Below are 144,179 nucleotides of genomic sequence, written 5' to 3' on the forward strand. Positions count from 1 at the left end.
CACTAGCCGGAACATTGGATTGATCAAGCTTGATCTTTGTGTGACAATGGTAAATCCCGCCTTATTTGCTTGTCGGCGCACCCACTCAAGCAATTCATCTCTATTTTTCGACTTAACGTCGTCTGAAAAAAACTTAGCCGTGTCGACCTCGTGGGGTTGAAGTGGGAGTACACCGGAGCCGCCAACATACTTTGAAGCTTCAACATGGACGGAAGCTTCATCTATGTTTGTTTTCGCTTCAAAATTAGGCGGTTTGACATCTCCGGAATTTTCGACAAAATTTTCTTTTGTCTCTCCCGGAACATCTTTCGCATTCTTTACCATTACTATAATTAAACAACACATAAATATGAATTAACAACTAAGTAATGCATAAACATCAATGCCATAATGAATCAAAACAAAAAAAACAAAAGAAATTTTTTTTTGAAAATTTGGCAGTGGCTGCCATTTTTTCGTGGTGAAAATTTTCACCAAGAGTTCCTCGGTACCTAGCTACCGAGGTTTTCCTCGGCACTAAACAACCGAAGTTTTCCTCGGCAGTTAACTGCCGAGGATTCCCATGACAGGGTTCTACGTAACTGACGTAGATACCCCTAAAACACCCAAAAAATGACTCAAATAAAACGCACAATACCTGTTTTTTTACGTCAATAGTGTGTTGATACCTCCTATGCTTGATGCTTGAATGATTTTGGATCAAAAATTGATTATAGAAAAAATGGATTTTGGGATTGAAATGAGGTTGGAAATGAAGGTGATGAAAAATAGTGTGTAGGGGGAGCAGGTAGCTGTTTCATCGTATGAAACATTTCCCTCGGCAGTTAACTACCGAGAGGGTATTTGCGTAAATTACTGGTGTGGCACAACCATACTATATGTGTGGGAACAGCAAAACTCTTCTTCCTTTTTTCAACATTTATTGTATAACTACTATAATCTATGGCTGCTAAATTTTCTACGGTACACAAAATTTGAAACTCAAACTCAAAAAAAGCGAAAAGTCGAAAACTGAACTCGTCACACTGTGTGACGTGTTGCTCAACTCAACCACGGTATAAATAATCTTCAGCATCGCCATTTTCAATTTTCAACTTTCAACTTTCAACTCAACGCACTTTCTCACAGCGCGGGAACTAAAACACTTCAACTCCTTAGATTAGGGTTTCAAATTCAATTTCATCATTGCGCAATTTTCATCAACGATGAATGTACGCAAAGGTTCAACGGTTTGGGTTCCGGATAAGGAATTAGCGTGGGTAGCTGCTGAAGTAATCGATTCTGATGACAACTCCGTTCATCTTGTAACTGATTCCGGGAAGAAGGTGAGTTTTCTTGCTGTTTGTTGCTGAATTGTTGTTATTTTGGTTGTAATTGTTGATAATTTGAGTTGTGACGGTGCCGGAGGAATTGTGCAGGTTGTTGTTTCGCCGGAGAAATTGTGCTTGAGAGATGCGGATGAAGATGAGCTTGGTGGATTTGAAGATATGACGAGGTTGACTTACTTGAATGAACCGGGAGTTTTGTATAATATTCGGAGGAGATACGCACTTAATGATATCTATGTGAGTATGTGTTAATTTGTTTTTTAGCCAACACTTGCACCACCGAAACTTCTGATAGAAGGCGTGTCCGGTGTTTGATATGGACGGACATGTGTGAATACATTTAATTTTATCATTTTTCGTAATTTTCTCCCGGTGCTGATGTGTCCGTGTTTGATTGGTTATGAGTTTATTTATGAGTGTAGATTTATATGATTTTCAATGTAGCCATTTATGATCTGAAAATGCTGTTTTCGTGTTGAAACTATGATTTTCATAGTTTGTGTGTTAATTGATTTGTAGATTGTTCAATTATGACTTTATTTATGACTGTAGATTTTGGTTCTATTTGAAAAAAAATATAGTGGATAGCTGATAATAAATTAACTTATGGCAGATGAGCTATAAGCTGGCTTATAACTATCACAGATAAGTTGGCCAAGTGGGCTGATTGAATTTGTAGTGTTTGGTAAAATTAGCGTTTGAACTAATTTATAAATATGAAATGACATAAAAAAGATATGTTTAGTTAATATTTAATTTTTTGCAAGTAAGATGACAAGGGTAAAATCGAGAGAGAAAAAATTATAATATAAGCCCGTGAGTTTTTTTTTACTAAACAAGTTTTTTTTTTGGTTATATAAGCTATAAGCTCAAAATCTAGCATTGCCAAACAGAGCCTTGTATGATTTTAAATGTAGCTCTTTATTGTTGTAGGGGGGCAGGGCGGGGGGGTTGGGTAGCTCAATTGGTTTGAGGCTAAAGGAGTTGAGGAGTTAAAGTTCCAGGGTTCAAGTCTTGGCAAGGAGAAAAAAACACTAACATAACAATTGACATACTCACTAACATTTGCCATTAAAAAAAAACTCATTATTGTTGTAAACTGGTTTTTTGTGTGGAATTACTGTTTTTTTTTGGGAGTATGCAAGTTTCCATGCGAATTTCTGACAGTTGATATATGCTTTCTTGGCAGTTTCTGAATGATACTTTTATTTTTTTTGGTAATTGAAAATTTAGGCGAGTCGAGTCTGGGGGCTTACTGGGCTGACCCCAAGACTCAGAGGGGTTTCACTTGGGTGACATTACTTTTGGTGACATTGGTGCATTTTAGATGAGAGAGAATGATCGATGAATGATTAAAATAAATTATTTTGATGAAAGAGAATAATTGATTAAGAGAGAGAGATAGGAACAATGTCACCGATAACAGTCACCCAAGTGCAATCTGACTCAGAGAGCGCTTATGGAGGTACTTACAAATTGTCCACGAACAAGGTTCTAACGTTAACATCGGGAGTTGAGCCCACACCCTTGTGGTGTATGAATCAACTTCTTACCATCGAGACCAACCTATGTTGGCCGTATGATACTATTTTATTATTTTCATTTATGAGGTCTTTTACTGAAGATTTGGATGGGTGCATGAGTTCAATGTTGTTAAATAGAGGCTATAGCGACGCTATATCGTTATCGCATCGTAGAATTTGAACAAATCACTATTGTTCCGCGATACGCTATTTAGTACCAAATAATGTGAAATAGCTGCTATAGTACCGTTGCATAACGGAATTTGAGCAAACCGCTATTTTTTGTGATCCGCAATCGACAACACTGCATGGATTAATGATTGGGAAATTCAGACAGGAAGAATCATTTTCAAATGCATCAATTAATTGAGTCAAAAAGAAAAAATGCATCAATTAATTGAGTCAAAAAAATGCGTCAATTAATTGAGTCAAAAAAATGCGTCAATTTATTAAATTAATTAATATATAAACAGTAGCTTTTAATACTTTATTCTCCCTTTTGGCTATTTTACTTGATGAATTTCACGTGGTTTTAATGTGTGGTTGTTGCTTATATGAATGGTTTTGTTTTCAACATGGACTGTCATTTCCTGCCTTTTGCCTGACTTATTTGTCTTTGTTATAGACATATACAGGGAGCATTTTAATAGCCGTTAATCCCTTCACCAAGCTTCCTCATTTGTATGATAACCATATGATGGAACAATATAAAGGAGCTCCATTGGGTGAGCTTAGCCCACATGTTTTTGCTGTTGCTGATGCATCTTATAGGTTAGTACGCATTAAATGCATTTGTGTGCTATTTAAATTTTTTTGTTGATATTTTCTGTTTGTTATTTTATATATTGCATATTTAGTGAGATTTTATTGGTTATGATTTAGAGCAATGATGAATGAAGGTAAAAGTCAATCTATCTTGGTAAGCGGTGAAAGTGGTGCTGGAAAAACTGAGACTACAAAATTGATTATGCAATATCTTACTTTTGTTGGTGGTCGTACCGGTGGTGATGATAGAACAGTCGAACAACAAGTTCTTGAAGTAAGATACTCTCGAACCTAAGCATTCATTGGTTTAGGCATCGATTTAGTGCCAAGTTTCAGTTTTTTATTATCAGTATGGGATGCTAATTTCACTTTTGCTTGTTTCAGTCAAATCCACTTTTGGAGGCATTTGGCAATGCAAGGACTGTTAGGAATGACAATTCAAGGTGAATTTGGTTCTCGTTTTTGTGCGTTTATCTTGTTTCATACTCTACCACTTGCCTTTGATCTTAGATTCTATCTTTTGCAATTTTCTTGGCATTTGCTCTCCCCCCTAAAAATTTACAAAAAAAGTTGATACCTAGTGTTTGGGCTGTCATTTTATCTATCCCACCATTTGTATCATGGAAAGCATACTAAGTGGTAATGAGACTGCCAAGAGTCCCACATTGAATGAGATATGACCTGAAAATGTGTTTATAAGTTAGAGGCATCATTCACTTTACAAGTCAGGCTTGTAGGATTGAGTTCGACCCAACTCAAATTTTAAGACAATAATAGAGCTTATCCAAGATTCTACTTGGTCACTGCTATCAAACCACTTGGATCACGCTCCAAATCTTTAGTTCTTTACGTGAGGTAGGTGTGTGGAGAGTCCCACGTTAGATGAGATATGACTTGAAAATGTGTATAATCGGGAGACATCTTTTACTTAACAAGCCGATTTTGCAGGGTTGAGTTAGGTTCAACCTATATTTTAATAGGAACTTTATGGAAACAAGGTGATGAAGGCATGTTTAAATCGTGGACATGAATTTTTAGCCAGTATCCTGATTAAAGGAGATTGATCAGAGAGGAATTCTCAATTTGTTATGTAATACTTCGTTTTTCTTTAGATATGTGTGTGATGTGCAGTCCTTTATCAGTACCTTTTCTGTGCAATCGGTTTTTAGGGTATAAGAGTGTCAAATACTCTGCCATCGAAATTATAATTGTTCATAACCCATTACTGTGTTTTTTTGGTTGCAGTCGTTTTGGGAAGTTTGTTGAAATTCAGTTTGATGGAAATGGTAGAATGTCCGGTGCTGCCATCAGAACTTACTTATTAGAAAGATCACGAGTTGTGCAGATAACGGACCCGGAAAGAAATTATCACTGCTTCTATCAGTTGTGCGCCTCTGAAAGGGTATTCAATTTCGTTGAAGGCTTTTATTTGATTTTGTATTTTGGGGTTACATTGAAGCATAATGCAATAATTCGCATTGTGCATGTGCAGGTTATGGTTTTTATAATTTCACTGTCAAAGTATTAATTGTTGCATTTTGTAATTGGAATGCCTCATTTTAGGATGCAAAGGAGTATAAATTAGGACACCCAAGTCAATTCCACTATTTAAATCAAAGTAAAATCTATGAACTAAACGGTGTAAGCAATGCTGAAGAATACATAAAGACGAGGAGGGCAATGGATATTGTAGGCATCAGTCACGAGGATCAGGTGTAATATTGTTTTTATCCACTCTTGCTTTCGTACATGTTTTAATCATTTAATGAGTAGTTTTTGTGCTGGCCCTCTCTTATAGTTTTCCTTTCTTCCTTCCATCAGGAAGCCATATTTCGTGTCTTAGCTGCGATTTTGCACTTGGGAAATGTTGAATTTTCTCCTGGAAAAGAGCACGACTCATCAGTAACGAAGGATGAAAAATCAAGATTTCATATGCAAATGGCTGCTGATCTTTTTATGTATGTGATTCAGATTATGTTTTGAATCTTATTTTCTTAAAATGACATAAAATATAAAACCATTTCCCTCATCAGCATTTGCATTCAAAATGCAATTACATATCTTTTCACCAATTTTTTATGAAAATATTTATGCTGCTGTTATACTTTCTGATAGTACGACCTTGTAGAGTATATAGACAATATATAACTAACATTTGCTGGCAGAAAGGGGATGGAAAAAGTTCTATACACAGCAACAACTAAGAAGTGACGTGGATGCATACCCAACTAAGTATGGTTTTGTCACAAAGATGCGTAGTTTGATTGTGAAGTTCAAATAATTTGATCATATCTGTGCATGAGTCCAATACCTAACTAAATATTGTTTTGCATAACCAACTATCGACCTAAAAAAGATAGTAGTCTTATTGCTAAGTCTAAAGAGTTGGATGACATCCGTGTAAGAATCCAAGCAGCTGACCCCAGAATAATCAGCATTGGTCTCTTTGGTACATTCTGTTGTTTCATAGAAACGATAAAAGTACTAAATGAATGGGCTTATTGGTCGTTTCTCCTTTTAGATGTAATGACTAGACATAATATTAGACTTTTGTCCTTTGCTAAAGTTAATGACTTAATTTTTTTTCATCACTAGGTGTGATGTAGACCTACTGCTGGCAACATTGTGCACTCGAACAATACAAACTCGAGAAGGAAATATTGTCAAGGCTCTTGATTGTAATGCTGCGGTTGCTGGTCGGGATGCTTTGGCAAAAACTGTTTATGCTCGTTTATTTGATTGGTATACATGTGGTCATTGCAAAATCTACAAATGTGTTTTTTTTTTTTATTATGCATTGTTGGGTAACAATTCTATTTATTGTTGCTACTCTAACAGGCTCGTTGATAAGATCAATAGATCTGTCGGACAAGATGTCAATTCCCAGATGCAAATTGGAGTTTTGGATATTTATGGTTTTGAGTGCTTTAAGGATAATAGGTAAGCCGGTTTCAGTTATTTTAGGACGAAAGCTGGTTTCAGTTACTTGTCACTGGAAGTATTTTTTATTCTCTTTTATTTTATTTGCAATACTTTAGTTCATTATGGAGAGTACAAGTTCACTCCGTATTTTACATTATGGAACATTCCAAGGCATCGATTGGGCGTTTATTCTTGTGTGTACTTGTCACTTCTCTGGTGTTCTTTATGTATTGTAAACTTGTACTTTCACTGGTAGGAAAGAGCTTAATGCTCAGCCTTTTCATTAGTATCATCTATGATCAATATATTACTTCAATTCGTATTCCATTGCTATTCCTGTTATTAGATTTTGGTTTGTCCACTGCTGCTGTTTGTTCACATTGGTTATTTTTTTTTTTTCATTATGATTTATTTTCTCAATCTAATAATATTCACTTCCTACAGTTTTGAGCAATTCTGTATCAATTTTGCAAATGAAAAGCTTCAGCAACATTTTAATGAGGTATCTGCATGTTATTTTAAGTTAATTTGCATTTACCAAGTTGATGTCGTCTTAATTTGGATATGCTAATGTTTATTCACCTATCTTTTTTATAACTTCTGTCTCGTCATTTCTTCCAGCATGTATTTAAGATGGAGCAAGAGGAGTATGGCAAAGAAGAAATTAACTGGAGTTACATTGAATTTGTGGACAACCAAGATGTTCTAGATTTGATTGAAAAGGTTTTTATATATTTATAAAAGATCAAAATTGAGAATCAGAATACATACATGTGCATCTAACTTGAGCAATTTATTTCATTAAAAAAAGTTCTAAAATAAGATACGATCGTATTTGACCTTTATTTATCCATCTACTATCGAAAAAGCTAAAAACGTTGTAATCAACTTTAATCTCTGTAACCCCTTGTTGATCAACATTTCTCAAGAGATCTTTAATCTTGATCTACCGTGTGTGGAAGCAGATAAAAAAATTCATACATTTGACTGAGTTGTTTGACACGCCTCGTATGAGTGTTATATAAGTGTTGAAGTAAAGAAAAAAAACAATTTTTTAGGACACTTGTGTGAATTGTCTGACACGTGTCATTGGAGTTTGGGCACCGACGCGTGTCGGATACTGCAACATGCCTAGTCCTAATGTTGTCCGTGCTTCATCAATTTATTTGTTGTAAGTGGGAGATATAGGTCTGAGATAATGATGGCTGAGGAACTGTGAACAAGTACGTCAGGTTAGAGGTTCTGAAAGTGCAAAGGGTTCTTTATAAAGATATATTATTATACAAATACATTGGCACAACCTGCTTATCTAGGATTCATATAATCATAGTTGTTGAAGTTATGGTTTTAGATAAAACAAGGAGAGAAATAATAAGAACTTTCAATATTGTTGATAATAACTTGATACAAAAGATAACACTAATTCATGTCTATGGAGACAAGACTTCTAATCCCAAATAAATAGAGAAATCAGGAAATAAATCATGATAATAACTAAATATATGAAAATTAATCCTAGAAGATACTCTTAAGATTAGAAATTTATCCTAGAAGATATACCAACAATAGTCATGGCAATAAAAAGTTATATAGTTTCATTTGGTAGTGCATTGAAACATTATGAATCTTACAAATGTGTAAGTCGTTGTTTTCTTTTGATTTCAATTTATACGTATTATGTATGCCTGTAATTTTCGATTACTCATTATTTTCTTATTCTTGCTTCCTTTTGCAGAAACCCATTGGTGTAATTGCTCTGTTGGATGAAGCTTGGTACTGTTTAAGTTTTTTTTAACATTAATTGGTGTGTATTTGTTGATATCTATTGAAAATTTAACTTTATTCCTGAATCTCTTCTTTTTGCAGCATGTTTCCAAAATCAACACATGAAACATTCTCTACTAAGTTGTTTCAGAATTTCCGGTCTCACCCTAGGTTGGCATCGGAAAGGTTTTCACAAACAGATTTTATAATTTCTCATTATGCTGGAAAGGTGAGTATATGTTTCTTTACTTTTTCTTGATTTTGACATGCAATCTTAGTGATATAATTTTACAAATTTTAAAGAGCGCTTCACTGTGTCATGCAGGTTACATATCATACAGATGCCTTTTTGGACAAAAATCGTGACTATGTTGTTGTAGAACATTGTAATCTATTATCTTCTTCAAATTGCCCTTTTGTGTCCGGTCTTTTCCCTTTGCTACCAGAGGAATCTTCAAGATCATCATACAAGTTTTCTTCAGTAGCTACCAGATTTAAGGTGTGAAAATCTACAACCTTTTCATATTGTACTGAAGACTAAGGGATGCATTACAACGAGTCAATGACCAAATTGTATAGAATCTATAGACTAAATTATTTCGACATCAGTTTTATGTTGTTAATTATTTTGGTATTGGGTGGTTATTGTCTCTTTGTATTCCCAGCAACAACTTCAAGCACTCATGGAGACCCTCAAGTCAACAGAGCCGCATTACATACGATGTGTGAAGCCAAATTCATTGAATCGACCACAAATGTTTGAGAATGCAAGCATCATACACCAATTACGCTGTGGGGTTAGTAACTTATATAGATCTCTTTAATTGAACCCACCAACAGAGTAACGTAATTGCTAACATGTTAATTAGTAAACTTGGTATTAACTTGATTGCTATCTTAATTGTTACATTACTCAAATGGAAATTTGTTTGCCCAATTTTAACACCGATGCTTGATGCGGCGGTACAACTTATAATATATTTTTGGTCGTCAGTGGCTGTACATTTTATTTTTACTTCTTTCTCCGTATTAGTCGTTTTTTCACTTGTGACATCCAAAATAATTGTGTGCCGTGTGAACTTGATTCAAAATTTCATGCAAATAAGGCATCCACGATTCATATGTCTGTCTTCTAGTTTACTTTCTAGTAAATTTTCATTTATCAAGTAGTCTTACTCATAATCTCTATTTTATTCAGGGCGTCCTTGAAGCTGTTCGGATAAGTCTGGCAGGTTATCCCACTCGAAGAATGTATTCAGAGTTTGTAGATCGCTATGGATTAATAGGCCCAGAAATTTTGGATGGAAGGTGAGTTATTTTAAGGTGGTTTTAGCAGTACTAGCACTTTACTTGTTAGTTTAAATAATAGTATTAGGTTAGAGTTGTACGAACCTTTTTTTTATATCATATCAGTATCAATCACATCTTATGCTGAGTATTTCTTTTCTGCCTATTTAGTTTTCTATATATAAACCTTATAATTTCAACATGGTGTTAGTCAAGGACTACAGGAGCTATACGAGGTCAGATTGTACGTTCCATAACTGGCCGAATCAGATCAGACTGGGGCATACCAGTTTAGACCAAACCGAATCAGACCAAACTTGATCAACCGAACTAGGCCGACTAAACCATACCATATGTCTGCTAGGATCAGTTTTATCAATATCTCACGATTCATGTCTACTTGTATCTCAGTTTCAAATTAAATCAAACACAACTGATACAAATTGGATCACAGATCTCTTTTGGACCTGTATCATTACAAGAATCTTGAATCACACAAATCGTGAGCCTCACTGAATTGTGCAGTATGAATTCCATTGTCGGTGGAGTCCTGAAGTTTTCTAGGTTGCATGACTCGGTTTCTAAAGGCCTAGTCGGATTTTTTCCCAATTTTTTTTCTTTCATGGGATAGAATCGGTTAGTGTCATACCTTCCAAATAACTCAAGTTAGATTCACAAACAAAACAACCTTACCACACTGTGTTTTTGGTTCCAATCCATCCTACATTGCAATTTTTTTTATTCTTCTTGCTTACACATTTTTTGTGCTCTCCTTTCTTTATTCTTCTCTGATTTTTAGCCTCCTTTGTCTTGTTTTGAAGACAGTGAGCTCTTGCTCTCTCTTTGGTACCCATTTCTTCTCTCTTTCCACTTGCTGCTCTGCTGTGTTATTGCTTCTCTCCAATTTATGACTTGAATTCGTTTGAAGTTGATATATGATAAATCAACTTATGTTTTTTTTTTTTTTTTTGCTTATGTTACTTTTGTTTTAACTGATTGCGTATGTTATTTGTTTTTACTGAAACATGGCATATTTTTATTGATTTTGTATCTTTGATTCATAATGATTCGATTCATGATTCACAAAACAGGCTTTCTGGTTCACAGTGTGAATCTCGACATGATAACCTATTAGCCTTGCTATGTAGTATTACTTTTTCTTGTCATTGACGACAATTTTTATTTTTTATTTTTTTTTATTTGAATATATGCAACAGTATGAACTTCTTATTCGATATTTGATAAAAAATGCATTGTTTGCGTTAACAGTTATGATGATAAAGCTGCAACTGAGAAAATTTTGCATAAGCTCAAGCTTGAGAATTTTCAGGTATGCTCTTTAGGAACCATACATGAAGCTTTTTTCCATACACAAACTAGGAATATCAAAGTGTGACTTTAATGGTTATATTCCTTGTTTTTTGTTTTTCTTTCTTGTTCAGTTGGGCAGGACCAAAGTATTTCTCAGGGCTGGTCAAATTGGCGTTTTGGACTCCAAACGGTCTGAGGTTTTGGACAACGCTGCTAAGTGTATTCAGTGCCAACTGAGGACATTTATTACACGCAGGCATTTCATTTCAGTAAGAGCAGCTGCAGTTTCCCTTCAGGCATGCTGCAGAGGTTTGTTTTCTTAATTTTTTGTTGTATTATATAATGACTGTTATTGGATTTGGGAGGGGCTTCGTGATAGATAGTTTCTGCCATGATGGGATACAAGGAAGGGTTAGATGTATCGTGCTCAATGGTGTGCAGCCTTGTGCTGCATTAGCTAGAAACCGATTGCATGACTTGAACTTGTTATCTCCTTTCTCAGAGGAATAATTTCAGCAATTGTATGTTTAGTTTACAACTTTCAACTGCTCCTGGAAAAATAGTTGGCTTACTTGTTATACTCCTATCACATGGTCAACTGTCTTGAGACCATATGATTAATTTGATTTCAAATTGTGGGGAACTAGTTCTGAATTTGGCTTGGATTAATATATGTATGGTTAAATTGAATGTACTTATATTTCCATAATGACAAGATCAGAAACATGTCAATTTATTTTATCACTTGTTTCTTAGTGCAAGCCAACTCTTTGATGGATTTGGCTTAGTTGGTCGGCTGCATGTTTAGAAATAGTCAACTTGTTCAAACTTGTTTCTGTGAGCACTCAAAATATAGGGAACTTGGGGTCATTAGTTCTATAATTACATCAGCCTGGTCCTCATAGGTTTTGGTAATTGTAGGATACATTGCCCAAAAGATGTATGCAGCTAAAAGGGAAACAGCAGCAGCTATCTCCATTCAAAAGTATATACGTATGAGGCTAACAAGGCATGCATACATGCAACTATATTCTACTGCTATTATCATACAATCACATGTTCGAGGTTTCATTACTCACCGAAGATTCTTGCATGAAAAAGAACACAGAGCTGCTATATCTGTTCAGGTAATTTTATCAAGAGATTGTTGTATGTGTTAGAACTTTGATATTGTCAAGATCATGGCCTATTCTTATTAAACATTTCAGTGAAGTTGATATTATTTTGTATCTATCCTTTTAATCGTGGTTGCCAATGCTTCACTGATTTGCATTCAATTGCTGCTGCATTCACTTTCAATATCTTTCCATTTATGGTTGGTTACTTGTGGACGATGGGATTTTTTATATTATTTTATTGATCATATGTAACACTGATATTATAGGCCTATTGGAGGATGTACAAGGTCAGGTCTGCTTTCCAGCAATATCTTGCTTCAGTTGTGGCAATACAATGTCTATGGCGGTGTAGACAAGCAAAAAGGGAGTTTCGTAAACTTAAACAAGTGAGTTTTTTTTTCCTTTTGATAGGAGATCCAATGTAACATATATTGTTCTACTTGTCTCAATTTTTGTTCACTTTCTTCAGGAGGCCAATGAATCTGGTGCCCTCCGTCTGGCTAAAACTAAACTTGAGAAGCAATTGGAAGAGCTCACATGGCGTTTGCATCTAGAAAAGAAAATAAGGGTATTGCATCTAAAAGAAATGATGTTATGGATGGGTTGCATACTTGTGCATTTTAATACTTCTGTATATCTAGTCTTCCTACATCAAATGTGTTTTGGGATGTGATTTGTTGTTGCTGCTTCAACATTCTCTTATAAGTTTAGCACTCGCTGTGCCTGCATTTTTCTTAATTTTTACCACGGGGCTCAAATGATTTAAATGGCACGATGGTCACATGAGGTTGTTTAGTATAACTATTTCATTTTATGAGGATATGCATCAGTACCACATTCTTGAAAATTTAATCTTTCAAGTTCTTTGCTACCTACTTTTGTAAAATTTAACCTAGTGTTAGATCTGTCCGTGAGTTAATTAGCTGGTGCAGAGGCCTTTGCGATGTTGAGTCTGATCTTGAAAAAAGCACCATAATTTTAATACAGGTAGATATATATAGAACTTTTTATCATGATTTTGCATTGTTGTGCAGGTTTCTAATGATGAGGCCAAGCAAAGAGAGAATTCCATGCTTCGAAAAATGTTAGAAGCTCTGAATCTTGAATTAGATGCGGCCAAATTGGCTACGATTAATGAGTGCAACAAGAATGCTGTTCTGCAAAATCAATTGGAATTGTCAGCCAAAGAAAAATCTGCTTTAAAGAGAGAGCTAGTTTCTGTGGCTGAGTTACGAAAGGAAAATGCTATGCTAAAGGTGCTTCATTTGTTGCTTGATTGTTTTCACCTCTGACAAATATTTTACTCTCATCATATTAGTCTATTGAAAGGATTTTGGATCTTGTTTTATGGCATGGCATCAAAAGTGAAGTTCTGCACACCATAACAAACTATTTCACATTTGTGACTGTGTTATGATATGAACTTATCTTTCTATATTTTATGATATAGTAAGTCATGTTATAGTTTTCTATCTGCTAACATATATGATATAGGAGTGGAGTACATTAAAGAGGTTTGTAGCATACTACTAATTATAACGAGTAAGGTTTATGCTAAGTTACAGATTTGGCTCAAAGAAAAGTTACTGGTTAGGTTGTTGCATGATGTCTATGCATCAACAGTATCAAAGTAAAAGGTACATTGTTTTTATAAAGATTAACCGATGGCAGAAGGGGCATGAAACTGTTTAGGTTTTTCTTTGTGAAGAATAAGAAAAGAGGTGGCATGGAGTAGTCTAGGTGACGTGGAATTATCTTGCACCAATTTTATGTAGATATACTTGGCAAGATGTAAATTGCTTGGTGCATTCTTCAAGTTCTAAGATTTTGCATATGGATAGAATTTATGGCATTTATTGGCTGTATTAGTTTTTCTTCGAATAGAACTTATATGAACATAGTAAGATCCTACATGCTGTCTGTCATTCATTTTTTTTAAAGCCTGTAATCAATGACCTTTAGATGAAAACACATGAATGGCTGTTGAGATATTCCCCTGGTTTACTTTCCGTTATTCCTATTGTTTTAGATATCCTGTTTACATCTTTCTTACTGTAGCTTTTATTCTTTTCCCTATAATTTAGGATCTTGATTGTAATCTTTTTAGGATAAATACACTATGCTGGGGGTTTAGCTTATCAAGTAAATCAAATCAATTTATGTTCCAATTTCAAGTGGCTTTGTCTCCTAGCTCCTTAGACAATCCTTTGGTTTAAAATGTGGAATAATGTACAAGCCCAAATAGTCTTTAGAGGCTCTGATAAGTTACCTGAACAACCTATTCTAATAGTGATCAGAGAATTTTTCCGTTTCCAAGAGCATATATCTGATGTGTTTTAAAACTACTATTTGTCGCATGAGGAGAAAGTTTAGGTTTGGAGACATATCATCTTTCAATATCTGTATGTTTGGCTAAACAACATAATTAAACGTATAAATAAGCTCTGCAGGTTTCAATATCTTTATAAGGTATTTCTATAATTAAAAGTGAAAGTATGGTTAACCTGTTTTCATAGAAGTTGTAAGTTGTTTTCATAAGTAACCTGAGAGAGCTTTATTGGAATAGGCTAAAAACAACTTGTAGGCATGCTATAAGCTGTTTTCATAAACTCTTCCAAACGTTGACAAGTGCTTATGCCTATAGATAAATCCAAATAAGTTGTTCATAAGCCGATCCAAACACAGTCTATTTTACTGACCTGTTTGTTTGTTTGTTTTCTCTTCTGAATTTATACATTGTATTGCTTTTCTTGTCTTATATTTTCAGGTTGCACTGGATGCCTTTGAGAAGAAGTACTCATCTTTAGAGCTTGAGCATATAAATGTTCAAAAAGGCCAAGACGTAACGATTGAGAAACTGAGGGAATTTGAACAGAAGTGCTCTCAGCTCAAGCAAAATGTGAAAAGGTGCCTTTTCGGTTCCCTTTTTCTTCCTTCCTTAAAAAATGACTGAGTTACTGAATGGTGTTACATGTAACCCCATTCTATGCTCTTTATTGTTTGTGCTTGTTAGGGTTGTATTTTAGCTTTGCTATAAATTTTAATGAGTTGTGTCTGCCTAATTTAAAAAGTTATGTTCTTTTTTTATAATTACTCTTTTACTTGTACTTATTGAATGCAGCCTTGAGGAAAAGCTATTGAGTTTTGAGGATGAAAATCGCGTGCTTCGTCAGAAAGCCTTAAGTGCTCCTCGTAAGAGTATTCGCCCGAGTTTTGCGAAGTCTTTTTCAGAAGTAAGTTGTATTTGTACAGTTTTTTTTTGTTGCTTTTTCTGTTATTAATTTGTAATTTCTGTGTTTCATGTTTCCATACAAATAAGATCTTTAATAGATATGTCTTCCTTATGTTGACAATTGCGCTGTAGTGACATTAATAGTTAATTTACATTTCTTTCTGCTACAGAAATACTCAACTCCAATTGCCTCCCGCACTGAGAGAAAGCCCATATTTGTAAGCTACTACTTTATCATTTTATTGTCATAAAAATAATTGCGAAATGCAATTATAACTGTTTTCCTGTGCTCTAATTTGATGCAGGAGACACCCACACCCACAAAACTTACTACCTCTTTTACGCTAGGCATGTCAGACTCTCATCGATCTAAGTCATCAGCAGATAGGCACCAGGTTGATCTTATTTCACTTCTGTTTTAAATTGTATAGTTTCGGCACGCTCCCCTGCCCAGGTTTCAGCAAAACTTTTAAGGATAACAGATTTTTTTAAAGTCACCAGTTTTGCTTTTGAAGCTATATATATATATATATTATTGAAGTTTTAAGATGATAGAAAAGGGGAACAAAAGAAGTGAATATTTTTTATCTTCATGATGGAAGACCATTGGGATGTTGCATGTAGATTGTTTGAATCAGAAGACCATTTAGAAACACATTATTCACGTCTGAATGTAATCATGCACTCTAAGCTGATAGATATCATATGTTTTGCAGGACAATTATGAATTCCTCTCTAGATGTATCAAAGAGAATTTGGGATTCAAAAATGGTAAACCTATTGCAGCTCGTATCATATACAAATGTCTTCTTCACTGGCATGCTTTTGAATCTGAGCGCACAGCCATTTTTGATTACATTATTGAAGGCATAAATGACGCTCTAAAGGTAAATGACATGCTCTCAATTTTTAACCTCTACTTTTTATTATTGTTGTTGCTTGTATTACATTTGTAATTTAAAATTATAATTGAGTTTTGACAATTTTCTTTGGCAAAGTTTATCTTATATAGTTCTGTATCTGAATCTTATCATGTTTGTGTAATTTTTTGAGGTTTATTCATTGGAGTTGATCTGCTTCAGGTTAGGGAAGATGATATTGTCTTGCCATATTGGCTGTCCAACACTTCTGCTCTTCTATGCCTCTTACAGAGGAACTTACGTTCTAATGGCTTTTTAGCTACCAATGGTCAGCGTTATACTGGACAGTCTGGCTTGACCAGCAGAACTGGGAATGTGAGTTATCTAGTTAAACATTTGCATCATCACATATGTGCGTGAATCTGCGTGTGTGTTAGTTTCTTCCATTATGCAAGTCATATTATGTGATTATGTGGTCGATAATCAACTTGATCTAATTTGCATTTAGTTCTGTCTAAAACGAGGGCTGTTGTCAATTTATAAAATTGGCCTGGTAAGATTGGTGAACTGTAAGACACTTGAGGTTTAACTTGGAACAATGGAAGTTAGTCTTGTTTCACTCTTTTATGTATTTTGTTTTTTGTACACATGATAAGGTAGCTTTTGAACAAAACTCAGCAAAAGCACATAGAAGAATAACAAGGTAAAGAAAAAGAAACAAAAAAACAGAACTCGCAGTAAAGAGAAATTTTTTGAACTGCTAGTCAGAAACAACAGAACACAAAGGAAAAGAGAAAATAGAGGTCAAGGAGAGAGCAAAATCATCCTGGCGGACAGTGAGAAGAAAAAGGAAAACAGAGCACTTTCCTGGAGTTTATGGATGGAGAGTGGATTAGCAAACAAATGGCGAGTGCTAACTGAAAAATACCATTTCATGGTTGGAAAGTGTCAAATGGGGCCGTGCAGTAACAGAGAGATGAGTTTGCCGTTCAGAGATGAGGAAGAGGCACACATATTCTTCTTTAAACCCTGTTTTCCACCCAAAATACCCCAAACTCACATGTGGATTTTTAGATGATTCGGCCATCAGAGGATGAGCCTTGTGCAACTGTAAGGTTGTTTCCTTGTGACCTCGAGGTCAACCTGTTAAAATCCGAACAGCCTCTCTGTTTGCAGTGGTATGACTGGACATCTAGCCTAACAATTTGTGTTTGTTTATTATCTATAGAAAACTGTACGAATGCATTTGATGCTCTTTTGGGAGCAAGAAAAGCATAACATTGCAATACAAATAGTTATACTTTGCCTTAGGGGATACGGAAAGTACAATTATAACAGTGCAATACAAATAGTTGAATTGCAACACAAATAATCTTGTCAAGTGTTTGGTGATAGATGCACAACAATGGCATGGAACGTAGCACTAGAGAAGTGTTTGGTGAGGATTGTCCGAGTCTTATTAAACATACTTTGGTCATGTCTCTAGTCGACGTGGGATTTCAACATACCTCCTCATTGGCTCATGGCCAGGATTACACATGAAGTGTGGACAAATGCGGGTAGCCCACACTCAGGATTACACATGGAGTGTGGACAAATTCGGGTTGCCCACACTCAGGATTGGACAATTTTTATTTATTTTTTGAACGGCAAAAAAACAATATTATATATAAGAAGCGAGCTACAAAGTACAATTAGTACTCAAACCACCAAAAAAGGGTACAAAGTATAAGGGGTACTCAGGCCACCACTACCCAAATAAAGAAGGCAAAAAACACACCCAGTAGAGAGAAGAAAATTAACTCCTCAAAATACACTCTCTTGGATGCATTAGCCATTCATAAAAAAGGCAAGGTATCCCCGCCTTCCTAGCCAATAACCATGGCCAAGAAATATGTTAAATATGATCCACAATCTCTAACACGCTTAATTTTGAATCCAAAAAAATCCAATCATTTCTTGTCTTCCAAATAGCCCAAAGCGTTACATGCCACACCAACATCAAACCTTTTCTTTCCTTCCTTTTTCCGGAAAAAAGACACTAAATTTGGAACAAGGAAAAGTTATTTCAGGGACAAATGCGGGCAACCCTATAACAACATCCCATATGGCCAGGGCTGGTCATCCAGACTCTAGAGCATGGATAAATACGGGTGATCCAATAATAGATCTAGATTTTGCATTGATACCATGTTTAGAGAGAGAAAATGGGAAAGCAAGTGATAGAATCCATGTATGTTACTCAACAAAGCTGTACTATATATAAACTGATTCATGAAATAAATATAAGTATTGATGCTTCCCTATTTACATGATAATATCAACCACAATTATCATTTCTAACACACATATTGGACCCAAGATATCCAGACAGGAAGGTTTAAGGTATTGGTATGTTCTCCAATTTTCAATATTGAAAAAAGTGGAGAACAAATATATATAATTTCTTTGCTTTTTCTACTGGAAGAAATTGGAGATCATTTTTAGCATTACAGATCATTGTTGAGGCCTCCTTAAATGTATTACCATATAGTTTGGTTTATTGATTTATTTGTGTTTTTCACAGTTGATTTTTTTAATAAAATTTCGTATATTTTACACTGGTTGACATTGGTTTCTCCTCCCTTGTATTATATCTTCCTCCTGATTGTAGTTTTGGTGTTACTTTTAGGGACCAAAATCTCCATTTAAGTTTATTGGATATGATGATGGTATGTCTCACGTGGAGGCAAGATATCCAGCTATACTTTTCAAGCAACAACTAACTGCATGTGTTGAGAAAATTTTTGGGCTTCTACGTGATAATTTGAAAAAAGAACTTTCTCCACTTCTGCAACTATGTATTCAGGTGAATTTTGTACTCTTAGTTGATACTTTGGAGATGTTATTTGTAGATAAATTACCTTGTCAATTGTTCAAACATTGTGATTCAGTTCTTGGTTCCATTGTAATCAAGAGAAGATCTAGAAGTGAATCGGTCTTAGACGTAGCTTGTAAAACACTATTCTGTTTTTATGCTGGGAGGGAAAGGGATTAATTAAGTCAGACTTAATCCACTATTTCCAAAACCAGTCTGAATTACTTTGATTTTTCCAAATGTATTATTGTAATATCACTGTAAAATATGCTTTCAATAAAGCAATTTCTTCCATTGAACATTGTTCGATATATGGTGGATTTGGCATGAGCTGAAATATAGTTTCAGTCATAGTTGTCAATGCGGCGCGGTGCGGCCACCCCAAAATTTGACGCGGCGCGGGGTGCGGGCGCGTAACGGCCGCTTTTCACTGGCGCGGACACCTATATATTTTATACTAAAAATACCATACTGTTGTGTTGAGATAGAAATACTAAAATACCTTAAAATTAATCAAAAATCTGAAGCATTCATAATTTGAAATAAAAACCATAAGTCTTGAGCAACATAAGAGAAGACGAAGAGATTTGATGTCTCTCTGTACTCTGTAGGCTCAAGGAAGAAGAAGAGATTTGATGTCTCTTTGTTACTCTGTACTCTATTTTGATCTCAGAAGAGAAGAGAAATAGAAAGAGGCGCAGCAGTTATAGTGCAGAAAATGCTAGGGTTTCGAAAATGACAAAAAAGCCCTTAAAACAGTTTAAAATGTTGGGGCAAAAACGTCTTTGTGGATCAGCGCATCTGACCGCACCAGAACCGCACTGCTCCGGAGAAAAGTGGCCGCTATGCACAACCGACACGCGCCGTCGCAGACGGACGCGGAGGAGCCAAAAAAACCGCTATCGCGGCACGGCCGCATTTGACAACTATGGTTTCAGTGTGTTGAGATCTGTTGTCAATAGCGGCCGCGCCACCCGCTATAGCGGAAAAAATCAGCCCACCGCTCCTAGCCGCGACGGAGTCAAAGCGGCCCGCTATTCAGCAGTGTGGGGTGGAGTCAATGCTGCTAAAGCGGCCTCTACACACACACCACGTAGAAAGACGGGCTTGGCCATTACTTTAAGCCGTTTTAAGGGTAGTTTTGTAATTTTTAAAACGTTAACTTCATGAATTATGAATACTTCATGAATTTTAAGTAATGCTTAAGGTATTTTAGTATTTCTTTTTGAACAATATGGTCTTTTAGTATTAAATATATTAGTGTCCGCGCCACAAAATAGCGCCCGCTACGCGACCCACTCCCTCGCCGCACCAATTTTTGGGGTGGCCGCGCCGTGCCGCATTTCCGCTTTGACAACAGAGGTTGAGAAAGAGGAAAGCGGGAAAAACATATAAGAAAATTTGCATGTTTGAATTACACGCTAGAGAGTGTATATATATAAATAGATCCATAAACACAAGGATTTGCAATTACACTAATTACGTAAATTCAATCCATAAGTACCCTAAAATGTAAAATGATAACTTAGATTCTATACCCTGGTTTGGTAATTTACATTTAAAAAATTAAACATTTTATTTGATGTTTACATTTGTGATTTGGTGCATGCATTATTTGTAATTTATAATATACTTTTTTTATTAGACACCCAAAACAGGAAGGGTGCATGGTGGGAAATCATCTAGATCTCCTGTTGGGCTCTCTCCACAATCATCTGGCAGTCAGTGGGGCAACATTGTCAAATTTTTGGATTCACTCATGAGTAAACTTCGTGGAAATCATGTATGTTTCTTAATATTTCAATGGCCTCTTTATTACTGTGTTCATCAGTTTGTATATTTTTGTCCATTTTCATCATGATCTAGTGATCTATATATCCATACACCTAGGAGTTTAATTCACTGTATATTTACTGTGCACACTTCATATTATCTTGGAAATGAACTTTTCCTTCTTTTTTTCATGTTATGACTCCATAAATTGCAGCCTGAAACCGAATCAAAATAAAATCTATATGGATACTTGCTTCTTCTACCTTAGATTTCATTTTTAATTTTCTTTTGAATGGTGATAATTGTGTCCGATTAGGACTGGGGCTAAAACTGAAAAATGACAACACACATCTGCCGTATATATACTGAAATATTTTCAATGTAGTTTTAGATGGAAGCCTTCAAGCCTATCTATTGTTTTTGATGATTAGTATTGGGAAAAACCCATTTTCCACATAGAATAGAGATAAGGTTTGAATGAGTTTATAAAGAGTGACACCCTCACTTTATAAGCCAGTTTCGTAAGGATGAGTTAAGTCTAATAAAATAACCAATATGGTATCAGAGCCTATCCATTGGAAAGCGTACCATTTATATCCACACACTAGGCCCTAGAGTGTTGGGTGTGAGGGGTTGTATTGGGAAAAACCCAAGTCCCACATAGAATAGATGTAACAATTTAGATTTTCATGTTCCAAGAATATATTATTTTTAGGTGGTAAGCTGTGAGATTGCACACCTCTTTGTGGGCTATAGGATCAGATGCATTGTCCTTTATGCTTTGTAGTTAGGGGGACATTTGGTAAAAATAAATCATTTATTTTGGAGAACAATTAAACAGTGATAATTTCTAGGTTGTGGATTTATCTGCTTGTACTAACTTGTATAGAATTCAACCATTCACCATGATCAATTTCCCCACCCCCACATTTTTTCTTACATAACTTTTACATGTTCAGGTGCCATCCTTCTTCATTCGTAAACTTGTTACCCAAGTTTTTTCCTTCATCAATATTACACTCTTCAACAGGTAAAAAACCATGATTTCATGAATTGGTTTTTTGGCTTCAAATCATCAATTTACTTTGTTGTATAGATAATTTCCCTTTGTTTAGTTTTCTATTTCATTTTTTATCTTATCATTTTTGTAGTCTTCTATTGCGTCGTGAATGTTGCACATTCTCCAACGGTGAATATATGAAGTCTGGTCTCGCAGAACTGGAGAAATGGATAACCAATGCGAAGGAGATGGTAAACTGAGCTTGCTAACATTTCTTCAATATTTTTTTCATCACATGGGTTTGACTAAGTACTTGTGAAATGTAGTATGCAGGAATGTCTTGGCATGAGCTGAATTATATAAGGCAAGCTGTTGGATTCTTGGTATAAACACTGCCTTGTTTTGGTTGAACATCTAGTACTGTCAAATAAAGTTGCTGTCTCCTATTTATGTGTTCCTTTGTTTGAACTATACAGGTAATACATCAGAAGAGGAAAAAATCATTGGAAGAGATTCGACAGGACCTTTGTCCGGTATGATTATTACATTAATAGAGCGCGCAATGTCATATTAGCATGCATTAAAACGATTACTTTCCTGATTTGTAATTTTTATCGTTTTATGAAGATTGTAGTGATAAATTAAACTTATTTCTCATAGTTGCGATCACCTGAATCATGGGCCATGAATGTTTGATTCTACCTGTTTATTATAAAACCTATATATGTACGTTAATATGATAGAACATCGTAAATCAGATAGCTGCTTTTTCCAAAACTCTTATTCCTGCTACTTGTATTGAGTTTATACCAATGCCTGACATGGTTGCTCAGATTCACTATGGAGATCTTCCTTTTACTCTGTGTTATTCTCCTGTAGTTTTATCTTTTTAGTGTATGTTTGATATATTACTTGCATTTTGTTAATCATGGGGTTTTGGTTTTGTCCTCCAAAGAAAAATATGTTGCTTGCATTGTATTTGCATTATTCTTGATATACCATTTGCCTGAGCATATAAGATTGGAAAAGGCTTAAAGATTTTCTTTCAACAGGCATTGACAGTCAGACAAATCTATCGAATCAGTACTATGTACTGGGATGACAAGTATGGAACCCAGAGTGTGTCCAATGAGGTAAGTTGAGTCTATTAATTGATTCAGGTTTCAGAATACAATTACTATGGTAGTTTCTTTAGAGTTCTGAACCATATATGGTGAACAGGTAGTTAGTGTAATGAGGGAAATGGTTAACAAAGACAATCAGAATATGCCCTCTAATTCTTTCCTATTAGATGATGATCTGAGGTACACTGCTTTTTCCCATCCAAGTTCTTTTAACTTGCTTGCAGTTGTACCAATCAATGTTCATAGTTCCCCTTGCTTGCGGATAACAATATGTATCAATTCTCGTTGCAGCATTCCTTTCTCTGCCGAAGATGTAGATATGGCAATCCCTCCTATAGATCTGGACGAGATTGATCTCCCATTATTCGTGTCTGAATATTCTTGTGCACAGTTTCTTAATTCACATCAGCAGTAGTTGACTTACAATTTCTTGGTCGTCACTGAAGCTTGACATTTAGATTAATACTTCAACTCTGGATTTCAGCTATCACTTTGTGCAGTTGCTAGTCATGATGTCAAAGGTAGAAGAGTAACAATCTTGGTTGGTTTGTAATTTACCCCACAAATTACCTAGCTAAACCAGCATATTCCAGTAATCTATGTATAGAAAAGTAGAAGATGGTGTAAGCTTGACGTCCTCTTTGGTGTATTTATAGTAGTTTTTATGTTTGTATTGTACATAGGCAATGCAATTGTAACTAGAGTAGAAATGAATTTCATTCATTGATGTAAATACTATTCTTATTGAATTTCGCTTTTGCGAACTCAAATTTTTGGTTTTACCTGGAGCATTGTGGTGTCCATTGTATGTGAAAACTTAGATTAGGCATTCTATAAATGTCTTTAATCAAAACATTCCCTTTGTAAATCCCCCTCTGGGTAATTTAAAATTGGAAATATGTGGTCACTATTTTTATTTTTATTTTTCATCTTGCATAACCAGGCCTCAAGTGATGTCTGAAGATTGTAATTTTTATTTTGGGGTGAGAGTTTGCATATTACACTTTTTGTTAATAGAATGTGGCATTATTTATTTTTTTCGAAAGGAATATAATGTGCATTATTGTGGAGCCTATTTGACTCCCTTTTATTTTTGGTAAAAAAAAAAAATCGATTCCCTTCTTAAAATATGTTTTTCAATTATTATTATTATTTTAAAAGAAATTGGAAAAGTTTTTAGTAACGTGTTTTGTTAAACTATTTTAAAAACAAACTGCAAGCAACACAATTGAGAATATCTGGTTTTCTTGTCTTCTGTTATGATTGGAGAATGCTTGTTTTTAGTGATGATATTAGGTTCTTGTTTTGGTATTCATGTTCACAAAATTGATTTGTAAAATGAGGTGTCACTAGTATTAAAGTTGTTGTAGATCTTATCTCTATTACATGTGAAATTTTAGTTTTTTCTAATACGATTGAATTTGGTGCATGAAAATACAGTGGGTGACTTTTAATGGATATAGTTTTATAACTTATCTTTATACAATTGACTTGTAGATTGAGTGTAACTCTTGTATAAACTATTTGTAGGTGTTATTTTTGTTCTATGTGAGGTTTGAGTTTTTTTTTAATGAATCATAATTAAGCATAATAGGCACAAACTGTAGATCCATGAAATGGATTGAATTAGTGTATTGGGGGGAATTTTTTGAATAAATTCTAATAGTTAATTTTTTTCTCCTCAAGATAAACCGAACCGACCTACGAGCTCTATCAATCCATAGTATATTACTATATTGGTGGAATTGAGCATGGCACTTGGGAAGTATACATCCATATTGAAGGGAGTGACTATTTTAAATTAGTTTTTAAATGTGAGATGATGATAGACATAATACAACTCTTCAAGAAATCAGTCATTTGATCCTTTACCATTCTTTGAAAGAACTCACGTCAACTCCTGCGTACAAAGAGGGCATTACGAAGAGTTTAAGCACCTGTAACCAAAAAAAAAAGTGATTAAATTTGTGTGTATTCGTATGCCAAAAACACTCTTTCGTTTATTCTCATATCAGAAGAAATCAATATGGATCTTACGGGAGCATATTGTCTCCGGTGACCGGAGAGTTCAGTGGAATCACAGCCACACATTTTCCTCTACTTGACTTGATCAAGATCATTAAATAGCTATTGGATGGTGAAGATTTACACTGGACCACATCTAGTGAACAAATCACTGGAGAGGATCCTTGTCCGGATCTTACACTTTGAAAATGAGTCTCGTATAAAATGATCAAACACGCATTGATTGTATTTAATAAAAAAGAAAGTATTTAAGAGAATGTCGAAGGAAGAAAAAAAGTATTCATATCATTCTTCCTTCACCTATAATATATTGAGTGCATCTCTTTAAATAAATGTTTATTTGTAGATTTTACTTAGATGTCATTGGTTTTTTGTGCCTTTGTTTCATATCTCTAACATAATAATCAGTCAGTCTCTCTAATCTAAATAATTTATTTTAATCATTTGTTTATTTTTTTTTTTTATTTAAAATACATTGAAGTGCGAATGACACGAAAAGACAATAATACCCAAGTAAAATTTGTATAACTTTGGCTAGTACTCGGTTGGTGAGGATGTACTTGAGGCGAGTTTTTAATTTTTAGGAAAGATATGACAAAAATTTGTGAACCATATAATATAATATTACTTCGTATTTTATTATTTTCGTTTTTTTGACGGAGTATTCTATCATTTTCGTTGCAGTCAAAGTATATATAGGGTGACTTGTATATGCGAAGTGTGGAATTAAAATTGAACAAGAGACGCGTTATTCATGTTCACACAAACTTAAATTTTAACACCAAAAAGTCTTTAAATTCCTTTTATTTTATTTTATTAATGATGGAATAGTCTTTAAATTCTAACTCATCTTTAATATTATAAATGTTTTCAACCCAAATATTATATTATTATTTTAAGAAATTTAAGGTGAGCAACCCAAATATTAGACAAAATTACATTTTTTTTCTCTTAACTTAATTTCATATAACGATTTAATCATTTATCTTTTTTCAGTTTAGTTTTTTTTTAAGAGGTTAAAATGGAATATATTACAAAATCAAAGTGTTCTTCCTAACACAAGATGTACCAAGGAATAACAAGAGAGTCATTACAATATGTAGAAACTAAAAAACGTAAGCACCAAATACCAAGAAAGAAAGAAATGGAACTAGCTAGTGTCCAACAAAGTTAATGGACTAAACTACCACCTATCAATATATGAAGAAAAATAAGATAACTTGGCACGCAAGTTAACTAATTAGATGCATTTGTATTTACAATTTCATTTCAATTGTAATTTCATTTTGCATTTAGTTAGTTAGAGCTACGATGAGCTGGCATCATTTTTGTATATAACTGTTTGTAACAACCATTCTCAGGTTAATGAAAACAGTTTCTCTTTTCTCTCAATTTCAAGCTTTTCTTCCTCCTTCAATGGCGGTTTATTCTTCTTACACCACCCATGAAAATTTAATGAAAGAGAGACAAATTTCGCCTTCAACCACACATAGGAAAGAGCCTTAATCTTATCTACCACTTGTAAAAGTTTCATTTGAATGAAACTACTCCTTCTATTTGACAATAGTTGTCGCATTTGACCGTTTTTAACATATTAAGAGGAAATGGTTAATAAAAGAAAAATAATTGTAATTTTATAAATTACTCTTATTAACTACCGATGTATTTTTATCCTCATAAATGAATAATTTAAACTAAAAATTAGAAGGAATGAACAAAATATAAATTAGATTTGTGGCTAATTTTAAGTGTTAGTACAGTGTTGTTCGAGTGCTAATAGATGTCCAAACCTATCAATATATGATGTTCGTTGGACAACCTCTTGGTGGTTATTATAAGCTTAATATTGATTAAACGAGTCTAGATATGTTAACAAGTCCTTTTATTAAAAGGTGTAACAAAAGTTTTAACTTTGTGAAAGATATGTCGTTCCTAAATATAATAACAAAAGAGTATTACTATATCTAGCGGCGGAACTATCAAGAAAGGTTCGCGAATAAAATTTTAACCAATACAAAAGCAGGGCTTTGTGAAATTCACGGATGTTGGTGGAAAAAATATGCTAGTTAATAATATTGAGTTAGTGAAACACACATTCGAGATATTTTCGCTAAACATTCTATCGCGGCATCTATCATTTCTCATAATATAATCAGATGCTTAAGATTATTGACAGTTCTATTATTGATGTTGAACGCTTTTATTGACAGATAATGAAATTGTCTTTAATGCTAATGTTATTTACATATTGGTTCATATACACATAAATATGGGACTGGGATTCCCTGCTGTAGTGAAACACTAGATCTTAATTGGATGGTACTATTGTAATTTTGAATTTTGTGTAATTCAAAATTAATAACCAAAAACTCGAACTTCTTTTATATACTTGTTTAAAGTTATACACTAGTTTTAAAAGTTATTTATGGGACAATTTAAAATGAATTTTTTAAAATGCCAATCCGATCTTACTAAACCACTCTTTTCATCGGTTTTCCAAAGAAAAGATTGTAAGATCAAACCAACTATTATTTGTTCGTTAGGATTTTTTCTCTTAAAAAAATTGAATCAAACCGACCCGTATATTTCATCTACTATACATTGTTAATATGAAGAGATTATACTAAAAAGATTTATCTATGATTTTATTCTATAACCTCTTTCTCGCTCAAACAAAATAGAACTAGAGCAAGAAACTCATCCAAATGAGAATTATAAAAAAGTTAATAAACGTTGTATTTTAGTTATCATAAGGTTTTATACACTATGATGGATGATGAGTTGTTTCATTTTCAATTGAGGAACTTGGCATTTTCATTGTTGCAGCAATGGCACAATGATGCAAATCAGCCAAGGAAAAGAAATTCCTCTGCAAAGGAGATGCTAAAGAAGACACTCTATTTCCCGGATGACGCGGCGGAAGTGGTGATGAAGGTGCTGAAGAATATGAGGTTGAAGTAGCTGAATCATCACTTGTAAAACTAGAGCTGCTATCAGAATTGCTTAATGCAACTGCAAGAGCTAAAGCACTTCTACTTAAGCTCATTGTTCTCTTTGAAATGCCACCACTATTGCTTCTCAAAGGGAAATTTTTGTTCTTGTCCCAACCATGATTGAAAGCCAGCAAATTTCTACGTCTTCTTGTGTATGCATTCTCTGGTTTTACAATGTCTTTTACAGATGGTGTTGTCACAACATCAGCTAGGCTTGTGAAGGACTTAGACTTCCCACTGTAGAAATTTGAGATACTTCTCCTGCATAACCATAAAAGATTGAAATAGCCTTCATTATTTAGAAGATTAATTTGTCAAAACTGATTTTGAAATGAAGTGTACAATGTTTGAAAGTTTTTATTCGATAGTAAATTTTGATATAAATCTGCACAATTTGGAATGAAGTTTGAATCAACTTTCATTCGTGCATATTTTGGATTAACGGTGAGTTTAGCAGCCCCAAAACTACACAATCACTATGCCGCCATGATTTTGTCAAACTCACGGCGATTACAAACAAGGCAAAAATGAATTTGCTAAATGTCCTCAACCAAAACCAAAAAAAAGGCCATATTCAGTTTTAGTATTCAATTCAATTCTAAAGTTTATTCAGTACCAATTGCAAACATGTACTTTAATACAAAACCAAATTTTCTTCTATCAAAATCCAAGAGTATGATTGAAGCTTACAAAAGGTTTATCCAAAACATAATGAATTCATTGGTTGAACCTATATCAAATCAACACAAAAACTTACTATATTTAGCAAAAACCCACTCGGTACAATATAAACCTAATTTTGTGAAACCAAGGGAATACAAATACAGACAAAACCTATAGATCACATCATCCTACACTACTGGATAGACATGCCTTACAATACAATCACCAAATTTCATTTCTCAAACTTTTAATTTCATCAAATTGATCCAACAATAGTACCCTAATTAGTTTAACTAATACCCCACAAAAATTCATTTCTCAAACTTTTCATTTCATCAAATTGATTCAACAATCAGTACCCTAACTAATTTAACTAATATAACTAATACCCAAAAAAAAGCAACCTTTACAATTTAACAACCCTGCTTAAAACATTAAAAAAAAAAACTAAATATCAAAACACAATCAACAAGCAAACAAATTATATTAATTGAAACTAAGATAAAAACTTAAAATCATTTCAGTAAAATAAAACATTCAAAAGTGAAGGATCTAACATCAAATTCACAAGGTATATGATATAATCTAACAAAACAATAAAAAAATAAAAATATAATGGAAAAAATGTTAATAATGAATGGTTACCTAATAGGAAGAACCTCTTCTAAAGCTTCCATACAATCTAAAGCACCACCATTATATTTACTCTCAGCTTCATTCTCATCCATTGATCTTTCCGATGAAACCTCATCATCATCATCATCATCACTATTTCTTCCGATCGATGAAGACGACGTCGTACTACACACCTTCCCTTGATCATCATCATGATCCCTTGGCGCGTCAAATAACACGGAAGTACGTGATCCCACGCGCTTAAACGCCACCGTTTCAAGCTCCATAATCAACAACAACACAAAGAATGAAGGAAAAAGAAGATAGACACGAAAATGTAAAAATGGATATGTTTGTATATTTATTAATAATGGAAAGGACAAGATAGTAATAAGAACATGTGTTTTTTAATGCTAAAAATTTAGGTAACATGTGTTATTTTATTGTAAGGATAAGGTATCCAACATCATAGTACTCTTTTTTTTAATATTGTTGTTTGGTCTTATCCTTTCTTATTCCACTGGATGGATGCTAAAAAAAGTTGGTTTCTTTCTTTGCTTTTTTTTTTTAAATTAATTAAAAAATGAGCTGTTATCCAGTGCTTGTTTCAACTACTTGATAAGGCTTTTAATTTTTATTTATATTTTGTAACAGTCTTTTTTGTTTAATCTTCTGCCCTCAAAAGTTCAGTTATCATTTTTAATATAGTAATTATCCAGTGGAGTAACCTATACAAAAAAGGCAATGATATTTGTACATCTATTTTGTGACAACTTTAAAGATAATTTTATTTTTTTATCTTCTTATTAGTTAAAAATAATATACAAATATACTTTTGAAACAGAATTTGTCAATCCCTCAAAAAAAAAAAAAAAACTGAATTTGTCAAGGCACGTTCTTGTCCTCGTAGGATAAAAGAGAATCATTATCTTTTCGTAATTAATTAATTATTCGGCCCGTTTAAAAAATATATTAATTATTTGATCATTCAATCAAAGTAAAAGCACTCTTTCCTTAGATTATGTGAACCTTTTAGTCAAATCTTTAGTCTAAAATTAATAATCCTAAACTTATTTATATATATATATATATATATATATATAGATTTGCTAGGATACACCCACTAGTTTTTGATTAAGGTATGTTTTAGCAAAGATATAACTAAAAAGTTGTTAAATACACCTTAAGATGAATGTTGTTAAACCGCACCTTCTTAAAAAATAGGCTTAATACATCATTTGGTCCCTTAACTTATTTTTGAATTTCATTTTGGTCCTTTAACTATAAAGTGTCTCAATTTGATCCCATAATTCTTCTGTCGTTTACTATTTTGGTCCTCTCCGTTAAAAATTTGCAAAATCTGTTAACTCATTTCTACATGTCAGTTAAGATTCTTGATCAATGGTTGGATTTAAAAAGAACACATGCCATACCGTGGACTCACAACATATGATAACAACAAATTCTTCATCACCATCAACAATTTCTTTCTCCATGAATCTATTTCCATCGACAGAAACAACAATTTCTTCATCACCATCAACAACAATTTCTTCATTACCATCAACAACAACAACAACCTTTTCAACAACCACAAACATCTCAAACTCAATTTCAACAACAATAAATTATAAAAACAGCAGCAACAATAACAACAACAAACTTAACATCAAAATTTTCATCAATCAATATCTTCACACTTCCATATTCATCCATCTAAAAAATAAAAAATCAAAAATAAAATATGAAAACCTAGAAATAAAAATCCAGAAATAATAAAAATACAAAACTTCATCTTCTTCTCATATATGCCATGTGTGAAGAACCCAAAAATAACAACTTTCTTTTTCTATGATCAAGTTCTGTTGTTCATGGTATGTCATGTGTGAAGAATAGAAGAAGGGAAGAATGGAGTAATTGTACGCTTCTGGTTCATAAATTGTTGAGTTTTTGCAGAAATTAAGTGGTGGTCACCGGCGTGGTTGCAGCGGTTTCCGGCACGGTGGTCGCGGTGAAAGTTCTCCATCCCAAAATAGATGTAGGGGTTTTGTTGCAGACATCATGGGTAAGAAGAAAATCATATTAGTTTTTCAAATGGAGATTTGTGGTGGCCGGAAAGTAGGAGAGAAGGTGGTGGTTAGGGTTTTTAAAATCTTACCAATCTAATAATAAGTTGGTGGCTTTTTGAAGAGGAAGATGAGAGTAGTTCAATGGTGGTGGTGGTGTGGTAAAACGACGTCGGACGGTGGAATAATGGTGGCTGAAGTATTTTGATGGTGGTTAAGAGGAGAAGGTGATGCGCGTATCAGAGAAGAAGAAAGGAAATAGTTGTTTTTTTTTTTTGGGTAGTGAAATAATAATAATAATAATAATAATAATAAGAATTATCATATGTTTGTGAGTCCACGGTATGGCATGTGTTCTTTTTAAATCCAACCGTTGATCAAGAATCTTAAGTGACATGTGGAAATGAATTAATAGATTTTGCAAATTCCTAACGGAGAGGACCAAAATAGTAAACGGCAGAAGAATTATGGGACCAAATTGAGACACTTTATAGTTAAGGGACCAAAATGAAATCCAAAAATAAGTTAAGGGACCAAATAATGTATCAAGCCTAAAAAATAAGTGGGTGTATGTTAGCAACTCCTATAGACATTTGCTATAATACACCCACTTATTTTTTAGAAGGTGTGCTTTAACAAGTTATAACTAAAAAGTAGTTAAAAACATCTTAAGATGTAGATTGCTAAAACACTCCCACATAAAAACTAGTGGGTGTGTTCTAGCAAATCTCATATATATATATATATATGATTGTTAATTTACACCCACCTAAAAACATTTTGGTGTAAATTAGCAAGCTACACCCACTTGGTTATATACACTCATTTTTATAAATTTTATCAAATTGTTTACACCCACTTTCATCATTCCAACTATTGTTTCCTTAAAAGTTTATCTCTATTACATGTTTTGTACCTTAAGCATATCACTGTGCCTTTAGGGCATGCTCGTATAGCATTTGTGTAGTGTGTCATTACCTTTATGGAGACCCATTTTCTTGTGGAGTTGGGCTCGACCTAGTTTGGAACTAGGGTTGGAATAAGTCAGATCTCTTGACAAAACCTGTGACTTAACCTACATAAATCTCGATTCTGCTTAACATGTTTAGTAAAAAGGTTAGACTCAAACTCTATAAAAAAAATCGATTTATCAAAATAGACTCGACTTTGCCTCTTTATAAATAGATATGCCTCCATATCTGTAGCATTGACGTCTAAGTTATTGATTAAAGTTGATTAGTCGATTTGAATCAAACGAACACCGTAATAAAATGAACAATCAATCAACATCGCATCAAGAGGAAGAGCAGAATGATATCACACTTAGACAAAGAATCACAAAAAAAAAAAAATTAAATAGATAAACCACATATATTTATATTAAAAAATGGGGAAACAAAAAAGAATAATGCGTGCAAATGGATAAGAAAATTCTCAAAATCACCTATCTCTAATAAATGAAAAAGAATGAATAGGAAAGTTAGATAGAATCTAAAAAAATGTTAGGGCCAGCTAGCTCAAATAAGAGTTGAACCCTTGTCAAATGTACACTTTGACTATAAAGCCAAATCAAAGCTCATTTTTTTTTTTTATCTAAATTCATTTAAATAAATAAATCAAACTTGAACCACTTATTGATTTAATGTGTTTGAGTTTTTTTTTTTAAGAAGTCAAAATGATATATAACTCAACAAGAGTGGCTCTCGTATAAGATTTGGCAAAGAAAACCACCCAAAAAAATACAAAATTATGAGTATGTTGCCTTGGAGCACAAGAAAAGAAACAGAAAAAAAAAAAACTACTCCCTGACATCCATGCTTGAGTTGACTCGTTAACCCCCTAACAATAATTCTCACAAAAAATAAACGCCCTAACAATAATAAATAACATATGCCAAGTCCAAATGTGGCTGCGTACGTATGCCTGCAATGACATGATATAGACACTTGTAGATGTGAAGAAGCTAACAATGTAATTACGTAATATATGAGAACATTTTGAAGAATCTGATGACTGCTAAAATGCTGAGCATAATTTATATACGACAATTATCTTTCAACATTTGCATAATATTAATATTGAAGTTTTGCCTTGTCGATGTCTTTTTCTTTATCGTCTGAACATCATTTATATCAAAATTTTATATATGAATAATAGGGATAGTAGTAGGTATCATTCCGTATTTCCATTATATATCAAAACCAAAATAATATAAAAGTCTCTGATTAAATTAAACGTAAACTAAACGTTTTCAATTTTGACGATCACATAATGTTCAAATAAGAAGAAAATTGTTACTTGGGAAGCATGTCAGAAAATTGTGCATCATCTTCTTATTTGGTGTGTGTCACAATCTTCATCTCAGTATGATGTGGCGATGAGGATAGGGTGTGTGGTGTCCGTCTTGTGAAGCTTATCCACACGAGAGAAAAAGTAGAACATGGGCCCACTCTATAAAATTAACATTAAATGCCAGCCTTCCTAATTCGTATCCTATGACATTATTCTTTATGGATTAGAGTATGATCCTAGATACCCTTCTCAAACACGGACTACAATTTCTTGATATTTAAAATATTAAGTGAAGATGTGATATTATTGTCATTTATTCAGTTGTTTTTTGTTCAATAGATTGATTGTTCATTCGTAAAGTTTAACAATAGTATCATAATTATGTTTGACTTTGTGGAAAAACATGATTAGTTTATGGTGGTAGATCTCACATGCGGAGAGTTTCACACTTAAAGGAAAAATGTTAATGTGTAAAGTGTAAATTAAAGTTTTACATTGAATGCAAGAGTAGATGTTGAACAATATATAAATAATATGATCATAGATCTAATTCTTTAAAGTTTAGAGTCAAGATATGGTGTCAAACTCACTTGTATACTTCTCTTTGCTTAATGTGATGACTAAACTCAACGTAGAATCTTCCAAAAGTCACATATGGATTGTTTATTTAATTTTTTTCACGTCATTTATTTACTTTTTTTATTTTAAAATTCAGTTTTTAAATGTCATTCTCTTTTGAGTTGTGTTATTTGAACATCCATAAATGTGACAACATTTGTGACAATCAAAATTTTACAAAGAAAATGAGATATTGACACAATAACCAAAACAATAGAGAGAGAAAGTAAAAAGATCATGAGAAAGTAAAATGAGAGAGAAAGTTGTCACAAAAGTTGTAAAAAAAGGTTGTTCAAATATCATTTCTCTTCTCCTTTATGTAATTTTTTCCATTCAAACTCTGTTATTTCAAATTCATTCACTTTAGACTTTGGTGACAAATGACAATAGAAAATTACAAATGTGATATGCCGAGTTAACAAAATACATGCATATTAGGTATTTAGTTAACGAGTGCCTCCGAGACACTCTTTAAAAATATCAAATTTAGTAATTATTTTTAGAAAAAGTCAACTATTATAATTTATAATGCATTGAATAGACAACTTTTAATAAAAATTTACTATTTAAAGTGTTTAAAGAGTGCACCGGAGACACTCGTTAACATTTCCCTTTAAAATTATGTAACATTTTTTTAATTGAATCAAATTTTTTGAAAAAATAATTACCCAAAAATCTCAAACTCCTTTAACAAACCCATAATATTACCACAAACTCACATTATTCTCAATCTCCCACAAACATAACGCACAATAATTTATTTCCTTATCTTCTCATGTACAAATTCTTTTTTCAAATCCATTATTTTTCCTTCTAATTTCATTTCTTTCTTCTCATAATAGAAAGGAAGATAAAACTCTCATCATGAAACAAAATTGTGTGCCTTAATTGACTATGTCACATGATTATATACCTGAATAGTTGTTTACTGATTAAGAGATGTTAATGTGTCAAGTGTGAGTTAAAGTTATATGTTAGATAGAAGGATAGATTTTAAACACCATATGAATGAGATGACACATATACCTTATGCCTTAAGTTCCGGATGAAGATGTAATATCACTCTCATATGTGTGATTTCTCTTTTTGTTGAGTTCTAAAAGGTCCACTAGAAAAAATGATTAAAATTATCATAAATTTCGATCAATATTGATTATATATTAAAAAAAGTTAAATATGTTTTTTTAAGGAAAAGTTAAATATGTTTTTAGTACCTGTAAATATAGAGTTTTGCTGTTCCCACATATAGTATGGCTGTGCCACACCAGTAATTTACGCAAATACCCTCTCGGCAGTTAACTGCCGAGGTTTTTAGGAAACCGGCGGCAGTTAACTACCGAGGAATTCCTCGGTAGTTAACTGCCGAGGGAAATGTTTCATACGATGAAACAGCTACCTGCTCCCCCTACACACTATTTTTCCTCACCTTCATTTCCAACCTCATTTCAATCCCAAAATCCATTATTTCTATAATCAATTTTTGATCCAAAATCATTCAAGCATCAAGCATAGGAGGTATCAACACACTATTGACGTAAAAAAACAGGTATTGTGCGTTTTATTTGAGTCATTTTTTGGGTGTTTTAGGGGTATTTACGTCAGTTACGTAGAACCCTGTCATGGAAATCCTCGGCAGTTAACTGCCGAGGAAAACTTCGGTTGTTTAGTGCCGAGGAAAACCTCGGTAGCTAGGTACCGAGGAACTCTTGGTGAAAATTTTCACCACGAAAAAATGGCAGCCACTGCCAAATTTTCAAAAAAAAATTTCTTTTGTTTTTTTTTTGTTTTTTTTGTTTTGATTCATTATGGCATTGATGTTTATGCATTACTTAGTTGTTAATTCATATTTATGTGTTGTTTGATTATTGTAATGGTAAAGAATGCGAAAGATGTTCCGGGAGAGACAAAAGAAAATTTTGTCGAAAATTCCGGAGATGTCAAACCACCTAATTTTGAAGCGAAAACAAACATAGATGAAGCTTCCGTCCATGTTGAAGCTTCAAAGTATGTTGGCGGCTCCGGTGTACTCCCACTTCAACCCCACGAGGTCGACACGGCTAAGTTTTTTTCAGACGACGTTAAGTCGAAAAATAGAGATGAATTGCTTGAGTGGGTGCGCCGACAAGCAAATAAGGCGGGATTTATCATTGTCACACAAAGATCAAGCTTGATCAATCCAATGTTCCGGCTAGTGTGTGAAAGGAGTGGAAGTCACATAGTTCCGGAAAAAAAAACCGAAGCATGCGAACACGGGCTCAAGAAAATGCGGTTGCTTATTCATGATTAGTGGATATCAAAGTAAGCAAACAAAGGAATGGGGATTGAACATTCTTAATGGAGTTCACAACCATCCCATGGAGCCGGCTTTAGAAGGACACATTCTTGCCGGTAGATTAAAGGAGGACGACAAGAAGATCGTACGTGACTTGACCAAGAGCAAGATGCTTCCAAGAAATATTTTGATACACTTGAAGAACCAGAGACCACATTGCATGACAAATGTGAAGCAAGTGTACAATGAACGTCAACAAATATGGAAGGCAAATAGGGGTGACAAGAAGCCGTTGCAATTTCTAATCTCGAAGTTGGAGGAGCACAACTATACTTATTACTCAAGAACACAACTTGAAAGTAATACTATTGAAGATATTTTTTGGGCTCATCCAACATCCATTAAATTGTTTAACAATTTTCCAACGGTTTTGGTTATGGACTCCACGTACAAGACCAACATGTATAGGATGCCAATGTTTGAGGTAGTTGGGGTGACTTCAACCGATTTGACATATTCGGTTGGGTTTGGATTTATGACACATGAGAAAGAAGAAAACTTTGTTTGGGTTTTAACAATGTTGCGTAAACTTCTTTCGTCAAAGATGAATATGCCTAAGGTGATTGTTACCGATAGGGATATGTCTTTGATGAAAGCGGTTGCACATGTTTTTCCGGAAAGTTATGCATTGAATTGTTTTTTTCATGTGCAAGCTAATGTTAAACAAAGGTGTGTCTTGAATTGTAAATATCCTTTGGGCTTTAAAAAGGATGGGAAAGAGGTGAGCAATCGGGATGTGGTTGATGAGTCATTTATTACCTATTTCTAGATATTAATTAGTTTAGTTTTAATTAGATTTTAGTTTATTCTATATTAATATTATTTCCTTTTTAAGATAGTTTACTACAAATTGCATTTTATTATATTTCAGGAATGAATATTGGATGGATTGAGTCTTGGAGCAAAAGAAAGGGACTTGGAGCTGATTCGGTACGAAAATACAAAGATTGGAAGACAAAATATGTCTCCCCCAAAGTCAGAAGCTTGGCACGGCCCGTGCTAGCATTGGCACGGCCGTGCCACCCTCCAGAGTTGCTTTTGCTTAGATTTTAAGCTACTCTATTTTTAGCCCGAATGTAATAGCTTAGATTTTAAGTCGAATGAATGCTATAAATAGAGTAGCCATCCATCACAAATAATAATCTTTTCTTGGAATGCAATATGTGACAATTGTCTTTCTAATAAAAGTTCATTTTACTTTCTTGCTATTTACTTTTATGTTTTCTCTCTTCTTCTCCTTGTCTACAATGAACGTCAGTGAGTAGACTTCTCTTGTCTTGGGATTGTTGGATAAGTCTAATGACATAATCCTAATCAAACCAAGCTTTAAACCTTAATCTTATGTAACCCTAATTCCTTATCTAAATTCACCGCTTTAACATGGATCAACCATTATCAAACTGTGGAAACGAAAGTGGAGGGTTTGATAATTGTTTATCCATCATCTCAAATATCAATTCATAAAACGAAAGTGGAGCTTTGATATTCGAACAAGTGAATTTAGACAAAGATTGCAAAGTCAGCGAAATAGGCTTTGCAATCTTTGAGACATATAGTTTCGATCTTCAAGGGAACTAATAACAATCAAGTCAGCGAAATAGGCTTGGTTGTTAGAGGAACCAAAATCTAATAGTAATCAAGTCAGTGAAATAGGCTTGGTTGCTAGAGGAACAAAAGAGAAACTGTCTTGAGAAATTAGGTCTAACATAAAGTTATAAGTTTAATAGTTTGGTTTGAGAAGGACTTGTCGTTAGGATGAACCAATAACCCCAAGGCTTTTATCTTTTATTTTATTATTTGCTTTTAATTAAAAACCCAAACTTTTCTATCTTATAAACCTTTAGTTTAATCATTATCTAAAGTTGATTGAATTCATAACTCCCTGTCGGAACGATACTCTTTTCATACTACTTCAGTAAGACCGTGCACTTGCGGTTTTATCTCATCAAGTTTTTGGCGCCGCTGCCGGGGAGTTATTGTAATTTGATTAACTTTTTAATAGTGGTTAGTCTAAAAAATATATATATATATATATTTATAAAATATTTTATTTCCTTTTCTAATTATCTTTTTATTTTTATTTTTTTTATTTATATATATATATATATATATATCTCCCTTTCTTTATTATTTTTATTTTATTTTATTTTATTAATTTTTATCCTTAACCATTCTGATTTCAGGCATGGCTCAAAATTATTATCCTTGGACTCATTCCCCTGTTTTTCCTCCTTGTTATGGAATATTTGGTCATACTGGTCAGCTAGGTAGTGTTGTTAGAAGTCCTGAGCAAGTAACCTATGCTCATTATAATCAAGGGTTTAGGAACGATCAATTTTTTCAAACCCCTCAAAATTCTTTTGGACAACAAACAACACCACCTGATTTTGAAAATAACCAAGGAGTCTCTCAAAGATCCAACTTGGAACTTTTGCTAGAAAATCTTGTATTAGACAACTCTAGGCACAACAAAGAATTTGAAATCCAAGCTAGAAATTTGAAGGACTCTCTCAATAGGTTTTCCTCAAAAGTAGATTCTCTTTGTACTCACAACAAAATGATAGAGATTCAAATCCCTCACGTAGGCCATCAAGTAGCCTCTCCCTCCCAAACCTCCATAATCTTTTCGAGCCAACCTAAGGCTAACCCAAAGGGTCAACCGAATGATGTTACACTTAGGGATGGTAAACAATTAGAGGTAGAGAGTGAAAAGCCACAAAGTGAGAAAGTTGTGATAGAAAGTGAAAAGCCTAACATATCACCACCTTATGAGCCAAAAATTCCTTTCCCACAAGGGTTTGATGAGTCCAAACTAGATGAGCAGTTTAGGAAACTTATTGAAATCATTCAAGACAAATTGTCATCTAGACTTAAGGATCCTGTGAGTTTTTCCGAACCATCTGTCATAGGATCCGAGATTATAGAAAGAGCCATGTGTGATTTGGGGGAGAATGTCAGTTTGATGCCATTATCCCTTTGTGAAAGATTGGGTATAGGATAGAGAAACCCTTTGACCGTCAAGCTAATGACTTTAAACGAGCGCTTCGTGGGAGGCAACCCACGCATTTAATTGCTTTTGTTTTATTTGTTTCTTTTTATTTTAAGTTATTTTGTAGGTAATTGTCCAAGAATGATTCAAGAAAAAGAAAATTTTTGAAGTCCCGGTCTCCAGAACCTTGGCACGGCCCGTGCTCACACTGGCACGGCCCGTGCTCACACTGGCACGGCCCGTGCTCACACTGGCACGGCCGTGCCAGACCTTGCCCTTCCAAAACCAAGCCAAACTCCAGGAACTTGGCACGGCCCGTGCCAACCTCAGCACAGCCGTGCCCGACCTCAGGTAAGGTTAAACCTCATTTTCCTTCATCTTCTTCCCTCATTCTTCAAACCAAACCCCTCTCATCCCTCCAACTTCTCTCTAAAACCTCCATAACCACAAAACCTCAAACCTCCACATCTCCATCAAACCTTCACCAATTCACAAAATTTCTTACCCAATTCAACCACAAAAACCATTCCCACCACAACCATCCATACATAATCAACTTTCATCCACCCAATCCATAAAAAATTCACAACCTCCATTATCCTAACCCAAAAATCCACAAATTCAATCCCAACCTCCATCAACCAACTCCTAAAACTTTAAACCTTCACTCCATCACTAAACCAACCCTTTCCACCAAAAACATTCACTAACCCCAACCTTCACCAAAACCACACCAAGTCCAACCAAGGTCAAGGCTATGGCTTCCAAAAGAAGTGGAAAAGAAGTTGCAACATCTTCAAGAGGACCTCCCCCAAAGAAGCAAGTACCGGCAAATAATCATGGCATAATATTCAAGGACAACAAGCAAAAGGATAGGTATAAAAATCTCATCTCTAAACCTTTACATCCTTGCAGGTACCCTGATAATTATGACTTGGTTACATTAGGCCTTAGTGACAATGTGTTTAAATTTCTAGGACGATTAGGGTGGGTTGCTATGTTAAGACCTATGCGGGGTTATGAAAATTTCACCTATGAGTTTTAAGTTCTATCGTTTTTACAAAGGATAGGATGAATTTTGATAACCCTAATCATAGAATCTCTTTCCGGCTTATGAACATTGATTACGAGATGTCTCTCCAACACTTTTGTGATGAGATGAGCTTCGCTAACGCGGGGTTCATCCACGACTCTTGGGATCAAAGTCTTAAGCCGGTTGACTATCAACCCGCCACCTTTTGGGAACATATCACCGACCTTAGGCAATTTAATACACGTTCAAACAAAGCTAGCCATATTCACAACCCGGTGCTTAGGTACCTTCAAAGGGTAATGACTTGCACTATTTGGGGTAGGACCGAATTGGGGAACACTAGGACGGATGAACTCTTCATGTCGTGGGCCATGCTTAACAACCACCCCATTAAACACATGCTTTTACTTGCTTGATTACCTTTCCCATGTCGGTAATAGGTTTGATAGTAGGGGAGAGATAGTTGTGGGTGGTATCATCACATACCTAGCTAGGCAATTGGGAGTGGGTGAGGACCAAGGGATTACCAAAATTGAGGGAAGCAATAGGCTTAACATAGAGACCCTTATCTTTATGAACTTCATTAAGCCCCGTCCACCCATGTCCTACACACTCAAACTCAATGTGTCTATTTTGATTATACTTTCTAACCCATCTCGGACTAACACCAAGGTGGAAGAAAATATGTTGTATGTTGTTGATGATCCATAGGTACATGAAGAACACGATAATGAAGGCGAGGAAGATGCACATTTGCACCAAGAAGAGGAAGGTGCACAATTGCACCATGATGCCGGATAAACAAATGAAAATGCAAGATGGGCATGGATGCATACCGAGGCCGAGAGGATAAGCACCAAGCAACTAAGGCAAGGTGTTGAATTGTCGGGACTAAGGAATGATGTCCTAAGGGGCAACCGCATATCTGAAGAAAATAACCAAATGCTTCAGAACATGATGCACCATTTTCACCTCCAAGGTCCTCCCTATAGAACTCAATGAAAAATGTGAGCTTTCCTCTTCCTCTCTTCTCTTACTACTCGTCCTCCTCCTTCTTCTTCTTCTTCTTCTTCTTCTTCTTCTTCTTCTTTATTTCTCTTAATTTTGAATCATTGAGGACAATGCTTCTCCTAAGTGTGGGGGGAGCCTAATAAAGTGTCTTTAGTCGTAGTGTTCAAAACTCCCTTGAACTTTATTCTTTTGTTTTGTTTTATTGTGAAAGGCATGGTTAAGTAGCTTATTTTTATTGAAAAATATCATGACATAAATTTTTTATTGTCTCCTCTTAATTGGTTAATTCTTGTACATAAAAGTAAACTCTTGTGTTTTAAGTTTTCTTGATATACCCACATCTTGTTTTAACGTGAATAAATTCTCCAATGAGAAAAATACAAAGTTGCTTCCCTTGAGTAAGTGTATGAATAGGTATTTTAAGGAAATGCGTTCTAATTTTAGTGGTACATTGACCTTTAAAAATTCTCAAAGTAAAAGTAGTATAAGTTAGTATAAGAGAGTTTATATAAAGCCAAAAAGCCAAATTGATTTCAAGGTTGCATCATTGAATCTAGATTGGGGAAGGGGGTAGGCCCTCCGACTTCCTACGTGAAGGTGTTGTTCCCTTAAATAAAGTATGTTGAAATGTGTAAATGGCAAAGATCAAAGGATCACAAATACTCTCATCTCTCTTATATGAAATCAAGAAAGAGTTTTTATTGGTTGGTTTAGTACTAGGATTAGAACATGTTTCCTCATAATATCTATCTTATACAGGAGCAAGAAAAGGGTTGGACTACACACACACACTCACTTAAGACTTGATTGTTGGGTTGAAAAAGGATTACAAGAAATGCTTGAGTTTGTGATTAGTGCACTCTTTGAAATAAAAGCCTTTGACGAGACATGTGCTTTGATTTAATTGTCATATGATAATGTTGTTTTATGCTACCATGTTTATGCCTTTTGCTTGAGGACAAACAAAGATTCAAGTATGGGGGAGTTTGATGAGTCATTTATTACCTATTTCTAGATATTAATTAGTTTAGTTTTAATTAGATTTTAGTTTATTCTATATTAATATTATTTCCTTTTTAAGATGGTTTACTACAAATTGCATTTTATTATATTTCAGGAATGAATATTGGATGGATTGAGTCTTGGAGCAAAAGAAAGGGACTTGGAGCTGATTCGGTACGAAAATACAAAGATTGGAAGACAAAATATGTCTCCCCCAAAGTCAGAAGCTTGGCACGGCCCGTGCTAGCATTGGCACGGCCGTGCCACCCTCCAGAGTTGCTTTTGCTTAGATTTTAAGCTACTCTATTTTTAGCCCGAATGTAATAGCTTAGATTTTAAGTCGAATGAATGCTATAAATAGAGTAGCCATCCATCACAAATAATAATCTTTTCTTGGAATGCAATATGTGACAATTGTCTTTCTAATAAAAGTTCATTTTACTTTCTTGCTATTTACTTTTATGTTTTCTCTCTTCTTCTCCTTGTCTACAATGAACGTCAGTGAGTAGACTTCTCTTGTCTTGGGATTGTTGGATAAGTCTAATGACATAATCCTAATCAAACCAAGCTTTAAACCTTAATCTTATGTAACCCTAATTCCTTATCTAAATTCACCGCTTTAACATGGATCAACCATTATCAAACTGTGGAAACGAAAGTGGAGGGTTTGATAATTGTTTATCCATCATCTCAAATATCAATTCATAAAACGAAAGTGGAGCTTTGATATTCGAACAAGTGAATTTAGACAAAGATTGCAAAGTCAGCGAAATAGGCTTTGCAATCTTTGAGACATATAGTTTCGATCTTCAAGGGAACTAATAACAATCAAGTCAGCGAAATAGGCTTGGTTGTTAGAGGAACCAAAATCTAATAGTAATCAAGTCAGTGAAATAGGCTTGGTTGCTAGAGGAACAAAAGAGAAACTGTCTTGAGAAATTAGGTCTAACATAAAGTTATAAGTTTAATAGTTTGGTTTGAGAAGGACTTGTCGTTAGGATGAACCAATAACCCCAAGGCTTTTATCTTTTATTTTATTATTTGCTTTTAATTAAAAACCCAAACTTTTCTATCTTATAAACCTTTAGTTTAATCATTATCTAAAGTTGATTGAATTCATAACTCCCTGTCGGAACGATACTCTTTTCATACTACTTCAGTAAGACCGTGCACTTGCGGTTTTATCTCATCAGTGGTGAAGAAGATAATGAACGCATGGAAAGCTATGGTTGAATCTCCCAATCAACAATTATATGCAAATGCATTAGTGGAGTTCAAAGATTCATGTAGTGATTTCCCAATTTTTGTAGATTATGCCATGACCACCTTGGATGAAGTGAAGGACAAAATTGTGAGGGCATGGACAGACCATGTGTTGCATCTTGGTTGCAGGACCACAAACAGGGTCGAATCGGCCCATGCTTTGTTGAAGAAATACTTGGACAATAGTGTGGGTGATTTGGGTACTTGTTGGGAGAAAATACATCACATGTTGTTGCTCCAGTTGACCGCTATACAAACATCCTTTGGTCAAAATGTTTGCGTGTTGGAACATAGATTCAAAGATGTCACTTTGTACTCGGGGTTAGGTGGTCATGTGTCTAGAAATGCTTTGGACAACATTGCTTTGGAAGAAAAACGTTGTAGGGAAACATTGTGCATGGACAATGACATTTGTGGTTGTGTTCAAAGGACATCTTATGGACTACCATGTGCATGTGAAATTGCTACAAAACTCCTTCAAGAGAAGCCAATTTTATTGGATGAGATATACCACCATTGGCTTCGGTTATCTATGGGTGAACAAAGTAATGAAGATGCTTTTTGTGTCGAGGTTGAGTTGAAGGCTATTGTAGAGCGTCTAAAGAAACTCCCTTTCCAAATGAAGCTTGAGGTCAAAGAGGGTTTGCGGCAATTGGCATTTCCTGAAACCACCTTGATGTCTCCACCACCACGAAAAGTACCAACCAAGGGAGCAAAGAAAAAAGTCGACATTGCGAGGTCTAAAGGAAAAATTACATCGGCTAGTCGGATCCCTTCTTCTTGGGAGGTTGTTGATTCCCAAAATCCGGATAGCCAACCGTCACCATCACCAACTACATCATCATATAAAAGGAAAAAAGGTGCTCGTCTTGGTAAAACATCACTTTCCCCACTTCCACCACCTACTCGGTATCCAAAGCCTAAAGCTATCCCGGTTATGCGTCCTATTGATTATATGCCACGCTTCATGGTTCCATTTATTGAAAAAGTGGTGGATGTTATCGGCGATGGACATTGCGGATTCCGGGCTATAGCGGAGTTCATGGGCTTGACCGAAAAAAATCATCTCATGATCCGTACACATCTTATCCAAGAGTTGATGGATCATAGAGATGATTATGTTGAAGTATTTGCGGGTGAGGATCGTTATAACTACATTTTAAACAGATTACATCCTCCCGCAAATACAAAAACTTGTGCACATCTTGTTGATAAGTGGTTGACATTTCCGGACATGGGACACATTGTTGCTAATTATTACAAAATGAATGCGGTGACTTGGGAAGATGAGTATTTGGATCGACATGACTTGTTCCGAAAGCTCATGGCTATTGAAAGTGGAAACAAACCATGCAAACCACAAAAGGAGTCAAACAAAGCGGCGCCTATTTTGTTGGACACTCCCGAAAAACCAAAGCAACAATTTGAAGTTATTGCGGAAGATGAGGAAGATTCTATGTCACTTGATCTTCTCCAATCACTTGGTCTTTAATGAGTGATTTTTTTGTCGGTGTTAGTTCTTTTTTTTTGGTAGAAATTACACCGATATATTTTTTTGGGTCGAAATTGTAACGCCAATTTTTTGGTGGCCAATATATAACTAACATTATGTAATTTATATTGATATATATATATGATAATATGATTTTTATGTGGAGAAAATAATGCAATACTAATTTATAGCTTTTTAATGTTTTCCGCATTTCATTTATTCGTTATTACATTCCATTTAATTTTGTTCTAATATATGATTCTTTTGTTACAAAATTTTTTAAGTGAGACATGTCTGAGGTTGCACAAATTGAAGGGCGGGTTAGGTACTCCGCGTTTAAAAAGACGGTTAAGGTTATGATAACGCCGACGGACTCTCTTGACAATTTGAAAGCACAACTTAACACTTATTTTGAGCATCTTGGTGAAAATCAATATACACGTCACTTGTTTGGTCAAATGCCATGCATAGACCTAGGAGAAGATAGAGATGAATACGCATGGAAAACGGCAAGCTATATGCCTTTGCTTATTCGCGACGACGGCGACGTCAGATTTATGTTTCGGAATATGGTGGAAGACAATATATTATATATGTATGTTCGTTCCATATGTAATTGCATTGAATGTAAGTAGGGATTTAATTTAATGATGTGTAATGAGTAGTTTAATTATGGACACTTTGTAATGTTTTGATGAATTTCAAACGTCTGTTTAATTTTAACCAAATGTCGGTTTAATTTAATTATTAACAATTGTAAAAGATATTGTATTTATCTTCATTATGTCCGAGTTTCAATCATACATATGAATTATATTACCTTTGGAATGCTCTGGTTTAATTACAGGTAAAAACTGGCCGAAAAAATGGCTTGGAAATACTTAGAATTATGCAGAACCTGCTGTCTGCATAATCAAATTTCCTCGGCAGTTAACTACCGAGGTTTTCCTCGGCAGTTAACTGCCGCCGGTTTCCTAAAAACCTCGATAGCAAACTGCCGAAGGGTATTTTGATATTTTACTCGTGTGGCACAGCCAAACAACATGTGGGAACAGCAATACTCATAAATATATCAGATTTTTTTTTAATTATGCTAAAAAAATCTTCAACTTTTAATCTCTAAAATTTTTTAATCATAACTTTCGATCGTTATTTTCAAGTGAACTCATGTGTTGCCATTGTATTTTTATATATCTTTGATTTGTGACTTTTCTCCTCTCACCATAAGTTGTTGTTGAACCGAAATTTGAAATTCAACATCACAAATCTGAACCGTGAAATTTTAAGCCGTGAGATTACAGTAATTGAAGAATGAATGAAGACCATAACGATCTAATTCAATTCTTTCTGCTCCCTTATCCCCCACTCTTCAATCATGTCCCAATTGAATCCAATACGCAATAGAGATAATGATATTAATTGACCAGAAAAACGAAAAGAGATAATGGTATTAATTAATTATTTTAATATAAATAAGATTGGTGCTAGTCACACCCCAAAAAAAACAAGTTGCACCCCAGAATGACTAATATACCCTTTAATTAAAATAAAAATTTTAAATCAATTAAATTTACATTAACGTAAATTGAACATAAGTAAACTTAATTTACATTAACCTAAATTGAACATAAGTAAACTTAATTTGCATTAACCTAAATTGAATGTAAGTAAACTGAATTTACACTAACCTAAATTGAAGATACATTAAAATGAATTTACATTAACCTACATACGTAAACTACACTAACCCCTTTTATATACATACATGTAAACTTAATTTACACTAACCTCTCACTTAAAATCAAATTGACAGGCATATCTCATACCAAAACAAACAATAAACAAATAGAAACTCATCGAAAATGAAATTCATGAAATTCATTAACCTTTATGAATATAGTACAGATCAATAACAACAAAGATGTTGATTCAGATATTGGTTGTACATCTATGGTGATTTGTGGATGAAAGGGGGTAAGTGTTCAGAATGATCATAAAAGATGGGTTTTTAAAAATTTTCATGAAGATGACAATTTGGTATTATTGTAAAATTTTAAATAAATTTGGGTGTAACTTGTTTTTTTTCTTGGTGTGACTAGCACCGTTCTATAAATAACTTTAAAGACAATATACTTTAATATTTTTTCCACAAAAAACACTATACTTATAGATAGTATTTGTTTTAGTGAAAATAATATATTTTGTTGCTAACATGTTTAAAGACTACGGATCAGGAGTGCAGAAAACATTACATATATTTCTTCCATAATAGAACATAAAAGAATTAAATTAAAAAGTCAAATGTATTCCAAAAAAAGTCAAATGTATTTAGTTTTAAATTTGGACCACATACAATAATTTTTTTGAATCATTTATATTGCATTCTAGAATTTTGAATCCTTTTTATTCATATTACGTTCTAGAATCTAACAAAAAAATATATTGCATTCTAGAGGGAGTAAGCTAATTATTTTTCTAATCACTCTTCCCTTATTTTTGTTAAAGTGTAATTTTTTTTTTATTTTCAATTTTTAATTGTTTAATATTGATTTGTAAAAATGATCTCTGATTATTTATGATAGAGTGAGATATGTGAAATAAAATAATAAATAGTTCTTGTAAAAAATAAAGGCGTTATACAAAAGATAAATAATTTTAAAAAAGTATTATTAATTTTCTTAGTATGAGTAAATAATCTTAAAATGGTTGCGTAGTTACAACAAAGATAGTGAAAGACTATAGAGAAATCATATATATTTATTAAAAAAATTAATATTATGACATGTTATTATAGTAGAAAATAATTACATTTCAACGTATGATTAATGTTCTATAATATTATTATAATAAAAAAAATTAATGTAGATTTAGACAAAAGAATTTTTTTTTAATCTCGATAGCCAGTTCAATGACCGAATAATTCAAAGGGTTTAAAAGATTTCAATTTTTCATCCTCTAAGATTCTTGCGTGTCCTCATTTTTTTTTTACCTAATTCAGATTATATAATCGAAACCAAAAAATACGATCTAAATTACATAATTCAAACCATACTTATACATACACAAAGTTGATGAATTTTGTATAACTTGAAGACTATTTGAATACAGTTTAGAGATCCAATTAAAAAGTGAGTAACAGTTTAAAAATCAAATTGATGGATATGGAATTGAATTTGAGACCTTATGTTTTTATTCTGTAATTTACAAGCAAATTAAAGAGTGGATTAGGAAATGACAGGAATTAACGTGGTATGGAACACTTCAACAATCAACATATATCACATTACACGTCTTTTAAAAAAAGAAGTTCATTATCACCTATACCACCTTTTAATTTGTAGGTGGTTAACCCACGTACATTATTTAAGATGATTTTAGTGGATGAGCTTAATCGACCCCTTAAAACCAAACGATTTCTTATATGTTTAATGATGTAGTAAGTTTGTTCCTTAAATTTAAGGAATGACTCTCGTAGTTTACCCTAAAAATTGGTTCCTTACGACTCAAATATGATATTTTTTTATTACAAAACTATCATCTCAATAGAAATTAATTATTATTTATAAATTATGATATGAATTAATTGAAATAAAATATATTAGATTTTTGCAAACAAGTGCCCATTTGTTAAGAATTCAAATATGAAAATAATTGATAACTTTCATGTAAGAAAAATTGTTTTTTGATATTTCAATATGTTGAATACATAATCTGAAGATAAAACTTCCATTTTAAATTTCTTATCAAGTGCCCTAAAGGCACTTATTGACATTTCCCTAATTAAAATTTGAATGAGTAGAAATGTTAAAACTTAAGAATAATTAAGATGAATTTTATTTTTAATAGAAAATATATTTTTAAAGTAGATTAATTTGAATTCGAAACAATTGTGTGCAAATATTTTAATGTTAAAGTTTGAGTTGTTTAAAAGTTGCTTAAGATTTTTATAATTGGAGTAAAATATTTAAGAGCTGCTTAAAAATGATGTAGCACTGTGAAACTACTTTTTAAAGGTTATGCAACTCAAAATGAGTTCCTCGTTTTCTCCCAATTGTAGATGCTTTAACCATTCTAACTTAGTTTATGGGAATGAGGGAGTTGCATAACCATTAATCAAATCATATTACTAATCGTAATTCATCTTCAGTGGTGTATACTGAGCAAAAATTGAAAGTAAGTCATTTTGCAGAAAAAGGCACCTACCACTTGACTTATAATGAATGGAGAGGAAAAGCAAGTCTTTATGCTTTAGGTGTGGAGAAATATTCCATCCATCACATAAATGTGCATATAATAAAAACAGATGAAATTGGTGGAAATTTAATGTTAGAATCAAGTATTTCTGATATAGAAATGCTGTCAAATAATAAAATTTAAATACTGCTATTTGTAGCAATTCTCATCTGTATCAAAGAAGAATGACAGGTCAACTATGGTTACGAATTGTAATTGAGTATAAATGTGGCAAAGCACTAGCTTGAGCAAACTGACATTAATATTCTAATCTGCAATTTTTTCCTTTAGTTCTCTAAAATAAGAGTACACATCTAACAAGGGATAGAGGCATCAAAGAGATGTGTATTATCAATAGCAACCGAGAAAATTTCAAACATAAGTCTAACTTGAGCTATCCTAATGACTTCTATGATTCAACGGACAAACCTCAAAATAGTAATTTCGGGGAATTTAAAGCAGATTGAAATCGATTTTTTTGAAACAACTGCTTCTGCTATAGGGTGGGGATAAATGCCATGCCACCCTCCATATCCAATTGTCCATTCTAAAAATAAGGGCAATTGGAAAGAAAATGAACCCTTTCAACAATTTCTAATAATATTTACGATGTTTGTTCCAATCTCTTTCTTGGTTTGTTCGCACACAGGGACATCTCCAATGTACATGCCAAAGAATGCCTCTGTAAGTTTAAAAATATTGAACCAGCTCAGTTTGATACTCTAGAATCTAGAAGGTGCAATACAAGCACAATAGCACATAAGTTATAGTATGACTTACGACACAAATCTTTGCTGTGGACACTTCCAACATGATTGCCACCAACTGTACGGGTAAAAGAATAATTTCAGTTGTGAACGCTATTTATCAATACAAAAGAAACTACAATGAAATATGCATATGCCTCCAAATATCACAGAGAGAAGGCAGACCAAAAACACAAGTCTTTATTCCTTAAAATTACCCTAAGGCAAACATCACAGAGAGAAGGCAGACCAAAAACACAAGTCTTTATTCCTTAATTACCCTGAGGCAAACAGTAGAGACACGGTTTAAAAGGTCAATTATGCCAGCAAAAAATACTTACTTTCAGTAATCAGACGTCCATCAACTGTTCGTTTAAACTCAATAATTGTTCCCTGCAACGTTGCAGTAAAGTCGGTGTGACTATATGACATGATTAGTTATTTAGTATTTTTAAAAGAAACATATTTGTTGCTTACTTACCAAAGGTATCGGGATATTCTCCGTAAAGTATGAACCAAATGTCCAAAGGCAATCAAAGTCTGCGGATGGATTTGTCTAACCAAAAAGTGGGGTTAAGGAAAAGTTAGAACTAATCAGTGTAGAAGTGTTAAAAACTGATTTTTAAAGAGGTAAAGTACCTTAACTAATCGAGCTCTAAGCGATTTCTCAAAAGCACTGCAGTGAAGAGAAAAAAAAAATCAGTTCCATGTAGTGATTTTAATTTTATGAAATCAAATATATGCCAAAAATCTCTATGCCAAGGCTGCATCAGAGCATTGGAAGAGCAGGCCTGCTCTACTCATCCTCAATTTCGTTGAGGTTGTAATAATCTGAACAATTCTAAAAATTACAAAAATCTAAATTGAACATTATGGTTCAGTAAATTCTTAGTGAGAAAAATCTAACTACTCAATATTGGTACATAAAATTGTGTAAAATAGAGAGATGGAAAGCGAACCAAAATTATGTGGACTGTATAAACATTCCAAAGTATTGTTTGAAAACTAAATCCTAGCACACTCAAGACTTTTTCCAGTTAAAAGCAAATTTATCAGATATAAGGAATAGAGCACAATCAGGAGAGTATAAGATATAATTTTAAAAATTAAGCAAACATTTATGCAACTTGAAAAAAAAAAAAATATTACTTACTCTCTCACACTGTTAATTTTCATTCCTTTGCAATTTACGACAAGCCTAACAGTCATATTGATATCTTCCCTGCATAAGTAAAAACCCAAAAAGTTGCACAAAAATCCATATTTTATATCATAATCATGAAATCAACCAACAGCTTCTTTTAAGTTCACAAACCCCACAAGTACACATTATTTAGCCAAATCCTACTTAAGGAAATGTAATGCTTGATTCAACCCATCCTTTTATACCACCTATGAATTTTCATAGTAATCCACAAAGTTTGGCAATGTATCTTTTAAAATATTACGTATAATTGAATATCAAAACCGAGAAAGATCACTTGCATTCAATAACATTTTATGCACATAAAAAAAAGTTAGCACAAGATGTTTGAAACCTGAGAAGATCCTGGTAGAAATCATTACGGTCATTCAGTTCATCTGCAGAAATTGAAGCATATTTTGGGCCCAACTTCTCACAGAGAGAGTACGGGTGAACATCTGTTAAATAACATCCAAGAGTGACTCAATTAAAAAGGGAACTTCAATAAAAATCAATAATATTTCTTTTTCCCTTCAGATGGAATGGGAAAATCAAGTATAGAGAATATAAAAAACTTACAAAATCCAAAGGCATAGACTTTCAGCGTCTTGATTTTAACAATTGTCATGTTTTTGGATCCTGTTCCAACCAGGACCTGAAGCAGATTTAATTGATTAATCATGTGAAAACGAAAGTAAGTATGGAATTTCAAACACAAAATATGTTGATAGGCAGAAGAGTGAAACCCAATAAGATTTGAAAAACTAGTATTAGTTACCAAATGACCACATATGCCAGAAATTGAGAAGTAATGCTACCACTCTCTTCCAACCTATTAAGTATTAGCCATACTGTAACTGTAAGTCATTTTTCAGTAGCTATTTATCACCTCATTTGGTTTATGGTTGAGTTTGGCTAGCTAACACTCTCTTCCAACCTATTAAGTATTAGCTATACTGTAACTGTAAGTCATTTTTCAGTAGCTACTTATCACCTCATTTGGTTCATGGTTGAGTTTGGTTAACTGGTAATAGGTTAGCTGGTGACTCGTTACATGATTGTGATTTGTTAGCTCTCTGCTAACATATAAGCCCCTCTAGGACTCGGTACATTTCAGTTTCTTCTCTAACCACCGTTCTTTCTAGATTTTCAATGTTTCTTTTTGTTAAGAGTCTCACATTGGATGGATAAGGTCTGACAATGTGTTTATAAGTGGGAACAATTCTCACCTTACAAGCCATTCTTGTAAGGGCTGAGTTAGGCCCAACCTCAATTTTCAGACTTTTCTTAGAAAATCAATCCGAAATTGGCCGTCATTTTCCTATTTCTCTTCAGTGTTTCCGGTTCAAACCTTTCTTCTGTTTCACACGATTACTAGTGAAATCAATAGATGCTTAAACTATTTATAGATCTGCATTTATCTTTTCCGTCCTGATTTTCTTATATTTGTGAGCATTGAGCAAACTTCCAAGATTTAATCATACCTTCGCATTCACGAGTAAGCCACTCCAAGACACTAGTTAACTATATTTTTAATCAACTATGTATTTGATAACCACTAGACAGCAATCAAGCAATAATCTAGCAAGAGTATACAACTAAAACTCAAAACTGGTCGATAAAAAAATTCAGCATACAACTGCCGTAAGAGTTAGAAGAGCCAGCAAAGAAGAGTAGTAAAACAGATATTAACCTCTGAGCCAAGGCTGGAATTCCGATCTCCAGCTGATAAATTATCCAGAACCACAGGAAATTCAATGCCAGTTTTAGGCTCCACGGTAGAGTTGGCTAGGCTCAACTCGGAAATTGATAGGCGAGGACATCCCCGGCGTTCAACATCCTTAGGCACTTGGTCCATGCCGCCATGCATTTGTACGTCAGGATCCTGCATTGGCCCAGACAGTAGATTTGATGACCTAGAAGCAAAATTAAGATAAAATAAGAAAATCAAAAGGACTGAACTGTTGGTAAAACAACAAAATGGAATGGAATAAACATAGACTGTTTGAATTTTGCAGAAATGGATAGAAGGAAATGTCATCAGTTACCATTGTTTGGATATATAAGGGTCAATTTACTTTGTCTTCAAATTTTCATTTTTTGTTTTTGTTTTCAATAATAACATACACATACTCGTAGTGCACACATAATCAAGGAGATAATATACAAAGTGAGATGATATACACAGTCAAGAAGTATCATATTTTGAAACGTTGAAAATGCTACGAAGTTGTTTTCACCAGTACCAAAGATGTTATTGATTCTTGCACCACTAATCTCCGTTCTGAAAATCATTTCTTTGACTTTGCATATACTAATGTGTCTATTTTATTGAAAATTGAAATGAAAATTTAAAACTAAATGAGCCCTACAACAACAACAACCAAGCCTTTTCCCACTAAGTGGGGTTGGCTACATGGATCAAATGATGTCATAGGGTTCTATCAAAAACCATATTTGGATCCAACTCATTGACCTCTAAATCTTTTTTAATGGTTTCTCGAATGGTTTTCTTAGGTCTTCCTCTACCTCTTTTAACCTGACTCTCCTCCATTTGATCTACTCTTCTTACAACGGCATCTACGGGTCTCCTCTCTACATGTCCAAACCATCTAAGCCTATTTTCTACCAACTTTTCTACTATAGGTGCTACCCCCACTCTCTCTCTAATGGTGTCATTCCTAATCCTATTTTGTCTAGTCTTACCACTCATCTAGCGCAACATCCTCATCTTCGCTACTTACTTTACTCTCGTGTTGACTCTTAATCTGCCAAGGCCGGCCCCAAGCCCGGGTAAAAGGAGAGGGTTGTGTTAGGCCTCGACAGCCAACGTAAAACTTTGTCGAATCTCTATGACATGGACCAAAACTAAATGAGCCCTAAATTTCTTAAAATTCAAATGAGCGAAAAGGAACAAAATGGAGTCTATTGTATTCTATTCCATCCAATACTTTTGTTTTCCCCATTCCACAAAGTCCCCAACACCCATTTCAACACCTCATTTTCTCTATATATCTCTTTTCCTCACATCACTCTCTCCATTTCTCTCTCTCTCTCTCGAGGTGCATATGGAATGTATGGGTGCCCATGAAACATTTTCCAATATAATTCATACCATTCTATCAGACTGAAAACCTGATTATAATCATTATATTCCATTCCATTGTCAAAAATCAATCAATAATACAGTAATTCCATTCCATTTTATCTACTTCCATTCTACTCTACCCATAATCAAATATCCAAACAAAACCAAAAGATTAATCAGATAAAGAGGTCGTGGGTTCGACCCCAACTCCCAGTATAATAAATAATATTAACAATACGAATATCGGTCATTTCACAAAAAAATAAGTAGCAAGTTTTTTCAAGCTTAATAGCCATATACACTATTAGACATTCAATCACTTCCATTCTACTCCACTAATGATCACATATCCAAACACAGCAGGAGAAATATGAAATCATAATATACATACAAATTTTGAATTGGCGGCACCAATGCAGCAGCAAGAGAAAGAACAGGAAACGATTGAATCCTTTTGGCTTCTCTCCAAAACAATCTAACAACAAAACTTGAAATCTTCCCCAAACTCACACGTTCACAAGTTTTCCTCTTCGATCCAAAACCAAAACCAAACCTAGGTGCCACATTATTCGTTATCACAGGCTTAACCTTCAAATTCACATTACCAAAACCACCACCACCACCGAATCGAAGAGAACCACCACCACTACCACCGCCGGAAAACCAAAACAACAACGCGCCGGCGAATTTTGAAACACGGCCGAATGCTTCTTCGATTGCAGAACTTTCGTAGAAGGTTTTAGAATTATCTAGAAAGAAGAGGAATGGTTCGAATGGAAATAGGTTTGGATCTGTATCCATCCATGATAACCAATCGTTCTTCATTCGTGAATAAGTGATTATGTTGTTTTTGTAAAAGAAATGAAGAAATGTGAAACGATTAAGCTTTTAGCGTTGGAAAAGTTTGGAATGAAACGAAAGAGTAAGCGAAATGAAAAAGGAAGAAAAGAGAATATTCGTTGGGTATGAAAGGGAAAATCGCGGTGGAGCCAAAAGCAATAGAACAAACAAAAATGCGACAATGAAATGAAATGAAAAGCACGTTTGGTAAAATTAATCACTTTTATTACACTACCAAAAAAAATGACTTTTATTGATGTGGAGCAGTCTAATGGTCGAAGTAACCGGCCATTTGAGTTTGTTTGACCATGTACTTTCACATTTTTTGGGTGTCAAATTGTGACCATGTGGAATATTTTTCTCATCAATAAAATTGGTGTCCTATTATGAAGAAAGAAAAAGTGTTTTTTTAAGGAAAAAATAAAGTGTTGGCTAAGAATAAAATTATTGTCTAGTTTTTTAAAAAAATAAATTATTATCTAGTTTATATTGCGCTATATCTTATTTGGTCTGATTGAATTTTAGATTTAGGTTCGAATCACATATAATCCGACTGAATATGATCTTTATACAATCATAATTGATAGATATGTTGGTGATTTCTTATTGTGCCTCCCTCCCCCACACTTCTTCCCCCCATCATATAGATATTTCGATTTCTATCTTTCGAACAGGTAAAAGCAAGCAAGAATGCTCTATTTTTTAGATTATAGAATTCGAAAAAAAAAGGCACTACAACAATTGAAGGATGCGATAAGAAATTCACAAACAATAGAGTCTTTTGGCTCCAATTAGTTTAGCCCATGTAAATATTGGGGTCAGGCTAGGTCAGTGGGCTTCGAGGTGATCCAGCATCAACATCTCTATTTGATTTTTTATTATTATTATTATCATTCATCCCTAAAAAAAATTATCATTCAATTTAAAAATTATTAATAAAAAACATTAAAATATGTTAACTTAATAAAAAAAAATATACATATAACTTAAATGATGAAAATATGAGTTTTTTTTAATAGGAATTATTTGATTTACTTATCTTGTAAATTAAAATGATGTACAAAAAATATTGTAAAATTGGAGATGTATATATTTATTTATTTATTGAATGTCTCGAGTTTGACAAAGTAAAGTTACAACCTACTTTTTTTTAGGGTAAGTTATAAGCTTCTTAATAAATCACAATTAAGTGATAGAACATGAAAAATTCAAGTTTAAATCTTGAGTGGAGACGGACGGTTCACAACTTCAAATATGTCGTTACAAATTCAAAAAAGTATGAATTATATTTTGACAATACTTACAATATTGAAAACCAATTTATTTTGCTGAAAACATGTTTGCCATGTTTAATTTTGTTCTTGAATTATGGAGGTCATTTTGCTGGTCAAAAACTTAGAAAAAACGTGTTTCTTTCATATGATCACGACCGTTGCATTTGTCATTTTTCAAACCAGACTCTATTTCCTCAAAACACGAGTAACACGAAAAATCAACGTTTGCTTATAATCCCACGTTTCATTCCCATTAGGTTTGTACGTGACTTTTGTTTGGTATTTACCAACAAGTAGCTTTTGTAATTTAAGATTGTCTTGAACATGTAATTTTAATTGACATTGTATATAAACTGTGATGTTTGATATTTGACCATTAGTGCATTTCATATTTATTTCAATATTTGAAGTCTCTCCTTAAAAAACCAAAAATCAATTCAATTCAGTGGATCATATGATTTGTTTCTAATGGATGGTCACAAAATAAAACTGAAGGAAATCATATCATATTATTTTAACTGAAGGAAACTACGTTTCATTTGAAGTCTTTACCACTACCATTGTCACCAAACACTCTCCACCACCACAGCACTATTGCTCCTCTTCACTATCTACTTCTATTGCATTCTCATTTCTATGTATGTTTGCCATGATTTGGTTGAAACTTCAAAGTGTAATTTTTGCAAAATTATGATAGCTCCTTGTGCTTCCATAGATCCAAACATGCACTTGGACACTCTACCATTGTCACCAAACACCCTCCACCAATGTTCCACAAATCGCGTGTCAACTCGGCGAGTTTACCGAGTTTACGTGTTTAGGTGCTAAAAACGTGTTAACTCGGAGGTAAACTCGATTTCTGGTAAAATCGGAAAGTTTGACGAGTTTGACCGAGTTAACACTCAGTAAACTCGTGTAAAATCGGGCGAGTTTACCGTTTTTTGCGAGTTTACTCCTGTATTTTTTTTCTTCAAAAATGACCCTTTTTTTTTTTTTGCCCATTTTTTTCAAGCCCAAACTTTCTACGTTTCAACTGAAGTGAAAATTACTACAGGGTCCCATCTAGATTTTAACGTTTCGTTTCATTTTCTTTTCGTTTTCAAGAACAGGGGGCGGTGGAGAAACCTGGAAATTCTGACGATGGAGAAACATTGAAATTTCGATTCCAATTCCGATTCTTTGCGTTTTCGAGTTGGGTTGCGGTGTTATTGTGGTGGTGTTTGTTGTCAGCTGTAACGTTAGATTATAAGGCATATATACAATCTTGTTTGAACGAAAAACAGAGCTTCAAAGTTCAGATTCAGACTCTCTTTTTCCTTTCCTTTATTGTTTCTTTTATCATCAAAGCTTCAAAAGGCATCTTTTCTAGATAGTTGTTACATGTTATTGTTAGGGTTTTTAACTTTGATCATCAGGTTTCTATTTCTGTTTCTATTTCTATTATTTAACATAGATTACATGTTTTTTTTTCTAAATAGCGGTGTTACACTGTTACTGGTTTAGTTTAGGCATCTCGTGAATTTGTGAACGTGCATTTTTTCTAAATAACTTATTACTGTTTGTTAATATTCAGAAGCTTGTTATTTAAACTTGGTTATGTTTTGTTTTCTAGGTCAGAACCATGTTTTGTTTTCTAACTTATTACTTTGCATTTATAATTAAGTCTATATTTTTCACTATTGATCTTTTTACAGTATTATATTAGCTTACATATGTCATGCATATAATAAATTGTATAAAATTTCAATTTTAGGTAAACTCGTACGAGTTTACGATTCGAGTTTACGAGTCGAGTTTACCTAGGTAAAACGAGTTGAGGTAAACTCTCGAGTTGCAAAACCTTGCCCTCCACTACTGATAGTGTTGCTATCACATTAAAAAATTATCAACATATTTGTTTTCCGTCAGTTATAAACATATTGAAATTAGTACAATCATATACACACAAAACAGTAAAAAAAAAAACTGCATTCAAACATGACCTGCTCGAATTCCTACACATGTTTTATCTTTCGATGTTCGACTAGTAAACGTTAACCAATTAATCCAATGTCCACAATGCGGTGAACATGCTTCTCAAATAAGATTATCTCCAATTGAACGAGTGATGTAAATTTGCAGAATAAAGAGTAGAGGAAAAGTAGTATTACTACTAATACAAATAAATATGCAATACTTCATATCATTGCTGATTTTCAATCTATAAAAAAATAATCACAAAGAGATTCCTCTTATATAACATATTATTATATGGTACATTCACTCGTCATAACAAGCCAGAACTCAGAAATACAAAAGCTTTAAGACTCAGAAACTGAATTGCAGGCTTTCAAACTCCGCCAATTTACGGAACAACAAACATCTCACCAGCAATTTGTCGCGCCAGAACTCTGTTACAATGAAAACTTATATATAATAACCAGCATTATGTCTTCCAATACCATTAATGAAGTACACTAACAAAGCACCCAATACCCAAGACATCAACAAAATAATACCAACGCCCCAAAGGGCTTGAACGCCAAGCAGCCAAGACAACTACAAATGATAAAAAAATACGAAATTGATGCAACACTAGCAGTCCAGCAAGCAAGATACAACGTCAAACGGATCCCAAAATGCCACAACACTGCAGCAGAACTAGAACATCAGAGCAGGACTGGAACAGCTGAAGGTCAGAAGAAAGCAACAGCTGAACCTAACCCTTTTGACTTCAACTACTTCCATTTATTCAGAATATTTCTTTAAAAAAAGCAAAATTTATTAAAAGGAGTCTAATCCCAGCACAAGGCCGGAATAAAGCGAACAAGTGCATAAGTTTAAAGCACTGCAAATAAAATAGCAAGACAATCTATTATCTATACCACGACAATTGATCCTGCCACTAGCAGCCCACCAGATACAAAGTTGTTAATGCTAAAAAAACAAAAGAGAATGATGCATGAAAGCTACTTCCAATCCGGCAGAACCGACAACAGAAATGCTAAGTTAACTGGATTGCAAAATTGAACCGACTGACACACCCAACATTCCACACCAACAAAACTGAAATACGAAGCTTCAAGACTGATAGAATCCAAATTCCAAATCCCGCCAATTTACGGAATAGCAAACAACTCACCAACAATTTGTCATGCCAGAAGACCCACAAGATTGGTTCTGTTCCTTTTAATTTAATTTTGGTAGTAATGTTAAATCAAGATTTTGTATCTTTATCATCAATAACAAAGTGTAAACCAAACATATGATATGATAAAATAAGAGTAAATTACACTTCCCTCTCCTTAAAGATGCTTAAATTACACTCTCCTCCCCTCTTATGTTAAAATATACACCCCTCTCCTTTGAAAAGTAAAATTTATACTCCTCTTCCCTATAAGATGCTTGAATTACATCCCCCTCCCTTAATAATTAAATATGGGCTACACTTTAATTTATTTTAACATAAATAAATATTTTTATAATATATACTATTTAAAAAATATAAATTCGTTTCTTTCTAATCTAAATGTCAACGGCAATTAAATTTAAATCTTTTTTTATTAATTTTATAATTTAGAGTATAAAATTCACTTTTAAATAACCATACTTAATCGACTTTAATAATTTTTTAAATATTTTAATTTTATTTTCAGTTGTTTCATATTTTATAATAGGGTTTAAAACTATATGTTAATGAAATTGTGAATAAAAAATAGAGAAAGATATGTATTCAAAATTTAATTATATTAAAATGAACCTGCAAAGCTATTTTTCTCTCTTTCATAACGGGACGTTGTATCTAAAAACCTTAAAATCTCCAATCATGATGGTATGTAACTACCACAACAAAAAATATGCTTTCCTATCTTTAAAAATGAAAATATCATATTCTTGGGGAAAAAAGAGATAATCCTAATTCTGTCCACAATGATTTTATACAGTGCAAACGTTACAAGGAAACAGCTATCCCAACAAGCTGATATAGTTATATGGGTTAATTAAGTTTTTGGTCCCTATAAATATCTCCAGTTTTGTTTTTAGTTCCTATAAAAATAAATCACACTTTTTAGTCCCTACAAAATTTTCTGTTAGTGTTTTTAGTCCCTGTTAAATTAAAATTTGTTTAATTATGCTTAAAATTCTAAATTTTTAAAAGATTTTTTACATACATGTTCATAACATCGTAAGACACTCTTTTGTAAAAAAATGTAGTTTTTTAACATATAATGAATTAAATATGAATTTTTCTAAAAGCTAAATTTTCAAGATTATATTAATGAAAATTTGGACATAATAATAAAATTTTAAGTTAATTTTTTGCGGAGGAACTTTGTATAATATTCTAAGTAAGTATGTGAAAAATATGTTAAAAATTTAAAAGTTTAAGCACAATTAAGCAAATTTTAATTTTACAAGGACTAAAACTATGTGTTGGTCCCTGTTAAATTGAAATTTGTTTAATTATACTTAAACTTTTATATTTTTAAATAATTTTTAACAGACATGTTAAAAACATTATAATAATCTCTTTTATAAAAAATTAGAATTTTTTAACATGTAATGAATTAAATATAATTTTTTTTAAATGCCAAAAATTCAAGATAAAACTAACGAAAATTTGGACCTAAAAATAAAATTTTGAGCTAATTTATTGTGGCGGAACCTTTTATAATGTTTTAAACAAGTATGTAAAAAATCATTAAAAAAAATTAAAATTTTAAGCATAATTAAACAAATTTTAATTTAACAGGGACTAAAAACACTAACGGAAAATTTTGTAGGGACTAAAAAGTGTGATTTATTTTTACAGGGACTAAAAACAAAACTGCAGATATTTATAGGGACCAAAAACTTAATTAACCCTAGTTATATATAGACTAATAATAATCATATAGATATCTAAATATAAGCCACATACAAATAACAATATAAGCCACATGCTCGGTATACAATTAGATTAACCTAAGCAATCATAAAAATAACATTCACATTATTATAAAACAAGTACAAATAAACAGCATATCTTCTTATATATTAAAGTTAACAAGTAAGCTTATTGTTGCCCTAATTTTAACCTAACCCTAATACCTTAATTTTACCGTTTTAACCCTAGCTCACACCTAATCTTCTCACACATCTCTCCCTTTTCTCTCACACCCGATCAACTCCACTCAGATTTTTCCAATCAGTCTAAACCTAACCCCCAAAATTTTCATCTCCCACTCAATCCTATCGCTTCTTGCTTCCGTCTCCGCCGTCATCTCTATCGCTTCCATCTCCGACGTCATCTCTATCGCTTCTTGCTTCCGTCTCCGCCGTCATCTCTATCGCTTCCATCTCCGACGTCATCTCTATCGCTTCCATCTCCGTCGAGTTCAGTTTCCGCTGTCATTCTACTCCATCGATCTCCACCGTTTTACTCCTCCGACGTCTCCTCCATCACGGATCTGAACTTTTAACGAACACTTCCTGTATCAGCCGCCACTTTGTCTCCTCCGGCAACGAGGTTCTTCTCATAGGTTCATCTCTCTATCTCTCTAATTTCTTATGCAATCACTAATTTGCCTTTTGATTTTGTGTTTTATCATCATAAATTTGTGTTTTCATGAAAGGAAAGCTACGAAAATGTTTATTATATATATATTGTGCTGTTTTGTATAAATGTTGCTATATGAAAATTGACAGATAGTTGTTTGCATAAACTACTTAAAGGTATGGAAAAATAAGCCTTAGAAATTTGTATGTATTTAATTTATTTTCTCTGTGTGTATTTGCTAAATTTCTAGGTAATCAACATCAAACCCTTCAGCAATTAATGGTGACTATAAAGTATACTCAAATTGCTGAGATTTTAGGAGCTGTAAAACCATTTGAGAGTTGGTTCTTGATAACAACCATGAACCATTTTATGTGTTCTAATGTGGAGAGCAGAATATTGAATAGCTTCATCATGGTGAGTTTTGTTTAGTTGTAGTTTATGCAATAAGCTTCATTCAATTGATTTTATGCCCATTTGGTAACCTAAACCTGTAAGCCCTGATTATATCTTGCTCATTTGAATATATGCTCATTTGATGATTGAATGACAGATGCAGAAACAGGGGAAGTGTGATTTCTTACCGAGGGATAATCATATTTACTCTTTAAATCTATAAAGTAAGTCAAATGCGAAATTAAAACATTAAATTATGTTTAAAGTATTTGTTGTTATTCTCTTTCTTTTGTTACGGCGATTTCTACTTGAAGGCTACAATATCAAATACCTATTTTTAAGTGATGACAGTAAGGCATTTTCTTCATTTCATTAATGATCTGAGGTCTGGTCTGCACTTTTCTTTATTGCAGTGTTTTAAATTACAGTGATACATATCCTAACATTAATATGCTTTCAATTCTCGGAAACTTTGATGCAGCAGCAGCATCGTAATGAAGGAGATGTTAGTGAGGGGTGTTGGTTGACTTGATTTCTTGGACTCAAAATCTGACGGATTGAAGACGGTGGTGAAAGGGTGACTGTTCGATGTAGAAAATCAGTATGCGGGTTGCGAATGTTGTGTTCATTATTTTCTCAAAGGATTTACATGTAAGGAGTTACTTTTAACCTACTTTTAACCTTTTTTTTTTTTTAAGTATATGATTCATGAACTTTGTTTTAATTACATCAGATTTCTTGAACCATTTATGTTTTTGAAATTTCTAATTAGCCCGTCACCCTACAAAGAGAAAGCTTTCTTTCTGTGTTTGTATTTTATTAACCAAAAATTGAGCTCTATAGTTGTTTGGAATCTGATTGTACTGGATTTTCCGATGTTTGTGTGCAAGAGAACTATTTTTTTTTTTTTGGTACAAGAGAACTATCTTTTTAGTTGAATGTGAAATGAAATTTATAATGAAAAGTTGGTCGAGAAAATAATGAATCAATACATTAAACTGTTCATTTGTTTAAATGTTAACAAGCTTCTCACTTCAGCTCCCATTCATTTATGTCAAAACCCATATCAGTTGTTTCACTCTGATTGCCATTCGATTACAAGTGCTGAATCGCTCTTGCACTGCATTGTTTGAAGGTTATCTTAATTAGTAATGCTTATTTTAGTTTAATGATATCTCCGTATTACTACCATGCTAACTGATGCGATATTTTTTTTAATGCACAACTCCATTGGATCAAAATCCGTTCACTGATCTCGATAAATATGTAAACGAACTCAGGGTGAAATATCAAACATACGCCATTGGTTTTCATGTTAATGATGTGTGTGTGTACTTTCTTTCTCTTTGATCTTTCATTATATTTTTGTTCTTTTTTAATGATGCTAACATTTCACTGTCATATAGGATGTTGTGTTATTGCCTCCTTTGTTGGTTGCTGATTTTGGTAATGATATCAATCACTATGCAACATTGATTGATCCATGTAACAATCAATTTGATGTTGCGGTTGAAAAAGGAAAAGGTAGTATATATGCTAAACCTAAGGATTGTTCGCTTTGCGTGATTTCTATGATATCCGTTTCGGTGCTTGGATCACTATGGTATATGTTGGGTTGGGTCAGTTTGGAATAACCATCTGTCAACTCCCATTTTTTATTATAACTTTTATAGACAAACTTACTTATTATTTCTATTTTTTCTTGATTGATAGAAGTTGGTCTACAATGGTTTTTGTGAATCTGCACTGGATAAAAGGACCACGGCTTTGGTTTTGATAGACGATTGTGGCAACAAGTGGAACTGCACTCTTTTTTTAGGATCTATATCGTACTGTCACAGGAAAATTGCTGGTGAGTGGAAAAAGATGATAGCTGCGCACAGAATTTGTGAAGTTGCACAAATCAAGCCGGGTGCTCTGATGGTTGGCAAAAATGAAATTGTTTACCTTGAATTCATCCCAATTTTATGTCTCTGCATGCTACTGTTTTGTGTGCAGGTGACTTTTCAAGGTGAATCTATTGCATTGTTCTTCCCTTTTTTGTTTTTATTTTATTTTCTTATACCTTTTGTTCTTCTTAAATTTTGTCACTACCTATTAATTTTATATTTATGGAATCAGTGGAAAATTTATTTACTTTACTTTCATTCATCTTATATTTTAGGATGACTTGAAATATACGTATGTGGTTATGTACTTCAACTCAATTGCCTTTCTTAGGGTCTTATGCAATTTACACTCATCACCAAATTTATCAGTTATGTATATTGACTATGAATTCAAAAAAATGAAATAAATGGAGCACTTGATTTATTTATCATTGTTATTGAAAGCAATACAATAACTATAAAATAGTGTCATAACAGAGAGTGAAGTAGTATATAGTAGTGATTTTAAAATTAGTATTGAAAAGTATAGCATTGCATTTAGAAAGTTGTATTCTTATGTGTAATATTAAAAAGTAAAGTTGTTTTTATAGGTAAAATATATGATCTGAATATTTAGCTTATGAATATTGTTTTGGCAGAAATGATTTCATTTTTTCAAAGTTGGTTGTGCCGGCACTATCTAGGTATGTAGTTTCAATCAAAATTGTGATGGCTGAAGGATTTTTTTTTTCTCTAAACGGATGGATATATGGTTTGACCATGGTCTTTCATTCACTTATAAACTTATGTCTGATTTATAAAAGCCATTCTCACTCTTTCTTTCTAAGTGTGTTAAAGTTTAATTATTTAGTATGTATTGATTTTCTGTTTCTCCTCAGATGAAACTTAAATTTTCATTGAACTTGCAGTAATGAATTGATGAATATATCTCAAATTGCACAGGTTAAATATTTTTCAGCTTGACTAAAACAAACCCTTTTCATGTGCTCATTTTAAGACATATTTCCTATGAACTTATGAAAGAGGAGGGTTGACTAAGTATTTCTCTAGAAAAAAGTGATTGTGGGTAGTAGTCATGATTTTTGAAGAACTTATGACATTTAGTGTTCTCTCCATTTGATGATGGCCACCAACAATGGTCTAAATTTTTACTCATTATAACCTATTAGTCATAAATAGCAATTGCTCATGGGCACAATTCAGGGAACTAAGCTTTGAAGTTTTCATGAATATTGGTGTTGTTTTTGTGTGTTTAGTCTCTTTTTCTTTTTTGTCCTATTAACTATTTAGAAATAATGTTAGTTTTATGCAACAGGACTATGTGAAGTAAACATGAAGAATAGAGCAAATACAAGAAGAATTTCTTTCGGAAAATTTGTCCTACTGTATAGAACTTCCTAATTATTAATTTCAGCATTAAGAGCTCTCCTTATAATGATTTATTGTTGTCAGTCTCCTTACTTAATGTTTTTATTGTTGTAGGCTTATTAATTTACATATCCAGCAGGTGCTAACAACTTCAAATAGGCACCATGGTTGTTAGTATAATTAAAGGATGGATTTAAGGTGTTTCAAGCTTGGAGAAATACTTTTCTTAGGAGTAGTGGTTTATGATGATTGACTGTGGAGTAACTTTGAGAGTAGAATTAGGAACTGAGCAGACAAAAAAAACCATCATTAAAGTTAGAAGTCCATAATTTGTCTCTCAAAGTTACGATTTTTCTAACACAGTCAAACTATATATCAAAAGTAAAACTTTCCAGGCTCACAGGCAGAACGGAAAGTAGAAGATAAAAAACCAAAGCATCATGACAACAATAGTGCCTATTTGATCTTTTGTTAGCAACCATGCTTTATGCAAAGGTGCAGGGCACATGTAAAAGTGACGTTGCATAAAAATGACAATGAGAAACAGTTCAACAAGCCTTTGATATCATGAGTGAAAAATGCGGTTGAAGTTTGATCAAAGTTCCAAGAGTGTGGCAGCAGATTTTGTCCTAAGAGATAGATTGTATTAGTGATAATGTTTGGCAATTGACAAGTGGTATTAGAAACTCAAGAAATGAGCTGATAGAAGTAGTCAAGGATTGTGTGTAGTGCTGCTAAATTTGAGAGTTTGTATGGCTAAAATATGTAATTTATACATTGAGAATAAGAAACAGAAAAATTGTACTTGATATAAATAAATTTAGTGAGGCTCGATCGTTTTTCTTTATCTTCTGATCAATAATAGTCTTTTCTCTTAAATATCTTAGTAAGTATTTTGTTTGGTTGTAACTAAAGTATTTGTTTTGATTCAAATTATTATTATCATGTCATTGAACATGAGTTTTTATTATGTTGTTTATTGTTTATTCTTTACGTAATTTTGGCCTATAAATAATAATCTTTGGTTTTTCGACTTCTTTTGTCATTTCATCATCTTACTCTATTCACAGAGATTTATAATAATGAGAGACAATATTATATAATGCAATGTTCATTTTTTTTTAAATTGTTAACGAATGTTTTTCATCTCTTAAAACCCGTGCGGCGCACGGGTTAGTAATCTAGTACAAATGAAAATAAATTCAAACACGTAAACAATGAAAGAGAAACTTACTTTCAAAAAATTGGAACTAAGCTTTCAACATAATCTTTGGCAAAGTCCTGGTATACATAATTGCTATTTCTAAAATCGGCAATAGTTGTACTTGCAATAATTTCTGTTCGCTTTGCTCTATTATGTCTCCTGTCATAGAGGAGAATTGTTTGGGATTCTAGATTGCTCTGAAGTATCAGTGAATCACCATCCTCGGAAAGAAATAATGGCACCAACTGAAAATAACATATGTCATTGTCACTAAAGTTGCCATAATCTATTAGAAGATCATGGTAACTAACTTTAAGGAATTGAGTCCAAGAATCTTCAACCCCAAATTTCTTCATCTGCCATATAACAATATCAAAATGAGTTTCCCTGTGCAAATAAGAAAAACAAAGGCAGCCTCCCAGCACACCAATAGTTGGCGAGTCAGGCAGCACTTCATCAACGCCACGAGGAACTGTGTATTGCTTGTACGCCTCTGTCTCCAAATCAAGTGAAACAATAACAGAGTGTTCCACAGTATCACTGGTGTGAATAGTAGGCGTAGCCAACCAGTTTATAGTACCACTCAAACACACATGTTCGTGGTCAAGAACAACAGGAAAACTTTCAATGTTTCTCCAAACATCAACACCCAAGTTGAGAACTTTCACATCTGATGTTGTCTCTCGTTTACAGAACGCCACCACTTTATAAGCTCCAGTTGAATTATCACATCCAAAGGCAAAGTCGAAATCTCTACTAGGGTCACAAATATTCCAAACACAGAGCCAGTACTCAAAACCATAAACAGTTTCAGAAACAACTTCCAAAAGAAGCAATCCATTACAGGAATCAACTATCGTAGAGTAGTTTCGAGTTATTGCTGGGTTGTTCCAAAGATGAGAATGGGAATCGTAAACAACGGCGAAGGAATGGTTTTGGAATACACGATGTATAGGGTGTCTAACGATGCTGAATTCTTCCTTATGTTCAACGTGATATCCCGGAATACAGATTGTGTTCTTCGTGATTATTTTTAAGAGCGAAGAGTTTCGTGTCTGTGATCGTGAATTATGAAGGTGCAATTTCACAAAGGTGGAATCGGAAATTAGGGTTTTCCAAGACTTACTCACACACCTGAATCGAACAAGAGATCTCACTGGAAGAAATGAAAGTACCTCAAAGATGAGTTCGTCGGGGAGGAACGCTGGTGACAGAGTCTTCATCGTAGGCTTATTGATCGAATTGATTTGGGGGCGTCATGGCGATGGTGGTGGTGTGAGTTAGTACTGTGTGGTGAAAGGAAAGAGTGTTTTCTGGTGTTATGTGTGTTACTATATTATTATTCTCACGGTTATCCAACAAGAAAGATTTAAAAGTATAAATAATTGATTGGTTAATTATGCAGCAAAATCCTAAAACATCTTTGATATGAAATCCTATGTGTATCATAGTCTGCTTGTGTCTTCTCATGTGATGTTGTTAGTAATGATACCAATCAGTCAAATTATGATTCACTACCATACACCATCTTTTGGTTCATTTTTCTCTTTCTTAATGGGAGGTTGATATATAAAAACATTCAAATCTCTAAAAGACATTTTCCTCTATAGGAAGAAAAAACCCTGAAGCCCTCCTGATGGTGTGTAACTACTAACTACCATAACAAAAAATGTGTTATCTTATCTTTGATACAGAAACTATGATGTTCTTGGGAAAAAAGAGATAATCCGAATCTTGTACACAATGAGATATTATACAGTGCAAACTTCAACTTTATCAGGAAACAACTATTCCAACATGTTGATATAGTTATATACACTAATTATATAGATTTAAACACGTAAACAATGGAAGAGAAACTTACTTTCAAAAAATTGGAACTAAACTTTCAACATAATCTTTGGCAAAGTCCCAATATACATAACCGCTAGTTCTATTATTGGCAGCAGTTCTACTTGCAATAATTTCTGTTCGCTTTGCTCTATTATCTCTCCTATTATAGAGAATTGTTTGGGATTCTAGACTGCTCTGAAGTATCAGTGAATCACCATCCTCAGAAAGAAATAATGGCACCAATCGAAAGTCATCATGGTCTATTAGAAGATCATGGTAACTAAATTTAAACAACTGAGTCCAGGAATCTTCAACTCCAAATTTCTTCATCTGCCAGATACAGAAATTGGTTTGCCTATAGGAATAAGAAAAACAAAGGCAGCCCCCCAACACACTAATAGTTGGCATGTAAAGCGGCCCTTTATCAAAACCACGAGGCACCATGTATTGATTGTATGTCTCCGTCCCAAATCAAGAGAAACAATAGTAAATTGTTGAACAATGTTGTTGTGAATAGCCAACCAGTTCAGAGTGCCACTCAAATTCACGTAGTGGACACTAAGTTCGCCACGATAAGAAAGACCATCAAAACTGTCAATATTTCTCCAAACATCATCACCCAAATTGAGAACTTTCACCTCTGAATCTGATGTTGTCTTCCGATCACCGTATGCCACCACTTTATAAGTTGCAGTTGAATTATCACATCCAAATGCAAAGCCGAAATCTCCATGATCACGAAAAAGAACCAAATTTTTGAGATACTATCCCGGTGGCTGGGCTCCAAACACGGAGCCAGTACTGTTTAAGTCCTTTGTTTAAATCCTTTTTTTATGGGAACCAAAAATATCACCATACAAAAGAATCAATCCATTACAGGAACCAACTATATCAGAGCCATTTCGAGATCCTTTTCTTTTAAAATGATGATAATTTGAAGGGTTTTCGAATATACGATCGATAGGGTATCTATCGACGCGGTAATCCCCCTCATTATTATTATTAATGCGCTCCGTGATAATTGTGAAGAGCTTAAGGTTTCGTGATTGTGATTTTTCAAGGTGCAATTTCACAAAAGTGGGATCAGAAATTAGGGTTTTCCAAGATTTACTCACACACCTAAATTGGAGAAGAGATTTCACGGGAAGAAACGAAAGTACCTCGACGATGAGATCCTCGGAGAGGACCGCCGGTGACAGAGTCATCGTAGGCTTTATGGATAAATTTGAATTGGGGGCATGATGGTTGGTTAGTGGTGACGGCGGCGACGATGGAGTGAGAGTGAGGCAAAGGGTTTCTTTTTTGCTCGGAATTAAATACGAAATAGTCTTATATGTATGTACATTCATTATTAGTTTAGAAGTTAAAAACTTTTTTCCTTATGAGGTGACAAATATTTTGGCTAACAAGGTAAATGATACGACACAATGATTAAATTGAAAATAACTCAAAGGTCACTTTATTAGTACCATTGAATATTTCTCATTCTACCTCCAAAACAAACTTTGTCTCCTCTCTTCACATTCCACCTGAAAACCAAAACCACCACCATTGTCAAAGACCTAAGTGTGTTTTTCACTTGTAACCGCTCAAAAGTTTCGGAAGAACGTGTTTCTTTCATATGATTGTAGGATTGTTCCCTTATCATTTTTCAAACCAAACTCTATTTATGCAAAAGTATTCCTCCTCTTAGCTATCTATCTACTTCATGTTTACCATGATTTTGTTAAAGTTGAAGCTCTAAAGTGTAGTTTTTGTAAACACCATAGCTCACCATGATTATTTCAACTCACTATGGATCCAAAACATGCACTCTGACACTCAACCATTGTCACCAAACATCCCCCATTACCATATACTTCTATTACCTTAAAAAAGTATCAACATAGTTGTTGTTTTCCCATTTCTAAATATATTGAAATTAATACAATCAAATAGAGAATAGTAAAATAAAACAAAACTATATTAAAAATGTTTGACTTTTAAATGTTTACGAATTAATCCAATGTCCACAATGTGGTTGAACATGCTTCTCTCCAATTGGCGAGAGATGTAAATTTACCGAATAAGAGTAGACTCGTGCACAAAGTAGCGTTACTACTAATAATCACAAATAAATATGAAATACTCATATCATTGCTGATTTTCAATCTATAAAAACATAATCACAAATCATGATATCAAATCTTGAAAGTTCATAGCAATAAACTTCCCCTTTAAAAATGAATGTGGAGATCACTATATAGAAAGACCTTTCTCCATCCACTCACTCCAACAAGATTTTACAAGAAATAAAATCAACAAATCGATTTAATGTTTAGTATACCTTACTTCTAGTATACCCAAAATCTGATCTCACCTCTTCATTGTAAAAATATTTTATCCCTCTTATATAACATATATGGTCCACTCATTGGTCATAACAAGCCAGCCTCAAAGAGATTCCTCCGTCTCAAAGTCTCATCAACAAGCTTGAATGTCTTCTTCACAACCTTCTGATCAAGTGCAGTGGTCCTATATATCTTAAACACGCGGTCTACGCTATCCGGAGCAGTGTTCTGGAAATATGATTCCTCAAATTTTTTCTTCACAAACCTGAAATAAAAAATAAAAAAAAGTTTGTCCATGTTAATTCGTTGCGCTGGACTGCTGGTTATGAAAATCTAATTCCTATGAACTTATAGTAGCACCACTTTCAAGGTAGGTAAGAAATCATAACCTAATTTATCATGGTCTAGTATGAATTAACTTCTAACTATTTGAGCTTCTCAGTTAAAATAAGTTATTGGTTTTTCACTAATAAAAAAGTAAGCATTAGTTTACAAATGCTTAGGAAGAAGTTAGATGAGAGAGTTATTGAAAAATTTCAAATGCAGAAGTTTATTTCTATTTATATTATATGCTATTCTAAAGAAATCGTAATTATTACAAGAATCTTTTATTTTATTTTTGTGAAAAGTTCATCCAAAACTGACAATGTTATATTATTGTGTTACATACAAGCTTCAACGTGAGTATGGGGCATTTTGGATGGACTTATTTAAGTTTATCTGCTAGTATAAGCACTTCTGAGACTGTTACGGATGAAAATAGCTTGTAACATGGCAATGAGCTGTTTTCAATTAATTTCCATAAACTATTCAGAATAGCTTATGAAACAGCTTATAGCTTACATGAAAACTATTTGACTTGATTTTATCATTTGTATAGAAATTACTTATTCATAAACATTTATATTATAAGCGCTTTTGCCATAAGTGCTAAATTAAGTTGTTTATCCAAACAGGGCGCAAGTCTTCAATGGCCCGTGCTATAAATAAGTTACTTACTCGTATGCATGTTCAATCTCTTGTTTCCCGGTTGACACTGGCTGGTAGTCTTTGAACCACTCACATACATTAAGTGGGACCTGCACAATACAAAACATTAGACTAAAACAAAAATAGCCTCCACCATTGACAAAGTGTATGAGGTTAGGCTGGTTCTTACATCCAGGATCTTCTTCTCAAATATGTCAAACTTGTTCAAAAATAGCATGAAGGATGTTTTCTGCGTAGAAAAGAGAAAGACATGAGATAGGCCAAAATCTTAACTGTTGGTGAAGAATGGAGCTCTAAAGGGAACAGAAAAAATTCCATAGGAAACTTTCCATATAATTGTTTTAGATGCTAAAGTGAAGAAAAAGAAACCTCAAAACATTGTTGCTTCAGGACCCACTCAAAAAGTTCTTTTGTCTCCATCATTCTGTTCTTGTTTTCATCCTCAAAAAGTGTTTGATCATACCTGGAAGGAAAGTGAGATGTCAACAAATTCTTCAGCTTTGCAGATTTTGTAATTAAATGATGTCCTTGCCAATGATATCGAAGGGATACACGAAATAATTTGTCCCCTACTGGCATGAAATATTTTGAGCACTAACATGTTTTTTAACTAGTGACCAAAAGAAAAACTTCAACTGGATTCTTTAACCTTTTGATTTGTTGCACAATAAAATCAAAACAGATGCACATGTAAGAACGCAAATACATGTTTTTGAGATTTGTGAAATTCATATTAAAATAGAGTCAAAAGGTAGACCATACTCGCTAATTGCAACACAGAATATTACAGCTGAAACTCCTTCAAACAGATGGATCCATTTCCTCCTCTCATTTCTCTGGCCACCGACATCAAACAGTCTATAGACTTCACCACTTTTCTTGTTTTCTCCAACAGGGCTGTCAAAATAACAGACATAACAATTATGTTGTTGTGCAAAGGGACAGTATAATCATAGAGTAACAAGATCACACCAAGTTTCAAATAATGAAGGTGGCTAGACTCACTTGAGTAATGTAGAAAATGATTCTAATATTTTCAAAGTTGTAAATAGGATACAAACACTAATTCATTTAAATAGGCTATTGTAAATCTAACGGGCCTGACTAATGGGCGATATACAGTTCTTACAAATAATCACAAAAATACATTATTTATAACAAGAGTGACACGGGATGTAAGGTTGGTTGGTGGCTGGGGTGGAGGAGTTGAGAAGTGAAGCGATAAAAAGGTCAAAGGTTCGATCACCACAACAGCCATCATAATACTAACAATTACAACACCTGTCGTTCCAAAAAAAAAAATACAAGAATGGCATACACATTAAGACCGGCATGCCTTGTCCTTCAAATTTATGGAAGCGGTCATTTGACAAATATATAAAACAATGAAGAAAAAACTTAAAATGTTACTAATATTCGTAATAATCTTTTAACACTAAGATAAAACTTAATACATATGTATCATCTCGTTAAGACTAAGAACACCGGCCCAAATCTTGCCAAAGAATTCAGGCAACTAGCACTCACCTGAATCCTAAACTTCAAATTCAGTACATACCCAGCAACCTTAATCATTAGCACACGACAAAAGGCCAGACAAAAGACAAAAGAAGAAACAATGACACATAGAGGAAGCTTTCAACAAGAAGAGACAAACAAGATAGCGAATCCTGATCCTTTGAAACACAGCATAGAGAAGAAGGAACATTGGACCATTCCTTTATTGTCAAACTTGAAATTCGCAAGTCGGCAGGTTAACTTCTAGAATCATGTATTTAGAATACTATGTGGGATACATATCAAGTTAACTTGTTGTAAAACTCCTTTTTGGTCAGACAACACCAGTGTTTAAAGGGTTTACTACACACAACATACTGTTTAAAGAAAGTGAATAAATGGACAGGAATAAGCATATCAAGAAGAGATCAAAATGGCGACAGGAATAACCTAATAAGCGTTTCTCTGAGTAATTTCAGTATGACAGCTAAAGACGATTGACATGTTTACCTGAACTGAATCTCTACAACACCAGTGGTACGAACTCTTGCCAGCAACACATCCTCCTGAAATTGTACAACAGATTGACAAGTTTAGTAGATTCATGACAATCATTTCAAATTGTATGAATATATGACTATGGAATGAAATTAAAAATTTAGTGAACTTTCAAGCAGTAAACTTTCCCTCAAGATTGTGTGATCCTTTTCTATCACAATTTACACCAGAAGTATTCCTCAATTTCTTCCATTATGCTTGAACCTAATAGTTGAAATCTAGATCTATTTCCTCGTTATTTAGTGTTGAAATTTGGGGCCTAACTCATCCTTACAAAACTGGCTTGTAAGGTGAGGAGTGCCTCCTCTTTATAAACTCTTCTCAAGAGTCCTATCTATCCGATGTGGGACTAAATCCACCCCCTCAAAGCCAACACAATGAAGGTGTTGGAGGTTGCGACGAAGGCAAACCAAAGGCCGCAATTTAGGCGACAAGGGGCGGACCGCAATAAAGGCGAAATTTCCAACATTTAGTATGATGGACCTAACATACTTAAACCATGGAACTTTCGATATGAAATGATCTTTAGATTTCCCAAGACCCACAATGTGACAAAAGCAGACAAATGAAAACAGGAATATGCTTTAAATTAAAATGAATGTAAAAAACAATAGTATGCTAAATCTTGGATACCTTTGTTGGAACATAATTAGCATCAGACAGCCTCTGCAAATTTTCCATGAAATAATGGGTACAATCTGGAACTTGGAGCTCATTACCACGGGAATATGTTTCCTACAGAAAGTATAACATGCGGTTTATACTAGACATTAACTGATACCGAAAAATAACGAAGGACTAAGCAGGCACAGTGAAAGTAGTAAAAGCAATCAAAGCATGACATTTAGCTACCTGAATTGCAGGATCTTTCCACAGACACTCTATTTCTTGAGCAAGTTCCTTAGTGAGACGGGGGTAATCAAGCCTGCCTCCAATTTCTGATAACTTTTCGCCAATGTCCTGTCAGGAAAATTAAGAGAGCGCATTTTGAATTAAGAAGAAAGTTCTTAAAAGTTTGACAAAAAGCAACAGATTCCACACAAACAAACAAACAAACAAAAAAACCTATATACAATTGGTTGCTCTACAGTTCTTTATAATAAATAGTTTTAACAGAGACAGTAGCATTGACCAACCTTATTTTCACCGGATATAACATACTTCGAAAAATCAACATCATTCTGGGCAAACTCTTTCGATCCGTCATGAAGTAACTGTAGAAACAAGTCAAGTACATAATAAGGATGACAGTTTACAAAACCAGCTCAACCAAAACACAATTCGCAGAAAACTGTAACTACAAACAGTGGACACTGCAAACACTTCATTTTTAAGAGAAAAAATAATCAACACACCCTTTCCAAGTATTGCGTACTTTTATTGTCTGATAGACATTAGCATGAATGACTGGTAGGTAGCTTTTTAGCTCTGCCTCATCAAAGCCAGTTTGAAATAAAAGTTTTATCTGCATATTGCAAGCAAACAAATATCAACAATCAAGTACACACACACAGTGCTAAGATACGGAGAAAATGCATTTTCTTACCTGCTTAAATATAGTGGACTTCCCCGACTCTCCAGCTCCTAAAAAAAGGGATCGTTGATAAGTTTAAATAAGTGCACCATAAAAATAATAAAAGCAAGCATGAAAATGAAATATTATTGCATAAATGGTTCAATCAAATGAGTATGCAATTATTCGCAGGAACATGATAGATAACTTAAAAGAAGAAGTCATTACGATAAATAAAGAAAATCTAATCTCCTGTTTGATCAGTTATTCCAAATCCTAAAAACATGAGTATACAAAATAGTTTCCTCAATCATCAATACTAAAAAAAATTCATCTGTAAATTTTATTTGAAAAAATGGAGGCAGCAATGATCAACTCATGACCACTTGGTCAGAAACTTGATGCCATATCAATAACCAACTATCCCAAAAGCTCAGGCTACTAGATGAAAGCTCGTAAATGGTTTTATATCAAAAATACATATGGAAATCAAGTAACCCTCAATCGGAAGTTGAATACACTTTTTCCATAGTACAATAAAACACCTTATGCTGCAAAGATGACAGTTTCCTCCATAATGGAGACAAAAAAATAACGAGAACATTGAATGTTTGGAAACAATTCAGTTCCTGCACAAACAAACTACTTATGAACTCTCGGTATTCGGTTGGGACTAGCTTGCAAGGTGAGGGATGTCTTCCACTTATATAATACATTGCACGTCATTTCTCATCTAATGTGGAACTCTCATCACACACCCGTCATGTCCAAAACTGGACATCCAGAGTGTGACCCAAATAACCCGAAAGCAGGTGGTCCAACGGATCTTGGATAGGCTCTGATACTACTTGGAATTCAGGTTACGCCTAATTCAGTCCTACTAAACCAGTTTGTAAACGAGGGATGTCTCTCACTTATAAACACATTTTCAGCTCATATATCATCTAACGTGAGACTCAACATAAAAATATAGACATTCCTTCAAAACCTGGCAAGTGTCATCATTTATACATTGTAGATTCCAAAATGGCAAAGTTCAACTTTATAATGTAAACATGGACCATTAAGCATATAAGACGAAGATAAAAAGACAATTGTCCAATAAAATGTACCTAGTAGTAGAAGTTTCTGAATATGCTTTTCAGCCTTTGTTTCTAACTCTATTCTTCTTTCAATTTCTGCAGTCTGTAAATGCATGTAAGCTTAATCAAATATAGCACTTTCAGATTATTAAGAACTTAAAAAGTATGTACTCAATCTAGTATAATTGACCTGTGCATTTTCTTCAGTGTTGGCATCATTATAACGGCGACTTTTGCTACAGAGTAAGCCCATATTTTCTGCTACAAAACACAGCATAGAAGATGATTAGTCAAGCTCCAGCAGTAGTGTGTGCATGCATTAGTGGGCTTGATTTCACCTAACAAGGGAACTAGCATAGTGTCAGCAGCACCAGAAAACAAAAAGAGACGTTTGGCACATTGAATTTGAAGTTGGCGATTATTCTCAATAAGTGTGTTTGTTTTAGCAAAACATTGAGTGTGTTTGACATGAAAACAAACATACACAAGGTAAGATATTTGGCCCAAATCGCTATAGGCCTGTTAAACAGTTTAATTAAACATTTATAACAAGCGTTTACCATATAAATGCTTATTTATAAACTATTTCTGTAACAAAAGATGAAATAAAATATTGTTTTCGTATAAGTGTCATAAGTTATCCTGGAGAGTTAATGGAAATAAGCTGAAAACAACTTATGAACGTGCGACTTGAATTCCTCACAAGTCCATCATCAGAATCAGATGCAAACAACCCCATCAGTGTTATGAGGATAATTGAAATGCCAAGAAAAGTTGAAGAAATTCAAATGGGGCATTATATTATTGTCTTAAAGTATCCTTTTTAGTCATTCCCAAAAAATTCCTCAATATATTAATCTCTTCAGCATCAAATATTAATCTCTTCAGCACTTTAACCCTCTATGGTCATGTACATAGCTAAACAGAAACAGAATTTTTATTTTTTTTAACTCGGTATCCGGCCTAAGGACGAACTAATCTGAGGGACCAATCCCTCCGTCCACTAGCGGGTGCCTAACTGAAGCCAGAGCAAAACATGCTCTGAATGGATAGGTTCAACACAAAAACTAAACTAAATCATTTGAAGCTATGAATGCTAAATATCTCCAAACAAAAGGAAGAAAAACAAAGCCCTTTCAAATTATTCTGAAACCATAAGCATGCAAACTAACAAAATAGTTAAAGAGAATATAATAATACACTCCAAAATGGTACCGTAAGTCCCCAACCAAATGCAAAATCACAAAAACAAAATTAAATATTAAAAAAAAAAGCCAAATATTATGCTAAATTGCAAACATCTCGATCTACATATTCAATTGCAAAATCAATCCCCAGCAAAAAAAAAAAAATTAAGACAACCCAGATAAAATTTCTCAATAAAGGATGGATCTTGAAAGAGAAATTAAGAATGCAAGATAAAAAAAGTAGGTTACCTGAAAAGGGTCGTTGTTGTTAAACTAGATTTGAGTGATGAATTGGAGATGAAGCTAAAAAGCAAGTTCAGTTTTCTTCAGTAGTAACACAACAAACATTAACAATAATAATAGCATAAAAAAAAAAAAAAAAAAACAGTAAAAATTTGTTAATTTTAAGGTGATAATAATAAATTAAGATATAGTACTAGTTTGGGGTTTTTTGAATGTAGTGTAGGTAATAATGAGTACAAAAATAAAAAAATAAAAAATAAAACATGTATGGTGGTGGTTGTTGAAGCTGGTAAAAAAATGAAAAAGAATGAGAAAAATGGGGTTAAAGAAAAAGAGCGCCGAAAGGTGATTCTGGTAAGGCTTGTTCTTGTTCTTGTTTGGTTTTGGTCAAAGATTGGAAAAAGACAGGAACATACATACATACATACACACAGGTAAGCACTGCTTTGCTGTGTGAATGACAACACTTTTCTATCTATGTGTCTTGTTGGAAAAACACACACACACCACCACTTGTACTTTCTTATTTTATTGTTTTCTCGAACTCAGGCACATAAATTGTGAGATTCTCTAAGTTAGATTTTGATACAGATGATTAGCTTAATAATATTGATATTGTTTGTTAATTAAACCATGTTTTATGGAACTTTTCGTATTTTGCCTTCAACAAATTTTACATTTTTGTATTGTTTGTATTTTCTATCTAATTTTTTTACATTTTTTATTTATGTAGATTTTAACATGTGAGGAGGATCTCATCTTGAGCAATAGTGCAATGATTGTGAGGCTAGCAAAATTGTTGAATTTGATTTTATTTCTTTCACATTAAAATGTGAGTTCTTTGATTATAAAAGAATAGAATGTGACTAAAAATTACGATAAATACGAAAAAAATAGGTTAAATACTAACAAGTGTTTTATAGATAGAGAAATCAACTAATAGAGATGTTGTCTTTCAAGTTGTGTTTATGTTTAACCCAATATTTATATGTTCAATAATCAAGTTGTATTTCTTTGAATAAATTAAAGGCAACAAATATCGTATTTGATCTCTCAAGAATAAAATATTGTGTTTGTTGTTTTGTTTTGTACTCAACTGATCCAATATGCACTTTACGACCAAAGCTTTCTAGATATTCAAAGTAAAAGATGCGTGGTCTTATTCTTCTATGTACTACAAGTCTTTGTCTTCTTCTTTTCTTTAACTCTATTTCATAGCACATTTTTCTTTCTTAATTATTTAATGTTGAATTACTCTGCCCATATTTGACTCAATTATGGTGTTAAAAGCTTCAACTTTTGCAAATATGATTATGCATCAATAGCTAAACAGAGGTGGGAATTATCACGAAATAGTCATAATCCATAAAAACGACAACTTATACGGGGTCAAATTATTAAGAAATATTTTGGTGTATATATTCATTTTTTAAAAGTAAGGTATTACTTGGGACCTGTGAAGCCCAGATACGAGATACGATACTGCACCGATACGTCGATACGGAAAATTTTCAAAAATCAAGATACGATACGGCTGTGATATGTTAATAAAAAAATTATATAATTAAATATACAATATAACTATAACCATTTTTAATATGCAAATATGTTAACAAACAAAAGAAACCGATCATATGAGTTAAGGATAGACCCTTGGTGCAATCCTATGAGTGGTATAATATTTATTTTGTTTTATTTTAAATGAAGAAAGGACTTTTCTCGGTTACTTTAGTGTTAAGGTTATAACATGTTCCTCATAATATATGTCTTATATAAGAGCAAGAAAATGGTTGGACTACACACACTCACTTGAGACTTGTTGTTGGGTTGAATAGGTTCACAAGGAATACTTGGAGTTGTGATTAGTGTACATTGAAATGAAGTCTTAGAGGAGACATAAGTTTTTATTTGAATTGTCATATGTTAATCTTTTTATTGCTGCTATGTCTATGCCTTTTGCTTGAGGAAAAGCAAAGATTCAAGGGTGGGGGAGTTTGATGAGTCAATAATTATCTATTTTAGTATAATATTTAGTTTAGTTTTAATTAGATTTAAGTTTATTTTATTTTAATATTATTTCCTTTTTGAACTATTTTACTTCAATTGCATATTATTATATTTCAGGAACGAATATTTAATGGATTGAGTCTTGGAGCAAAAGAAAGGGGTTTAGAGCTGATTCGGAGCAAAAATACGAAGATTCGGAGACAAAAATATGTCTCCTCCAAGTCAGAAGCTTGGCACGGCCGTGCCACCTCCCATAACACCTTTTGCTGATTTTGTTTAGATTTTAAGCTACTCTATTTTAGTTTTACCAAAAAGCCCGTTGTTTGTGGAACATTCTAGTGATGTAATTGCTTAGATTCTAAGTCGAATGTAAACTATAAATATAGGAGCTAGCCATCACTAATATTCATCTTTTCTTGGAATTCAATAAGTGACAATTGTCTTTCTAATAAAAGTTCTTTTATTTTCCTTTACTTTCTTGTTATTTACTTTTATGCTTTTCTCCTTCTTCTTCATGTCTACGATGAACATGAGCGAGTAGACTTCTCTTGTCTTGGGATTGCTGGATAAGTCTTAATGACATAATCCTAATCAAACTAAGCTATTGACCCTAATCTTATGTAACCCTAATCTCTAATCTAAATTCACCGTTTTAACATGAATTAACCATTATCAACTGTGTAAACGAAAGTGGAGGGTTTGATAATTGTTAATCCATCATCTCAAATATCAATTCATAAAACGAAAGTGGAACTTTGATATTCGAACAAGTGAATTTAGACAAGGGTTGCAAAGGCAGCGAAATAGTCTCTGCAATCTTTGATACATACAGTTTCGATCTTCAAGGGAACTAATAGTAATCAAGTCAGCGAAATAGGCTTGGTTATTAAAGGAACCAAAATCTAATAGTAATCAAGTCAGCTTGGTTGCTAGAGGAACAAAAGAGAAACTGTCTTTAGAAGTTAGGTATAACATAAGGTTCTAGGTTTAATGGTTTGGTTTGAGAAGGACTTGTCATTAAGGTGAACCAATAATCCCAAGCCTCTTTTTATATTATTATCTTTCAACCCTTTTGAAAACCCCAACTTTGCAACTTGATTCTCTTCTAATCATCAACAAAAGTTAATTGAATTTAACAACTCCATGTCGGAACGATACTCTTATTTTAATACTTCGATAGAACCGTACACTTGCGGTTTTATCCCATCAAGAGAGAGTGGGGGTAGCACCTAGAGTAGACAAGTTGGTAGAAAATAGGCTTAGAAGGTTTGGACATGTAGAGAGAAGACCCGTAGATGCCGTGGTAAGAAGAATAGATCAAATGGAGGAGAGTCAAGTTAAAAGAGGTAGAGGAAGACCTAGGAAAACTATTAGAGAAACCATTAGAAAGGATTTAAAGGTCAATGAGTTGGATCCAAATTTGGTGTATGATATAACACTATGGCGACATTTGATCCATGTAGCCGACCCCACTTAGTGGGATAAGACTTGGTTGTTGTTGTTGTTGTTGCAACAAAGAAACAAATTAGATTAAGGAAGACACACTTTATGGTAGATCGGAGAAAATCACTAACATATAGTCAACTAAAGACCTAATCATCCATGCCGAATAGAATTGATTAATTCTCTCTATTATTTTATGAAAGGTTTAAATATGCAATCCGTCCCTGTAATTTGGGTGCGTTTTGATTTTCGTCCTTGCAAAAAAAAAAAAAATCCCTGTAAAAAAATATTTGTTTTAAAAAGGTCCCTCGCCCCACTTCAGTTATGATTTGGCATGGGTTTGGCCACGTGGCAGTTGCTGACTGTGCAACTTTTGCCGCGTGGCATGCCACATTATTAAAAAAAAAATCATAAAAAACTTATGAAAAAAATTTCGGGAAAAAACTGTTAAAATTAAAAATTTTGTAAAAAAAAGTGAAAATTAAATTTTTGAAAATTATTCCGAAAAAATAATTTCCAATTTTTTCTTTATTTTAAAAAAAAATTGGAATTTTTTCATAATTTTTTAATTTAATAAAAAATAAATTTTAAATGACGTGGACTGCCACGTGGAAAAAGTTTGCAGAGTCAGCAAGTGCCACGTGGCCAAAACCATCCCATATCAGCAAAAAAAGTGGGGTCAAGGACCTTTTTAAAACAAAAAAAGTTTTACAATGATGTTTTTAAATTTGTTTTTTTTACGGGGACGAAAATCAAAACATGCCCAAATTACAGAGACGAAATGCATATTTAAGCTTTTATGAAATCTATTTTTTGCACTTATAAATTATAGGAAAAATTACAATCACCTTCCATATATAAATTATTCTCTAATAGCACCAACATCCCCTCTAGTTTTTAAGTAAACACAAACCCCCTTATTTTTTCTCTCAAAGTGATAATCACCACCCTTCCATCTAAACAACTTTTAGTTTGACAAAATTCTTAAGTTAATCCTTTAAGTTTCGAAAGTTTCAATTAGGTCCTTTTTAGTTTGACAGAATTCACTGTTACCCCTGTTGTTAGTTAATAATCAACTGATGCTGATCTAGCCATTAAGTTGTTGACTTTGATCAAAACACTGCCTTTTAAAAGTTCCATGATGTAGAAACGTTACGTTTAATCGTCACCAATGATCATTCTACCACTATAAATGCTGTTTAATAGTGCTAGAAATGCATTTTTTGTTGTAAATAGTTGTCTTTCAACCATTGTCATTTGTGACCATTAAACGCAGCGTTTTGACACCCTCAAGCTTTTAAAATACAGTATTTTGATTAAAGTCAAAAACTTAACGCCTATATTAGCATCAGTTAAATGGAGACTTACAACATGAGTAAAGGTGAAATAGTTTACCAACTAAAATGACCTATTTGAAACTTAAGGGATTAGCTTGAAAATTCTGTGAAACTAAAAAAACTTAATTAAAACTTAAAAGACTAACTTAAAAATTCTGTGAAAGGACAAATTTTTCATTAACTTCTCTTTCACTTTCTTCTTAAAGAAAACTTATCTTTGACATTTACAAGTTTGTAACTTCATTCCTTCACTTTCCTCGATGATTATGAACACAAGATTAAGTTGTATGCCATGTAAAAACAAGAAAGGAAATCAAATGTATGTATAAAATTGTAAGACTGTAATAGCTAGCTATGTTATAAGACTGTAATAACAATTAAAAAAAAACTAAGTTCAATTCTCAATGTAGGATTTCAATTGAAGTACTTAGGAACCAAAATTCATTCATTTACAATTTATCCCAATTGGAAAGAGAACAAAGAAACAATTTTCGAAACAAAATCATCTCGGCTAGCATATGTAGTAGAATGCTTTTAGCATATGTTTGATTTTCCTTTAGGACAGAAAGTTTGAAGAGCTTTGCTGTACTCATTAGCATTAGTGACACACACATATTGCAAGATGGAAGCATAAATAACAAGTGATTTTTTTTAGTCAAAACAAACTTAATTCATTTTTTTGTAATCAAATGATCAATAAACAATGGTACAACCATGAAAAGTATAGTGCCCAATTGCCCTCAAACATAAAAGACCTATGTACATCTCAAACATAAAAAAAAAATTGATGAGTTCCTCGGCAGTAAAGTACCGAGTTTTTTTTTTTTTTCTTCTTTTTTTTTTCGTCGGCAGTTGATTTCAAACTTCGATAGTTAACTGCTGCAGGGACAAAAATATCATTTACTTGTGTGGCATAACCTTATGTAATATGGGAACAACAATTCTCCATTTTAATTGATGATGGATGATTAACCGCCTTTAATTTTACAATTTGCTCTGAATCATATTAAATAAATTATTAATATTAATTTTTAATATGCTTTTATTATTTATTTATTTTCAACCTAAAAAATAAAATCCCTTCCAAAAATAAAAAAAAACCTAAAAAAACAAGTAATAGATCTTAGATGTTCCAAGAAAAAATCAGAGGGATACTTGAAAAACACGAGTACTGAAGTCATCGCACACACGTTGTCTTTCATTGGAACAAATGCTTGATCTCACGGCAATGGCCTCAGGGGAATCAAAATTACCACTTGAAACTCAAAGGTTGCAAATTTATTCCAAACCAAATTCTGGGGTCTCACCTTTTTGGAGAGGTACCTACTACCCTCTTTCTTCCTTTGTTACGCTCTTGCTTCTTAATTAATTTCTGAAAGGAAAGTTTAATTTTTTTATGATTTTTGGTTGCAGAAAAGTATGAAAGAGAAGCTAAGAAATATTGGGATGTCTTCTACAAACACCACAAAGACAAGGTTAGTTTTCCTTATTAAGTTCGTTTTGTACTCATGGTTTTGTTAGATTATCACTTAGACGAGACATCATTAGACCAAACTTAAATTTTAAGATGATCAGAGGCTATCCATTCTTTGTTTGACCACCCACTATCTGGCAACTAAGGTCACACTTTAGATTTATCGAGTACTCATATATAGACACAATAGTGAGGAAAGGGGCGGAGGAGGAGTTGAGCTAGCGGTTCAGGGGCATTGTAATGTAGTACTATATATCTGTTGTAACATTGTAAACCCTAATTCATCACAAGAAATATACGAAACTGTAGTTGCTCTACGGTCACGAGTAGGCACCGTTGGCCGAACTCTGCATGAACGAAGATGTATCTCATTGTTTTGCAACTTTTGTTTCATCCTTTATTTTTCTATTACTGGTTGTTGTTCTGACAAGATGTTTAGTCCAGAGCCAGCCTAATGTATTTTTAGGCCTAAAGAGAAATTTAAATAGAGATAAGAGACATTTTAAGTGTATTCAGAGAGAATAAGACAAAAAAAAAAGAAAAAAATTCCATAAATTCCCTCAATCGAAAATAATTCTATATGACGTGTGTCAGACACCACCAATTAAATACGAGTATTTTGTCAGCTAGAAATCAAACCCTGGGTTGTCACATTGTGAGTTTATATCCTCTTTCGCTATAATCAACTTCGTTAATGCGTAACCTTTCTAATATATATATATATATATATATATATATATATATATATGGCTGTGCGAGAGCGTGCTTGCGCGTGCGTGCGTGTTGAAGATAATATTTAATATACATTATTTACCAATTGTTAGAGGTCTTAAAATAAAAAAATAATATTGAAATGATACAAATGTAAATTAATTTTTTACGTTTACAAAACTTTGATTAGTGATTACACACTACTTGTCTTAATATATTTAGAATAACCGACATCGAATTAAATTGATATGAATCTGAAGGCAAAAAGAATTTAAGGTTCAAATAGCTGGCATTGAAATAGAACTTGCAACATGACCTACGACTCCTCGTTTACATACCACTTAAGCTTTGAATGAACATGTTTACAAAATTTGACGTGCGAAAATATTTTCCAAAGACAAAAATATGAGGCCTAATACGGAACCTAAAAAAATTAGGGGCCTAAAACCTTTGCTTTAGTGGCAGCCCCTTAGAACGGCCCTGGTTTAGTCCTAGATGCTAGGGTGTGTTATGAGTCCCACATTGTATCAGATATGACATGAACACCAGTTTATAAGTAGAGTCGTCCCTCAACTTACAAACCGGTTTTGTAAGGTCATGTTAGGTCACACCCGAACTCTGAGACATTTGATGGAATTTTTTTTGTTGGTTGGGTTCATTATTCGCTTCAACTCAATGTTATGTTGGGTTCTTCTTGTTTGTGGTATATTTTACTGTAACTGTAACCATATTTTTTTAAGTATTTATGTTTCATATTGATGTGAATTATTTGCTACTTGTAATTTGACTATAGTGATGATACCTTTCATCAGTTTTTCAAAGACCGGCATTACTTGGATAAGGAATGGGGAGATTACTTTTCAGTGAGTGGAAGGAAAAATATATTAATTTTTAATTTGACTTATTTTTTCTATGTTTGCTTTCTTCCTTCGCTGATGAGTTAAGTAATCTTTTATTTCAGGGAGGAGGAAAGAAAGTAATTTTGGAGGTAGTATATTTTCCCACATTATGCTCTTTAACCTCTACTGTTTATAACTTATAAGTTTATCATATAAAGGATTAACCTGTTTGCATTGACTCATTTGAACTTGTCTACTGGCATAAACACTTGTGAGATTGTTTGAGAGAGCTTATGAAAATAACTTATGACTTGTCCATATCTGTCTTCAACTTATTTCCATAAGCTTTATGGATAGCTTATGAAAGTAACTTATAGCTTATGTGATAACATTTTGACTTTATTTTACTTTGTGTTATAGAACATAATTATATGGTGTTACAGTTAGATTAATGTGAAAAGATAATTTTCTTATTTTAAGATATCTGTGGAGTATACTATGATAATAGAGATTGAATCTTTTCGCATCATTTCTATTCTCCTCTATTTTTGTTATGTTTATTTAGCAGTGAAGTATTTTTTATACCAATTATGCTTTCTTAAGAAGTGTTGTTTACTGAACAGGTTGGGTGTGGAGCTGGAAATACCATATTTCCTGTTATAGCATCATATCCAGATGCTTTTGTTTATGCATGTGATTTCTCACGACGAGCTATTGAATTGGTTAAGGTTGGAAATCTGCTTTACATAAACTTAAACTCTCTGTCAAATAGTCATCTTGTTGCATATGTGTTTGCATAGTGGCTTGACTTTGGTGTATGCTTTTCGATTCAATCAGCAAGATTCATTTTGCAGAGAATGTAAATCGATCCAAGTGTCGGTAGCATTGATCATAATAATGTTGCATTGTTGTTTCAAATTGATAGACCTAGGGGAAGCCTTTCATAGCTAGATACTCTTTTTATTAGTTGAGATTTATGTGAGTCCCATTAAATCGTGAAAGTCTCACTTCTAGAGTTCATTGAAAAGAGTGATGCTGAATCTAGTGCGTTGCCACTATTTCTCTATATCTTTTATATTGGATGTAAATCGTGGAAGAAACCTTTTGTTTATAGTTTCATTATGGTGTTGGTGGAATTTCACTTCTTTAGTCCCTTCAAAATGTGCTTCTTGGTGTGGTCTTCTGTCACAGTTCAACCAACTTTAGGATTTATGAAATTGCGATATCTCATTTATTTTTCGATAAAAGGATGCACTTTATGTTTACATTTGTATAGCTCATCTTTTCTGTCATAAAATAAAGAAAAGCATTGTTTTTGTTGTTGTTTATATACATCTAATTGGAACAAATTTGTGTTCCTTAATTGCAGATGCATGAAGACTTTAAGGAGTCCCATGTTCACGCTTTCGTTGCTGACTTGACAGCCGATGATTTATGCAAAGAGATTATTCCATCTTCTGTTGACATTGTTACAATGGTATCTGAAATTCTGCGTGACAGATATATAGCTTATGTTTACAGTTTGCGTAGAGTGATTACGTGATCACATTCACTTTAGTATCATTTTCTTGCGTTATTTCAGATAACGTCTGTGCTATTATTATTGAAATTATTTACGACTCTTATATTGAAGTACCTGACATGGTAAACAGATATTTATGTTATCTGCAGTGTCCCCAGAAAAGATGCCTATTGTTTTGCAGAATATTAAAAAAGTTCTAAAAGTAAGAAATTGTTACTGTGAATTCGTTATAGTTTTTCTCAAACCTTGTTAGATAACTTCTTCATGCGTGATGACATTTCTACCCTTTCTCCATTTGCAGCCAAATGGATATGTGCTGCTGCGAGACTATGCTACTGGAGACCTTGCTCAGGTTGATTTTGTTGTCCCTTTAATTTTTTAACTTATGTACCAGAAAACTGACAAGTGCTTAGTTATTATCAAGATAATTTTTTTTCTGCTAATCATGTCTATGATGACTGGAAGAATCCAAATATAATTCTTATTGTTTTAACATCAAAGCGATTTAAAAGGCTTTGAGAAAAGGTATTGTATGCTCGGGAATAGTTGCCCCTCAGGTACTGGGGGTCTCCTGACCAAGCCTAGTCTTATCCTTCTCCCCATTTCTTCCTGGCAACCTTTGCCTGTTCTCCTTGTTCTGTTCTTTCCTTATTCTGGTTTTCTTGTCTCCATCTTCATCCTATACAATATTCTGGTTTTTTCTTGTCTCATATGTGTCTAGCGCGTGTAATACAATATTTTTTTTTTCCTGATGCTCTGACTTATAAGTGCATAATTCAGAATAACTTAGTCAGTAGGTAGACTTAAGTATGCAGCTGTGCTGGCTTTTGCATACACAGCACAGTACTGATTCAGAATGTTCTGTTGTACTAGTTAGTTGGACAGTTACTGTGCTTAGTTCATCGAACTTATTTGCATATAAAAACATAATGTACTCACTCTATAGTTCAGGGAATCGTTTTCTAAAATCTTAGAACCCAAATTCTTAATTTCTCTCTAAACCTCTAGTTTATCATGGTATCTAGAGTTTTTCTCTGGGCATGTTTCATCATTTGAAGGGCCGATTCACCTCTTCTTCAAGATCCGCTCAACTATGTTGGTTAAAATCCTCATAATCCTTTTTTCTCAAAACCATGCAACGTCAACTGGAGCTCTGTTTACTTCACCCATGCGCTCTTGGTGAAACTTAATGAGAAGAATTTCTTTCTGCAGGTTACTATGCAGAAACTGAATCAATTCATTGCGAATTCTTTTATTCCAGTGAACATGCCTCCCAAAACTGACCGTGACCTAGATATTTTAACCAACCATGGCTGGTTCAGGACCAGATGCTGTTTTTCGTGGCTCCTAGCGTGAATATCAAACGCTATGCTCCATAGCTTTCTCTTCTTTACCTATATATATGAAGAGAATATAAAGTTTTTTTGTAGTTTTTTCCTTCCAATTTTACCCTTCATTTAAACTCTTTTAATTACAATTTTATCATTATTTTTTTTTTAGAGAAATTTTATCATTACTTATGTAATTAAATAATTGAATTTTATCCTAATTTCAAATTTGATCTAACCCTAATTTAAAATTTTAAATCAAATCTTATCTAATCCTTAAGTCAGTCCTAAAAAATAAAATCTCAACCGTGTAAACAGTCTTGGCAGGTCTTGGACAAGGTCCATAATCATTTTGATTTTCAGCTTTAAAGCCAGCATGGAGTGTCAAACACATGTTATACAATTGTTGGTGTTGGACACTCACACTGAAGTAACATTCATTGCCGTGCTTCATGGAATTTTAGCATTTCTTTTGTTGGAAAGGAAAATTGTTTGACTGTCAAATATTGGTTGATGAATTTCATTGGTTGAGCAATCAATAATTTTTATATTTATTTTTATTTTCTATAGGAGAGATTATCTGGCAAGGATCAAAAGATAACTGATAACTTCTATGTTAGAGGTGACGGCACTGTAAGTTTTCAGTTCTTCCATGTTATCTTTAGTTCACATGTGAGTTTTTTTATTTTCTAATGTTGTACTCCTTTTTGTTTCCTATCCAGCGCGCTTACTATTTTTCAAACGAGTTCTTGACAAATTTATTCAAAGAAAATGGTTTCGATGTTCACAAACTTGATGTGTGCTGCAAAGAAGTTGAGAACCGCTCAAGGGAGTTGATAATGAAACGGTAAATACATTATACCACTTGTTCATCTTTGCTCATTTTATCACGATACTATAGCTTTATGAGTTGTCTTTTTTATTTTCCTTCTTTGTTTGCTGGTTTCAGGCGTTGGGTCCAAGCTGTATTTTGTGTTTCAGATGGTTCCAACTCTTCCAGTAAAGAAACTGAGGTCAATCATCTTGATAGTGATAACAATATTGGCACGGAAATCGAGAAAAATAATTGTGGTAGTATAACTGACACTGTAATTGACATGTCTGAGGGAGTTGGGGCTGACATGTTTGGAGTCTTGCCTTCCGACGAGTATGAGGTAAGGCTTTCATCTTTTTGCTCCATTTTGGCTGGTTTCCAGCTCTTTATTCGAGCATATCCCATCTGAGGTTGCCTATTCTTTTAGAAGTTCTACAAAGTGCCTGTTTGGATTAGCTTATTTAATGGCATAAGCACTTATAAGCAAGGTTGTAAGAATCGAGATCTTGCATAAGATCGAAAGGGGATAGCAAGATCGTAAGACATAAGATCGCAACCAAGATTGAAGGATCCTACCAAAACAAAAATTACACAGAATATATATTTTACAGTGCATAAACTACTGCAAGTTTCAAATCTTAAACATAAAACAACCAAGGCTCAAATCTTAAACATAAACGACTCAATGTCTCAAACCTTAAGAGTGTGTTTGGGTGGGGGAATGTTTTGAGGGAATGTAATGTTTTGAGGGAATTCAACTACTTTGAGGTGAGTTCAAACAATAGAATTCACCTTAAAGTAGTTGAATTCCCTCAAAACATTACTTTCCCTCAAAATATTCCCCCATCCAAACACACTCTAAGATTTGAGACTTTATGTTTAAGATTTGAGACTGAGTCGTTTATGTTTATGATTTGAGACTTGGTTGTTTTATGTTTATGATTTGAAACTTTAGTAGTTTATGCACTATATATTTGGTATTATTTTTGTTTTCGTAGGATTCTTTGATCTTGGTTGTGATCGTATGTTTTATGATCTTGCTATCCCCTTTCAATCTTATGCACTATATATTTGGCTTCTAATATTTTTGTACTGATTTTCTTGTTATGGTTTTCACTTTTGATTCCCAATAGATTATGGAGATCAACCTTAGAGGCTGGAATTTCAAGATTAACTTACTATCAAAAGAGTACCAACATACCTGCAAATCAACTGGTTTGATGCTGTGGGAATCGGCCCGATTAATGGCTTCCGTCCTTGTAGAAAATCCCAATATTGTTTCTGGAAAAAGGGTATTGGAGTTAGGGTGTGGCAGTGGTGGAATCTGCTCTATGATTGCTTCTAGACACGCTGATCGAGTAGTTGCTACAGATGGAGATGATTTTTCTCTTGACCTATTAGCCAAAAATGTTGCATCTAATATTGAACAACCATTGCTGACTAAACTAACTACAAAAAAACTTGAGTGGGGAAACAAAGATCACATAGAAAGCATAAAGGAGTTGAGTGATAGAGGCTTCAATGTCATCATCGGCACTGACGTTACATACGTTGCTGAAGCTATATTGCCTTTGTTTGCAACTGCAAAAGAACTTATTGCTCCAAGTGAAAGTAATAAAGATGAGAATGTTCCTGTACTTATTCTTTGCCATATCTTTCGCCGTGTCGACGAACCAACGTTACTTTCAGCTGCAGTGCAATTTGGGTTTAGATTAGTAGACAAGTGGCCTACCGGAAATTCGCCTGAAACGTCTCGAAGTGTTATTGACAATTGGTTTATGGACAATGATTTAAAGGATGATCTTCCTAATAGTGCATTAAACATATTGGTCTTCAGCATGGAGTGAAATCAAGTATAACATTCTAGCTTGAATTAATTAATACAAGCTGTTTTGTTGATTCTTTTTACAATACAAAATGAGAAGTATAATGCTTTTTACATGTTGATTTATTGTAGTACCCTTTGATTGTGTTACAAGTTCTGTGTATTTTTATTAATGTTGTATTTTAAAATCCTATTGATTTGCTCCTCACTTTGGGAGTGCCATTCATATGTAGAACATTCTCATCATTAGCTTGAAATTAAAAGGCCAACTTTTTGTTTTGTGGTTATGATTTGTTGTATTCAATTTGAGGCTATATTTTTGTTAGAGTTTATTAGAATAAATTTCTCCCCAAATACTTAATAAACAAATCAAGATTTTTTTTATTAGTTATTAGCTTTTTGTTTAATATAATAAGGGAAATTATCATAAAAATATATGTAATCAATGCATTGGAAATCGAAATATTTGACTTTTTTATAAAATAATTTATTCTTTTGGAATCCTTAAAGAGTGCCCCCAAGTTCCCAGGGGCACTCGTTAACAAGACCCATATAATAATATGGCAAAAATATTGACAACATGCTTAAGACAATTTGCATTTGAACCACTTTGGTTCTGAATGTACGTACCATCTAGAATAAATACATGAATATAAATGAACATATATTTTACTTCAATCTCTTGCTTGAACAACCATTACATCGATAAAAGGATGGTAAATTAGATTAGAAATTCAATAAGATTGAAATGTAGTTGTTGAACAAATCAAAATGGTCTCTAGTGAGGATTAGCTTAATAGGGTTTTATCCCATTCTAGATGCATACTGCCATACTTGAAATATAGATTATGATTTTTTTTTTTTTATCAGTTGGAATTGAACTTAATATTTTAGATTTTATAATACTTATATATTGCGCACCAATCACTTGTGATAGATTATGATTTTATAATACTTACATATTGCGCACCAATCACTTGTGTAGAGAAATATCATTTAATCTATATAAAATATTTATTTTATATCCAAAATTATAATTCATTTTGTAGAATATTTGAACTAAAAGTCATGATTTTTGTTTTGAGGGAAACTAAAAGTCATGATTGTTTAATATTTGTGGTTTTGATTTATGTGGCCTAAATAGTGTTTGGTTGGGGAAATAGAGGGGATTGAGAATGATCATTTTGAATAAATCTATCTTGTTTTGCTTCAATATTTTGGAGGGAAGGCAACATATTTCTTCAAGTGATTGATGTAAACTTGTTAATAAGTTTCAATAAAAGTCAAATCAACCGATAAAATCGAATTAGAATCTTGACCGAAATAATTATTAGTCACATTTTACTTAATTTCTTTTTCTACAAGAGTTAAAGGAGTTAATTAAACGAGTGGTATTCAAACTTTTTATGAAGGAAGAAAATTCTAAGAAAACAACTAATATACCAACATTTTTTTTACCAAAAGAAAAATTACAAAGATAGAAAAATTAAATTAATTCAAGATTTATCCTCCCCTAATTTCTTATGAACCAAACAAAGAGATAGATATTTCTCACCATCTCCCCTCTCAATCAAACATTTGATATCTAATTGAATATCTCATTTCCCTTCTCCTCCCCCATTCCTTAAAATTCCTCATCTCTCCTTCCATATTTTAAATTAGAATTTTGTTAACAAGTGTCCATAGGATACTCTTTAAGCATTTTAAATTAAGTAATTATTACATAAAAGTGTCAAAGTTTTCAATTTTCAATATACTTATTACACAAACTTTCACAAAAAGTTATCATTTAAAGTCCTTAACTAGTGTCCCGAGGCACTCGTTAACATTTCCCTTTAAACTAAATATGCATGAAGAAGCATTTCTTGGGATGTTACTTTAATTCAATAAGTCATGATCAGTGAAACCAATTAAGTTAATTTATCCCTTCCTCCATACGGCTGAAAACACTCTCAAATAAAGAATCAATGAAAACAAGGACCACTCTAGCAACAATCACTTTCTTTGCACTCTAATTGAAACATCGTATTCTATTTGTTTTGGTTTTGTTATTAAAAGACTATAAGGAAAGCCTTTATAGTATATAGTCATGTTCATTTTCAATGAGCAATAGTTATTCTAAGCTGCATGTACCTTGTGAATAGAAAATTTAAACCTTAGAAGAGCCTTAATATCCATCATCTAATTAACGCGCGCGCATATATATATATATATATATATATATATATATATATATATATATATATATATATATATATATATATGTGTGTGTGTGTGTGTGTTTTTATTGGCAGAATCACATATTCACAATCGCTTAAAAACAACACTTTGAAGTTTCACATATTCACACATGCGTAGTAAGTTAAAATAGACAGAGATTTGATTCAAAATTGAGTTACATCAATCAACATCATTCTTCCCTAAAATGTTTACCCTTTCACACCCTCAATGAATAAAACAATTAATATATGTATATTGTAAAAGCTTAATGCACTATTGTGAATTTGTTTTGTGAATATATAGATCTTTATTATCATATGCCATCACTTATTTTTTCAAAAACAAATACATATGCATACATCTTCTTCATCATAATAATATAATTAACAAGATGAATTGACCAGAACAACACCCTTAATTTCCTCATTAATTTCCATCTTCATTTGTTAACCTCAAATTAAAGGAAAAAAAGTACATATTATTGTTTTATTTTCCCACACCATTGAAGCTTCTGCTTTCTGCTGGAGCCTATGGATGATTTCAATTGATCTTCACATTTCACAACCTCAAAGGAGCTTGAGTATTTATATTTGAGGAAACCTGTGAGGGATTAAAAACCTATACATGGTATAAATTAGAACCCTATTGTGTTCTAGCATATATATAAGACAAAAAAGATAAATTAAGTTTCATTCTACAATATCAGGAGTTTGACTCCCTTATTAGAGTAAGGAATGTATTTTATATATATAATAGGTAAACTATAAATTTATAATAATAATAATAATAATAGATCTGCACTTTATCTTATGTATGTCAATAGAAATTAAAAGCATGAAATGAACTACTTTCTCGAAGAGATAGAACTCATTGTTAGAATTCTCAAAGAGTTAAACAAACCAGATTGTTTATCAGTTTGCTTCTTGTGCATACAGATTCCAAACCCTAATAGAACAGTTTGGTAAATGAATTCAAAATTAGGTGCACAAAAATTAAGCATGGTTTTTTTTACATACAATTTTTCATATAAAACATCATATGCTAAGAATAAACTATATATTGCATCTCAACCATGAGATCACCTCACCTGGTGGTAGGATTTTTGTCAAAGCTTTAAACTGAGAGTATAAGATCCAAATTCATTAATTAATTATTAGAGTCAATATTCATAATTGTGAAAATAGCTTCTGCATCTAGACACACACATGTCTTTCATACATAAATTAATCTTAATTTTAAATTGTGGTCGCAATTATGCTATAATTGCATCATATTATGGAAAATCACAGTCAAATACAACTAATGCCTGCATTAATTTGCTCACAAAGACATAAAAAAACATGGATGTTAAGGCCACAACGGCGCTGGCGTTCACATACCATTTTTACAAAACTTGGCAGACCTAAATCAGAAATGATTTTCATGAAACTGATCAGATCAGCCTAAAAAGTACCCCATATATATAAAGAATGATATATGATATGAAAAGAAAATGTAGCTGAGATGCATAATATGAGATATGATGCATAAACAGATATGCATAGTATTAGAAAACAATATAATTAAAGGGATTGAATTGAATTAAAGAAAAAGATGGTGATGGGGTGACAGATAGAGAGTGAGCACACATAGCTTCGAGAATGAAACATCATACACGAAAGTACCATGTGTGCTCACTCTCTTCTGTCACCTCCCTTACTCTCGATTGAATCTGATATGCGTCCATCACCCTTCCTTAAGCTTGGAAGTATTGCATCAAACTATGCTAACCCTTATAAATTATTTCTGAAATAGGGGATGGAGGGTTAGGAGGAAAAGAAAATAACAAACAAACCATATCTCTGTAAATTCTACAACAAAGAAGCTAAGTGTTCCTTTTCTATGGAACAAATGAGAAACTTGTTGTTGTCTGAGGAGATGAAGAAGGATACAAGGGTTTATATAGAGCCCAAAAGGATAAAATAATTGATTGCATCATGTATAAGTATGGAAGGAATAAATGTGGGGTATGTCTTCCATTGCCATTTTAATTATAATTTACTGTCAAAGTTACATAATGTAAGGGGAAAAACAAATAAAATGGAAAAAAAAGGTATATAAAAACTTTATCTTTATCGTATACGAAGAAAACTCACTCGAGATAGAACTCACCTAGTGTATCCAACGCCATTTTAAATATAATTTACTGTAAAAGTTACATAATGTGCGGGGAAAAAACAAATAAATTAGAAAAAAAAGTATATAGAAACTTTATCTTTGTCGTATGCGGAGAAAACTCACTCGAGATAGAACTCATCTTGTGTGTCCAACACCATTTTAATTATAATTTACCGTAAAAGTTACATAATGTGAGGGGGAAAAACAAATAAATTAGAAAAAAAAGAATATAAAAACTTTATCTTTGTCGTATACAAAGAAAACTCACTCGAGATAGAACTCACCATGTGTGTCCAACCATTTTCTTAACAGAGATTAGCTTATGCTAAACAATGATCAATACTTAGTTTATAAAATGATTGATCAATATTTTGCTAACTTACTCCTTATGGTTTTATATAAGTGTAAGTTGTTAATTTACTCCTTAATATTTTTAGGTGAGTGTAAATTATCAGCTACGTATATACTCCAACAATCCGAACCACAATGTCACTTACTCTATGTTGTTACCAAAGCATCTTATAAGCCCTAGTGGGAAGGAGTTCATACGGTTCAAATTTCATTGTCCATTTTCAAGTTACTGTGTGTACTGAAAAATGTTTAATTCCAAAGCATCTTGTAATTCTAAATGTGTGTTGACTCACCAATTATGTTTTGAAGTCTCTTCAAAAAGTAATTGTATTATTTGGAAAAATAAAAATAAAAGTTATAGCAACTTCTAAGCTGCAAAATCAGTTATGACTAATTAGCTCTGATATACCGCTTTTGAGTACCGGTTAAGGAAGCAAAAAAAAAAAAAAAAAATCAGTCAAAAATGACACTTTTTAAATTTTTAATGCATTGATAACATAACTTTGAATATAAATATACTATTATATTTGATTCCTTAACCGGTGTGTCCAGGAAGCACTGATTATCATTTTCCAATTTTTTTTTGTCAAATACACATGTGATTTCTTGTGTGTGTATACATATGTTTTTATTTTTTTTATTTTTTTATGATTGATTCTTCACATAAAATTTATTTTTTGTGGTTACAATAAACTTTAAGAAAATTGTGGATTTGAGAAATATAGTGTGAAGAACCACAAAAAAAAACATTCAAATTATATGGAGAAAGAACTTGAAACTTGTGAAACTAGGACCAAGGTTCCAGACTTGAAAACGAGGAGAATAAATTTCTACTTCATTTAAAATAGGAAATAAGAAGTGTTAGATGATAAAGTTTGATTTTAAAAGAATCTTGCTAATAAGTGTTTTAAAAGTATTGTTTAAGAAACCTATATAAAAAGAAAGTTTGTCTTGAAAATACAAGTCAAACATATATACAAGTCATAACTATACAATTTCCAAGATAACAGTTACTAATTATAGATGCTTAAACAATGTCCTAAAGATACTTATTAGCATTTTTCATATTTTTAGTTAGTCTAGTCCATTTAGTTTTGCTATATAATAACTTTATTTTAATATTCTATGTCATTGTAATATTCTTGAAAACCCTAACCATCTTTTTTTTAGGTTAAATTGTATTTTTAGCCCCTTAACTATTTAGGTAGTATCGTTTTGGTCCCTTAATTAAAATTCAATTTATTTTGATCCCTTAAATTCTCTCTGTTACACATTTTGGTCATTTCCATTGATTTTAATTCAAAAACGTTAGGTGTTCTTCATTTTCTTCTGGAATTTTTTTGGGATTCTTGTTGTTGAAGGTTGATGGAGATGATATGAAGATGAATAAGAGGAGAAGAAGATGAAGAAAACCTAACGTTTTTGAATTAAAACTAATGGAAAGGACTAAAATGTGTAGCAGAGAAAAGTTAAAGGACTAAAATAAATCGAATTTTAATTAAGAGACCAAAGTGATACTACTTAAATAGTTAAGGGACCAAACATGCAATTTAGCCTTTTTTTTTTATTCTCTATTGAAACTCAATTTCTTCAACAACACTTATACATAAAATAATGATCAGGAAGTCAATGAAAAAAAAAAGTTTCTTGCTCTGAATGATCATGCCAAGAACTAAGTGCAACATTATTGTTGTTCATCTTGAAGGAATATCCATGGTGTTTTACTACTCATTTCACATAAATCATAATATACTTGAGATCGATCGAGTTGTTGCCCAACACATGGAAGTATAATGGCAGGTTCCTGAACTAACTAACCAATTAGTGCTCAACACAACCCATAAACACAAATCTAATACGGCGATAAAGCAGTTTAAAGTATAGTTGCTTTATGCTTTATATTAATTTAAAACATTATTGCTTGATGCAAAGTAAAATATTCATAGATGTCAATGTTCCAACCAAGCGTTTCATGCGAGTTTGAGTTTTGGCCTCAACCTTTGTTGAATAGATTAAATTTAGGTTTTTTCTTTACTAACATAAAAAATGTGTTTGTCAACCAACCATTAATTGGTGGAAATGGTAATGAATTTGACTCCTTAAACACGTAGTCAGAAATTCGATTTATAACTCTTGCATATTAAAAAAAATCATTTTAGAATGGGTGGATCTATCATGCGTGTCTCACAAGTTCATCGATAAAGATTAGTTATGGTTAAGAAGAGGTGATAACTTCGTATCAATATAATGTTGAGAAGAAAAAAGTTTATTACAATTTTTTCAATTAGAAACTCGTTTTTTTGAATGTTTTTATCATGTTTATTACGCTTTTAAGAAAATGAGAATTTGTAGGAGTATGAGGGAGTAGATTTTTTTTAAAGATTGGCTGCATAAGATTTGAGGGGGAGATTAGCTCAATGATTTTATAGGACCCTCCATGAATGATGAATATCTCTGTGCATGTGGATCACACCGAAAGATAGGTTGTGTCACGAGCATGATATGATGTTTTTGACGCAATTTCCCCGTATCTTCGTAGCAACATCCATATCTTGTGCTTGTAAACATGTTATAGGATAGATACAAAATACTTTCCCAATATGGAAAAATATATGAGTATTAGATTATCTTGACTTACCCTTTTTTGTTGGACAAGAAGGATGTTTTTTTGACAAAAAGAAGGATGTTCGTTGCATTATTTGGTTCCAAGTTTAGCTTTTCTATTTTTCTATGATCAGAATTAATGAAAATACAAATATTTGTTTTTTTATTTTTTGGTGGTGGTTCCGGACCAACTGAGCTAAGCTCACGAGAACAAATATTTGCTTCTTTACGTGAACAAAGTATCATTCTTATATGATAAACATATTTTTAAGTAAACTATCAATTTAGATGATAAGAGATTTTTATATTTGTATTGTCTAAGATCTAAATTGGTAAGAGATTGATGCTTAGGAAATAAATTGATGGCTTATACACAAAAGATAATTATAGAGCCGTTAGATCTCAACTTTTTTTTTCCTTCTTCTTATTTTTTCTTTATTTTTTGATTCAATGACTTATTTTTGTTGATGAATTTTTATTCAATGACTTTGAAGCTAGTTGTAATATAGGTAGCGATGACAAAAGATTAAAATCCCATGATAAGAAGTTGATGAAACACCCTCAAAGTTTTATTTTTGTTAAATTGAATTTGAATCAATGATATTTGTACACATTCTCTCTAATTATGGATTTAACATGTTTTTTTTGGATCCAACTCTTTCAAAATGAATATTATCAATCATACAAATTAAAATGTTGATGTTCTTGATACATCCTAACAAACTATGAGTTCTTTAAAGTAGTAACGTTTTTTATTCAAGACATTTTACTCATTTTAAATGAGTTAGACTATTATTTTCTTTTTCACATTTGATAAATGGGATGATAAGTATCTAACCAAGGTCTCTTCTCTGTTAATTTGTCCGCTGTGTCGCTAAGAAAATATAAATGCTAACATATATCTTTAAAAATTATACATTTAATTTCTTAAAATTTAAAATTTGTGCAAAACGTTTACTTTTAAATTTTTAAAGTTGGAAAGACCTTAAAGAAAATAGAGTTGCATAAATTTTCGTAGGGTAGCACGTGGATCCTTTTAGATTTGCCAACAGTTCCATTTTTGTCTTTTTTGACTAAACAAAACGGGGTAGTGTGTGCCAAAACATCATATCAAAATGATTATTTTTCCAACACATTGCATAAAGCTTGTTGAAATTTTATATGGTATGAGGTATTATGTGAGAGGTGATAGATAGTATTAAATACAACCTTTAGTATCCTCTTCAAAAAAATATATACAACCTTTAGTTTAAAATTAACGAATTACTCTACACTTTTTTTTTTTAAGAATCAAATTACTCTACATATTATATATCGAAAACAATATAAGAATGGGTATGTGAGCAACAAATTGTATAGATAATCTTTGTTAGATGACAAAATCAATCTTCTTGAAAATTACATTTATAAACCTAAGAGACACAATATTATTATGCATGATCTTTTGAACTTTTTATAAAAGCACATTCTTTTTTGTTAGAAAGTCAAAAGTGTTAAAAGTAAATGTTATACATGCATGTTGATTATCAAATTATGTTTTCTCATATTTGACCACGTTGTTTGAAGCGGCTTTAAGGACAGTCTACCCCATAATAAAAACTTTGTACCTCATGCCCACAAGCGAGAAAACCATAATCAAATCAACACATGCATGTTCCCCTCCCATGCACCCATACATCAAAACATATGATTCTTAAGTGTTGATCTTCCCGTCTATGGGTCGGTCGAAATGTTAAACATATAATACATCTCTTTTTTATGAAAATAATGTCACTAATTCGAAGTTAAACTACAAAGTAAGATCAATGATTTTATAGTCAATATTCGAACTCAGTTGCTCCCGAACATTTTTGAGCAAAAGCAGTACTAGGCCATTTCATTAATAATTAGAGGGTACAAATGATAGGGCACATCATAAAAGATATGGGGGCTAGGATGAGATAAAGATGCTCTAACTATAGTGTGAACAACTTTATTTGCTTGCCTCCTGACATAACTAACAATAAAATTATTGCGAGTTGACAAAAGGTCCTGACATCTACTAATTGTATCTCCTAATTCATTGTGGGGAACTGAAGATGAGTTTACTGCATCTACAACAAGCTTGCAATCAGACTAAAAAAGAACTGATTGATAGCCATGTGTGATAGCAATCTTGATTGCTTCTAACAGCCCCAATGCTTTAGCTTCAGTAGGAGAGGAGGAAAAGGGAGCATAATTTGACATTCCTAACAATAGCTGACCGGAGAAATCACAAATGCAGCAGCCATAACCAGTGATGGTGTTGTTATTAAAGAGAGCGCAATCGACATTACACTTCACAATTGAAGCTGGGGGTTTTGACCATGTTGCTTCTTGTTGTGTATCCGAGACCAGATGCCTTGCTCTTTGCATATAACTCCACTTATTAAGCAAATCTTTTGCCCGTTGAACAATGATTGACGGTGACGTATCAGAACCTTCCCACAGTTTAGAGTTACGGCTCTTCCAAATGCTCCAAAGAATCATAGAAGCCAAAGATTGTTGTTGGTCCGATAACCTGTCAAAGAGAGTAAACAGTAGTGTGGTAAAATCATCAACATTATGTAACAAGACTCTGATGGTGCTGTCCATCTGCGCTAATTCCCAACAACTGGAGGCCTTTGGACAAACAAAAAAAGCAAGAGTATGTGTTTCAACCATAATATCACAAGAAACACGAGCGTCTGTGCAAGGAACTCCCTTATGAATTAGATTAGTACGCGTGAGGAGACATGTATGAGCAAGCCACCATAGGAAGACACGAACTTTATGTGGAATTTGTTGCTTCCAAATCATGTTCCAGATCCTGTGGGGTTCTGCTGATTGTAAATCTGCCTCTGCTGCAAGAGACATGCATCTACGATAAGTTGTTTTGACAGTATACACACCATCCACAGAGTATTGCCAAACACGAGCATCTGCGAGATTACACACGTGAAGGGGAATATTCAGAATAGCAGTAGCTTCTTGAGTAGAAAAAAGATTATGAATCACAGCAAAATTCCAAGATAGCAAATCAGGATTTAACAAATCACAGACAATAACATCTTCCGTGTTAGGGAGCGGTGGTGTGGATGGTTTGAGACCCGAAAGAGTTCGAATCCAAGGCGCTGTCCATACATTAATCTGAGTGCCATCTCCAATCTTCCATCTATAGCCCAATTTTGAAAGGTTATCAGAACTCCAAATGCTCCTCCACGTGTAGCTTGGATTGTGGCTGATGTTGGCTTCCAAGAAATTCCATTTGGGGAAATATTTAGCTTTGAGGATACAAGTGAGTAAGGAGCTAGGGTCTTTTAGGAGTTTCCATCCTTGTTTACCAAGCATAAATAGATTGAAAGCTTCCATATTGCGAAAGCCTAGACCGCCCATAGATTTATGGATGGTAAGTTTCTCCCATCTCATCCAATTTATACTACGAGTGCCATTTTTTTTGGAGCCCCAGTAAAAGGAATTCATCATTCTTTCGATTTCTTCACACAACGAGGAGGGAATAAGTATCACACCCATACAATAGGAGGGAATGGCCTGGGCAACCGATTTGATGAGTACCTCTTTTCCCGCTCTAGAAAGAGATCTTGCACTCCAAGCCTGGCATTTTTTCCATATTCTATCTTTTATAAAATTAAAAATTGCTTTCTAACTTCGATCAACCAATGATGGGAGGCCTAAGTAGTTTCCATTACCGATGTTCCTTGTTACTCCCAAACAGTTAGATATGGATGCAATTGTATATGTATCTATATTGTGGCTAAAAGCTATGGCGGACTTACCAAAATTCAAGGCCTGGCCGATGCGGCTTCATAATTGCGAAGGATATCCTTTAGACAATTGGCTTCAACTAGAGTGGCTTCAGCTAGAGTTACTCCCGAACATTTATATTACGTAGCACGAGAAATGATGAAAATACTCTTTTTTTTTTAACACTATATCTATCACCAACTCTTTTATTAAATCAAATTTATCGTACTATTTTATATGAGATCCACTTCTAAAATATGAAATACACATTAATTTCGTACAAAAAAAAAAAAAAAAGTATTAGATAAGAGTATTTTTAACATTTCTCTTACAATTTCCCTAAAAAAAGAACATTTCTCTTACAATTTTATATGAAAATTAAAACCGATCATGCACACCTAAAAAAGTTGAACAAATCTCAATTATCTAAAAAGTGAAACAAAAAACGACAAAGCAACAGTTTTAGTAAAGGATAACGATCTAATCAATTTCCCATAATAACAGTTGACACATATAGGCATGTATCTTCAATAGTCACATTTCGTGGTTGGGGTTGCTTTGCAATATTGGCTATGGCCAAGTGGGTAGGGTGATTGATTCCATTGGCTTAGAAGTGATAAGCCAATCTTTGTAGTTTTGGAAATCCATATATCAAGCGTGTTGGAAAATGGCCAACAAAACCGGTCAGTAAAAATAAAAGGGTTAAATATGTTTCTAATCCCTATAAATATATCAACTTTTTGTTTTAGTCCTTCTAAAATTTTCCTTCAACTTTTAGTCCCTATAAAATTTTCAATCACTACTTTTAGTTCCTATTTTTAAATTAATTTTATTATTTTTTAATGAAATTGTACAGAAATGTGTAGAATATTGTAAAAGTATTTCCCAAAAAAAATTATAATTTTTTAACAAAACATAAATTTAATATGAATTTTTAACCATCAAAAATATAAAAATTCATATTAAATTCATATTTTGTTAAAAAATTCTAAATTTTTTTAGGAGAGATTCTTATAATATTATGAATTTTCCTGCAAACTTTTATTCAAAAATGTGAATTCTACATATGAGTTTACTTTAAAAGAGGGACCAAAAGTGAAGATGGAAAATTTTTGGAGGACTAAAAGTTGAAGGAAAATTTTAGAGGGACTAAAACGAAAAGTTAGTATATTTATAAGGACCAAAAACATATTTAACTTAAAATAAAATACACACACTAGCCTCTCGTTTTTGTAACAAAATTTCAGATCACAGAACTTGTACATAACTCTCATCACTAATCACTACTATAAAAAGAGTCATGTTAACTTCTACGGCCCATGTTAAGCATTAATGTCTATTCATTAATGGTAAAAATTTATTTGAAAAACAATTATTATTAAAAATTTATTTTGAATAATAAATTAACACAATTTTCAATATATAATTTCTATTAGTAGAATTCTTAACATGTGTCTTAAAGGCAAAAATTAGTTTTTTCCTTATAAAAGATAGTAATAATATTGTTTAGATTTATTAATAACTAATGTATATTATAATCAATATTTTTTAATATATAAATTTATTAAAGGTTTTACATAGGGATGGCAATTGGACCCATGCCCGATGGGCATTCGCAAAAAAATATCCGCAATGGGTAGGGTAAAACCCCGCTTTTATGCATGGGTATGGACTTGGGTCCGGGTAATTACCTGCAAATTTAGATGGGTATGAGTGCGGATAAGGGCACTATACTACCCAGCCCCGCAACCCGCATATGCATATTTATATAATATAATAAATATTTTATCTATTTTTGGTGTACAGTTATTTAATTTATTTAGTTATTTAAGCATAAACCTAAACCTAAAAACTATCACGGTAATCGTTTCATTCTTACCTTCATAAGCTCACAAGCTACAAATTTATGATTTAAATCAATTTGATGTTTATTTTAGCATGCACTTTTTTATATGTATTTTGAATGTTTTTATTTTAATTTTCGAGGAATATTTTATATGTTAATTTATTTGGCTAAATACTAAGATTTCTACTATTTTACGAGTTGGTTTAAAAAAATTGGATCATAGTTTTATTTCAATGTGATGTTTTTTTATTGTTTTTTTATAATTAAAATGTGGGTAATGAGTACGGGTATGAGCACTTAGGTACCCATAGGATATGGGGAATGACACTAAAGTTGTTATTCACGAAGGTACGGGCTCGGGTACGGACATTTTTTACAAACGCGGGTATGGGGAAGGATACTATTGTACCCTACCCATTAGAGAATGGTACTATTCTACCCTACCCATTGGGTACCCATTGCCATCCCTAGTTTTACATACCCTCCATCAATCATGATTATATCCTGTGCATGTGGATCACACCGAAAGATAGGTTTCACGCCTCAAATTAAAACACCATGGTATACGGATTTTGATGCAATTTCTCTTTATCTTCGTAGCAACCTCTATATCTTATACGTGTAATCGTGATATGATGTGGGATATATACCACAAAGGGTAAGAAAATATTGAAGAATATGAGTATTAGATTCTCTTGACTTACCCTTTTTTGTTGGACAGGAAGGATGTTGTATAACATAAACATATGCTTGTTGCATTATTGATTCCAAGTTTAACTTTTCTATTTTCCTTTCCTATAGATATGAGAGGATCGGCATTAATTAATAATAACTCGGTTTTTTTTTACTTTATATTTTTTACTCATTTTAGAAAATTTGAATTATTCTTTTCTTTTCATTTGACAAACAAAATGAAACCATCTTCAATCTACCATGGCTAAGGTAAGCCCACGAACCTTGTGCGTTGTGCCGTAAAAGAAGATGTTAACATGTACTCTTACAACATATTTTAAGGAGTTCAATATAAAAAAATTGTCTTAAATTTTTTTTTTTTTTAATACAAAGTTTATATTTTTAAGTTTTTTAACATGTGCACTTAAGACAAAGTTAATAAGTTATCTAACCCTAAAGAAAATATCAAGTTCAATATATCTTCTTGAAGTAGCGCGTGGTCCTTTTAGATTTGCCAACAGTTCCATTTTCGTCTTCTTTTGACGAACAGTGCCAAAGTATCATATCCATGATTATTTTCCCAACCCATTGCATAAAGCTTCTATTAATTTGTTTTTGCAAATATATTCTCTATTGATTGTGTCTTCCTTATTGGTATATGGTATCTATACGTATATATATATTTTTAGTACCTTACAAAATGGTCATGTGACACCATCTTATTGCATCAATCAAACAAATAGTTACAAAATATTCGATACAGATCTTCATAAATATGTAAGGATAAGATATGGTCAACTCTATACAAAGATAGTCATCGTCTACATTTTTTTCCCTAACAATGGATCAATATATAGTAACATCGTGTTTCACCTCATTTATGGTAAAAATTATTGATTCGATAATATATAGAAACAAATTTCTGTATGATACAACACATATTTTACTAATCGGTGCTTCAGAACACTAGTTAAGGAAACAAATATAGTAGTATTGCATTATAACTTGTATAATCAATTCTTTAAAAGTGTTGTTTGCAATTTAAAACTTGTTTTTTTTCCGACTTTCTAAACCGTATCCCGGTAGAACTAGTTAGCATGACCCTAACTTTTTTTGGTACATTTTAAAATATTTTATTTTGCCACATTACATATAAGTTCTACTATGCGAATTGAAACAGAAGGAAAGGAAGACTTTCTTGCCGGCAGCTTAGAAGTGAGGAGAAGGAAGGGTTTTAGGGGGAAAAAAAAATATAAACATTGATGTGCTCATGAAGAATGTAAGTTTTTTTTTTTTAGAAAAATTTATATTACATGTATTATGTGAAAATTAAAACCGAATTGGAACTCATAGAAAAGGTGAATAAATTTTAATTTAACCAAATAAGTGAAACAAAAGACGACAAAAAACAACAGTTTTATTAAAGTATGATATCAAATCAATTCCCATAATTTGTCACATTTCATGGTTGGGGATGCTTTGCAATGGATGGCTATATATGGTCAAGTGGCTGGGGTGGTTGATTCCATTGGCTTAGAAGTGATAAGCCCTAATCTTTGTAGTTTTGGGAATCTATATCAATTGTGTTGGAAAATGGCCAACAAAACTGGTCAGTCAAACACACAGTACTAGCCTCTCGTTAGTGTAACAAAATTTCATATTATCATAAGTTACATATGAAAAAAAAAAACTCAAGCCTCACATTGAATAAAAACTAGATTTAATTAAAGTTTAGACTAAATTGTATTTTTATCCCCTTAACTATTTAGATAGTATCGATTTAATTCTTTAATTAAAATTCGATTTATTTTGGTCTCTTTACTTTCTCTCCGTTACACATTTTAGTCTTTTACGTTAGTTTTAATTCAAAAACGTCGTTAGGTTTTTTAATTCAAAAACTTTAGTTTTAATCAGTTTTGTAGAGTTGAGGTAGAAGACCTAATTATAAATCAGTTTTGTAGAGTTGAGGTAGAAGACCTAGTTAATAACTCATTCCTCTAAAATTTAACTAAAAAAAGTGCATGCTGCTCATTAACTGAAATAAAGAGCAGAAGTTTTTCTTCTTGCTTCTACTATTGGTTATTGATTTGTGGTCAGAAAAGATAATTGCCAACTCAGGTACATGTGACAAGAATTAAGAAGCATGTGGTAGAAGCTGCACACAAACATCTTTTGGTAATGTGCAATGCATGCAAGCTAGACTGTATTGGCCAAGTGGGGCGGTTTTGCTGTATGTATCCCCACTCCTGCACTATTAACAGAAAGACTACCTAGGGGAGAATTTTGGTCTTTCTTTTAACTACTTTATACTCGTCACTCCATTTCAAAATACTGACCCATGATATCTTTTCAGGACTCGCTAACTTGTGTCTTAAGAGTACATGTTAAAAAACTTAAAAGTAGTTACTTTATCCATCTCATATAAAGTGATATAGTTGATTCTATCACATATGTCAATGCAGATCTTTAATTATATATTAGAAAAAATAATGAAGATTTAATATTTTGAAAATATCCATCGAGACGAATCAAAGAAGATCTTATATGATATTATTTATCTTTGTATATTAATAAAAAAAATATAATCAAAATATGTCAGGTCAATGGTGCACATTGTCAACTAGGTCATCTAATATGGAACCAAAGAAGTATATTACATTGTAAAAATAATACTCCCTCCATTCCTTTTCTTTTGATGTTTTAGAACTTCAACTATATTCCAAAACTTTTGATGTTTTAGTGAATTAATTATTGTTTTCTCAAGTTTACCCTTATTGGAAAACACAATTCACTGTTAAAGTAGTTGTAACATTTGGTTTATCACATGTGAATTTAATGATAAATAAAGACATTTAAGTGAAAAACACACAAATATTTATATACTTTAATTACTCCTTAAAACTTGTGTCAAGAGTTAAAACATCAAAAGAAAAAGAACGAAGGGAGTACTATTTTAACTTTTCAAAGTTGAATGCAGCATTTTTAAGATAAATTTTATTATATATTTTTTAACATAATTAGGACAGATATCAGCATTCATTTGTCTTCCTTTAATAATTATAAATAATGAATATTTATATTTACTTTATAAAATTATATTTTTTAACTATTCGATGGTTCAACCAAGTTATTGAGCTCATAGAGAGTAAGGCAAATTGTGGGGCGCCATGCACACACGACAAAAATCACAATTGTACGCATTATGAACGAGTTTAGTCGAGTAACAACAGTCATGATTGAGTCTTTGTAGGGCACATTCATAGTTAATTGGATTAAAATTGAAAAAAAAAATAACATGTCTTCAAAATACAAAACAAAATTCAATTTGAATTATGGTAAATTAAAATCTAAATAAGTAAATAAAACAAGGATGTCTTTAAAGAAAAATATTTGGTTTGTCACAAATATTTAGACACTTTATTTAGGGCACACACATAGTTAAGAAAAAGTAGAAAGACAAAATAATTAAAAATATATATTTTTCAAAGTAATAATTAATAAATACTTTTGTCTATGTGTGCCCTAAAAAAAATATAATTTGGACCATTTCAAATATATGATCAAATGTTTGTGACCATATAAAACTTCGTCCTCTATACATACGACTACTTTGTGTCAAAAGAGAGAAACTAGTATACTTATTGTATAGTTTTATATTGATCTTGTTTCCTTTATTTTAATTTTATGAAAAGAAAACTAACTTTATTCCTCTTGTTATTTTATTAAGAGTAACGGAATAATGGTGGTAACTTTGTATGACAGAAGGACATTAGCTAATTAATTAATGGATTTACTTGCATATATGCTGATGATCATGCAATTCATCTATCATGCGTATCGATATGTGATTGGTCCAACCTTAATTATATATGCATATAGTTTTCAGTGTGTCCCAAATGCAGCAACACATGCATCTTCCTAATATCCAGTCTAGGTAGAAGTGGAAGCATATCACACCCTTAACTTTTTTTTTTGAGGGATATCACACCCTTAACTCTTAACATATTTTTATTAATTAATATGTTAAAATCTTTGTAGTTAATAAAATATAGATATTTTGCTCAAAAAATATATAGATTTTTTAAACGTTCTACAGAACATAAATACAGAAATTGTTTGAGAGATTATTATTATTTTTAGTTGTATCTAAAAAATAGGAAAACAGACAATTTGTTTGATACCTTCTTTTAAAAACAATTTTTTTTTTTAAAACATTGTTCAATTTATTGTTTATGAACTAAAAATCAAATCAATTTATGGATGTTTCTGGTTTTTAATTTTTAAATAGTTTTTTAAAATCATTTTGCAAACAAAAAAACTAGAACAGTATATAAAAATGTTTTTGTTTTTGTTTTTCCTTTCCAAAATTTAGTTTTTGAAACGCAAGTAAGTTTAATTTTTCAAACATTCGTGATTCTTGCAAAATAAATACTATATCTCATCTTGCTTTTTCAAACAAAACATACTATATTTCATCTTACTTTCATATACTTATATATTTAAGAGAATGGCTGTGAGGTGGGGGTGTATAAAGAAAACGTTCGAATTGGGCAAACCCACTAATCAAGAGTGTGATTTTTGTCCAACCCAATACATCACAAAGGGACCTTTTCAAATATTAGGTTTAATAAAATATACAGTTTCTTTTCCCACCATCCGACCTTCTTGCGCACCCTACTTGAATTATAAAATTGGTTGATATTAAAATTGGAGCTTGTAATATAATTTTAGTTCTTGTTTGGAGGAATTAAAATCAAATATTCTAGGGTTAATTAAGTTTTTGGTCCCTATAAATATCTGCAGTTTTGTTTTTAGTCCCTATAAAAATAAATCACACTTTTTAGTCCCTACAAAATTTTCCGTTAGTATTTTTAGTTCCTGTTAAATTAAAATTTGTTTAATTATGCTTAAAATTTTAAATTTTTTAATGATTTTTTACATACTTGTTTAAAACATTATAAAAGGTTCCGCCACAATAAATTAGCTCAAAAATTTTATTTTTAGATCCAAATTTTTCTTAGTTTTATATTAAATTTTTGGCGTTTTAAAAAAAAATTATATTTTATCGATTACATGTTAAAAAATTCTAATTTTTTATAAAAGAGATTATTATAATGTTCTTAACATTTCTGTTAAAAATCATTTAAAAATATTAAAGGTTAAGTATAATTAAACAAATTTCAGTTTAACATGGACCACCATATACTTTTAGTCATTGTAAAATTAAAATTTGCTTAATTGTGCTTAAACTTTTAAATTTGTAACATATTTTTCACATACTTACTTAGAATATTATACAAAGTTCCTCCGCAAAAAAGTCACTTAAAATTTTATTATTAGGTCCAATTTTCATTAATATAATCTTGAAAATTTTCCTTTTAAAAAAATTCATATTTAATTCATTACATGTTAAAAAAAGTAAAAAAATTTACAAAAAAGTGTCTTAAGATGTTATAAACATGTATGTAAAAAATCTTTCAAAAATTAAGAAGTTTAAGCATAATTAAACAAATTTTAATTTAACAGGGACTAAAAACATTAACAGAAAATTTTGTAGGGACTAAAAAGTGTGATTTATTTTTATAGAGACTAAAAACAAAACTGCATATATTTATAAGGACCAAAAACTTAATTAACCCAATATTCTATATTACATGACTAGTTCCAACATGAATAAATTTTGCAAATATCAAAACAAAACAATGAGCGAAAGTAAAAAGTGATATATTTGCAACGAATATATATATATATATATATATATATATATATATATATATATATATATATATATATAAAATATTTACATTTTAGTTATAGTACCTTGTTCCTTAAAAAAAAAAGTTATAGTACCTTGTAATTTCCTATTCTCCACACTTGATTTATTGTTATTAATCGTTGCATCAAAAACCCACTTGTTGTGGTAAATCTTCGATTAAGGTAAAGGTGAAAATGATTTTTGATTGAGATATAATATAATGATAATAATTGACAAATATGGAAAATCATTATAGACAAAATGAGTTAATTTTTTTTATAATTCATCCTGGAAGGAGAACTATTTTCTTTAAGGTGAGGGATCAACTAAGTCCCTCATCGGTGGACCACAAAGAAATTACGGTTAGATCTAATCAATGGATCAGATTCATTTAGAATAAAATTAAGAGCATTTTTACTTTTTCACACACAATCTCTCCCACCTCTTCTCTTCTTCTTCCTCGTTCCATTACCCCAGTCTTCATTATTTTTTTCTCAATTCTCACCATCTTATGTTTTAAATAACTTCCAAAATCATACCACACTTGGTATACGAATTTATCATTATAGATCAAATCTTTGAAGCATGCCTTAGTTTTATAACTATTAAAATAACCAGACTTCATCGAATTACAATCACATCCATTGCTTGAGGTATGATTCAATCTTCAAGGAAATAAAGTCCACTTTGGCCAACACCTTTTTAATCTCTAAAACGCACCATAATTAAATTCATGGAATAAAACATGTTTGGGTTTTCCTGTTTTGCCTTCTTTTAATAATTTTTTTTCTTCCTTTTGGTTGGATCATACGTGCTTAAACTTTTGGTTGAGTTTAACATTACCATGAAATTTAATCCTATAATAATAACCCTGATTTGTGATTTTCAAAACGATGCAAATTATAGGAAGAATCATTGTACAGTAGAACTATAAGAAATAGGCTAATAAGGCTAAAGTGCACTTTTCGCCCCCTATGTTTCAAAATGTTGCGATTTTGGCCCCCTATTAAAAAAAATTGCAATTTTGGCCCCTTTCATCCCAAAATTGCTGAGAAGACGCCACGTGTCCCAAAAAATGGACCATAATCGCAACTTTTTGTAAAGATAAGGGGTCAAAAAACATATTTTCCTTATGTTAGGAGGTCAAAAGAGCATATTTCCCTAAACATAGAGGGTCACTTTTGCCATTTTTTTTAATAGGGGGCTAAAATCGCAACATTTTGAAACTTAGAGGGCGAAAAGTGAAGTTTAGCCTAAGAAATATAATGGAGGATAAATGGTGAGTGAGAAGAACATGTCAAACTTGGAGGAGAAGAGCGTGGATACAAGAGAAACGAAGGGTGGGTGTTGAAACTAACAACATGGATAGAAGAAAAGATGAGACATGAGACAAAATTGTATGTGGAAACATGTAGATGTTCCTAATTTTGTTTCCAACAAATATGATGCATTGATTAAATCCAATCGTACTTTCTTCGTGGTCCACCGGTGACGGATTTAATTGAGCCCTCATCCTAGAATCCACAAATTTTCTATTCACTATTTGATCAAAAAAAAAATTAAAAAAAAAGTAGATTAATAAAAATTAAAAAGTACACACTCTGGTCACTAATATAAGCAAAAATCCACTTTTTAGATATATTCAATTAATAATATATGTGGTCTTTATTATATCTCAAATACATCATTAGTTAAATGTATCTAAAAAGTAGATTTTTGCTTATATTAGTGACCGGAGGGTGTACAAAGATTGGGGGTGTAAAACCTAACTCAATAAATTCACAAAAAAATGAAATGTCAGCACCAACGGGTAATAGAAACATATAAAATAACACAAGTGGATCTAACACTAGTCTATCATTAGAAACAAACACCAATCATAAAACACAATCCAGTGCACATGCGTACAAGTGTGAAACCAGGTTGCAAAGAAATATGACAAGTGAGCATTTGCAACATCAAACAGAGGTTTCAAGGTTGAAGAAAGAACCGACCGTCAACACGGAAACAAGTTCACATACCATCAACTCCTTACAATGAACGACATCAAGCTATATTGATCCTTTCAAGCATAAACAATCCAATCAAACACAAAGAGTGACGAGAATATTACAACAGTCTGAAATCAATCACGAGCACTAATACACATATTAAGACGGAACCGATGCGATGGAGAAAAACCTTGAAACCTGCATATCTCAACAAATATGGATTCAATCAGAGAGTCAAAGATTGGGAACCCAACCAAAAATCAGATACACACATGGCGCAACAAGTCTTCTTGAACCTACATCATGGGATGCGTTTAATTGAACCGAAATTCGACCACGAAGCCAATGATGAAGACACCCTATATAAGAATCAGAGAAACCTTGATCTTGAATTTAAAAAACAACCATATCTAAAATTTTCAAAACCAATCTGCAACAGGCCCAAAAGAGGGAACACATGTGACAACCTGAATCCATATTCATGAACACAAAAGAGCTTCTCGTGAACACATAGCTTCAAAGAACCTAGAATTGATGAAAATCTCGTCGAAATCACAAACCCATAAGTGGGAGACATGAGCCTAGAATTTTCGGCCACATATCAAAGAAACAAGTCGCAGAGGCATGCCAACGACTAGAAGGTGGCGTACCAATGAGGGAAAACACACCACCACCCATTAACTCTACATCTTGTAGGTTAATCTTTAGATGTCGGGGGAGGAGAAAAGGGTAAGACAATGGTAAGATTGAACTGGATTTCGATGGGGAAGAATAGAGAACTGATAACTTCTTTCTCTAGAATGTTAAGAGTGTAGTCTACCTACCTTATTTGATAAAATATAATCTTGGTCAAGAATTGTTCCACCGAAGAATCAAATTCAGATTCTCTTGAACAATTCGTTCTTGGTGAAACTCATTAACCAATTGAGCTCAATTGTTTGGTTTGACAATATATATATAACTCATTTAAAATTGCATTATATAGTTGCTACTTATCTTATTTTTGGTGTGAATTGAGTAATCGATGCGCGTTGGAGCCTGGATTTAAGTTCAGGATCACTGGTTAAGTCGAAAAGGATCTCTTTCCATCGCATCCAAGTGTTGTTAGTGCTAACTAATCTTATTTATTAGGCTTAAATATGCAATCCGTCTCTGTAATTTGGACGCGTTTTAATTTTCGTCCTTGTAAAAAAAAAAAATTAAAAACATCCCTGCAATTTTTTTTTTGTTTTAAAAAGGTCCCTGACCCCACTTTTTTGCTGACATGGGATGGCTTTGCCCACGTGGCAGTTGATGACTGTGCAACTTTGGCCTGTGGGCCTAACGTGGCAGTCCACGTCATTAAAAATTTATTTATTTTTTAAATTAAAAAATCATAAAAAAATTCCAATTTTGTTTTTTAAATATGAAGAAAAAAAATTGGAAATTAGTGTTTTTAAAATCTAGAAATAAAATTAAAAATTATATAATCTCAAAATTTATAACTTTTGAAAATGTAATTTAATTTTCAGAATTAAAAAAAAAATGAATTTTCGAAAATTTAATTTTCAGTTTTTTTTATGATTTTTAAATTTATTTTCATATTTTTCAAATTTACAAAAAAAAAAGAATTTTCAGAATTATGAAAAAAAAAATATTATTTTTATTAAAATTCAAAAATTAAATTTTTTTATGATTTTTAATTTTATTTTCAGATTTTTTTAATTTAAAAAAAATGAATTTCAGAATTTTGAAGAAATTTTTTTTAATTAAAAATCGAAAAATTTAATTTTCAGTTTTTTTTTCCGATTTTTTAATTTTTATATTTATTTTTGGATTTTCTAGAATTTAGAAAAAAAATAAACAAAAATTAATTTTGTGGTACGCCACGTGGCAAAAGTTGCACAGTCAGCAACTGTCACGTGGCCAAAACCATGCCACTTCAATTAAAACAATTTTTTTTTACAGGGATGTTTTTAATTATTTTTTTTACAAGGACGAAAATCAAAACGCGTTCAAATTACAGGGACGGATTGCATATTTAAGCCTATTTATTATATACATTTTTCAAAATCTTGGTTACTTATAAATTATGTACAAAGATACAATTTTTTTGGTGTGTTAACCATTCGGTTTCTAAGGGAAGAAAACCTTAGTAATTCGGAGTTCGGCTGTAAAGTAAGTTAAGTCTTGCAAAAAATTGTTCTACGCAGGAATCAAACTTGGTCCTATCAAACAATTCGTTATTTGGTGGAATTCATTAATCACTTGATTAATAAAGATACAATTATTTATGAATAATAACTTGTAGTTAGCACAAATTTTTTTTTTGAATAATTAGCACAATCTTTAAGCATAGAATAACATCAACATGCTGAAATTGCAAGGTCGGATGTGTGTGAGTTTAATTTGAGTGAATTATCACTTCATCTAAGAAAAGAAAAAAACAACATCAACATAAATTGAAGCTATTTCCGTGATTACGTGCAAGAAATAAACAATTTTTTCCCAATATTTTAGCATTACATATGTCACTTGTAATTCCTTCTTAAAAAAAAAAATGTCACTTATAATTCCTTCAAAAAGAAAATGTCACTTACAATAAAAATACCATTTGAAAATTTGGCACACATTAATAAAAAACAGTAGTATAGTCACACAAACAAAAAGGACAGTGTATTATTTGTCTTCTTCATATATTCTACAATTACCCTTCAATTAATCTTTTAGTATTTTTAGGCAACTACTTAGTTAAACAAGGACATTTTGCTTAACATAAATCGAGACTTATTTAGGAATAGAGAGATAGTAGCATTTGAGAAATCAAAGTAAACTAAGCCAGCTCCAAAGTCTTGGTTGGATCACCCCACACTGTCCCACTTTCTCTAAAATATTTGATCATCTCTCTTGATAAATAGAAAAAAGAGGCTTGACCTTTGAAGAGTGAGACAAAACCCTTCAATCTCCTTCCTTGCTTAATTTCCATGGAGGATTATAACAAACAAATTAGACCCTATGGAAATAGTCAAATGATGCAGATGGAGGGCTACTATGGAGCAACTAACCCTAATTATGATATTAGGTCCTATAGTGATTTTTCCTATGCACAAACTCAAAGGGGTCCTAATAATAAGGACTTGAAGTTGAAGAAAGGGAAAAGCATTTCATCAAGGTCTTCAATTTCCAAGTCATGGAGCTTTGGTGATGATCCTGAATTTCAAAGAAAGAAAAGGGTTGCTAGCTACAAAATGTATTCTGTGGAAGGAAAAGTGAAAGGTTCATTTAGGAAAAGCTTTAAGTGGCTAAAGAATAGGTATTGGCATGTGGTTTATAGCTTGTGGTGATTTTGTGGTTCCTTTGTTTTTCCTTAACAAAATTTGATTATGATCAGTTTAATTGAGTTTGTCATAAAACGTTTGCTTATAAATTGGTCTTACTTTATTGGCTAGAGAAAGATCTTATAAGTTGTGGAATAAATCTGTATATGGGTGATATGTAAAGTGTGTGATGTTATTTCCTTCTATTCAGACTCTTTGTACTCTTACAAGCCTATGTTTATAAATAAATAAAGGATAATGTTAATGAGTGTCTTTAAGATATTGGTTAAAGTATTAAAAGTAGTAAGTTTGAATTAAAAAGTTGTGTAATTATTACATTGACAAAAGTAATAACTTGTCCTTTCAAAAAAAAGAAGTAATAACTTGTATTTTCATGACCAAATTTCCTTTAATAAAATCTTTAAACAATGCCTTTAGGACACTCCTTATCAAGACCAACGAGTACTCTTAGAGCATTGACTTGGAGAAATTATGCAAAACCAAAATAACCGCACTGACTTGGAGATATTTTATTAGGAATGTAAGTTTCCCTGTTGTTACCTTATTCATGACTTAATTCATCGAAATTCTTAACTATAGGGAGACTTGAGACCCTTTGCTAAGCTTTTTATTATAAAAAACTTTTGTCAAATATTTTTTTTGGAGACAATAGACTTTTTATTATCCTCTAAAAAAAATTATTATATATTAAAAACTTCATTGACCACGCTAAATTGTGTCTTTTACTTATCATTGTTTTTATTGTCTTAAAAAATAATGATAAATAAAAAACACAATTTAATGTGACAATGGCTCCGCAATACAGGTATGAAGAATAATTTTTAACAATAAATTGATCATAGCAATTACTTGTCTCCAAAAGTCTATCTTCAAAGATTGTTTAAATATATAAACCACAAACATATAAACCACAAATATTTGCTTAAATTCAAACATTGATTCGTTAAATAATGGATAACTAGGCAATTTCGTTAAAACCCAAGTCTCATTGGTAAATTTGGTTTACTTCATATCATCTAAGGCTAGTTCTAGTTATGTTTAGTGTAAAATTAAACTTTAAACTAGAGAAAACAATCCTAGCACAGAGAATTTCAGACTTAAATTAAGTCACAACTAGTATGAGAAGAATGCTCGACTGTATAAAAATTGAGTTGCTTAAGTTAGAAATAAAAATAAATGAGAGTGATTTTCTTTATTGTAATTGTAATTATTTTTTTATCATTTTATCGTTCCTTTTTAATAAAAGCAGGGACACATAGATGAAGGTCCAACATGGCCCTAGTCCTTTCTACATCATATAAAGGGACATATTTTATCAACACCCCTTCTAAGTTGGTGGTGATAGCATGTTAAACAAGTGCATGCATGAGCCAAATAATTCGAGTAATCAACAGAGTAAAGCTAAGCCCTAAATTCTATTCACATTTATTTTGCAGATGTGCAATATTTCTACTAAACAGTTTTCTTCCTGTAACCCTAGCAGGCAAAACTACAATCTAGCTTGAGGATGCGATCAATGCAACTAATTTGAGTTGCAAATCGAAGACCTAAAACTGCTCCCATAAATTCAGCAACTAATTTGTAAGGTGAAAAATATCATTCTTGATAAACTCATTCCTAACTTTGTCTCAAGACAATGTGAGACTTTAGTTTTTCCTCATAAAAATAAAACATGTTTTGAATTAATAAACATGCCTATTAGGAAACTTGTTGATGATACAAATCAAGACTCTCTACGGCTTTAAAGTTACAATAAAGAAGAAAATCTTACTTTGAGAAACAACATGTTGTCAAGGAAAAAAGAAAGAAAGGAAAGTGACTTGGAATGGAATCCCCCTCATCTAGGGGCAAATTTATGACCTTGTTTTTGGTGTGGTTAAAATAATAGTGTTAAAAATATTTATCTAATGAGACTAAATAGTATATATTTTTATTTAAAATAACAATTTTAATTAGTAGTTTTATTTATCCAAGTCTATTTGTAACCTTAACAATGGTTAATTAGAACAAAATAAGCCACAAACTTTTTTCAACATTTCATTCTTATAAACATCTTTTGTATGTAAAAAAAATTGAAAATGTCTAGAAGACCTAGCTCAACTGACAAATACCGAAATTGCAAGACTGAACGTTGTGATCCGGGTTCGAATCTGAGACCTTACAATTGTATGTGAGTTTAATTTCAGTGAATTACCACTTCATCTAAGACCAGAAAAAAAATGAAAATAAAATATGCATGGATCCGCTCTACTCTCAACACGAAACAATAATTTATAGTCCATCAACTTTATAAGTTATATTTGAAATTTTGAAATGATATATTTGAATTTTATGTGTCCATTTTGTTAACTATAATACAATAGTTATTCATCAAATTGGTAGGATACATCATTTGAAAACAAATTGAAAGTTGCTAAAATAAAAAAGGATAGATTTGTGAACAAACTTACTGCAACCATATTAATAACATACAACTATGAATGCTTACAAATGTGACAAAATCTACAAATTTTATGAAATTAAAGTGTTTGAAATGTTCATGTCACTAGATGTGTAACATTGAAGACATCAAAACCATTGTTTAACATACACTAAATTGAAACTAATTCATCAATTTGAATCAAACAAACATTGCAACAACGAGTAAAATCAAAATAATGTCACATTAAGAAAGTGAACAAAACAACACGTCTTACTAAGTCACCGAAATCATAAAGAGAAAACCAAATATACTTGAGAATCACTTATTTAAATAAAAGGACGGTAAAACCAATTACAAATGTGATTTATTGGATAAAATTGATCATAAATCACCACTAATCAATGATCGAAGAAGAGGGAAAAAACAAACAAAGAAACAACGTGAAAGGAGTCACGACTCGTAATTCAATATTATCCAATTAAGGAAGGAATATCACCCAGTTAACTAACACAATTCAATTTTAAAAATCAACAATATTTCAATTTTTTTATTATATTTCAACCATGAATTTATTAGTAATTTCTTTGGAGTACATCATAAAATTGGTCCCTGATTTTGTATCAAATTGGTCCCTGACTCTATTAATAATTCAAAATGGTCACTGTCTTTGTCAAAAGTTTCTCAGATTGGTCATCGACTCTATAAGTTTTGTATTTTAAGTCATTAACGTACCAAATAAGATCCAAAAGACATTATGTCATTTACTACGAAATAATATCCAAAAGACATTGAGCCATTAACACTCAAAATAAAAAACAATTAACAGAGTCATGGACCAATCTGAGAAACATTTGACAAAGACGTGACCATTTTGAGTTATTAATAGAGTCAATGACCAATTTAAAAATTTGGTACAAAGAGGGGATCAATTTGATGATTTACTCAATTTCTTTGTTTGGGATGATTTTATTATTTAATTCTTTTTTGACTGTATGATTTAATTTAATCCAGTCCTTATCCAAGGACTTATAGTTCATAGTTACAAATTAGAAAGTAATTAACAATTATAGATTTTTTCTTTGAAAAAAAAAATTATAGATTTTTATAGACAAAAATAAAATTAACATGTTAACTTTACCAGCAATAGATCGTGAATGAAACCAAACCAACAAATCATAGAATCAAAACCAACGAATTTTTTCAACATTTTCTCACAGTATCATGTGGGAATCGATTCTATTAACGGTGGCTGCAACCGCCGGTAACAACATCGGAAAAATCCTTCAAAAAAAGGGCACTATTATTCTCCCTCCTCTCTCCTTCAAGCTCAAGGTAAAAATCTTTCTTTTTTCATTTTTTTTATAAAGATCTCATCTTTTTTGATGATTTAATCATTTCAAGCAAATGGGTCAATCTGAAATTTCATAAAAAATAATGGGTGTGTCTCAAATTAGTAATTTTTGTTGATTTCTTCATGCATGTGTATGAAAAGTATTAAATTGAAGAAGAATAGGTTATGATTGCTATATGATTGTGTTTTGCAGGTTATTAGGGCTTATGCTTTGAACAAAACATGGTCGATAGGTTTCCTGATGGATATTTTTGGGGCGTTATTGATGTTAAGGGCATTGTCTCTGGCTCCTGTAAGTGCTATGATTAATCAATTTTAATGGATTTTTATTATACCCATTAGAAATGTTGTTAAATAGCACCTATAGCGGTGTAGTGTAGTGGAATTTGGACAAACTTCTATTGTTCCACCATACACTATTTAGGGCCGTTTGGATTGGCTTATTTTTTAGCTTTTGCAAAATAGCTTGTGCAAATAAATAAGCTTTTATGTATTATTCATAAGCTTGTCAAGGTAGTTTATGAAAAAACAACTTATGAAGATACTATTTTCGTTAGTGAGAACTTATGAATTAATATAAAAGTTTATTTATTTGCATAAGCTACTTTTCATAAACTAAAAAATAAGCCAATCCAAACGGGCCCTTAGTACAAATACTGTCAAATAGCTGCTAAAGTAGCGCTGTAGCACTATTGCATAGCGAAATTTTAACACTCCACTATTTTCCACTATCCACGATGGATAACATTAGCTTGCTTTTATGGTGTTTTGTTTAGGTTTTTGACTTTGATGATATTGGTGGTTTATATTTTTTCAAGTATAGGTCTCTGTTATTCAACCGGTTTCTGGCTGTGGACTAGCGATTCTGTCAATTTTTTCCCATTTTTATCTCCAAGAAGTCATGAATGTTGTTGATTGGGTTGGAATTACCTTGGCTGGTTTTGGCACAATAGGTAATGTAAGTTTTTAATTACCAATGCATTGTGTGTGTTTAAGTGTGATTTCTTTGTACAGAAGAAGCAAGGTTGTGGGGTTAACTAGGGTACCCATGGAAGAATGGTGGGTAATTTACCCCAACCAATACACATTAGCCACATAAGCACATTTTTAAGTGGTATCCATGAACTATCTTGACCCCACCAACAAATTGCTCATTTTCATTGGTTGGTGGGTAAATTACCCACCATTTTTCAAAGGTAATCTAGAAAAAGCCTTAAGAAAAAAGTGTGTCAAAATCAGAAAGAAAAAAAAAAAGTTGGATTGTGTGACAATTAATTTAGTATGTGTTTAGGTGTGAGTTTCAAAACCACGGCTACCCAAAAATTACGTCCCAATGCAACTTTTTAACGTGAAATGGAGAAGCTAGGATTTCCAGCTTCACCCAAAGGTGTGAATTTTGGCTCCATCCGTGGATCCAAACAGGCTATTGGTTGATTATGATGAAAGTAATGAATTTTATAGCTTTTCATGTAGTTCATAATTTGGATCTACGTTAATCGTGATTTATTTGTCTCGGTGTAATTGCGTATACTGTTCTGTTGAACCTGTGTGGCTGACTCTGAGCATCTAAGTAATGGATTGAAATTTTATGGAGATTTTCTCATTTTTATTATCTGGATTATAAGAAAACTAAGTTTGTGCTGCAGTTTCATTGTATTAAGATATATGATTTTGTATTTATGTGACAAACTAACACTAGTGTTTAACTAATATATGTTTATCTATATTTAGGAGTTGGTGCTGGTGGTGAGGAGCAGCAAGAGATGGTTGCTCTATCTATTTTTCACATACCATGGCTGGCATTTGTTGTTTCCATCTTGTTTGTAGGTACCTTGTCTCATGAATCAACTTAATTTATAATCATGTGCTATAATGGTCATAGATATTCAGCATTCATAAGTATGGCGTCCCTCCCTTGATTTTATATTTTTTTGGTCAAGTAGCCTAGTGGGTAGAATTCACCTCTTAAGGTGAATAAGTGGAGAATCCGGGGTTCAAACCCCGGCCCCTGCATATATAATGCAATATCTGTACCAACTGAGCTAAGCTTCATTGGGACTCACTCCCTTGATTTTATTATAATAACAATCATGTGAGAAAATGCATAATGTTGTTGTTGAAGAAGAAATAGTAGTATTCTTTAATTAACTGGAAGGCCATGCATGGAGTGCCTGCCAAACTCCTATTTGGCCTTGAATCCAGTTCATATATCTTGTTTAACAGTAGCATATAATAAATGCATAAAGTTGTATATCTTTTGAAGTTCTAATTATTAGCTAAATTAAAAAAAGCCTCATCTGATTACTTGGTTTTCTGCTTTTCTCACTTATGTTCACATGAATGTTATTTTTTCCTGAACCTGTTGCATATAGATTGCCATGTTAGCTGTCCTCTGTAACAGTTTCATATAATCAAGGCATAAAGTATATATGTCTTCAAAAATATGATTATTATTTTAATGAGCAATCAATTCATGATAAAGAAATCTGTTTCTCTTAGATATATTCCTTTTGAATCTACGTCTCTTGATATATTCCTTTTGAATCTACATATGTCACTAATCACCAAATTCCTTTTGAAGTCAACGGGAAGGCATTTACTGCCAACTGGTCTCTTGGAATGCTTTAAATGCACTTTGCTTGTCATTTCATTAACCTGGCAGTCTTATATAAGAGTGTTGGTTACATATTTACAATACTTTCGTATTGATGATATTTTTTTTATAGTATTTAGCAACTTCCCTTTCAAAAATAATGAGTTTACTGATGTAACAAAGTGATAATACTATCATCGATGCATTGTTATTATTTTAATTGTTAGAAACACTTGTACAGATACTGCTTAATGGATGGCTTCGAATATACAAGCGTCAGCGAAGAGAACAAGAGATGGTAATTCATGTTTTACGCTTGCTGAAATACCTTCAAATTTACATGTGTTTTCATAATAAACACCTGCATATGCTAATTTAGTGAGCTATGTTTTTTTGTTCTTCTATCGGATGACATTTTAATGTTATACAGATGGAGTATGATGTTGTCGAGGAAATCATTTATGGCTTGGAATCTGGTATTTTGTTTGGGTACTTTTGCTTACCTCTCTACTCTATTTTTGTATTATGTTCTTGTTCTTATGCATGTCATCTTTTGAGATGCCTCAACTCCCTAATCTGGACAGAAATTCTAACAATAATTTAGAATTCAGAGCTTGTTCAAGTTATGGCTTTCGAAAGAAAAAAAGAGAGCGAAGTAATAAGAGCTTGAATATTATTGATAGCAACTTGATAGTAGCTTGATACTACAACAATCACAAGCACTGCACCATTTAGAGATCACAAAGAAAGTCCTACCCATATTAAGGGCAGAGGGAAGCTTTGAAAATGTGTTTATAGTGTCAATATGCCTAATAACTTAATAAGGACCTGCACATAATTTTGGCCACTTTTTTTTCATTGAAACAAAAATCCTTTTTGATATTAATCACCAGCAAGTTTTAACAGCTTTAAGTTGGTTGCACACATAGTTATACCATGTTACGAACAGTTTATATAATGATTGTAATTTTTTTTTTCCTTGAAGACTAAGCTTAGCATAATCAGAACTGTCAGTTTATATGGAAGGTCTCTGCTTTCTTTGGCAATGAACAAAACTTGATTATATGTCTTGAGTTAATTTTAAAGCCTCTATGCAGGATGTCATCTGTAATATCAAAGATGGGATTTCTATTCCTTGAGCAAGGTTTTCCCAAGATTCTGGTTCCTATATGCCTCTTGATCAGTGTATCTTGTAGTGGTATCGGCTTTTACTATCAGGTATTCTGAGTCCACTTTTACATGATCTAGTTTTGTGAGAACTGTTGCGCCTTTCAAACTTTGAGTTCATTTTACCTGTTTTATTCAAACTCTCTAGATAAACTTTGAGGTCATTTTACCCAGTTCCACATCACTAATTTCATGATTCAGATAAACTTCTATAATGAAATAATCTTTATCCTCCCAACTCTGCAGACACGTGGCCTAAAGCATGGGAGGGCAATTATAGTTTCTACATGTGCAGCTGTGGCATCAATTTTGACCGGTGTACTTGCTGGGATGCTTGCTTTGGGTGAGCGACTTCCTTCCGCCCCAAAAGCCCGTCTAGCACTTCTTCTTGGATGGTAATTTAAGATGTTATGCTTTGTGTTTTATGGCTTTTTCCTTCCTTCCACACCCATTCTTTTGTTTAATTTTTAAATACCCACACGCACACAAGAAGGAAAGATAATTTGGGACTCGCTTTATTGAGGCCTTCTGCTATGTTATACAAGTTGGACTTTTAGGTTGAAATAGTCCATAATATTCATGGAAAAATGAGAAAAATACCATCTGGTGCATCATGGATAAAATCTCTTCCACCCAAAATCAAGGATTCAATTTGATGGCTCTTATCTAACATAAAACAACCTATTCATTAGTTTCTATTTTTAAATTGTTTGCATATGAAAACTTCTTACAAATATACAAGATATCTCTATTCTTTGTTTAAATATAAAGATTTCTTGCTGGCATTTTATGAAATAAAAAAAAATAAAAAGCCTGTTATTGAATCTGAACTGATGAATTAAACTACCATGTCACTTTGATATCTCTTTCCATATGGATGAAGCTGCATCGTGTTTAGTTGTCTGTTACAAATATTTGGTAACTTTTATCTATTTTGTTGTGCGAGTCTTTGTGTGGATTGGTGAATAACTTTATCAAGAGAGCCAAAATTTAAGATGGGGCTGTTCTTTTGGCCCCCCCTGTTTACTCTTTATCCTGAAAAACAACATTCGGTAGTTATCTCCCAAAGCTCTTAAAAACACAAAATCTTGTTCGGGAGTTATCTCCCGAATCGTTGTTGGGGGACCAAAAGAGCAACCATCAAAATTTAAAACATACATCTAGTCTATATTTGTAGAGTATCCAATCTGGTAATTCTTGTTTCACCAATGAGATGAAAATGTTCACATTTTTATGTCAGAGTCATATTTATGACACATTATTCTGCAGGCTACTTATAATTACTGGTGTGATTTTGCTCGTTGGCTCAACACGGCTACTGAGATTCATCACTTCGCGGCAAAAAAGAAGTAACATGGAGAAGAATTATGGCCCTAGAAGATCCACTACTTCCCGTGTGAGGGAGCCAAGTCCTAATAGTGCTGTCATTCAAGCATCAACATTAAATCATCTGTTATCATCGTCTTCCAAAGAAAAAGCTTGACTCAACACGATCTAGAAAATGGTCCTTCACCCCTTCACAAAATTTCTAAGCATTAAGCTGCTAAAGCCAAGGTGTATGATGTATATTGAATGGCTGCTTCATCACTCATTAGGGGGTGCGACATTTGTTCTGGAATCATACCTTCTGGCTCATAGTTTGGACATGAAATATCTGTCAACTTTCTCGTACTATCTTGTATAAACTATTCCTGAACTTTCACCATGTTGGCTTTTGGAGATTGTATATGATAGTGATAGTGATAGTGATAGTGATGGTGGCATACCAACATAAATACCTTTATCTTGTCAGTAAACAAATTTTAATAATGAACAATTTATTCCTGTTTACTGGTACAGTAGTGACCTTTCTTTGCATATAGTTGTTGCTTGTATTAGAATAATATGCTAAGTGTGCACTTCATCCTCCAGAGACTAGCATTGAGGCAAAATAATTGATTCCACTAGATTTCTTCAGAATCTATTTTAAAAAGTAAAGATTCATATCTTGATAGGTAGATTAGTGATTCTTGAAGTTCCAAAATGTTATAATCTATGAAGCCTAGATACGTAGTACGGGTACGATACGATATAAGTACGCGGTTATTTAATGTTGATTGATTGAATCTCCCTCTCTCGCTACTTTCATCCACCAAAAACATAATTTTTTAATTGGTTAATCGAAAAACAATTATAGTGATTCATATCTTAAATTGAATCATACACATCGCCATTGAATTTTCACAAAACAATTTCACTTTTTACCTTTCATTTTTTTAGGATACGTTTATGTGAAGTACCTTATTAGTATCTGCGTGTATTTGTCGAGTATCTTATAAGTATTCGATAAAATATATATTTTAAATTAAAATAATTAATTCCGATACTCCATGGGTACGTATCCACGAGTATCTGCGAAATATTGGTATCCGATTCGGGTACGTCTCCGTCTCCATTTTGTAGTATCTGAGCTGCATAGGTTATAATCGATGCGTGTTTGAAAAGTGCTGATTTCACGGTACACCTTAGGTTGCAATCAAAGCTACAACTAGGAGAATTAGATGACTGCGGTTGAAATCCTTGTGAAGTGTTTAAAGCACACAAACATCTATGAAAAAAGTGATTATTCTTTAATGTCTTTTTTAATGAAAATGCAGTTGTGGTCAATTTTGAGATGAAATTTTTTGAAGATATTTGACATACCTAAATTAAGATAAGGAATGAATAAATAGATGGTCCCTTTAGAAAGTAACAACTTTCTCCATTATACAGAACTTCTTGATTTAACCTAAGCAACTGGTCCACCACGACAATGACAATGACAATGACACCAGTACTATATATATAATGAAAAGAAGCAAAACAATAATAACTACCGTTGATAATTGTAGAGCACAATGAGACTAATGAATGACCACCAATCGTTAAGAAAAAAGGAAAATAGAACCAAGTAGATGACTTGTCAAATGGAAAGAAGGGTCCTACAATGAAAAGTTCCATGACAATCCATGTCTAATTATCCAATACACTTAACACCCTCAAATGTGGCCATCTTGCACAAGAAAGCGACACATTAGTCAATGACACTGATAATTACCAACCACAAAGGTGTAATATTCTGTCGTTGATGTTCCACCAAATATGTATGGTAGATGTATTAACAAAGATTCTATATTTCTGAACAAGTTTACAGCACTACACTGATACATCATATAATTATCTCACCTACTTATACTTTTACTTTGAGAATCATGGTTCCATGGTAGTTTTTTTCTTCTCAAATACATGACAGTTTACGTAGCAACAAGTCACAACCATTGTATTCTACGTAGCTATAGTTGCCACATGCACAGTTTTAAATTGCAGTCTACAACTTTATTTGAGTTTGCAACATCAAGATCGTCACTATAGCTGCATCACAAAATTTGCAATAGTGACACATTAGCTATAGCTATGTGATTTTTGCATTACTAAGAGATTTTAATGTAATGACAATCGTAACTGCCCGATTAAAAGGTCATCATCACTCGTTGTAAACAACCTTTGGTTTGCCAAACTCTAGGTTGGCCATGATTTATCTGTAATTTCAAATCTGGTCACAACATAGTGGACCCAATTCAGTAGATATTAGAGCAATTTGCCCGATTAAAAGTCAGATAAACTCGTGCTTTACAAACTATACGTGTATTGTCCCCACAACTTAAAATTTCTCGATTCATCACGATTTGTCATCTCATTTTATTTCCATATACTTTTTCACTTTCAACTGTGGTAAGTAACAACCAAATTTGACTGTCTTACAGTGTCACAATTAACCAATAAATGAAATGATTCAAAAACAGCGAAGCACATATACCGTCACTTCATAAAAATCAACACATAGTAACAAAACAACATTTGGCCCCATCTCCAGCAATTCTTGTATACATTTCAAGTTATGGAGAATCACATCAGAAGACAAATTCTAGAAAAACCTTCCACCAATAAAGTTTCATTCTGCATTCTCTTGTCCTGGATAATTACCTAACTGCTTCATCTGCCAGCTCTCATGAGGGGCTACATGCTCATGGGAAGGAGAGTAACTCTGCAAAAATTCCAACTCAGCAATTTAGTCTTTTAACTAACATAATATCAGAGTAATGTAAATAATTATTGGAACTTTCTTATGTATGACAAACTTTTTGAGTTTGAAAATTGGAATGCATATCTGCTACATGTTTACAAGTACCAGAAAAACAGTAAGGGTCCGTTTGGTGCGCATGATAGGATAGAGTCAAGATAGGATAAGAAGATGGACAAGGATAGGATATGATAGTGACAAGATAGACACTTATCCTATCATGTGTTTGGTTCACACATGGTAAGAAAATACAATAGCATTATTTTATTATGTCTTGTGCACCAATGATAAAGCATCCATCGAAAACAATGGGAATACCAGGCAAAAACAACGACAACACCAATGATAAACACAAAAACAATCCACCGCAAAAACAAACCCAAATAACCTAGTTTCAATTTTAAATCCAATAAAATTAGGTCATTGGTTTCAAGATTATATGAGCTGGTAATATCAATTCTCATAACCTAGTTTCAAGATCATATGAGTTATGTTCAAAAACTATTCAGCGGGTAATTGATTAATTCACTCAAATAAATGAAACAGAATTGGATTGAATAGAGGAAGAGAAGTTGAAATTGAGAGATTGAATTGGAGAAGTCAATTGAATATAATTGGTCTGCATAACAACGAGAATAGGTAGCAATGAAATTGGATTTCTTCTTTCGACGTTTTTTTTCAATCAATTGAGATGAAACGGAAAGTGTCCTCTTAGAAAAAGAAGAAAAAAAATGCAGGTGTGATAGAGATGAAGCAGGAGCTCACGAGAGAGAAGGGAGTTTCAGGAGAGGTAGGCACGATAGAGTGAAGAAGATACACGCGTGGATTATTATCCTATCAGGTTCCTAATCCACCAAAAACTAAGGATTAGAAAAACAAAGAGTGAATAGGATAGGATTAGTAATAGGTTTAATTTATCCTTTCCTATTGATGCACCAAACACCAGATTAAATAAGGGTATGATAGTGTTATCATATCCTATCTCCTTATCATGTGCACCAAACCGACCGTAAACTCCCATTTAACATTATCAAGCTACAAAGTTCCTAGCAGGAGGTAAAGCATGAGCTGCAATCTATTTTCATGAGACTTGATATAGGGCCTGTTTTGATTGGCTTATTTGAGTTTATCTACCAGCACACACATTTAAGAGACTATTTTGGAGAGCTTATGGCAACAACTAGTTTAAATGAAAATAATTTGACAGAAATGGCATATTTCTAAGCCCTTAATTAAGTTGTTTATCCAAACAGGGCCATAGACTCTCATGTACATGATTAATTTTAGTTATTGAAACCTCTAACTGACTTTTTTCTTATGATAGTAAAACAATCCACCATTCATCAATTTAGACTCTGCATGTATTTTCTAATGTTTCCTTTCACATAATAATAATAATAATAATAATAATAATAATAATAATAATAATAATAAGGTAAAAGTGGCTAGTCATAGTTAAACCTCCATCTTCAACATAAGTTCTTTGGCTGATGAAGCTGAGACAACTATACTCCGAGCGCTGGGCTTAATGAACCCTTCTTCAACACCATTGTCAAATAATGCAAGCAAAGAGTTATAGTAACCATCAACATTCAGTAGGCCAACCTGTGCAGGATGATATTTTGTGTCAACATATGATTATAACGATATATACCAAGCATTTTATCCAACAAAGTAACAGCATAGCATTACCGGTTTTTTATGAATCCCAAGTTGAGCCCAAGTTATCATCTCCAGAAGCTCTTCCATAGTTCCATATCCTCCTGATTATGAGGATAGAATGGAGGGTATGAGAAAAAGGTAACAGTCAACATTATACATTCAATAGAGCAATCCAATACACCAAAAATAAAAGTAAATTTTCGTAATACAAAAGAACGGTTTTCTTGAGTAGAATTGACATATAATAATAAGACACAGTCATTGATTTCTTTTAGAACTATTAGAAGAGTTATTCAGGTAATACCAGGGAGTGCAATAAATGCCTCAGCTTCTTGAGCCATTGCAGCTTTTCTCTCATGCATATCTGAAACAATCCTTACTTCACCTACTGCTTCACCAGATATCTGTCAAAATAAACCAATTACAGCATACTAAGATGATAGTTTCTACATTGAAAGAACACTATAAACAGTTTCAAATGACAAAGGAACACTATAAAATAGCCAGCTATTTTTCTCCTGAATAAGACATTAAATGCTATGCAAAACTTTGTACACAACATAAACCCTCACCCAAAAATAAAATTATTGCTTTTTCTTGTTTGTTTGGCTCAAATTCAGATTATTTTTTCACAAAGACTAAATCTTTGATTGGCAAATCATAAAAACATGAATCCCATTCCTAAAAATAAACTAATATCAAACAGGAACCAATTCATTACTAGGGATCAAATTAAATATATCTAGAATGCAAAACAACAACAATGAAACAGAACTATAACAGTTACACAAATAGTAGTAGTAGCACAAATACCTCATGGGGCATGAGAGCTTTTGGAATAACCCTGTAAATATAGAAAGGTACATATGAGTGCAAATCAAACAAATCAGTAACAATACAAAGCTTTGTGCCAGTTTGGATTGACTTATTCGAGGTTAGCTACCAGCAGAAGCACTTGTGATATTGTTTGACAGAACTTATAAAAATAGCTGCTTTCAGCTTATTTTCATTAGCTCGCCATGATAGCTTATGAAAACAACTTATAGATTATATGAAAATAGTTTGACTGTCATACTTTGTGTCACAGAAGTAACTTATTCATAAGAGATTATGCTGTAAACTTCAAAATAAGTTGTTTATCCAAACAGGGCCAAAGTGATATCAAACAATAACAATACAAAGTTTACAGTGAGTGAATATGCATACCCGAGAACATGACAACCACCATTATACATTTTTTGAGATATCAAACCCATCAATCCAACACTTCCACCACCATAAACCAAATCTATGTTCCTCTTAACCTGAAACACAAACCATAAAACAAAACACATAAAAAGACAACATTAAACCTTAATCAATGTTTCTGTACACAAAAAAACAAAAACAAATTAAAAACATTAACATTTCACACATGGTAAATGACATGATATGACAAAGTGAAAAAAACAGTATTGATGACAACATCAACACAGCAATAAATGTATTTACAAAAACAAAAAAAAGTTGTTAGAATGTTAGTTAACCCAAAAAAAGCAAATATTCTCTGACAACTTCACCTACCCAGATACCCTTTTATGGAAAAAGATGATTTTTTTTATTTGCTAATGAAAAAAGATGATTTTTTTTACCAAAGATTAAGAAAAATACAATAATGAGAGCATTAATCACAAAAAAAAATAAAACTTTTTATAATAATGATAGTGTTGCAAGAAAGAGAAAGAAAAGAACACTAACAAGTTCATCTGCTAACTGAATGGCGGCGTCACTGAAAACTTGGCGGTTGCCGGAGTTGCTGCCGCAGAAGACACATACCCTTTTGAACTTTCTGCTTCCTTCCTCCATTCAAAATCGATTCTTTCTTTGCTTTTTCTTTTCTCTTCTTTTTCTCTTTGTGGTTTATGATATGATATGCTTTATTTATATGTAAATGAAAATAATGTAACACCAATTGAACAATAAGGTGAGTTTTTTTTTTTTGTAGGAGTAGAATATGGTAATGTGTATAGTTAATTAGTACTAATGATATGATGATGACGTAGTTGTATTATTTTAATAATAGATATGATTTTGGTCCCTCAAAAAATGATTTTGGAATTTTATTAGTTTCAATGAGATGTGATGTTTATTTTTTGATGACTTTGTTGTATGATACATTTCATTGACTTTCTATATAAATGTCGTGTCTTTTATTTATTAAAAAAGATCATGACTTTTGATTTTATTTTTTATTTTGAAAGATATTGTATTGATTTTTTTTAACGGATATTCTTTGTATGCAACTTAAGATTTAATTTATCGAGTAGGTTATAATCATAATAGATGATAAAATACTTTCTCAAGATTTTTAACATTTACATATACAAACACGAGATAGAGCATGTGAGTTGTCTTGTAGAGCTATGTAAGAGGAATTTCAAGAATCTGAAAGGACTAAGGCAAAACCATATTGTTCAAGTTAGCCATGGGTAGAATAATTAAGCTAGTGTTTAGATATAACCTAGTTGAATGATCGAGCTAGTACGACTTAAACTGTCAAACTATTCGATGAACTCGATATGGTTGAGTCAAGCTAGTGTTGAGGAATAGCCTGGTTGGTGTGATGAGCTAGCATGAATTGAACAATCATGTTATTAGGCGAGCTTGATATGGGTTTAGTCAACTAGACATGACTTGATAGTCAAACTAGTGTCAAGGCAAAACCTGACTGAACCAGGTTAGCTAACGTGATTTGAACAATCAAATCAATGTTAAATGAGTAAGATATCTCCAATCAAGTTGAAATATCTGGTGCCATGTGGTATGGTCGTACATACCAATCTAAAAGGAGACAATAATAAAATAAAGGCTCAATTACACTTTTGGTCCTTGCATCTTGACCAACTCACGAAATTGATCGTACCTATTTTAAATCGAACAAAATCGTCCCTAAACTATATGTTTTTTACAGTTTTAGTCATATCTCCCTATTTCCAACTCTAGAAACGCACAAAAATGACAGTTTTAGTCCAACCATCTATGTTCAACCATGAAATAAACAAGGAATAAATCATGTGGGTACAAGGAATTTACTTTGTTCAGCACACAAACCAAGAAAAAACTCTAATTTCTAAGACATGTTTCAGGTATGTAACATGTCTCAGAAATTAGGTTAGTGTGCTGAATAAAGTAGATTTCTTGTACCCACATGATTTAATATTGTTCGGTCTTAATTTGAAACAAAATTGATCGATTACTTGATTTGTAATATTGTTAATGAAATATTTATCTGTAAAATTATGCTTAAATTCAAAAACAAGAAGAAAATATGAGTAACTAATCATGTTTGATGTTATAGGCAACTTTTCAACTTACCATCTCAATGTTAAATAATCCATAAACATTTTTTAACGAAGTTAGCCGAAAAAAAATGGAAAATAATGTAAATATTCAAAGATTTAAATGACCCATTCGTAACAAAAAAATTTAAAGAACCAATTTATAATAAAATAAACTTAAATAATTAACTTATTATAAACATTTAACTTAAAACCGCTAAGACATTTTACATTTTTAAAATTAACAATGGTGAATGGTATGCATTATCGTCTATAAAAATATTTCAAATAAAGTAATTGATTTGGATGATGTGATATAAAATACTTAATAAACTAAATCCACTACTGTCCCCGCATCATCATTTTATGTTCACATAACTCAAATTTATGACCTGCCTAAGATAATCATTCACAATAATTTTATATTATTTTTTGTAATTGTATTTAAAATACATAATAAAATAGATTAAAGTTCCACAATTTTGTTTCTAATGACTCTTCTCCTTTTAAAATTCACATTCATCACCACCATCCTTTCCTTGAGACTTTCCCTTGTAAAAAGGAGCAACAAAAAAACAGAGTGGCGTGCAAAATAGTCCCTTAAAGTCATCTCGAAGATCCATCAAAAACTAAACTAAACAATGATATTCTCTACGATAAATATACATGTTGACATATTACAATTAAGGAAATGTTAAAAAGTGCCATTGGATCATTGGATAAAGAAACAAAAATAGAAATTATGTGTTGGAAAGTGATGAAAAGTGGTCAAGTAAATTTATAAAAAGTTTTTAAATTGTTATTTCCAATGTAAAATTGCTAATTTTAATTACTTTAACTAGTGTCTTAAGGGCACTTGTTAACGAGACTCTTCCAATTAAATGAGAGTCAAATGGTCCTATCAATTAGACATGACAAAATAAAATTCTTGAATTGTCACATTAATCAGCTCATATCCTAAATATCAATGTCCAACTAATGTTGATCCCGAACATTCTTAATCCAAGTTTTGCAAGTTGCATGTGATCTAGTATAGACTAAACAAGTTCATGACTTCTCACTTTCGACATCATTTTCATTCTCTTCATTAATTTTATTTTTGGGCTTAACATAGATTCCATCAACATAGCTTCACATCAATTTTGAATTTTGTTTAGTACAATGTCTTAATATGAGTAATTTTCTATTCATTTGACACTAATAAATTAAAAGAGAAGCATATTTATCCCCAGCCATGTCAAAAAGCACAATTATACTGAGAAAAAAGGTGGGAAAAATATCGCAGAACGAGCAACATCACGCAACATTCAAAAGAACAGTTCCGCTAAGAATAAATCTGTTGGAAAATACTCCCTCCATCCCTGTATGTAAACATATTTTGCATTTTTCACAATTTTTAAAAAAAGTTGTTAGAACAATTAATGTGTCTATATTGTATGTTCTTAAGAAAAGTTATTAATGCAATTAATGTGTTTAGTTTGTATGTTAATATTACTAAATTATCATTTGTCTGTATGTGTATTAAATTTGATTTTTCATATTTAAAGACAAGTTAGTATTATTAATTAGGGATATGTTTAGGAAAATAATAACAAATGCATTTAGTAATTTGAAAATGAGTTTATATTTAAAGACAAATTTTTAGTCAAAACGGCGCATAAATATAGAGACGGAGGGTAGAAATAGACGCACGAAAAGCAAGAGCACAGAGTGTCACCAAAAAAACGAAAAACAATGCGAGTTTAAGATGAAATCAAATCACGACGGCGCAGTTAAAGACGAGTGAGACAACTAAAAGATGCAATGGACCATTTTATAGTAGATCCCAAAATCAAATCGATCTCTTAGATACCATGTTAACAATATAGATTTAAAAACAAAAGAAAGAAGACGAGAATGAGACAAGAGACTAGAGTTCCAATATTTTTTTTATAAGAGAATTGGAGAGTTTCAGTATTGTGAAAAACAAAAATTAATGATATAAAAATCTATAAAAGACGCTAAAAGGATGAAACTAAACTACCTTTGAGATACAACATGTGTAACAATTTCAACATATTCAGTTTCGTTAGTTGATGATGAGCATGGGTCCATACTCATCGGAGCCGCATGATACAATGGAAGTTAAATAAAAATCTTATTCTATCAACTAAATTTTCCAAGTTTAGACTCTCTCTTTCCCCTACATGTTTCCTTCCCTACAACTCCAAAATTTGAGCAACCATATACGGTTTTCTTCAACAAACCAAACCAAAAAACAAAATTTCCATTTGATCATTTCCCAAAACTATATATATATTTCTATAGGAATTTCAATTCCCCAGACACCCTTCAATCATCATTTGCCAAGAAACAAAACCATTAAATCGCAGGAACAAGACAAAGAACATAGAACAAATTGTCAGCAATAGAAATCACTTACATCGATAATATCTTTTGTCATGGGAAGAAGATTGCCCTATGACAATGCCAACAATTTATTAATAGGTCCATTTCTAAATTTTTCATTCTCCCTAATAGGATTAGCAACAAGCATTGCCATAATCACAACTCTATGTAGTGTTCGATTTCGAAGAAGAAAATTGACGCCGCCCCCTACAACACCGATATCAAACACCAAAGAAGCCACAACCACGGACAAAAACACAACAAACGCTACAATATTCATGTCACAAGAACAACCTCATACCTCGGAGACAACAAAGTTAGAAAATACACCAAACGAAGGAAATAACAATGAAACGTCGACGAAAGAGTTACCTCTCCCACCATCAATGCAACAACCCAACAACACCAACAAAGCTTCAGAATTTGTGAAAAGGACAACTTCCGAACGTAGGCTATCGTTTAAATTGAGTATAAAAATGCCAAGGAGTTTATCTTTAGCAAGAAATTGGGATAAAAAAGAGGAAAATGATATAGGGAATAGAGAAAAGCTAAAACCTGATGAATCTATTTGGATGAAAACAATTATATTAGGTGAAAAATGTGTACCTGATGAAGAAGAAGATGCTATTATATATGAAGGAAAGGGGAAGAGAATATCAGCATATCATCCTAGAAATTCTATTTCTTCTTCTTCCATGTCCCTTTCTAGACAATGGTCTTCTCTAGCTCTTGATGTACCTCAATCCCATTAGGAACAAATTAGTAACATCTGATTTGAGTTTTAACCTTTTAAAAATATATATGATGAAGGGATAAAACATAGAAATGATAGAATTGTTTCATTGTGTAATTACGTCCATTATGTAGTTAGTTCATATGATTGCATACTTGCACATCAAAAGCGTGGTGGAGCCATATCCCACAAGTCTTAGGACAAAAATATAATTCTAATAACATCTTAGAATTTGAGTCGTATCTAATTTAACAATTACAAAATTGGTTTGTATGGTGTTGATAGTCCACCGCTTATAAACTTTCAAACGTATTTCATTTAATACGAGTCTCTTAGTCTTAGCACAAGTGATTGATTCGCATGTGTTTTGATTTATATATTTTTTAACTTGCTCAGAATAAAAACGATCAGTGAGAATTAATAATTAATCCACTGCATTAATAATACAATTTAGTTGGTTTACGTAGACACTATTAATTTCTTTTTATTACTCAAAGATTGACACCATGCTTGAAGTTGAAAACTAAACCATATTCAAGTTCTACATGTTTTTCCATGTCAAGTGAATAAAAAAAATACATATTTTCTATATAAATGAATCAAAGTTAGGTTGATCTATTGGAAGAAAAATTTATATCCAATACATACCCTTGGACCAATTCCAAATGGTATGAATGCATAAGGGTGCATTCCTAGAACATGGAATCCGGACAACCTTTGTTACCATTTTAGTTATAAACCTAAACTGCAAAATATAAAGATTCTTGCTCTTCTCTTCTCTTCTCTTCTCTTCTCAGAGATAATTTTTAATGAGGTGCATCCTTTCATTACTTTCATTTTCTCAGCCTAAGAAACCCAGAACTATTCAGGTTCAGATTGCTTGAAACTCTGTTTCTGAATGATGATGTTGTTATGTAATGTGACTATCTTTGGGGCAGAGGAATTTAAGGTTGTTATTTTTAATGTTTTGTTTTGGGAGTTATTGTTAGTTGTGTTATTATGTATTTAATTTGATGTACCGCAAAGATGGTTAAGATTGTTTTGTAATGCAAATGCAGTGGTTCTGTCTCTATGATTCTTTGTAGGCAAATGTTATCGTGTGCCTTCAAGGGTACTAAGTAACTTATTATAGAAATATACGTATTAAAAGTCGTGTAGTCAACTTTTTAAAAGTTAAATAATCATGTTTTTCAATGTAAATTTGCTTATTTTGGGTTCTTTAACACGTGCCCTTAGAACACAAGTTAACATGACATTTGTTTGTATTTGCTCTGTTTTGGTTATTCTCATGAATGAGTTTTTGTTAAAATCCATCGTTCACCCAAAAAATGGAACTTGATCCTAAAATTAATGCAAATGCAGTGGTTCTGCAATTATGGATCTATAATGCAATATACAACCATGCTTTGGAGGTAACCTTGTTCCTAAAACATGGAACTTGGTAAACCTTCATTAATTTGCACAAACTAAAGATGAGCACTATGTTCTCTTTGGCTGTATTTTTTGTTGTCCCTTAATTTTTTTTTTGGTCAAGTGTTGTCCCTTAATTTATTATGCATCTTTTTTTTTTTTTTTTTTTTATCTCCTAAATGGAAAATGATATTTGGGATAGGGATATATCGTAATTTTTCTTTTGAATAAGGGATATATCATAATTTTGTCGTCTAATTTTTTTTTTTTTCTAGACCATGTAACCTAATTATAATAGCTAACAATTTGCTACTATTCATCAAATTTTAAAATCTACATTTCAATAACGAACAACATCCTCTTAAAAAAAATAAGAACAACACAATCCTTTATTCTCCGTAGTCTCGCAAAACAAAAGAACATAGACATGCTTTCCATTTTTAATACGCTCTAATTGTTCACTTTTATTAATATAAGTCATCTTAGACCACCCATGAGTGGGTGCTTTCACCTATTGAGCACCACATTAAATATGAACCTCCATTATGGAGTAAAATATATGGGTGTCTATGGAGAAGAGTAGTTATCGAAGTATCCTCTCTCTTCATTTTTTACGAGTCTCATTTAATAGATCTTAATAAAATTTTGTTGAAATGTAATGATATAAAATTATTTGCGGAACTTATTCAATAATTTCCTTTGAGATGTTGAGTTGAAGAAAATTGATGTTCATTAAGTATTATCGTAAAATAGGTGATATAAACATAAAAAACCAATTTAAGTACCCAATTTAGGTCTGTTGTGGATGGTTAGAAGCTAAATAAAACTGAGTGCAATTATCTCATATACGATAACAAACAAAGTTCTATTGCAAAAATTGGAAGGAAAAAAACTAAAAAACTACCTGTTGACTACAATATTCGTTGGTTAATAGATATAGTTTAACACATAGAGGAAAAATGGAAAATACTCCTATTTTAGAGTTGATTTAGCGGCTGAATACATCAAATGTTACGGCATCTCGTGTCTACTACCACCTCTTGTTCGAAGAACGGTTACTGAAACACAACATGTGCATCAACTTAATACATCCTCAGTTCTATAAAACGATCTTAATTTGATTCAGCACATCATTTTGGTCACGAGGATGGAGAATTCTAATGAACTTACACCACACGAAAGCTGACAAAATAACTAGAGTTGCCTACAAAAGTGGAGACAATTACTCAGTATAACTAGAGTTTCCTACAAAAGTGGAGGCAATATTCGTTCAGTTCAACGAAGGTCTCTATTGGAATTTTAGAGGCTTCAGAACTTGTGATACAATTTCACGGTCATGTACTTATAAATGTTGTCTTGTGGGGTGTCTATTTTTCTCAAGCATAAATTTTACAGAGACATACATGTCTTCTGAATTTTGAACTCCTTCATTTTCCAATTGTTATTTTTGAGGGTTTTGATCTAATTCTCTTATTGTACAATTTTTCCTTATTTCGAATAAAGTGGTAGATGATGGTGCAACTACAGGTGTCAACTTATTTAGAATGTCTAACTTCTTGCTCTTTTGATTCATAAAATAAAAATCTTAAAAATTGTGCTAAAATATATAACATTTAGTGAAAAAAATTTAATTTTTAAATTTTTAAGAATAAATTGATACAATTTACAATGCACAATTACTATCAAATGTTAGCATTTTCATGTACATTTCCCAATTCTTATAAATATTTTTGTTATATAGAAGGGAGTCAATTCGGTATCTACCGATGAAGGACAAAATTGAAGGGAGAATAAAGATTTATCATCATGTTATTGATTAATCAACTGAGATAGACTAAATTGAAAAACTTGTTTACTTTAGTAAAACAAATGAATAAGTTTATATTAGGACTAAATTTGAAAGATTATATATCATTTTTGACAAAGAAATTATATTTTTATAGAAACTAAAATTATATTTAACTCTTTTAAAAAACTATATATTTAACTATATAATTTATTAGTGTATTTTTCCGGCGTTACTTGGGTTATATACATAGTATTAATGTTTTAGTTTTACGTTTAATATTTATTAAAAGTTCATATAACTCAAGATTTATAAAAGAAAAAAGATTACTCATGCTATGACATGTATTTTATTAATAAACTGTTAATATCTGCTTAAAGTATAAAATAAATGAATTCTAACCTTTTCAACAATATATATCAATAATATTAGTGTTTATGTTGTATGTATAATATTTATTGAAAATACATATAATTTAAGAGTAATAAAATAAAAAATTGCTCATATTATAACATGTACTTTTTTTGCGGTGATATAACTTGTTACTTGTTAAATAAATTATTAATATTTGCCTATAATATGGATTTAAATGAGGTCATGCAAATGGACAGTAGGATTGGACCCTTAAGATTAGTCGGTCACTGGACTATATACTAAGTTCTTAAAAAAACTATTTAAAATATAAAATAAATAAATCATGGTTATCTAAGTTGAAAAATAATAAAGAGTGCGTGTTTAGAATGAAAATAATGAGCACATATTGACAAAAAAAAATTATTTTCTTATAAATATATGAAATTGATTAAAATAAATTATTTAATCAAATAATCATCTAAAACTTTCTCTATCAATTTAATATTTAAAAAATGATTGAATTATCTATTAAATTTCACAAAATCCATGCTAAATAAATTATAATTTAAAATGAAATTTTATGAAGGAGAAAACTGAGAGACGGATAAATAGTTTGAAATAAGGACAAAACTCATGTGAATTTCTTTGTGTTTTTCATATGATTTTTAGTTAAAAATACATTTTTCATGAGTAGTTTATTTAGGAACCATATGAAAAGCACCTAATAAAATACACATAAGATTTTCACTAGAATTAAAATAAAGATAAAACTTAGGTGGATATTTTTAAATGCTTTTCGTGTGGCACTTCACATAAAATACTCACAACTACCTATGATTTCTCAAATCCATAATTTTTTCAAAGTTAATTATAACCACAAAAAATGAATTTTAATTATGTGAAGAAACATGCGAAAAGCATGTAAGGAAAAGGGACCAAAGTTTTGTCCTTAGAATAAAGGATTTTTTAATGAAAAATATTAGCAATTAGTTGTTAAAAAAGAACACAAAGTATATAAATCAATAAAAAGATCAAATAAATATAATAGTAACAGTAGACTTATGAAGAGAAAAAATAATAGTAATAGTAAGAGTAATTAGGGATGCAAAAAACATTGGAGTAACACACATACATAAAAAAAAAAAATATATAAAATGTTTTCGAAATTTGAATTTATATTAAATTATTAAACTTATTGAAAAAATATTTTTAAAAAAATTGAATTTTTTTAGGCGAATTAGATTTTTTTTTTTTGACAAGGAATTAGAATTTTTTTAAAATGTGTATATTTGGTTGGATATTTTGAAAACTTATGTGTAGTTTGTTGATATATTTATGCTACATAAATATTACAAATTAATTCAAAATTTAAATATAATATTTAGTGGATAAGATCAATGTAATGTATGTAGTTTGTTGAAATATTTATGACAGATCAAAATATTAATTTTAAATGATAAAGCAAATAAATTGAGAATCAACTTGTAGAAGAGACATATATTATAAATAAAGTAAACTTTGATTTGAGCATTGAATTTGTAACTTTGATTTGAAATGCAATGTCGTTCTGTTTCTATGGTTGTGATTTATGATGATTTGGTAGTTTTATTTATCCACTCCTTTAATAACTTATCGATTTGTGTTTACTTCTTTTAATTGATTGTCACAAAGAAAGAATGAAGTACTATGAGACACATCGTGTTATCTTTAAGGATTTTCCGCACAACACACAAAACTCCTAAGATTTAATAGTTTTTATATTAAATGTAAAGCTTAGAATTTTTATGTGAAGCATGTATCTTGCGATGTAAACTTGTGAGAATTTTAAAGGTATGATCGAAATATGGTTTTGATACCATTTCAAAATTTAAGTCGGATCTAATTCAACTATTACAAAACCCGATAATCTACCACGTATAAATACATTTTCATGTGTATCAATAACACAAGTGACTAATTTACATGTGTTTTGATTTATATACGCTTTTAACTTCTTATAATAAAAATGTTCAAGAGAGGAGAGAACAATTAATTATTCACTACATCAATAGTACAATCTAGATGGTTTACATAAACAATACTGTTATGTACTTATGTTCTTTTTATTACTCTAAGCTTGATACCATGCTTGAAGTTAAGAACTAAACCATATTCAAGTTCTACAGGTTTTTCCATGTTAAGTGAATGACGAAATATATATTTTCTATACAAATGAATCAAAGTAAGCTTGATCTCTTGCAAAGAAAATTTCTGTCCAATACATGCCCTTGGACCTATTCCAAATGGTATGAATGCATAAGGGTGCCTTCGTTTCATTTCTCCACATTTTGGGTCAAACCTCTCTGGTTTGAATTTTTCTGGCTCTGCATAGTTTCTTGAGTCTTTTGCTAGAACTCCAAGTGCTAACCATACCCATGTTCCCTGTTCACATTATTAATTTTCGAATAAGAAATCACGCATTTGACATAGTTGTGCAATCTGGACCGTCAAACAAAGATGGAAGAACCCGTTCTGACTTTGGTAAATAAAAAGTCAAAAAGTAAACCATTTGATCTTGATCAGACAGAAATTGAAAACGGCGTGCTTACCTAAATTGCGAGAAGCCAAATCCAACAAAAACTAATATTATATGTCCCCTTCAAAAAAAATTGTCATGGGACTAGAGTTATTTACAATAGTGTAAGAACTCAACATAATTAGCCACAACTTATCTTAACACTAGTTTTGTAAAAAACCAAAGTCCATGGACAAAGATATATTACCTTTGGAAGAAGGTAACCTCCTATTTCTACTTCATTTGATGTTTCTCTAGCAACTAATGGAGAGACGGTGTAAATCCTCATTGCCTCTTTAATCACCTGCATAAATGAAAAGAAAACAAAACTTAGAACTATTTTCATGGCCCTTGCAATCAAATCAAAGTTAAAAAAAACTTAAATTTCTACAAGTTTCTAAAACCTAACCTGATCAAGGTATGGAAAACTTTCATTGAGATCTTTAGCATTAGGTATCTTATCATGTGGACCAAATCCATCAATCTCTTGAAGCAATTTTTCCTCAACATTTGGATGACCAGCAACCAAATAAACAATAGATGACAATGTAAAAGATGTGGTAGCCGAGCCGGCAAGTAAGTGTTCATAAGTAACGGCACTTATGTAGTCAAATGAAAACACATTCTCCGACACACTCTTCGACTCTCTTGTATTCAATATAAGCGACAAGAAGTTCTTTGAAGTTCGGCTTTTATCTTCCATTCTCTTCTTAACAATATCATCAAGACGACCGGTTAAATTTTTATTTGTACACTCCATTTTCCAATCCATAGTGCCTGGTATTCTCTTCAAAATCTGCCTTATTGGCTCTTGAAGAATAGGAGCAATTAGGCCAATTATAATTGAGAAGGAACCAGACAAGTCCATCTTAAGTTGTGTTGTGGAGTAAATGTGTTGATTGATGAAAATTGATACTTCATCACTATTAGCACTTGATTGTTCTACATTGTTCATTGATTCACAAATTGAATGAGGCTTAGAGAGACCAAAGTTGACACCAAATGCTGCATCTCCAATAACATCAGTTGCTAGTCTTAGGGAAAGATTTGAAAATATTATGTCTTCTTTTGAGGTGTCATCAAGATTTTGGGTTGCTGATTCAATAAATGATTGCATTTTAGGCACTAAGTTGGCTAAGTGTGATGGTTGGTATACTGATAATATGGTATTTCTCATCGTAGACCATTGTGAGTTCCTACAATTTCAAACTAATCGTGTTATTTTAACATCAAAATACAACAATGCGTAAGATAGATAGTATACATGTTTATCTCTATTTATTATTTTTTATCTTCCTCAACTTATACATATTTTAAAATTACACAAAAAAATCAAATTTGTCATTAGTGTGATTAATTTTTCATTTGAAATTGCATGATCAATTTTTGTGTGTTGAAATTTTGTACATGCACCATTGGTCTTTAGTGAAAGGAGAAAAGAGTTTTGGTGAACCATTGTATCTGAATGAATTTTGCGAATCTCAATTTAATAATGATATGATCACAAAAAGTTAATGCCATTCAACTTAGTGGCTAGGCTACCCCCCCACCCTGGAATCCACATGAAAAATGCAATATTGACTTGTGAGAAAATGAAGTTGTACAAGCAAAGTACATCTATACTTATCTTGCAGTCTATTTTATATGGTGTGACAACAATATATTATTGAGGATGTATGCTACTCATGTGAGTCCAAAAAAAGAGAGCATGCATTCATATGTAATACAAACCATTTACAATTCAAACTAATCTTAATTAACACATAAAATTTGGTCATGTAAATTATATGTTTTTCCTATAATATATTTAACCTTAATTATAAATGTGTGCATATATATACCTGGTGAAGAATAGACCTTTTTGGTGAAGAGGAGAAGCAGAGATAGGAGAAGGAATGCTTCTGTTTGGAATTTCTTTGAATTTTTTAATTCCCACTTCTTTACAAAGCTCTGCATCTGCTATGATTATAAGAGGTTGTCTTCCCATATGAAATCTGCTCCATTTAACAAATATGAACAATATCATCAACAGTAATAATTATTTTAATATTTGACTTGCATCAAAATTTTCTTTTAAAATTGATTTTGCTAATCTCATTATTATTAAAAAAAATAAAGATTAATATTTGTTTTAATTT

The 144,179-nt window shown here is 32.4% G+C and overlaps 12 protein-coding genes across 27 annotated transcripts in view; 5 read left to right on the plus strand and 7 right to left on the minus strand.

The window, feature by feature from the left end:
- The first annotated feature begins 943 nt into the window (after positions 1–943).
- On the plus strand, positions 944–23,786 carry LOC11432410 (myosin-15). 2 transcript variants are annotated; one of them, XM_024775303.2, is made up of 38 exons: positions 944–1,325; positions 1,419–1,565; positions 3,477–3,622; positions 3,734–3,890; positions 4,001–4,059; positions 4,862–5,018; positions 5,180–5,329; positions 5,438–5,574; positions 6,212–6,358; positions 6,455–6,556; positions 6,983–7,040; positions 7,160–7,261; positions 8,274–8,311; positions 8,405–8,531; positions 8,628–8,801; positions 8,968–9,099; positions 9,501–9,610; positions 10,859–10,919; positions 11,032–11,209; positions 11,822–12,027; positions 12,285–12,404; positions 12,488–12,586; positions 13,053–13,274; positions 14,786–14,925; positions 15,140–15,251; positions 15,421–15,468; positions 15,556–15,645; positions 15,967–16,137; positions 16,333–16,485; positions 18,782–18,958; positions 20,613–20,750; positions 21,700–21,770; positions 21,892–21,991; positions 22,067–22,123; positions 22,217–22,273; positions 22,793–22,873; positions 22,962–23,044; positions 23,156–23,786. In XM_024775303.2, the coding sequence occupies exons 1-38, from the start codon at positions 1,206–1,208 to the stop codon at positions 23,277–23,279; spliced, it is 4,551 nt and encodes a 1,516-aa protein (XP_024631071.1). In that variant the 5' UTR covers positions 944–1,205; the 3' UTR covers positions 23,280–23,786. The 2 variants fall into 2 exon arrangements, with proteins under 2 accessions (XP_024631071.1, XP_039688284.1); XM_039832350.1 differs by lacking the exon at positions 944–1,325 and having other exon boundaries at positions 1,426–1,565; positions 3,751–3,890.
- A 3,721-nt stretch (positions 23,787–27,507) lies between these two features.
- Positions 27,508–29,532, minus strand: LOC11428773 (uncharacterized). Its single transcript, XM_024775304.2, has 2 exons — positions 29,191–29,532; positions 27,508–28,143 (listed from the first exon to the last, which is right to left on the minus strand). Exons 1-2 carry the CDS (start codon positions 29,445–29,447, stop codon positions 27,654–27,656), a joined length of 747 nt encoding a protein of 248 aa, XP_024631072.2. The 5' UTR covers positions 29,448–29,532; the 3' UTR covers positions 27,508–27,653.
- Positions 29,533–49,622: 20,090 nt separating this feature from the next.
- Positions 49,623–55,532, minus strand: LOC11436023 (fatty-acid-binding protein 2). The gene is made up of 10 exons (XM_003588906.4): positions 54,900–55,532; positions 53,114–53,336; positions 52,000–52,075; positions 51,776–51,878; positions 51,391–51,459; positions 50,877–50,913; positions 50,719–50,793; positions 50,579–50,630; positions 50,272–50,316; positions 49,623–50,173 (listed from the first exon to the last, which is right to left on the minus strand). Exons 1-10 carry the CDS (start codon positions 55,331–55,333, stop codon positions 50,076–50,078), a joined length of 1,212 nt encoding a protein of 403 aa, XP_003588954.1. The 5' UTR covers positions 55,334–55,532; the 3' UTR covers positions 49,623–50,075.
- Positions 55,533–58,790: 3,258 nt separating this feature from the next.
- LOC11432412 (F-box/kelch-repeat protein At3g23880) lies at positions 58,791–68,635 on the minus strand. The gene is made up of 2 exons (XM_003588909.3): positions 67,028–68,635; positions 58,791–59,012 (listed from the first exon to the last, which is right to left on the minus strand). The coding sequence occupies exon 1, from the start codon at positions 68,218–68,220 to the stop codon at positions 67,030–67,032; it is 1,191 nt and encodes a 396-aa protein (XP_003588957.1). The 5' UTR covers positions 68,221–68,635; the 3' UTR covers positions 58,791–59,012; positions 67,028–67,029.
- Positions 61,740–66,640, plus strand: LOC11426726 (uncharacterized). Of its 11 annotated transcripts, none has more exons than XR_005645438.1 (8): positions 61,740–62,123; positions 62,391–62,557; positions 62,694–62,760; positions 63,018–63,187; positions 63,943–64,547; positions 64,701–65,108; positions 65,741–65,810; positions 65,908–66,640. XR_005645438.1 is itself a non-coding variant. In XM_039832361.1 (8 exons), exons 4-8 carry the CDS (start codon positions 63,140–63,142, stop codon positions 65,966–65,968), a joined length of 690 nt encoding a protein of 229 aa, XP_039688295.1. In that variant the 5' UTR covers positions 61,740–62,123; positions 62,391–62,557; positions 62,694–62,760; positions 63,018–63,139; the 3' UTR covers positions 65,969–66,640. The 11 variants fall into 11 exon arrangements, 2 of the variants coding, with proteins under 2 accessions (XP_039688295.1, XP_039688298.1); XR_005645442.1 differs by having other exon boundaries at positions 63,943–64,155; positions 64,253–65,108; XR_005645441.1 differs by having other exon boundaries at positions 63,943–64,060; positions 64,250–65,108.
- A 228-nt stretch (positions 68,636–68,863) lies between the features above and the next one.
- Positions 68,864–70,035, minus strand: LOC11428774 (uncharacterized). The gene is made up of 3 exons (XM_024778432.1): positions 69,708–70,035; positions 69,262–69,557; positions 68,864–69,160 (listed from the first exon to the last, which is right to left on the minus strand). Exons 1-3 carry the CDS (start codon positions 70,033–70,035, stop codon positions 68,864–68,866), a joined length of 921 nt encoding a protein of 306 aa, XP_024634200.1.
- A 902-nt stretch (positions 70,036–70,937) lies between these two features.
- On the minus strand, positions 70,938–78,714 carry LOC11432413 (guanine nucleotide-binding protein alpha-1 subunit). Of its 4 annotated transcripts, none has more exons than XM_003588912.4 (14): positions 78,237–78,714; positions 76,991–77,138; positions 76,831–76,903; positions 75,752–75,789; positions 75,581–75,670; positions 75,342–75,419; positions 75,058–75,165; positions 74,839–74,940; positions 74,158–74,213; positions 72,913–73,047; positions 72,520–72,613; positions 72,320–72,379; positions 72,160–72,239; positions 71,248–71,425 (listed from the first exon to the last, which is right to left on the minus strand). In XM_003588912.4, the coding sequence occupies exons 2-14, from the start codon at positions 77,075–77,077 to the stop codon at positions 71,248–71,250; spliced, it is 1,179 nt and encodes a 392-aa protein (XP_003588960.2). In that variant the 5' UTR covers positions 77,078–77,138; positions 78,237–78,714. The 4 variants fall into 4 exon arrangements, with proteins under 4 accessions (XP_024631169.1, XP_003588960.2, XP_003588959.1 ...); XM_003588911.4 differs by having other exon boundaries at positions 76,991–77,058; positions 78,237–78,713; XM_024775402.2 differs by having other exon boundaries at positions 76,991–77,061; positions 78,237–78,713.
- A 5,424-nt stretch (positions 78,715–84,138) lies between these two features.
- LOC11423308 (uncharacterized) lies at positions 84,139–91,817 on the plus strand. Of its 2 annotated transcripts, none has more exons than XM_039832377.1 (12): positions 84,139–84,336; positions 84,431–84,492; positions 85,996–86,065; positions 86,164–86,190; positions 86,665–86,769; positions 87,411–87,518; positions 87,694–87,765; positions 87,865–87,915; positions 89,462–89,524; positions 89,614–89,738; positions 89,841–90,045; positions 90,839–91,817. In XM_039832377.1, the coding sequence occupies exons 2-12, from the start codon at positions 84,437–84,439 to the stop codon at positions 91,550–91,552; spliced, it is 1,596 nt and encodes a 531-aa protein (XP_039688311.1). In that variant the 5' UTR covers positions 84,139–84,336; positions 84,431–84,436; the 3' UTR covers positions 91,553–91,817. The 2 variants fall into 2 exon arrangements, with proteins under 2 accessions (XP_039688311.1, XP_024631073.1); XM_024775305.2 differs by having other exon boundaries at positions 84,140–84,336; positions 86,015–86,065.
- A 23,869-nt stretch (positions 91,818–115,686) lies between these two features.
- Positions 115,687–116,464, plus strand: LOC25481992 (uncharacterized). Its single transcript, XM_013610431.3, has one exon. The coding sequence runs from the start codon at positions 115,852–115,854 to the stop codon at positions 116,209–116,211; it is 360 nt and encodes a 119-aa protein (XP_013465885.1). The 5' UTR covers positions 115,687–115,851; the 3' UTR covers positions 116,212–116,464.
- Positions 116,465–119,687: 3,223 nt separating this feature from the next.
- LOC11431932 (probable magnesium transporter NIPA9) lies at positions 119,688–125,576 on the plus strand. The gene is made up of 9 exons (XM_003588916.3): positions 119,688–119,959; positions 120,172–120,270; positions 120,802–120,931; positions 121,710–121,801; positions 122,813–122,869; positions 123,002–123,060; positions 123,669–123,789; positions 123,985–124,133; positions 125,008–125,576. Exons 1-9 carry the CDS (start codon positions 119,849–119,851, stop codon positions 125,219–125,221), a joined length of 1,032 nt encoding a protein of 343 aa, XP_003588964.1. The 5' UTR covers positions 119,688–119,848; the 3' UTR covers positions 125,222–125,576.
- Positions 125,577–127,423: 1,847 nt separating this feature from the next.
- On the minus strand, positions 127,424–131,452 carry LOC11418137 (cytokinin riboside 5'-monophosphate phosphoribohydrolase LOG8). The gene is made up of 7 exons (XM_003588917.3): positions 131,237–131,452; positions 130,706–130,803; positions 130,313–130,343; positions 129,804–129,903; positions 129,530–129,600; positions 129,299–129,442; positions 127,424–127,801 (listed from the first exon to the last, which is right to left on the minus strand). Exons 1-7 carry the CDS (start codon positions 131,342–131,344, stop codon positions 127,709–127,711), a joined length of 645 nt encoding a protein of 214 aa, XP_003588965.1. The 5' UTR covers positions 131,345–131,452; the 3' UTR covers positions 127,424–127,708.
- Positions 131,453–141,495: 10,043 nt separating this feature from the next.
- The window catches only part of LOC11415276 (cytochrome P450 711A1), a 3,853-nt gene continuing 1,169 nt past the window's right edge, over positions 141,496–144,179 (minus strand). Inside the window, exons 2-5 of the mRNA XM_003588920.4 lie at positions 143,883–144,035; positions 142,451–143,237; positions 142,250–142,345; positions 141,496–141,908 (exon numbers count right to left, since the gene is read on the minus strand). Coding sequence (XP_003588968.2) covers positions 141,579–141,908; positions 142,250–142,345; positions 142,451–143,237; positions 143,883–144,035 — 1,366 coding nt within the window. The 3' untranslated portion in view covers positions 141,496–141,578. The remainder of the gene's footprint in view (positions 141,909–142,249; positions 142,346–142,450; positions 143,238–143,882; positions 144,036–144,179) is intronic.

The sequence above is a fragment of the Medicago truncatula genome, chromosome 1 (assembly GCF_003473485.1).
Source record: "Medicago truncatula cultivar Jemalong A17 chromosome 1, MtrunA17r5.0-ANR, whole genome shotgun sequence".
In the NCBI taxonomy this organism is placed as follows: Eukaryota; Viridiplantae; Streptophyta; class Magnoliopsida; order Fabales; family Fabaceae; genus Medicago; species Medicago truncatula.

Excerpts from the sequence above, each read along its gene's own strand:
- LOC11432410 (XM_024775303.2), top strand. The coding sequence starts at position 1,206 with ATGAATGTACGCAAAGGTTCAACGGTTTGGGTTCCGGATAAGGAATTA. Across the intron at positions 14,926-15,139 it reads CTCAAGCAAAATGTGAAAAG|CCTTGAGGAAAAGCTATTGA; the intron begins GTGCCTTTTCGG and ends TATTGAATGCAG. Across the intron at positions 22,874-22,961 it reads CCCAGAGTGTGTCCAATGAG|GTAGTTAGTGTAATGAGGGA; the intron begins GTAAGTTGAGTC and ends TATGGTGAACAG.
- LOC11428773 (XM_024775304.2), bottom strand. The coding sequence starts at position 29,447 with ATGGAGCTTGAAACGGTGGCGTTTAAGCGCGTGGGATCACGTACTTCC. Across the intron at positions 28,144-29,190 it reads GAAGAGGTTCTTCCTATTAG|GAGAAGTATCTCAAATTTCT; the intron begins GTAACCATTCAT and ends ATGGTTATGCAG.
- LOC11436023 (XM_003588906.4), bottom strand. The coding sequence starts at position 55,333 with ATGAAGAACGATTGGTTATCATGGATGGATACAGATCCAAACCTATTT. Across the intron at positions 51,460-51,775 it reads TTCTACCAGGATCTTCTCAG|GGAAGATATCAATATGACTG; the intron begins GTTTCAAACATC and ends TTACTTATGCAG. Across the intron at positions 50,794-50,876 it reads TTAGAGCTCGATTAGTTAAG|ACAAATCCATCCGCAGACTT; the intron begins GTACTTTACCTC and ends CTTTTTGGTTAG.
- LOC11426726 (XM_039832361.1), top strand. The coding sequence starts at position 63,140 with ATGCGGGTTGCGAATGTTGTGTTCATTATTTTCTCAAAGGATTTACAT. Across the intron at positions 64,156-64,249 it reads TATGGTATATGTTGGGTTGG|AAGTTGGTCTACAATGGTTT; the intron begins GTCAGTTTGGAA and ends CTTGATTGATAG. Across the intron at positions 64,548-65,740 it reads TGTGCAGGTGACTTTTCAAG|GACTATGTGAAGTAAACATG; the intron begins GTGAATCTATTG and ends TTTATGCAACAG.
- LOC11432412 (XM_003588909.3), bottom strand. The coding sequence starts at position 68,220 with ATGAAGACTCTGTCACCAGCGTTCCTCCCCGACGAACTCATCTTTGAG.
- LOC11428774 (XM_024778432.1), bottom strand. The coding sequence starts at position 70,035 with ATGACTCTGTCACCGGCGGTCCTCTCCGAGGATCTCATCGTCGAGGTA. Across the intron at positions 69,558-69,707 it reads CTCTGATATAGTTGGTTCCT|ATTTCGGCTTTGCATTTGGA; the intron begins GTAATGGATTGA and ends GTGATCATGGAG. Across the intron at positions 69,161-69,261 it reads TCAATACATGGTGCCTCGTG|ATGAAGAAATTTGGAGTTGA; the intron begins GTTTTGATAAAG and ends TGTATCTGGCAG.
- LOC11432413 (XM_024775401.2), bottom strand. The coding sequence starts at position 77,077 with ATGCTGTGTTTTGTAGCAGAAAATATGGGCTTACTCTGTAGCAAAAGT. Across the intron at positions 76,904-76,990 it reads ACACTGAAGAAAATGCACAG|ACTGCAGAAATTGAAAGAAG; the intron begins GTCAATTATACT and ends ATGCATTTACAG. Across the intron at positions 72,240-72,319 it reads TTGAGAAGAAGATCCTGGAT|GTCCCACTTAATGTATGTGA; the intron begins GTAAGAACCAGC and ends TGTATTGTGCAG.
- LOC11423308 (XM_024775305.2), top strand. The coding sequence starts at position 84,228 with ATGCTTGATCTCACGGCAATGGCCTCAGGGGAATCAAAATTACCACTT. Across the intron at positions 84,337-84,430 it reads GGTCTCACCTTTTTGGAGAG|AAAAGTATGAAAGAGAAGCT; the intron begins GTACCTACTACC and ends TTTTGGTTGCAG. Across the intron at positions 86,066-86,163 it reads AATGGGGAGATTACTTTTCA|GGAGGAGGAAAGAAAGTAAT; the intron begins GTGAGTGGAAGG and ends CTTTTATTTCAG.
- LOC25481992 (XM_013610431.3), top strand. The coding sequence starts at position 115,852 with ATGGAGGATTATAACAAACAAATTAGACCCTATGGAAATAGTCAAATG.
- LOC11431932 (XM_003588916.3), top strand. The coding sequence starts at position 119,849 with ATGTGGGAATCGATTCTATTAACGGTGGCTGCAACCGCCGGTAACAAC. Across the intron at positions 120,932-121,709 it reads GGCTGGTTTTGGCACAATAG|GAGTTGGTGCTGGTGGTGAG; the intron begins GTAATGTAAGTT and ends ATCTATATTTAG. Across the intron at positions 124,134-125,007 it reads CTAGCACTTCTTCTTGGATG|GCTACTTATAATTACTGGTG; the intron begins GTAATTTAAGAT and ends ATTATTCTGCAG.
- LOC11418137 (XM_003588917.3), bottom strand. The coding sequence starts at position 131,344 with ATGGAGGAAGGAAGCAGAAAGTTCAAAAGGGTATGTGTCTTCTGCGGC. Across the intron at positions 129,601-129,803 it reads GGCATTTATTGCACTCCCTG|GAGGATATGGAACTATGGAA; the intron begins GTATTACCTGAA and ends CCTCATAATCAG. Across the intron at positions 129,443-129,529 it reads TTGGGATTCATAAAAAACCG|GTTGGCCTACTGAATGTTGA; the intron begins GTAATGCTATGC and ends CATCCTGCACAG.